Below are 144,179 nucleotides of genomic sequence, written 5' to 3'. Positions count from 1 at the left end.
TGGGAATGTACAATGGTACAGCAACGTTAATCTCCTGAAAGCACTCACCTTCCCAAAAAATCCTCACTTCTCAGCCTGAATGCAGGGCTTAATTAGGCAGACTAGAGGGAGGGGAGGTAACGTGTAAATCCCTTATTTGTGTATTAGTCAGGATTTGGAGATGAAACGAGAGCCTGTGATTGGATGGAGAATTCTGAGTTAGACCCAGGGGTGCCGTGTGCCCTGGCTACGCCTGCTATATGTACACACACACACACACACACACACACACACACACACACACACACACACACACACACACACACACACACACACACACACACACACACACACACACACACACACACACACACACACACACACACACACACACACACACAAACAAACAAACAAACAAACAAAACAAATAAATCTCCACAGTACTGACTTTGGCTGTGGTTGTTCACTAGTTGTCACGACTTCCGCCGAAGTCGGTTCCTCTCCTTGTTCGGGCGGCGTTCGGCGGTCGACGTCACTGGTCTTCTAGCCATCGCCGATCCACCTTTCATTTTCCATTTGTCTTGTCTTGTTTTCCTACACACCTGGTTTACATTTCCCTCATTACTTGTTGTGTATTTAACGCTCTGTTCCCCCCATGTCTGTGTGTGAAATTGTTCGTTGTAGTGCTTGTGTTTTTGTATTTCTGGATGCCGTTGGTTTTGATAATTAAACTGCTCCGGTTATTACCCAGTACTGCTCTCCTGCGTCTGACTTCCCTGCCACCAGTTACGCACCCCTTACAGAATTTCACACCCACAATATGGAGTCAGCAGGAGCAGGTGCCCGTGTTATAGGGGTCGAAGAGCGCGTCCGGGAGCACACGGCGATGCTCCACCATCTCGGCGTCGCCATGGACCGCGTTGTCCAAACCATGGACCGCTGGGAGAGACAGGGAGTTCCTCCAGCGCCTCCACCAGCACCACCAGGGTCTCCACTACTCGCCCCCCCTTCACCCGGTCCTAGTGGGATTCGTCTCGCCCTTCCCCGGGAGTATGACGGGACGGCTGCACGCTGCCAAGGTTTCCTGTTGCAGCTGGATCTCTATCTGGCAACCGTCCACCCTGCTCCTTCGGGCCATGAGAAGGTGTCCGCCCTCGTCTCGTGCCTCTCGGGGAAAGCCCTGGAGTGGGCCAACACCGTGTGGGGAGAAGGAGAAGCGGCACTGGACCATTTCGAGGATTTCACACGCCGCTTCCGGGCAGTCTTCAACCAGCCGCCCGAGGGTAGAGCGGCGGGTGAACACCTTTTCCATCTGAGGCAGGGGACGAGGAGCGTCCAGGAGTTCGCGATGGACTTTCGGACCCTGGCCGCCTGCGCGGGATGGAACGACAGGGCCCTGATCGACCACTATCACTGCAGTTTGCGCGAGGACGTCCATCGAGAGTTTGCCTGCAGGGACACCACCCTCACCTTTGACCAGCTGGTGGACCTGTCCATTCGGCTGGATAACCTGCTGGCTACCCGCGGACATCCAGAGCGGGGTCTGTTGGTTCCATCCCCCAGCACCACCGCTCCGATGCCCATGGAGCCGGTTCCTTAGGGCGAATGGAGGAGGTTCTGTCTCGTGCACCATCTGTGGCCGCAGAGGTCACACTGCTGGTCGGTGCCGGGTTCGACCCTCTGGGGGTTGAGGCAGCAGGCAGGGCACTCTGGCATCACCCCAGGTGAGAAGGCACCATTCTCACCCAGAGCCCTCTGTTGCACACATGTTTTTGTTTGTTACGTTTCCTGAGTTTTCCCCGCATTCCCAGCATAAGGCGCTCGTTGATTCAGGCGCGGCTGGGAATTTTATAAACAGATCATTTGCTCATAGTTTAGGGATCCCCATCGTTCCAGTGGCTATGCCCTTCCCAGTTCACGCCTTAGACAGTCGACCATTAGGGTCAGGGTTGATTAGAGAGGCCACCGCTCCTCTGGGCATGGTGACACAAGGGGGTCACAAGGAGAGAATCAGTCTCTTCCTCATTGACTCTCCTGCGTTTCCCGTGGTGCTAGGCCTACCCTGGTTAGCTTGTCATGACCCCACTGTTTCATGGCAGCGGAGGGCTCTCACGGGTGGTCGCGAGAGTGCTCAGGGAGGTGTTTAGGGGTTTCCGTGGGTGCTACTACGGTGGAAAGTCCAGACCAGGTCTCCACCGTGCACATTCCCCCCGAATATGCCGATTTGGCTCTCGCCTTCTCCAAAAGGAAGGTGATTCAATTACCACCCCATCAATGGGGGGAGTGTACGATAAATCTCCTGGTAGACGCCGCACTTCCCAGGAGTCACGTGTATCCCCTCTCACAGGCGGAGACGGCGGCTATGGAAACATATGTCTCCGAATCCCTGCGTCAGGGGTACATTCGGTCCTCCACTTCACCCGCCTCCTCGAGTTTCTTTTTTGTGAAGAAGAAGGAGGGAGGTCTGCGCCCATGTATTGACTATCGAGGCCTCAATCAGATCACTGTGAGGTACCTGCTACCTCTGATTGCCACAGCGATTGAGTCAATGCACGGAGCGATTGCGTAAATGCACTGGGGTATGGTCCAGAGGAGAGATGCTGGGTTCCTTTGGAGGACTTGTTGGACCCTTCAATGCTGCGGGAGTTCCACCGTCTCCGACCGGATCGCCCTGCACCTCGCCCTCCGGGTCGTCCCCGAGGCCGGTGTCGGCGCGCTGCTGGAGATGCACGTCAAGGGGGGGTATTGTCACGACTTCCTCTGAAGTCGGTTCCTCTCCTTGTTCGGGCGGCGTTCGGCGGTCGACGTCACCGGTCTTCTAGCCTTCACCGATCCACCTTTCATTTTGTCTTGTTTTCCTACACACCTGGTTTACATTTCCCTCATTACTTGTTGTGTATTTAACCCTCTGTTTCCCCCATGTCTGTGTGTGAAATTGTTTGTTGTAGTGCTTGTGCACATTTTTGACTGGTGCGCAACGGGTTTTGAACCCATATATTGTATTTCTGGATGTTGTTGCTTTGATAATTAAACTGCTCCGGTTATTACCCAGTTCTGCTCCCCTGCGTCTGACTTCCCTGCCACCAGTTACGCACCCCTTACACTATTATTGCATATACTGAATATATGTCAATGAACTGTCTGCTAAATTACCATATTATATTACTGCACTGATCCAAATTATAAACGCAACATGTGCTGAGGGTGCTGAGGAGTATTTCTGTCTGTAATAAAGCCCTTTAGTGGGGAAAAACTAATTCTGAGTGGGTGGGCCTGGCCGCCAAGTGGGTGGGCCGATGCCCTCCAAGGCCCAGTCATGTGAAATCCATAGATTAGGACCTAATCAATTTATTTCAATTGACTGATTTCCTTATATAAACTGTAACTCTGGGAAATTGTTGCATGTTGCATCATATTTTTGTTAAGGATATGTTATATTACTATATTATATTGCTATCAGGTAACTCTTTCTTTTTGACTCACTCTCTTTCCAGGAGACGTTTAAGTTTTATGCAGACAAGCTGAAAGAGAAGTGTAAGGTATCTCAGCCGAGCACCGCAGTAGAGGAATAAGACTATCTGTCCTTTTGTTTTAGTTGTTTTTTAGAAGCTGTAGAAACATCTTGTCGAATACCTGGTTGTTTTATTACTTCAGTTGATTTAATCCTTTACTAATTTTGTCCCAAGAATTATCGCGATTTTGCACCAGCACAAAACTTACATCATCTTTCCATCTTCAACACCAACCCGTTTTCTAAGTGTGACTTACTAAACCTTTCAGAAGCTTTTCACGATACCCTTTACTGGCACACACATTGTTATGCTTTAATAACCTTACATTTATACATTAAGAAAAAGATGAGGAGCTGTAGAAACAAAAATAAGGAGAGAAAGAGATTGAAAATGGAACAAGCAAAAGTTGTTGATGGATATCTGCTAGACAGGCGATTTAATCTTTTGCCAAGACAAAAATAAGTCTGTAATTTAAACTAATTCACACAATATAGTACTTTGCTGCCATCCAGCAGCAGAGGGTGGTACTCCAACAAGAGCATTGGTTCGTTTACAGTCTTAAGAATGCACAACAGACTGTTTCCGTAACCACGGTTTCACCAGTCCTAGCTGGACTTCCGCTTGATAAATTAGAGCAGCATGAAACACACCACAACAGGTAGCTTCCACCACCTGGACAGACACAAAGGTCAAAGATATCATTATGCTTCATGGTTGGTCCTCGGGTGGTAGAGCGTGTTGTTATAACACCAGGATGGTGTGTTCAAATCCTAGGACCACTCATTTGTAAAAAGTGAATGCACGCATGACTAAGTTGCTTTGGATAAAAGTGTCTGCTAGACGATATACAGTTGAAGTCGGAAGTTTACATACACTTAGATTGGAGTCATTAAAACTCGTTTTTCAACCACTCCACACATTTCTTGTTAACAAACTATAGTTTTGGCATGTCGGTTCGGACATCTACTTTACGCATGACACAGGTCATTTTTCCAACAATTGTTTACAGATAGATTATTTCACTTATAATTCACTGTATCACAATTCCAGTGGGTCAGAATTATATATACACTAAGTTGAATGTGCCTTTAAACAGCTTGGAAAATTCCAGAAAATTATGTCATGGCTTTAGAAGCTTCTGATAGGCTAATTGACATAATTTGAGTCAATTGGAGGTGTACCTGTGGATGTATTTCAATGCCTACCTTCAAACTCAGTGCCTCTTTGCGTGACATCATGGGAAAATCAAAAGAAATCAGCCAAGACCTCAAAAAATTAATTGTGGACCTCCACAAGTCTGGTTCATCCTTGGGAGCAATTTCCAAACGCTTGAAGGTACCACGTTCATCTGTACAAACAATAGTATGCACGTATAAACACCATCGCAAGTATAAACACAACGCAGCCGTCATTCCACTCAAGAAAGAGACACGTTCTGTTTCCTAGAGATGAATGTATTTTGATGCGAAAAGTGCAAATCAATCCCAGAACAACAACAAAGGACCTTGTGAAGATGCTGGAAGAAACAGGTACAAAAGTATCTATATCCACAGTAAAACGATTCCTATATCGACAGGCCACTCAGCAAGGAGGAAACTGTTCTAAAACCTCCATAAAAAAGCCAGACTACGGTTTGCAACTGCACATGGGGACAAAGATGGTACTTTTTGGAGAAATGTCCTCTGGTCTGATGAAACAAAAATGACAATAACCAAAATTGCTTAAGGACAACAAAGTCAAGGTATTGGAGTGGCCATCACAAAGCCCTGACCTCAATCCTGTAGAAAATGTGTGGGCAGAACTGAAAAACTGTGTGCGAGCAAGGAGGCCTAGAAAACCTGATTCATTTACACCAGCTCTGTCAGGAGGAATGGGCCAAAATTCACCCAACTTATTGTGGGAGCTTGTGGAAGGCTACCCAAAACGTTTGACTCAAGTTAAACAATTTAAAGGCAATGCTACCAAATACTAATTGAGTTTATGTAAACTTCTGACCAACTGGGAATGTGATGAGAGAAACAAAAGCTGAAATAAATAATTCTCTCCACAATTATTCTGACATTTCACATTCTTAAAATAAAGTGGTGATCCTAACTGACCAAAGACAGGGAATTTGTACTAGGATTAAATGTCAGGAATTGTGAAAAACTGAGTTTAAATGTATTTGGCTAAGGTTTATGTAAACCTCCGACTTCAACTGTAAATGTGATATTTCAGTTTGGGGTCTGAATACTTTCCGAATGCATTGAATGTCTTCCTTCTCTGGTCAGCTCTTTGTGTCCATCCATATGTCTCTATATCTTCCTTCTCTTGTCTTCTGTCTCTTTTCAGCTCTTCTATGATATGTGTATTTACTGTCATGGCGGAAGTGTAGTCGTCTCACACTGGAGAGCTATGGTTCTAATGACTCACATGTATGCCGTCGACGTTGAGGGTGAAGTTGCCGATGAAAACTGGGTACTTGAGGCCCCTGAACTGGACTTGCAGCATTCCCTCGATGCCCCATTGCATGACTGAGGCATGGGAGAACCAGGATGACCACTGAGGAAAGTGACACGGGTCAGAGGTCACAGATGTTGAAGAACCACATTACACGCGAGGAAGGGTCACATATTGTCATTCTCATGGAAACTGTCATGTTTCTGAGGGATTGGGATTGCTAGTATTGCATGTTGCACCACAGAATCTTATTGCAAAAAAAGGCCTAGAACGCGCCCAATGTATGAAGACTACAGCAGAGACTTGTCCTCCTCTCTCACCTCACCACATGTTCTCCAGGCAGATGACAAAGCCTCCAGTGAGGTAGAACACAGTGAACAGAGCATTGCCCATGAAGGCTGAAGTCTGCAGGGCAGGGCTGCAGCCACAAAGAGCCATGCTGCAGTACACCATGAGCCAATCCAGCAGGAAGTTGTGCAGGAAGCCGTCTGGGGCCTGGTTCAGGCCAGCCAGCCAACAGATGGGCAGGCCGTAGACCAATGTGAACAGACAGCGCTTCGGAAGCTCCCCCAGGACCTGGGTGAGGCATAAACTGTCACAATCGTCAAAATAACATTCAGACCAAGGCGCAGCGTGATATGGGTTCCACATCTTTTTATTCGTGAAATGCACAAAACAATAAATACAAAGCAAACAATACGTGAAGCTATGGAGTGCTCACAGGCAACTACACATAAACAAGATCCCACAAAACACAGTGGGGAAATGGCTGCCTAAATATGCTCCCAAATCATAGACACCGATAAACAGCTGCCTCTGATTGGGAACCATACCAGGCCAACATAGAAAAAAACAACCTAGATTACCCACCCTAGTCACACGTCGACCTAACCAACATAGAGAATAAAAAGGCTCTCTATGGTCAGGGCGTGACATAAACACACATTTAAATCAAATCAAATGTTATTTGTCACATGCTTTGTAAAACAACAGGTGTAGGCTAACAGGGAAATGCTTACTTTACGTTTCTGTATCACACTAACTGATATTCTCACTAACACCTGTTTTCACTGGACCACAGTTTACATAACATTGCTTTTGTCACTGTGAAGGGTTTTTAAACAACAGTATGAAATCCTCACTGAGGTAAGGCAAGCATTGAGCTATACTGACCCCTAATGGTTCATGTGGAAATTAACATTTTGACAACCACCGGCTTGGGGAGAAGTAGTGTGAGGGGGGAGTGGTGTTAGGGGGGAGTGGTGCGAGGTGGGAGTGGTGTGAGGGGGAGTGGTGTGAGGGTTGGAGTGGTGTGAGGGGGGAGGGAGTGGTGCGAGGGGGGAGTGGTGCGAGGTGGAAGTGGTGTGAGGGTGAGTGGTGCAAAGGGGGAGTGGTGTGAGGGGGAGTGGTGCAAAGGGGGAGTGGTGCGAGGGGGAGTGGTGTGAGGGGGAGTGGTGCGAGGGGGAGTGGTGTGAATTGGAGGTTTCTCAGGGAACTGAGACAGAGTGTCCTCAGTGCATCATCATCTTACCTGATGGTGAACTGGTGTAGTCGGCCTGTCAGGCGGTCCCTGTGTTTGGATATAGTGATCACTTTCTCCTGAGGCGTGGACTGATGTGTGGCGGACAGACAAACATAATTACTTGGTCGTTACAATGATGTAAAGGCAGAAGAAGAGGTTTAATACAATGCATTGAAATCAGCACATTGAAGAAAAAAATACCATCTCTGAGAAGGTTTTAGAAATATAACTTTTTTTAGGCACTCATCTCGTGACAGCCTCCAGGGTTGTGCTTGGCTCTTCACCTGTCCCTCTTACCTGCTCCACAAACTGGGCTGACAGCACGCTAGTCCTCTTCAGACACTCAGCCTCTCTCTCAGGGCTCAGATCTACTGAGGGGATAGACACACACATGATCAGAGACACACACTGTGACACATACACTAACACACCCACATGATCAGAGACACACACTGTGACAAACCAACATGATCAGAGACACACACTGTGACAAACCCACATGATCAGAGACACACACTGTGACAAACCCACATGATCAGAGACACACACTGTGACACATACACTAACACACCCACATGATCAGAGACACACACTGTGACAAACCCACATGATCAGAGACACACACTGTGACAAACCCACATGATCAGAGACACACACTGTGACACATACACTAATACACCCACATGATCAGAGACACACACTGTGACACATACACTAACACACCCACATGATCAGAGACACACACTGTGACAAACCCACATGATCAGAGACACACACTGTGACAAACCCACATGATCAGAGACACACACTGTGACACACACACATGAATACACTCTGACTTCACAGTTTCCCCTTTCTGCCACTAACATACAGTATATCCCTTCCCCCAACCTACCATAGAAGTCAGAGGGGTTGCAGTAGCAGGGGGCAGGGGTAACCCAGGGCTGTGAAGTTTGGTACCATGTCTTTAACAGCCCACAGTAGACAGCTGAGCCAGAGGAGAGGAGCACCACCAGGTCAAAGAGCTGGAAGATGTCTGAGCATGGCTGGTGGACAGACAGCTGTACCAGTCAGTTCCCTCGGGCCAGCCGGGACAGAGTGATCACCAGGTTATGGGCCGTGAAGCTGTCCAGCCACAACGTGGGCTCATATAGGATCAGGATACCTGCACACAGAGAATGAGATAAGATTTACTGTGTTCAATACAGGGCTCTGGGTACAATGATAAACTGAAGTAGTACAGTAACATTACATAAAGGAACCAATATGAATTACAGTGCTGAGGGGAAAAAATATCCCCCATGTGGATTATATCAACTCATATAAAATAAGTCCTATTGCTATATACATTTCTTGCAATCCCTCACTCCAGCTCCCACCAGGGGTCCAGAGCAGCTGCACAGCGATGCTGACCCTCCTCCTCTCTCCCGCAGACACCCCTCTCACATAGTCATTACCAATCTGGGTGTGGGCACATGGCCGCAGACAAAGCTCCGCAATGACATCATCCACCTATACAGGATGGCCTCAAAGAGCTGACCAGAGACGGAAGACAAGATAAGGAAGATATAGAGACATATGGATGGACACAAAGAGCTGACCAGAGAAGGAAAGTATTCAGACCCCAAACTGAAATATCATACATACAGTTGAAGTCGGAAGTTTGCATACACCTTAGCCAAATACATTTAAACTCAGTTTTTCACAATTCCTGACATTTAATCCAAGTAAAAATTCCCTGTCTTTGGTTAATTATGATCACCACTTGATTTTAAGAATGTGAAATGTCAGAATAATAGCAGAGAGAATGATTTGTTTCAGCTTTTATATCTTTCATCACATTCCCAGTTGGTCAGAAGTTTACATACACTCAATTAGTATTTGGTAGCATTGCCTTTAAATTGTTTAACTTGAGTCAAACGTTTTGGGTAGCCTTCCACAAGCCTCCCAAAATAAGTTGGGTGAATTTTGGCCTATTCCTCCTGACAGAGCTGGTGTAACTGAGTCAGCTTTGTAGGCCTCCTTGCTTGCACACACTTTTTCAGTTCTGCCCACAACTTTTCTATAGGATTGGGGTCAGGGCTTTGTGATGGCCACTCCAATACCTTGACTTTGTTGTCCTTAAGCCATTTTGCCACAACTTTGGAAGTATGCTTGTGGTCATTGTTCATTTGGAAGACCCATTTGCGACCAAGCTTTAACTTCCTGACTGATGTCTTGAGATGTTGCTTCAATGTATCCACATAATTTTCCTACTTCATGATGCCATCTATTTTGTGAAGTGCACCAGTCCCTCATGCAGAAAAGCACCCCCACAACATGATGCTGCCACCCCCGTGCTTCATGGTTGGGATGCCTCCCCCTTTTTCCTCCAAACATAACGATGGTCATTATGGCCAAACAGTTCTATTTTTGTTTCATCAGGCGAGAGGACATTTCTCCAAATGTACGATCTTTGTCCCCAAGTGCAGTTGCAAACTGTAGTCTGTCTTTTTTATGTCTGTTTTGGAGCAGTGGCTTCCTCCTTGCTGAGCGGCCTTTCAGGTTATGTCGAAATAGGACTTGTTTTCCTGTGGATATAGATACTTTGTACTTGTTTCCTCCAGCATCTTCACCAGGTCCTTTGCTGTTGTTCTGGGATTGATTTGCACTTTTTGCACCAAAGTACGTTCATCTCTAGGAGACAGAACGCGTCTCCTTCCTGAGTGGTATGACGGCTGCATGGTCCCATGGTGTTTATACTTGCGTACTATTGTTTGTACAGATGAACGTGGTACCTTCAGGCGTTTGGAAATTGCTCCCAAGGATGAACCAGACTTGTGGAGGTCTACAATTTATTTTCTGAGGTCTTGGCTGATTTATTTTGAGTTTCCCATGATGTCAAGCAAAGTTTGAAGGTAGGCCTTCTGTCACTGAGTTTGAAGGTAGGCCTTGAATTACATCAACAGGTACATCTCCAAATGACTCAAATTATGTAAATTAGCCTATCAGAAGCTTCTAAAGCCATGACGTAATTCTCTGGAATTTTCCAAACTGTTTAAAGGCACAGTCAACTTAGTGTATGTATACTTCTGACCCACTGGAATTGTGATACAGTGAATTATAAGTGAAATAATCTTTCTGTGAACAATTGTTGGAAAAATGACCTGTGTCATGCGCTAAGTAGATGTCCTAACCGACTTGCCAAAACTATAGTTTGTTATAATCTCTTAGGGATCGCGGACCGCTAGTGGTCTACCTGCGGCAAGATCCAGTGAAATTGCAGAGCGCCCATTTCAAAATAAGAAAATCTAAATATTAAACATTCATGAACATCAATTAAAAGCTTAACTTCTTGTTGATCCAACCGCGTTGTTTGATTTTAAAAATGCTTTACGGCGAAAGCATACCATGCGATTATCTGAAGACAGCGCCCCACATCAAAATACTTTTCCAACCAGCACCGGCTTCACAAAAATCACAAATAGCGATAAAATAAATCACTTACCTTTGAAGATCTTCCTCTGTTTGCAATCCCAAGGCTCCCAGCAACACAATGAATGTTTGTTTTGTTAGATAAAGTCCTTCTTTCTATCTAAAAAAGTCTGTTTAGTTGGCGCCATTGATTTCAGTTATTCACTCCAGTGGAGTGGGGCTGGCTTACCGGGGCTGGCTTACAACATAAACAGATGAGAGATGACCTCTAGACCAGGGCTGGCATACAACTGATACAGAATAGAGATGACCTCTAGACCAGGGCTGGCTTACAACAGATACAGAATAGAGATGATCTCTAGACCAGGGCTGGCATACAACTGATACAGAATAGAGATAACCTCTAGACCAGGGCTGGCCTACAACTGATACAGACTAGAGATGACCTCTAGACCAGGGCTGGCTTACAACAGATACAGAATAGAGATGACCTCTAGACCAGGGCTGGCCTACAACTGATACAGAATAGAGATGACTTCTAGACCAGGGCTGGCCTACAACTGATACAGAATAGAGATAACCTCTAGACCAGGGCTGGCTTACAACAGATACAGAATAGAGATGACCTCTAGACCAGGGCTGGCCTACAACTGATACAGAATAGAGATGACTTCTAGACCAGGGCTGGCTTACAACAGATACAGAATAGAGTTTACCTATAGACCAGGGCTGGCTTACAACAGATACAGAATAGAGATTACCTCTAGAACAGGGATGGCCTACAACATATACAGAATAGACCTCTAGAACAGGACTGGCCTACAACAGATACAGACTAGAGATGACCTGTAGAACAGGACTGACCTACAACAGATACAGACTAGAGATGACCTCTAGAACAGGACTGGCCTACAACAGATGCAGACCATAGACGACCTCTAGACCAGGGCTGGCCTACAACTGATACAGAATAGACCTCTAGACCAGGGCTGGCCTACAACTGATACAGAATAGACCTCTAGAACAGGACTGGCCTAAAACAGATCTGCAGACTAGAGATAACCTCTAGAACAGGACTTGCCTAAAAAGATCTGCAGACTGGAGATAACCTCTAGACCAGGGCTGGCCTACAACTGATACAGAATAGAGATGACCTCTAGACCAGGGCTGGCCTACAACTGATACAGAATAGAGGACTTCTAGACCAGGGTTGGCTTACAACTGATACAGAATAGAGATGACTTCTAGACCAGGGCTGGCTTACAACAGATACAGAATAGAGATGACTTCTAGACCAGGGCTGGCCTACAACAGATACAGAATAGAGATGACTTCTAGACCAGGGCTGGCCAACAACTGATACAGAATAGAGATGACTTCTAGACCAGGGCTGGCCTACAACTGATACAGAATAGAGATGACCTCTTGACCAGGGCTGGCCTACAACTGATACAGAATAGAGATGACTTCTAGACCAGGGCTGGCCTACAACTGATACAGAATAGACCTCTAGAACAGGACTGGCCTAAAACAGATCTGCAGACTAGAGATAACCTCTAGACCAGGGCTGGCCTACAACTGATACAGAATAGAGATGACCTCTAGACCAGGGCTGGCCTACAACTGATACAGAATAGAGATGACTTCTAGACCAGGGCTGGCCTACAACTGATACAGAATAGAGATGACTTCTAGACCAGGGCTGGCCTACAACTGATACAGAATAGAGATGACCTCTAGACCAGGGCTGGCCTACAACTGATACAGAATAGAGATAACCTCTAGACCAGGGCTGGCTTACAACAGATACAGAATAGAGATGACCTCTAGACCAGGGCTGGCCTACAACTGATACAGAATAGAGATGACTTCTAGACCAGGGCTGGCTTACAACAGATACAGAATAGAGTTTACCTATAGACCAGGGCTGGCTTACAACAGATACAGAATAGAGATTACCTCTAGAACAGGGATGGCCTACAACATATACAGAATAGACCTCTAGACCGGGACTGGCCTACAACAGATACAGAATAGTTCTCTAGAACAAGACTGGCCTACAACAGATACAGACTAGAGATGACCTCTAGAACAGGACTGACCTACAACAGATACAGACTAGAGATGACCTCTAGAACAGGACTGGCCTACAACAGATGCAGACCATAGACGACCTCTAGACCAGGGCTGGCCTACAACTGATACAGAATAGACCTCTAGAACAGGACTGGCCTAAAACAGATCTGCAGACTAGAGATAACCTCTAGAACAGGACTTGCCTAAAACAGATCTGCAGACTAGAGATAACCTCTAGACCAGGGCTGGCCTACAACTGATACAGAATAGAGATGACCTCTAGACCAGGGCTGGCCTACAACTGATACAGAATAGAGGACTTCTAGACCAGGGTTGGCTTACAACAGATACAGAATAGAGATGACTTCTAGACCAGGGCTGGCTTACAACAGATACAGAATAGAGATGACTTCTAGACCAGGGCTGGCCTACAACTGATACAGAATAGAGATAACCTCTAGACCAGGGCTGGCCTACAACTGATACAGAATAGAGATGACTTCTAGACCAGGGCTGGCCAACAACTGATACAGAATAGAGATGACTTCTAGACCAGGGCTGGCCTACAACTGATACAGAATAGACCTCTAGAACAGGACTGGCCTAAAACAGATCTGCAGACTAGAGATAACCTCTAGACCAGGGCTGGCATACAACTGATACAGACTAGAGATGACCTCTAGACCAGGGCTGGCATACAGCAGACACACATAAAAGAAGATACACTAGATTTTTTCAATTGATTATGGTGTCAACTGTGATAAGTTGTTGACACCTGACCTCTTGGCCTGCAGGTGATGGCGGAGCTGAGTCTAGGTCACGTGACCCACAGTGTGATCGGAGGATGCATCTTGCAGGGATCTCTATGGGAGAGAGGAGGAGGGTTTCCATTGCCATGCAGTTGCTTCAGTACCCTAGTGAGGACAAAGAAGCTCTTTGTTCATTGTCTGTGCAAAATTTCAGGAGGCATGCATGTAAAGGTTCCTTTAACAAACACATAGCTAGCTATACCATACATGACCAAAATATGTTGTTTTACAAAACAAAGAATACTAATTTTCAACATCATGGATTATACTGTTCATTGTTAGGATAAGAGTATTTCACCTTGAGCGGAGGAAAACGTTGATCATCAAAAGTCCCCACAAAGTTCAACCACTAACAATGAGACGTGTGTCCAAAAATAACTGGAAACAGAGAGGAATGGACAGAGGGAGGAAGAGAGAGGGAGAGATGCAGGACGGGGGGCTAATGAAAGGCAGGGTTATCATACACTCAGGATTAAGCTGAGTGAATCCTGTGGGGGGTCCCAGGGGGAGTTTATCAGGGCCTGTGAACCCCCAGGGGGATGAGGGGGTCTTAGGCCTCATTCGGATTAGATGAACCTCTCTCCACCCAAACACTGGGCCACATTAATGAAGGGTTCCCGTCCGCTGCCTCGCCAATCAACCAGGAAATTAATAAATCATCACACAATTAATATATCTGTTAATTTCACTCATCCTTTACAAAGAGGCAATCTTTTAAATGTGTTAATTGGAGAAATTAACGGAAAAGAACACACTTATCTTAAAGAGTTGTCCGTTAGAGAGGGACTTTGCCAAAGTTCAACTTTGTTTGTAACATTTATACAAATTCATTTGGATTTTTATGTGTTTCTTTCTATGTTAGATATTCCCTGATGTGTGACTTTGCGACATGTGATGTCGTTACAGAGGTCATCCTTCTGGACGAGCCAACCACAAGCCTCGACAGCATGACGGCCAATCAGATTGTTGTTTTACTGGCTGAGCTGGCCAGAAGGGACCGCATCTTCATAATGACCATTCACCAGTCACGCTCTGAAATGTTCAGGGTGAGGGAACGAGAAGGAAGCTGCTTAGTGTTATGTCCGTATGTTCAGTGGTTATGTCAATCTTCAGACTGTTTTCATCCATGAGAATAGTCTGTTAATGCATTATATTCTGTTGTTGTTTAGTTATGTTAATGGTGAGGACTAACTCCAGCCCTGTGTGTTCCTCATCTCTCAGTAGAATAGCCATAATTTTTTTATTTTATTTCACCTTTATTTAACCAGGTAGGCTAGTTGAGAACAAGTTCTCATTTGCAACTGTGACCTGGCCAAGATAAAGCATAGCAGTGTGAACAGACAACAACACAGAGTTACACATGGAGTAAACAATAAACAAGTCAATAACATGGTAGAAAAAAAGAGAATCTATATACAATGTGTGCAAAAGGCATGAGGAGGTAGGCAATAAATCGAATAATTACAATTTAGCAGATTAACACTGGAGTGATAAATCATCAGATGATCATGTGCAAGTAGAGATACTGGTGTGCAAAAGAGCAGAAAAGTAAATAAATAAAAGCAGTATGGGGGGTGAGGTAGGTAAATTGGGTGGGCTATATACCGATGGACTATGTACAGCTGCAGCGATCGGTTAGCTGCTCGGATAGCAGATGTTTAAAGTTGTTGAGGGAGATAAAAGTCTCCAACTTCAGAGATTTTTGCAATTCGTTCCAGTCGCAGGCAGCAGAGAACTGGAAGGAAAGGCGTCCAAATGAGGTTTTGGCTTTAGGGATGATCAGTGAGATACACCTGCTGGAGCGCGTGCTACGGGTGGGTGTAGCCATCGTGACCAGTGAACTGAGATAAGGCGGCACTTTACCTAGCATAGCCTTGTAGATGACCTGGAGCCAGTGGGTCTGACGACGAACATGTAGCGAGGGCCAGCCGACTAGGGCATACAGGTTGCAGTGGTGGGTCGTATAAGGTGCTTTAGTAACAAAACGGATGGCACTGTGATAAACTGCATCCAGTTTGCTGAGTAGAGTATTGGAAGCTATTTTGTAGATGACATCGCCGAAGTCGAGGATCGGTAGGATAGTCAGTTTTACTAGGGTAAGTTTGGCGGCGTGAGTGAAAGAGGCTTTGTTGCGAAATAGAAAGCCGACTCTAGATTTGATTTTGGATTGGAGATGTTTGATATGAGTCTGGAAGGAGAGTTTGCAGTCTAGCCAGACACCTAGGTACTTATAGATGTCCACATATTCTAGGTCGGAACCGTCCAGGGTGGTGATGCTAGTCGGGCGTGCGGGTGCAGGCAGCGAACGGTTGAAAAGCATGCATTTGGTTTTACTAGCGTTTAAGAGCAGTTGGAGGCCACGGAAGGAGTGTTGTATGGCATTGAAGCTCGTTTGGAGGTTAGATAGCACAGTGTCCAAGGAAGGGCCAGAAGTATACAGAATGGTGTCGTCTGCGTAGAGGTGGATCAGGGAATCGCCCGCAGCAAGAGCAACATCATTGATATATACAGAGAAAAGAGTCGGCCCGAGAATTGAACCCTGTGGTACCCCCATAGAGACTGCCAGAGGACCGGACAACATGCCCTCCGATTTGACACACTGAACTCTGTCTGCAAAGTAGTTGGTGAACCAGGCAAGGCAGTCATTAGAAAAACCGAGGCTACTGAGTCTGCCGATAAGAATATGGTGATTGACAGAGTCGAAAGCCTTGGCCAGGTCGATGAAGACGGCTGCACAGTACTGTCTTTTATCGATGGCGGTTATGATATCGTTTAGTACCTTGAGCGTGGCTGAGGTGCACCCGTGACCGGCTCGGAAACCGGATTGCACAGCGGAGAAGGTACGGTGGGATTCGAGATGGTCAGTGATCTGTTTGTTGACTTGGCTTTCAAAGACCTTAGATAGGCAGGGCAGGATGGATATAGGTCTGTAACAGTTTGGGTCCAGGGTGTCTCCCCCTTTGAAGAGGGGGATGACCGCGGCAGCTTTCCAATCCTTGGAGATCTCAGATGATACGAAGGAGAGGTTGAACAGGCTGGTAATAGGGGGTGCGACAATGGCGGCGGACAGTTTCAGAAATAGGGGTCCAGATTGTCAAGCCCAGCTGATTTGTATGGGTCCAGGTTTTCCAGCTCTTTCAGAACATCTGCTATCTGGATTTGGGTAAAGGAGAAGCTGGGGAGGCTTGGGCCAGTAGCAGCGGGGGGGGCGGGGCTGTTGGCCAAGGTTGGAGTCGCCAGGAGGGAGGCATGGCCAGCCGTTGAGAAATGCTTGTTGAAGTTTTCGATTATCACGGATTTATCGGTGGTGACCGTGTTACCTAGCCTCAGTGCAGTGGGCAGCTGGGAGGAGGTGCTCTTGTTCTCCATGGACTTTACAGTATCCCAGAACTTTTTGGAGTTAGAGCTACAGGATGCAAATTTCTGCTTGAAAAAGCTGGCCTTTGCTTTCCTGACTGACTGCGTGTATTGGTTCCTGACTTCCCTGAACAGTTGCATATCGCGGGGGCTCTTCGATGCTATTGCAGTTCGCCACAGGATGTTTTTGTGCTGGTCGAGGGCAGTCAGGTCTGGAGTGAACCAAGGGCTATATCTGTTCTTAGTTCTGCATTTTTTGAACGGAGCATGCTTGTCTAATATGGTGAGGAAGTAACTTTTAAAGAATGACCAGGCATCCTCAACTGACGGGATGAGGTCAATATCCTTCCAGGGTACCCGGGCCAGGTCGATTAGAAAGGCCTGCTCGCAGAAGTGTTTTAGGGAGCGTTTGACAGTGATGAGGGGTGGTCTTTTGACCGCGGACCCATAGCGGATACAGGCAATGAGGCAGTGATCGCTGAGATCTTGATTGAAGACAGCAGAGGTGTATTTGGAGGGCAAGTTGGTCAGGATAATGTCTATTAGGGTGCCCATGTTTACGGATTTAGGGTTGTACCTGGTGGGTTCCTTGATGATTTGTGTGAGATTGAGGGCATCTAGCTTAGATTGTAGGACTGCCGGGGTGTTAAGCATATCCCAGTTTAGGTCACCTAACAGAACAAACTCTGAAGCTAGATGGGGAGCGATCAATTCACAGATGGTGTCCAGGGCACAGCTGGGAGCTGAGGGGGGTCGGTAGCAGGCGGCAACAGTGAGAGACTTATTTCTGGAGAGATTAATTTTTAAAATTAGAAGTTCGAACTGTTTGGGCATAGACCTGGAAAGTATGACAGAACTATGCAGGCTATCTCTGCAGTAGATTGCAACTCCTCCCCCTTTGGCAGTTCTATCTTGACGGAAAGTGTTATAGTTGGGTATGGAAATCTCAGAATTTTTGGTGGCCTTCCTAAGCCAGGATTCAGACACGGCAAGGACATCAGGGTTGGCAGAGTGTGCTAAAGCGGTGAGTAAGACAAACTTAGGGAGGAGGCTTCTGATGTTGACATGCATGAGGCCAAGGCTTTTTCGATCACAGAAGTCAACAAATGAGGGTGCCTGGGGACATGCAGGGCCTGGGTTTGGAGAAGGTGTGTTCTGTGGCCGGCATGGGGAGATGGTGAACTTTTTCAACATCTTTGGCTACAAGTGTCCAGAATAGTAGAACCCTTTTGATATCTATGGTACAGTAATATATTAACTTCACACAATGTATTCATGTACCGCCCCTATCTCTCTATTGACCCTCCCTCCTGGTCTGTCCTATGGATTGACCGACAGTGGATCTGACTTCAGTGGACTGGCGCTGCAGTGAGAAGTGGATCTGACGTCAGCGGAAACGCACTGCAGTGAGAGAGGCCACCACCTACAGTGGATCTGACGTCAGTGGAAACGCACTGCAGTGAGAGAGGCCACCACCTACAGTGGATCTGACGTCAGTGGACACGCGCTGCAGTGAGAAAGGCCACCACCTACAGTGGATCTGACGTCAGTGGAAACGCACTACAGTGAGAGAGGCCACCACCTACAGTGGATCTGACGTCAGTGGAAACGCACTGCAGTGAGAGAGGCCACCACCTACAGTGGATCTGACGTCAGTGGAAACGCACTGCAGTGAGAGAGGCCACCACCTACAGTGGATCTGACATCAGTGGAAACGCACTGCAGTGAGAAAGGCCACCACCTACAGTGGATCTGACGTCAGTGGAAACGCACTGCAGTGAGAGAGGCCACCACCTACAGTGGATCTGACGTCAGTGGACACGCGCTGCAGTGAGAAAGGCCACCACCTACAGTGGATCTGACGTCAGCGGAAACGCACTGCAGTGAGAGAGGCCACCACCTACAGTGGATCTGACGTCAGTGGAAACGCACTGCAGTGAGAGAGGCCACCACCTACAGTGGATCTGACGTCAGCGGAAACGCACTGCAGTGAGAGAGGCCACCACCTACAGTGGATCTGACGTCAGTGGAAACGCACTGCAGTGAGAGAGGCCACCACCTACAGTGGATCTGACGTCAGTGGAAACGCACTGCAGTGAGAAAGGCCACCACCTACAGTGGATCTGACGTCAGTGGAAACGCACTGCAGTGAGAGAGGCCACCACCTACAGTGGATCTGACGTCAGTGGACACGCGCTGCAGTGAGAAAGGCCACCACCTACAGTCGATCTGACGTCAGTGGACACGCGCTGCAGTGAGAAAGGCCACCACCTACAGTGGATCTGACGTCAGTGGAAACGCACTGCAGTGAGAAAGGCCACCACCTACAGTGGATCTGACGTCAGTGGAAACGCACTGCAGTGAGAGAGGCCACCACCTACAGTGGATCTGACGTCAGTGGACACGCGCTGCAGTGAGAAAGGCCACCACCTACAGTGGATCTGACGTCAGTGGAAACGCTCTGCAGTGAGAGGCCACCACCTACAGTGGATCTGACGTCAGTGGAAACGCACTGCAGTGAGAGAGGCCACCACCTACAGCTACATGCACAAGATCACCTCGTCCTATCAGGACTCAAAGATCTAAAGGAGCATGCTGGGACAGAGGACCGACAAACTCAAGAGCAAATAGTCGCCCAGCAGCCTGGCCAAACTTGCTGTGCTTCTCAGGTCAGAGGTCAAACTACTCTGTCACACTTGGCTTGCTAACCCACCTCAATCTATGGTATCTGCTGTACTGCTATTGATTATGAAGGGAAATAAATATGGTTAATTTCTGAGGGTATAGTAGCCTATGATGTGCGTGATGGCACCTCCTGATTTACTGTTTGGCTCAGTCCTCCTGTCTAACCTCTCGCTTTCTCTTTCTGTAGGAGGACTGTGAGGAACCTGTCTCAAGACTGGATGTGTCCTGATGCGTCTGTCCCAGAACCTCATCTATGGCCTGCTTGTGGCCTTCTTTGTCACGAAGCTAGATTAATACTTTTCCAAGGGAGCGGTACAGGACCGGATTGGAATCATCTACCAAGCCATGGAGGCGTGCCCAAATGAATCAGGATTCTGTGATACGTGTACTGTAACAATATGGAACATTCACTGGCATGCTGAACGCTGTAGCTCTGTGTGACTTTCTGCTGGGTCTTCCCTGTACCAGTGCACTACATTTGGTCTGAACAGGCACCCTATTCCCTGTACCAGTGCACTACATTTGGTCTGAACAGGCACCCTATTCCCTGTACCAGTGCACTACATTTGGTCTGAACAGGCACCCTATTCCCTGTACCAGTGCACTACATTTGGTCTGAACAGGCACCCTATTCCCTGTATCAGTGCACTACATTTGGTCTGAACAGGCACCCTATTCCCTGTAACAGTGCACTACATTTGGTCTGAACAGGCACCCTATTCCCTGTAACAGTGCACTACATTTGGTCTGAACAGGCACCCTATTCCCTGTAACAGTGCACTACATTATGTCTGAACGGGCACCCTATTCCCTGTACCAGTGCACCAGGCTTTGCAGTTGTAGATCCTCACTCAGTAAGTGAGATCAGGCTGATTTATGCTAATGTACATCTGTGGAGAAACAATTCATAAAATATTGAGTTACAATAACAACAAAATGGTCCAATGTTGTCATAACCTGTGGTTATCTCTAGTAGAACTTTAAGGAGTGATGTCCTGGTCACGTGGACCTTACTGTATTTGGTTAGAGGACCCTGGTCAGGGACTTTCCTCTGGATCTCTTAGAACAGTGAACCCTTCTCTTTTACCCCCTATCTCTCTCCGTCCCCTATCTCACAGAGTAGGGATAAGGGATAGGGAAGGAGATAAGGGACACCATGAGTCAATAAGCACCCAAACCCCTGTAGATAGCAGCAATGGGTTTATAATGGTTATCGGTCTTGAACAAATCTATGCTCTGAAATTACATTATACAAGAGAAAGTGTAATCCAATCAGTGTAAAAGTATGATGGTAAAAACAATTAAAGGTAACCTTGTAATACTGACCTGGATGCAATAGCAGGAGGTGTGTTCATATCATAATCACTACTGGCCTAATGATGCTGTCCTCTAGTTCCTGCTCTGAGGGCCATGGCTGACCAGGAGAGTAAGGATGGTCTGTACCAGAAGTGGCAGATGTTCTTGGCCTACATCTTCCACATCCTCCCCTTCAGCATTGTCAGCGTGCTCATCTTCCTCTCCTTCCTGTACTGGTAGCTCTCTGTGTGTGAATGTGTCAGAGGCGGCTGGTGGGGGGAGCTGTAGGAGAACGGGCTCGCTGGAATGGAATAAATAGAACAACGGTGTGGTTTCCATTTAGTACTCCTATAACTCCTCCCACCGGCCTCTGAGGTGTCTGTATGTCCATGTTCACCATGCAGATTTGCATTCATAGTCCCCCACATGCGACTGTGTGTCCATGCATATGCGTCTCCCTCTCTCCCAGGACGCTGGAGGAGAGCTCAGATATGTGGAGGTTCCTGGTGCCCCATGTGGCGGCGGAGCTGCTGACCCTGGTGCTGTGGGAGTGGTGCAGGACCCCAACATGGTCAACACATGAGAGGCCCTTCTCAATCTGACTGGTGTTAAGGTGGGCTCTGGATTCCTCAGGTCAGACCACTACTAGGAAATATGGACTTGTGTTTTCAGTGTCTTAATTGTCATGCTATTGCACATACCCATTAACAATTAATGTATCTGATGCTGATAGGAAATGATTGGTACTGGTGACATTTTATTTGGGCTCCCATCACCAAATATGTAAACTACAGACCATAAATGAACTGATGGTCCTGTCCTGTTCCTCTCCCTCTATAGGAGTAACCAACAGATGCATGTGCTGCTCCAGTGGCTCAGCTACCAAACCTTTCAGAAGTACGGCTGTAAGCTGCTCATGGCCTCAACTTCACCTGCAGTAAGACTCATTCCAAACCTCTTTCTCTAATTAAAGAAGCCAGTGAAACCAGTGCCCAAATGAATCAGGATTCTGTGATGCGTGTACTGTAACAATATGGAACATTCCTATCAGGTTTCCCTAAAGAGCCAATGTCGAGATCTTGCATTGTACTGTATCGCCTAATCCAGTGTTTCCCAACCCTGGTCCTCGAGTACCCCCAACAGTACACAGTTTCATTGTAGCCCTTGACAAACACACCTCATTGAGGGCTTGTTGATTAGTAGACAAGTTGAATCAGGTGTGCTTGTCCAGGAGATTACATCATAGACCAGGATTACCCAGGAGCCCTGGACTGCTACACCCTGGACTTCCTCCTGCTCTACTCCTTCCTGCCTGCCCTGGTGCTGCTGGGAGTCATCATCTGCCAGATCAGAGGCCACCCTGTCCAACACTGAAACAGAGGACGCCTCGTCCAAAACTGAAACAGATGGCGCCTTGTCCAACACTGAAACAGGGTACCGCCTCGTCCAACACTGAAACAGAGACCGCCTCGTCCAACACTGAAACAGAGGACGCCTCGTCCAACACTGAAACAGAGACCGCCTCGTCCAACATTGAAACAGAGACCGCCTCGTCCAACACTGAAACAGAGGACGCCTCGTCCAACACTGAAACAGAGACCGCCTCGTCCAACATTGAAACAGAGACCGCCTCGTCCAACATTGAAACAGAGACCGCCTCGTCCAACACTGAAACAGAGACCGCCTCGTCCAACATTGAAACAGAGACCGCCTCGTCCAACACTGAAACAGAGACCGCCTCGTCCAACACTGAAACAGAGACCGCCTCGTCCAACATTGAAACAGAGGACGCCTCGTCCAACACTGAAACAGAGACCGCCTCGTCCAACACTGAAACAGAGACCGCCTCGTCCAACATTGAAACAGAGGACGCCTCGTCCAACACTGAAACAGAGACCGCCTCGTCCAACACTGAAACAGAGACCGCCTCGTCCAACATTGAAACAGAGACCGCCTCGTCCAACATTGAAACAGAGACCGCCTCGTCCAACATTGAAACAGAGACCGCCTCGTCCAACACTGAAACAGAGACCGCCTCGTCCAACACTGAAACAGAGACCGCCTCGTCCAACACTGAAACAGAGACCGCCTCGTCCAACACTGAAACAGAGACCGCCTCGTCCAACATTGAAACAGAGACCGCCTCGTCCAACATTGAAACAGAGGACGCCTCGTCCAACACTGAAACAGAGACCGCCTCGTCCAACACTGAAACAGAGGACGCCTCGTCCAACACTGAAACAGAGACCGCCTCGTCCAACATTGAAACAGAGGACGCCTCGTCCAACACTGAAACAGAGACCGCCTCGTCCAACACTGAAACAGAGACCGCCTCGTCCAACATTGAAACAGAGGACGCCTCGTCCAACACTGAAACAGAGACCGCCTCGTCCAACACTGAAACAGAGGACGCCTCGTCCAACATTGAAACAGAGACCGCCTCGTCCAACACTGAAACAGAGACCGCCTCGTCCAACATTGAAACAGAGGACGCCTCGTCCAACACTGAAACAGAGACCGCCTCGTCCAACACTGAAACAGAGGACGCCTCGTCCAACACTGAAACAGAGACCGCCTCGTCCAACATTGAAACAGAGACCGCCTCGTCCAACACTGAAACAGAGACCGCCTCGTCCAACATTGAAACAGAGACCGCCTCGTCCAACACTGAAACAGAGACCGCCTCGTCCAACACTGAAACAGAGACCGCCTCGTCCAACACTGAAACAGAGGACGCCTCGTCCAACATTGAAACAGAGACCGCCTCGTCCAACACTGAAACAGAGACCGCCTCGTCCAACATTGAAACAGAGGACGCCTCGTCCAACACTGAAACAGAGACCGCCTCGTCCAACACTGAAACAGAGGACGCCTCGTCCAACACTGAAACAGAGACCGCCTCGTCCAACATTGAAACAGAGACCGCCTTGTCCAACACTGAAACAGAGACCGCCTCGTCCAACATTGAAACAGAGACCGCCTCGTCCAACACTGAAACAGAGACCGCCTCGTCCAACACTGAAACAGAGACCGCCTCGTCCAACACTGAAACAGAGACCGCCTCGTCCAACACTGAAACAGAGACCGCCTCGTCCAACATTGAAACAGAGACCGCCTCGTCCAACATTGAAACAGAGGACGCCTCGTCCAACACTGAAACAGAGACCGCCTCGTCCAACATTGAAACAGAGACCGCCTCGTCCAACACTGAAACAGAGACCGCCTCGTCCAACACTGAAACAGAGACCGCCTCGTCCAACATTGAAACAGAGACCGCCTCAGAGACTTTTTCTACGCTTTTTATGTTACAGCCTTATTCTAAAATGTATATATATTTAAAAAAATCCTCATTAATCTACACACAATACCCCATAATGATGAAGCAAAAACAGGTTTTTAGACATTTTTGTTCATATATAAAAAACAAACAACTGAAATATCACATGTACAGAAGTATTCAGACACTTTACTCATTACTTTGTTGAAGCACCTTTGGCAGCGATTACAGCATTGAGTCTTGGGTATGATGCTACAAGCTTGGCACACCTGTATTTGGGGAGTTTCTCCCATTCTGCTCTGCAGATCCTCTTCTCTGCAGGTGCCAGCTACTCCTGCGTTGTCTTGACTGTGTACTTAGGGTCGTTATTCTGTTGGAAGGTGAACCTTCGCCCCAGTCTGAGGTCCTGAGCACACTGGAGCAGGTTTTCATCAAGGATCTCTCTGTAATTTGCTCAGTTCATCTTTGCCTTGATCCTGACTAGTCTCCCAGTCCCTGACGCTGAAAAACATCCCCACCGCATGATGCTGCCACCACCATGCTTCACCGTAGGGTTGGTGCTAAGTTTCCTCCAGATGTGACGCTTGGCATTCAGGCCAAAGAGTTCAATCTTGGTTTCATCAGACCAGAGAATCTTGTTTCTCATGGTCTGAGTCTTTAGGTGCCTTTTGGCAAACTCCAAGCGGGCTGTCATGTGCCTTTTACTGAGGAGTGGCTTCTGTCTGGTCACTCTACCATAAAGGCCTGATTGGTGGAGTGCTGCAGAGATTGTTGGTTCTTCCATCTCCACAGAGGAACTCTGGAGCTCTGTCAGAGGGACAATCAGGTTCTTGGTCACCTACCTGACCAAGGCACTTCTCCCCTGATCGCTCAGTTTGGCCGGGCAGCCAGCTGTAGGAAGAGTCTTGGTGGTTCCAAACTTCTTCCAATTAAAAATGATGGCAGCCATTGTGTTCTTGGGGACCTTCAATGCTGCAGACATGTTTTGGTATTCTTCCCCAGATCTGTGCCTTGACACAATACTGTCTCCGAGCTCTACGGACAATTCCTTTGACCTCATGGCTTGGTTTTTACTCTGACATGCACTCTCAACTGTGGGACCTTATATAGACAGGTGTGTGCCTTTCCAAATAATGTCCAATCAATTGAATTTACCAAAGGTGGACTCTAACCAAGTTGTAGAAACATCTCAAGGATAATCAAAGGAAACACCTGAGCTCAGTTTCAACTCCAATAGCAAAGGGGCTGAATACTTATGTCAATAAGGTATTTATGTTTAGAAATATTAATACATTTGGAAAAAAATCTAAAAAACAGTTGTTGCTTTATTATGGGGTATTGTGTATAGATTGATGAGACATAAACTATATTTAATCCATTTTAGAATAAGGCTGTAACGTACCACAATGTGGAAAAAGTCAAGAGGTCTGAATACTTTCGGAATGCACTGTAAATGTGACGTCTCTACTGGAAGTATGGCAACAAATCTAGTAAATGATTCTGACAGTATAAAGAAGTAATACTACTGTAATGCTGTTATTACTTAAAGGTATATTGTTGTATATCTAATGTATTTCCACACTCGCAGAAAGTGACATGCCAGTATGTTGCAATCTGTTGGGATCTCCTTATAAAAATAAATAATTTGTTTTTCTTTCTTGTTGTAAAAAAGTCAAGTAAACAATCTTTTTCAAAATAGCCTACTTGTAACAGTTGTATGTATGAATAGGAACATCTATGTACAGTTAAAGTCTGAAGTTTACATACACTTAGGTTGGAGTTTTCAATCACTCCACAACATTCTTGTCAACAAACTATAGTTTTGGCAAGTCAGTTAGGACATCTACTTTGTGCATGACACAAGTCATTTTCCCAACAATTGTTCACAGACAGATTATTTCACTTCTAATGTTACAATTCACTGTATCACAATTCCAGTGGGTCAAAAATGTACATACACTAAGTTGACTGTGCCTTTAAACAGTTTGAAAAATTCCAAAAAATTATGTCATGGCTTTAGAAGCTACTGATAGGCTAATTGACATCATTTGAGTCAATTGGAGGTGTACCTGTGGATGTATTTTGGATGTATTCCTACCTTCAAACTCAGTGCCTCTTTGCTTGACATCATGGGAAACTCAAAATAAATCAGCCAAGACCTCAGAAAATAAATTGTAGACCTCCACAAGTCTGGTTCATCCTTGGGAGTAAACGCCTGAAGGTACCACGTTCATCTGCACAAACAATAGTACGCAAGTATAAACAACATGGGACCACGCAGCCATCATACCGATCAGGAAGGAGACACGTTCTGTCTCCTAGAGATGAACATACTTTGGTGCGAAAAGTGCAAATCAATCCCAGAACAACAACAAAGGACCTTGTGAAGATGCTGGAGGAAACAGGTACAAAAGTATCTATATCCACAGTAAAACGAGTCTTATATCGACATAACCTGAAAGGCTGCTCAGCAAGGAAGAAGCCACTGCTCCAAAACAGCCATAAAAAAGCTAGACTACGGTTTGCAACTGCACATGGGGACAAAGATCGTACTTTTTGGAGAAATGTCCTCTGGTCTGATGAAACAAAAATAGAACTGTTTGGCCATAATGACATTCATTATGTTTGGAGAAAAAAGGGGGAGGCTTGCAAGCCAAAGAACACCATCCCAACCATGAAGCACGGGGGTGGCAGCATCATGTTGTGGGAGTGCTTTGTTGCAGGAGGGACTGGTGCACTTCACAAAATAGATGGCATCATGAGGTAGGACAACTATGTGGATATATTGAAGCAACATCTCAAGACATCAGTCAGGAAGTTAAAGCTTGGTCGCAAATGGGTCTTCCAAATGGACAATGACCCCAAGCATACTTCCAAAGTTGTGGCAAAATGGCTTAAGGACAACAAAGTCAAGGTATTGGAGTGGCCATCACAAAGCCCTGACCTCAATCCTATAGAAAATCTGTAGGCAGAACTGAAAAAGCGAGTGCAAGCAAGGAGGCCTACAAAGCTGACTCAGTTACACCAGCTCTGTCAGGAGGAATAGACCAAAATTCCCCTAACTTATTGTGGGAAGCTTGTGGAAGGCTACCCGAAACATTTGACCCAAGTTAAACAATTTAAAGGCAATGCTACCAAATCCTAATTGAGTGTATGTAAACTTCTGACTCACTGGGAATGTGATGAAAGAAATAAAAGTTGAAATAAATCATTCTCTCAACTATTATTCTGACATTTCACATTCTTAAAATAAAGTGGTGATCCTAACTGACCTAAGACAGGGATTTTTTACTAGAATTAAACGTCAGGAATTGTGAAAAACTGAGTTTAAATGTATTTGGCTAAGATGTATGTAAACTTCCGACTTCAACTGTATGAAGCCAAAACAATCAATATGAAATGTTCTACAGTATATGATAATGAAGTCTGTACAGTTTATTAAAAGACTGGATAGGTATCTGCCATGGCTGAAGTCTGTACAGTTTATTAAAAGACTGGATAGGTATCTGCCATGGCTGAAGTCTGTACAGTTTATTAAAAGACTGGATAGGTATCTGCCATGGCTGAAGTCTGTACAGTTTATTAAAAGACTGGATAGGTATCTGCCATGGCTGAAGTCTGTACAGTTTATTAAAAGACTGGATAGGTATCTGCCATGGCTGAAGTCTGTACAGTTTATTAAAAGACTGGATAGGTATCTGCCATGGCTGAAGTCTGTACAGTTTATTAAAAGACTGGATAGGTATCTGCCATGGCTGAAGTCTGTACAGTTTATTAAAAGACTGGATAGGTATCTGCCATGGCTGAAGTCTGTACAGTTTATTAAAAGACTGGATAGGTATCTGCCATGGCTGAAGTCTGTACAGTTTATTAAAAGACTGGATAGGTATCTGCCATGGCTGAAGTCTGTCGGTGCTTTAGAACATTCTGTTATCTTGATCTCATTGGATGAGAGAGCTGATGAGTCCATTAAATTAGGTCTCCAGTTCCAGGCCTTTCCAAGACTTGGACGCGTTTCTCTTGTACTGATCCAGTTCCTGTAGAAAAGACAGAAGGCACAATGTTATCATGAGTGTTCTGGGTTCATTCTACATGGTTTATCTATCCTATAGAATCCTATAGTGTTAAAACCATGTCAGGATACCATGCAAGACGACTGTCAAACAACGTAAGCAGTATAACAGAAAGCTGTTCTGGATGCTGAGCTCAGGGTTCAGCTGACTGATTCAGTTAGGTGATACATCTGACATGCTGTATATGACAGAGAGTCAATCAGTATTGCTGGTAAAAACATATGAACTCAGTGTGACCCGGAACTGAATTCTGACCTCATAAAAACCCATCTATAAAGGTTGCATCTGAAGCAAGTTCCACCTATTGGCTCTGTCTGGGTTTCTAGACTCATCTATCAAGGTACATGTTTGAGTCTTTAGTATCCACATTCTGTATACTGGCATGGATTCAGTACCCCAGCCTCTCAACTCCTATTGGCTGACTCCACCCATCACATGATCCCTGTCCAATGGAAGTGCTATCTGATTCAGTGACAATAAAACGTCATCTGGACTCTACAGCCAGATACACACCTGAGGTTACTTTAGTTCAGGGTTATTACGGGGCAATGCAGTGTAACTGGGCTTACTAGAAGACAAGCAGTGTAACTGGGCTTACTAGAAGACAAACGGTGTAACTGGGCTTACTAGAAGACAAGCAGTGTAACTGGGCTTACTAGAAGACAAGCAGTGTAACTGGGCTTACTAGAAGACAAGCAGTGTAACTGGGCTTACTAGAAGACAAGCAGTGTAACTGGGCTTACTAGAAGACAAGCAGTGTAACTGGGCTTACTAGAAGACAAGCAGTGTAACTGGGCTTACTAGAAGACAAGCAGTGTAACTGGGCTTACTAGAAGACAAGCAGTGTAACTGGGCTTACTAGAAGACAAGCAGTGTAACTGGGCTTACTAGAAGACAAGCAGTGTAACTGGGCTTACTAGAAGACAAGCAGTGTAACTGGGCTTACTAGAAGACAAGCAGTGTAACTGGGCTTACTAGAAGACAAGCAGTGTAACTGGGCTTACTAGAAGACAAGCAGTGTAACTGGGCTTACTAGAAGACAAGCGGTGTAACTGGGCTTACTAGAAGACAAGCGGTGTAACTGGGCTTACTAGAAGACAAGCGGTGTAACTGGGCTTACTAGAAGACAAGCAGTGTAACTGGGCTTACTAGAAGACAAGCAGTGTAACTGGGCTTACTAGAAGACAAGCAGTGTAACTGGGCTTACTAGAAGACAAGCAGTGTAACTGGGCTTACTAGAAGACAAGCGGTGTAACTGGGCTTACTAGAAGACAAGCGGTGTAACTGGGCTTACTAGAAGACAAGCTGTGTAACTGGGCTTACTAGAAGACAAGCAGTGTAACTGGGCTTACTAGAAGACAAGCTGTGTAACTGGGCTTACTAGAAGACAAGCGGTGTAACTGGGCTTACTAGAAGACAAGCAGTGTAACTGGGCTTACTAGAAGACAAGCAGTGTAACTGGGCTTACTAGAAGACAAGCAGTGTAACTGGGCTTACTGAAAGACAAGCAGTGTAACTGGGCTTACTGAAAGACAAGCAGTGTAACTGGGCTTACTGAAAGACAAGTGGTGTAACTGGGCTTACTAGAAGACAAGCAGTGTAACTGGGCTTACTGAAAGACAAGCGGTGTAACTGGGCTTACTAGAAGACAAGCAGTGTAACTGGGCTTACTTACATGATCATCTTGACAGTCTCCATGGACCCATACAGTGTGTGCTGTAGCCAACTCTTCTAACCCTAGGGTTGCGTTTACACAGTCAGCCCAATTCAGATTTTTTTCCCACTTTTGCTTTTTGACCAATCAGATCAGAAACATTGGAGTTAAGACAGGGTTCATACCGTGTCTTTCTGGGCCCTCATGGAGTCAATCTGGGGCTCACTATACTGGGGGTCCTTTGCTGGGTCCTTCAGCTCTCTGTGGTGGTCACTGGTGTTCTGGTGGACGACACGAGTAATGGATCAGTATCACACACACACACATATATATATATTAACCTGTGTGTGTGAATGAGAGGGTATTTGTCCGTATGCAGGAATTACCTCAGGAGGGAAAACGACCTCAAACACTTTCTTCCACAGATCTAGAGGGTTTTTAGCATGAAGAGTCCCAATGTCCACATCTGTGGTTGGGGGAGAACCTGGAGTAGTGACATCAACTGTGTCATGTTACAATAACACACACAGTATCAGTATGATAAACAGTAGGGCACTTTAACACTGCCATAATGATTGTTACCACAAGGGGGTGCTAAACACAACTCACCTATCTGGCTGAGAGAGTCCATCCCAGCAGGAATGATTAGAGGCTTACTGAGGTCAGAGGACATAGATTTCCTGTCAGTATAGGAGGAAACATGTACATCTGTGTTAATGTTGAATGACAGTGGACATTAATTATACTGAGCTGAAGTCTAGTCCTCTCAAATTATGACAAATTGTGGCACTGTCAAACTGTGGCATTGACAAACTGTGGCATAGACAGATGGAGGGTACAACAGCTCTTACCCCTTCTCTGTCCCGAATCCTAGTTGTGTGAATAAGCTCTTAGTTTTGGACATCAAGCTCTCAGACTTGCTGCTGGTAAACTACAGGTGAAAGGATGGACAGATGGTGTAGATAATAGACAGGTGAAAGGATGGAACAATGGTGAGGGAGAGAGAACAGACAGGTGAAAGGATGGACAGATGGTGAGGCAGAAATAATAGAACATCTTGTGTAATGAAACGATACCATCACTCATACATAGTACTTGAGATACTTGTTTGATATAGCCTAAAGTGAAATACTGATATGCATAGGCACATTGGCAACTGTGATTATGACTATTAGGACTACGGTTCTTACAATTAAAGAAGCTGCGTAGTAATGAGAAATAAACCGAAGGGTCTTGCAGATCACTTTCCTCTTCTCCGAGTCAAAGTCCTACAAAGAAAATGTATTTATCCGTCAAATACGCTAACTTTTCCACAAAACCAGAAATCAACAGAAATAGCCAACAATTGTAAACAAATCCAACAACTACATTCTTCAGGGTGAATATACACTACCGGTCAAAAGTTTGGACACACCTACTCATTCAACGGTTTTTCTTTAATTTTTTACTATTTTCTACATTGTAGAATAATACTGAAGACATCAAAACTATGAAATAACACATATGGAATCATGTAGTAACATAAAAAGTGTTAAACAAATCAAAATATATTTTATAGGAGATTCTTCAAATAGCCAACCTTTTCCTTGATGACAGCTTTGCACAGTCTTGGCATTCTCTCAACCAGCTTCACCTGGAATGCTTTTCCAACAGTCTTGAAGGAGTTTCCACATATGCTGAGCACTTGTTGGCTGCTTTTCTTTCACTCTGCGGTTCAACTCATCCCAAACCATCTCATTTGGGTTGAGGTCGGTGGATTGTGGAGGCCAGGTCATCTGATGCTGCACTCCATCACTCCCCTTCTTGGTAAAATAGCCCTTACACTGCCTGGAGGTGTGTTGGGTCATTGTCCTGTTGAAAAACAAATGATAGTCCTACTAAGCCAAAACCAGATGGGATGGCGTATCACTGGAGAATGCTGTGGTAGCCATGCTGGTTAAGTGTGCCTTGAATTCTAAATAAATCACATAGGTCACCAGCAAAGCACCCCCACACCATCACACCTCCTCCTCCATGCTTTACGGTGGGAAATACACATGCAGAGATCATCCGTTCCTCCACACCGCGTCTCACAAAGACTCCAGACCAAAGGACACATTTCCACCGTCTAATGTCCATTGCTCGTGTTTCTTGGCCCAAGCAAGTCTCTTCTTATTATTGGTGTCCTTTAGTAGTGGTTTCTTTGTAGAAATTCGACCATGAAGGCCTGATTCACACAGTCTCCTCTGAACAGTTGATGTTGAGATGCGTCTTACTTGAACTCTGTGAAGTATTTATTTGGGCTGCAATTTCTGAGGCTGGTAACTCTAATGAACTTATCCTCTGCAGCAGAGGTAACTGTGTCTTCCATTCCTGTGGTGGTCCTCATGAGAGACAGTTTCATCATAGCGCTTGATGGTTTTTGCAACTGCACATTTTCTGTATTGACTGACCTTCATGTCTTAAAGTAATGATGGACTGTCATTTCTCTTTGCTTATTTGAGCTGTTCTTGCCATAATATGTACTTGGTCTTTTACCAAATAAGGCTATCTTCTCTATACCCCCTACCTTGTCACAACACAACTGATTGGCTCAAATGCATTAATAAGGAAAGAAATTCCACAAATTAACTTTTAAGATGGCACACCTGTTAATTTAAATGCATTCCAGGTGACTACCTCATGAAGCTGGTTGAGAGAATGCAAAGAGTGTGCAATGCTGTCATCAAGGCAGGTAGCCTAGTGGTTAGAGCGTTGGACTAGTAACCGAAAGGTTGCAAGATCGAATCCCTGAGATGACAAGGTAAAAATCTGTCGTTCTGCCCCTGAACAAGGCAGTTAACCTGTTTGGGGTGCAGCCCGACACCGGTACACTTATGACAACATCCAGCTCAAGTGCAGGGCGCGAAATTCAAAATATATATTTTTTTAAATATTTAACTTTCACACATTAACAAGTCCAATACAGCATATGAAAGGTACACATCTTGTGAATCAAGCCAACATGTCCGATTTTTAAAATGTTTTACAGGGAAGACAAAATATGTAAATCTATTAGCTAACCACGTTAGCAAAAGACACCACTTTTCTTACTCCATCAGTTTTTTACTCCATCAGTAGCTATCACAAATTCGACCAAATAAAGATATAAATAGCCACTAACCAAGAAACAACTTCATCAGATGACAGTCTGATAACATATTTATTGTATAGCATATGTTTTGTTCGAAAAATTTGCATATTTCAGGTATAAATCATAGTTTACATTTCAGCTACAATCAGAAATTGCACCGAAAGCAGCCATAATATTTACAGACACCAACGTCAAATACCTAATTACTCATCATAAAACATTTCTGAAAAATACATAGTGTACAGCAATTGAAAGACAGGCATCTTGTGATTCCAGACAATATTTCCGATTTATTAAATGTTTTACAGCGAAAACAAAATGTAGCGTTATATTAGCATAGCCACAATAGCCAGAAACACTTGGGCGCCGACGACCAGTTCACATGCACGACAGATATTAGAAATAGCATCATAAAATGTTTCTTACTTTTGGTGATCTTCCGTCAGAATGTTGGACAAGGTGTCCTTTGTCCAGAACAGTCGTTGTTTGGATCTGGAACGGCAAATTTCCCTCTTCATTTAGCATGGGCACTTGCCAAGTGCTACGGATCTCTCCAACGTCAACAAAGTCAGAGAACGGAACACGGCAAAACTCCCGAAAAAATTTAAATAATCTGATTAAACTATATTGAAAAAACATACTTTACGATGATATGGTCACATGTATCAAATAAAATCTAAGACGGAGATGTTAGTCGTCCATAACGAGAGCAAAACAGAAGGCAAATCCATGTCCTCTTTCGCGCGCTCCAGAAACAGGAAGTGGACGGTCACGTCAAACAAAGAGCTTTAATTCCACCTCAGACCAAGATAAACACGAATTTTTTTCTCTCACCGCCTCTTGACAACCAGGGGAAGGTGTATGAAGTGTATGTAGACTCTTACGTATCATGCCCATGTATAGGCAGGAAGTTGAACAAAGCATCGATTTCTGACATTCCACTTCCTGGTCAGGAAGTGTGCTGCAGAATGACTTCTGTTTCACTCAGAGAAATAATTCAAACGGTTTTAGAAACTGGAGAGTGTTTTCTATCCAATAGTAATAATAATATGCGGAAATTGTACGAGCAAGAATTGAGTACGAGGCCGTTTGAAATGGGCACGATTTAACTGGCTACTCAATACTGCCCCTTGCAGCCATAACAGGTTAACCCACTGTTCCTAGGCCGTCATTGAAAATAAGAATTTGTTCTTAACTGACTTGCCTAGTTAAAAACATTTTACATTTTTTTTTTTTTAAAGGCAAAGGGTTGCTATTTGAAGAATCTCAAATACAAAAAATATGATTTGCTTAACACTTTTTTTGGTTACTACATGATTCCATATGTGTTATATCAAAAATGTTGATGTCTTCACTATTATTCTACAATGTAGAAAATAGTGAAAATAAAGAAAAACCCTAGAATGAGTAGGTGTTCTAAAACTTTTGACCGGTAGTGTACTTTTTTATATCAATACCTCTCAGATGAGTAGAAAACATATCTCACCTGAAATATATCAAACTTGCTGCCAATAATCACCAGTGGAACAGGGAAGGGGTTGATCAGCTCTCTGTCCTGTTGGGAGACTCAGAGTTAATATCCTATGTAGCAAAGACTCCTTTTACATTAATAATGCTGCGCTTTTTTAAAATCATAACTACTAGAAAAAGTTGTTGTCTTACCGGGTGGTCTTTAGGGAGGACCATTAGGGGTCTGTTCTGGGCCTGCTGCTTGGACCCAGCTTTGGACTCTAGTGTCCTTTGTGGCTTGGAGCAAGCTTTCTCCACCTGGGTCCGTGTTGTCTGAAGCAGCCTCTCCATGGTTCCCCATAGAGCATTGGGCTTGGACAGGTCCAGAACCAGCACCACAGACAGAGACCTGATAAATCACACACAAACCTCTTTACTTTCATCAGCACAATGTCTCTGCAGAGTGGCTTTAGAGAAGAGGGCATGTGATGAACTACTCATTTAAGAAGCAGTTTAGGTAGTGGGACTGGGACTGACCTAACATTCTGAGCAGTGATGGGGATCTGAACCAGGTCTGACAGGGAAGTACCTCCTCCCAGCTCCCACAGGTGAGCTATGTCTTTGGGCTGGAGGAGGAGAACAACAGGTCAGACTGATAATCACACACTATCAGCTCCCTGGAATTGTACAAATGAAAGCGGTGTCATACAGTGTTGTGTCCTCGCGCCCGTCTACCAAAGGTGTACTCCAACGCTAGAGTTGGTTTAGGAGGTTCATCCCTAGAAGAGAACAACATATAATTCACAGAAATAGAGACAGCTATACTAGTATCTCACTATAAAAATACATCAGTGGTACTGAGAATAAACTCACCTGTCGAGGCACCGGAGCAAAATTGTAGTTTTACCCTAAGAGGGGGGAATATGATTATCAAGGATATCAACCACCCGAGCCACTGCCTGTTCACACAGCTACCATCCAGAAGGCGAGGTCAGTACGGGTGCATCGACGCCAGGCCTATCTCAAGGCCATCAGACTCCTAAACAGCAATCACTAACTCAGAGAGGCTGCTGCCTACATTGAAACCCACTCACTGGCCACTTTAAGAAATGGATCACTAGTTACTTTATACAATGCACTGTAAATATTGCCACTTCAAAATGTTTACATATCGTACATTACTCATATCACATGCAAATACTGTAATTCATACCATCTATTGCACCTTGCCTATGCCGCTCAGCCATCGCTCATTCATATACTTACATGTACATATTCTCATTCACCCCTTTAGATTTGTGTGTATTAGGTTGATGTTGGGGAATTGTTAGGTATTCCTGCACTGTTGGAACTAGAAGCACAAGCATTTCGCTACACTCACATTAACATCTGCTAACCATGTGTATGTGACACATAAAATTGATTTGTAGGTTACTGCTGTGCTGGAACAAAAGCCTTCACACCCAGTAGCTCTCCAGGACCAGATTTAGAGAACCCGGATCTCACTATTAGGAGGACTGTTAGCTAGTTTCTCCAGACACACAGTCATAAAGATGGCTACAGCTTACCCCTGCTTTATTCCCAATGAAGAACACGGTTCTCTCGTTGAGTGACCCTGGATCAACTCCGCCATCCTCCTCCCCTCCTGTCCCGTCCTCCCGACTCTGAACCTCCGCAGAGGCCAACTCCCATAGCGTGTCACTACTAGACAAACGTCACGATGTAACCTTATTTGTTCATTCTGATAGTTTGTTGTCGCCCAAAACAATGTTGTTAATAGCTGGGTAGCTAGCTAACATTCGCAAGCGTAACATTATATAAAATATACTGGTAACTAGCTAAAACCCGTTTAACTGTGGTTAAATGGTTTGCTAAAAAGGACGGTACTCTGCTGCTAGTTAGTTAGCTAACGTTAGTTTAGAAAAACATGCAAAATTAGAAGACCAAAGTGGCAAACAAGATCTTACCTTATCTTTGGCATTGACTACCTTTAAATTAAATGTAAAGACTTGAGTTTGATTGCCCCGTTGTTTGAAAATATGAAGGTCTAGCTTGACGTTTACATATCAGTCGCCTCGGATCAGTAAACGTTGCGCTGGGCAACGTCGCAGTTCGATGATGGAATTTAGCACTTTGCCCAAAGGGTTTGTGGGAAAGGTAGTTTCAAGAGTCAGAGACTAACGTTAGATGAAAAACATAATAATTTACAGGGTGATCCACAGTAATTCTGTACTTTTTGGTGATGGAAGGATGTACGGTTTTAGAACCATAAGGACCTTATCTTTCATATTAGCGAGAAATAAAACATATATTAAAAGTTTAAAAAAGGAGACACACCTTGATAGGGCTTATGGTTAGTGTTCCCACACAGCCAGATCTCCAGAAAACAGACGGAAGACAAGAGACGACCAACTGTGCTAATTAGCTATCTAGCATGTTATGAACACCTGTGTCTAACCTTAACTGGGGAAGTGTAGTTTGGTCGCATGGAGGCTCCATAGCTGTATGGATCTGTAACTGCTACAGTGTAGTTTAGTAGGATGGAGGCTCCCATAGCTGTATGGATCTCTAACTGCTACAGTTAAATATTACTTTTTTTTAAAGGATTCTTCCTCGCTGATGAAAGATAAGGGCCAAATGTTTCAAAAGCCATATTGATGTTATTAAAAGTTAAAACACTGCGTCAGGATTATAGTTCACATGAGGCAGTCGTGGACGAAGCTAACGGCTGAGAATTATTTACGAACCCGAGTCTTCCAAGAGTGCAATGTTACCCCTGCTTAGCTAAATCCCAGGCAGTAGCTCACAAGTCTTGGAAGTCAGCAATGAAGTTTTCAAGTTACATATCTCGAAAACTTGATTGCTGATAAGCAAAACATTTTGGAACTATGTCAACAATGAACTAATGAAACAAATACCAAAATACAGTTTTTGGAGTATTCCTTTAAGTAGGCTAGTTTTAGGGGTATATTTTTAGGGGTATATTTATATTTGTGACAACTTTTGCTTTTACTCCTGTACATTCCTAAAGGAAATTTTACTCATACATTTTTCCTGATTTAAAAAAAATGCTACAGCAGAGCAATTATGGATGGCGTCTGCGCTATTTAAATGTCCTTTATATCAAATAGTTTCTGTTACAGGTGCATAGGTTACACAACATGATTACTAGGAGAGATGGAGACCCCTCACACCTTGTGGACAAATCCAAAACGGAGGCTGCAAAAATAGAGATGATTGATTTGGACATGATGATTATACCTAAAAAAGTGCATTGAGCAGAAAAGTGCATAAATGAAAGGTGAAAAACAAAATTCAAATGTTTAGGTATCAAACCATCATCAGTGTTAAGGTGAGCACACAAACCAGTCTAAAAAAATTTAGGTATCAAACCATCATCAGTGTTAAGGTGAGCACACAAACCAGTCTAAAAATGTTTAGGTATCAAACCATCATCAGTGTTAAGGTGAGCACACAAACCAGTCTAAAAATGTTTAGGTATCAAACCATCATCAGTGTTAAGGTGAGCACACAAACCAGTCTAAAAATGTTTAGGTATCAAACCATCATCAGTGTTAAGGTGAGCACACAAACCAGTCTAAAAATGTTTAGGTATCAAACCATCATCAGTGTTAAGGTGAGCACACAAACCAGTCTAAAAATGTTTAGGTATCAAACCATCATCAGTGTTAAGGTGAGCACACAAACCAGTCTAAAAATGTTTAGGTATCAAACCATCATCAGTGTTAAGGTGAGCACACAAACCAGTCTAAAAATGTTTAGGTATCAAACCATCATCAGTGTTAAGGTGAGCACACAAACCAGTCTAAAATGGCTCTGTATGAAAACGTATGAGTCACCATGAAATAGGTGTGCAAACTATAACTCATTGAATACCAACCTGTCTTGTTTCTACAGCAAAAATCCATGTAAATAAGGGAAGAATCTAAACTTTTTATTTCATTGAAAAAAAGTAACATAACAAAAAACATGAATTGCAACAATAAAATACATTGAATTAACAAAATAAATAAAATGGTGGTTTATACAAAACATGAAACAGAAAAGTAAAACACTGATAAGATGTGTAAACTTTCAAATGAACAAAAAAAGTGTACCGAGCACTTCAGTATTCCCATCACTTTCTTTTTAAAAATGTAATATACTGACAAACATGATGGTGTGCAGAGGATAGGTACAGAGGCATCTCATTCTAATATCAGCTGTTCCATTTAGGTTTTTGGTTTTGTCCTTTTGAATCCTAAAACCACTCACGGTGACACTAGAAGAGCCTTTGACACATTTGACAAATTATACAATTTCAGCCCACTCTTGATGATTCCTCATCTTTAAAAAACATTATGCCATTTTACTATTCAAACTGGGCACTTAGTGACATCAAAGTCTGTATACGAAGCAGAAAAGATGGAGCATGTCTTCTGGTACCTAACTTCACTATTGCTTAAGTATCTAAATACTGTTGCACTATCTTGAATACATTTTATTCTAGGACACATAACTTTACATGAAAGGCTTGTAAAATGGTCAGGCTAACCCTCCAAAAGGGAACTAAAGAGAAGCAGCAAACACAGTGAGGATGTCAAGTCTATACACACATACTGTATGAGTACATGAAAACACCCTCCCTTATGGAAATGTAGAATAGTGAGCGATTCAATGTCAGTAAAAGGCTTGCTATAGAAGTCTTATGATCCTCATTCATATATGTAGTAATGACAGTGGTTACAGCTAATCCAACGTTGACAGTAACTTCTTTCTTTAATGACAGTGGTTACAGCTAATGCAACGTTGACGGTAACTTCTTTCTTTAATGACAGTGGTTACAGCTAATGAAGCTTTGACGGTAACTTCTTTCTTTAATGACAGTGGTTACAGCTAATTCAACGTTGACGGTAACTTCTTTCTTTAATGACAGTGGTTACAGCTAATTCAACGTTGACGGTAACTTCTTTCTTTAATGACAGTGGTTACAGCTAATTCAACGTTGACGGTAACTTCTTTCTTTAATGACAGTGGTTACAGCTAATTCAACGTTGACGGTAACTTCTTTCTTTAATGACAGTGGTTACAGCTAATTCAACGTTGACGGTAACTTCTTTCTTTAATGACAGTGGTTACAGCTAATGAAGCTTTGACGGTAACTTCTTTCTTTAATGACAGTGGTTACAGCTAATGCAACGTTGACGGTAACTTCTTTCTTTAATGACAGTGGTTACAGCTAATGAAGCTTTGACGGTAACTTCTTTCTTTAATGACAGTGGTTACAGCTAATTCAACGTTGACGGTAACTTCTTTCTTTAATGACAGTGGTTACAGCTAATGAAGCTTTGACGGTAACTTCTTTCTTTAATGACAGTGGTTACAGCTAATGAAGCTTTGACGGTAACTTCTTTCTTTAATGACAGTGGTTACAGCTAATGAAGCTTTGACGGTAACTTTGTTGCAGTCATGTTGTTTCATACAATTTCAAAGACCAATTTAAAGTCCTTGTAAATCAACACTAAACAGACAGAGGTCCTTTTGGTAGAAGACCAACCAGCTCTCTCCAACAAAGGCCATTCAGGGTGTACATCTTATAAACTATTATGGACTCATGTTACTGTATAAAGTACTACAGTAAAGAGGAGGGATTCAGAACAGTCCAAGATGAAAAAGATCCGGTCGACGTCACATTTTCGTTTTCACTTCCAGTTTACAAAGATACCGCATAGTCATAACAGGAAAAATATCAAGTAATGCCAATCATATGAAATATGTAATTCAGGTCAAGGACCAGGCTTAAGGGCTCTACTCAATGTCTACGCAAACGGAGCCAACGGAGGTCCGTTTGCATCGCGTTCCAAAAATGAATCGTTTAGACTACATACAAGCATTACTGTACTGTAACATAGTTTAACATGCTACTGTAACAGTCTTAAATAGTTTTTAACAGTAAAAACATTGTTTAATGAAAATTGCATTTTACCATATAAGATTCTCTGGGTACAGAATTGCTCAGAGAAGTTGAAATTCAGTATTTTAGACAAATGTGTGCAGAAAATAGATAGAAAACAGATTACCAGCAAAACAGATACATTATCATTCAAAATACAATAAGTAACATTTTGAGTTTGCTCCACTGTACACTTATTTCACGTTTATTTTATTCACGATTATTTCACATAAAAAAACCTCTTTACTGTTAGCTTTGGTAGGTTACTGGTTATAGGGTGGTGGATGTTCATTCTGAAATATTCCCGAAAGAGGGGAAAATGTTCTATGAGGCAGGTGTTCTATATACGAAGCATCGCAGAGGGTGGGAACCTCCTCACTTCTGAGTGATGGCACTCTCTTCTCCACTGGGGTGGATGCGGTTGAAGTGCGGGCTTCCCAGGTCTCTGGCTGACACAGACCCTGACCCCTCAGTGGGTGCCGAGGAGGCGGTGTAGCCCTTGGCTGCAGGGCCTGGGAGGGTCTTCTGGGGCCCCTGAGAAGCAGGAGAGGGCTTGGGTGTAAGGGGGCTGGTCAGGTCAAGGCTGCTCAGGGCATCCAGGGTGCCTTCAGGATCCACCATGACATTTATCACTGTATGAGAAATACAGGAGAATGGTTGAAAAAGATGAGGTTGTGTTTGGTTGTGATCATATATGTTGAAGCAGGTGGAATGCATGTAGTGAAACTAATGTGTGTATAAGTCTGAATCTATTTGCAATGCACACTACTCTTAGCGGTGGTCTGCCGCGCTCTCACACCTTGTAGCTGCTTCTCCACTTTCTTCAGCTCCAAGACGATAGAGGAGATGTCCTATTCCAAGAGAGGTAAAGGGAAGTCGTGGCATTAGAGAGGAATAAAAGTATCTTCCTTATAAAAGTTGCTTTGTTATGATGCAATATATTTTTTTTTAAACAATAATGAAAAAATACATGTAGAACCTGTTTTTTCCTTACCTTGTTGGAGGTTTTGAGGAGTGGTATGTCACTGTCAGATCGGAGTTTGCTCTCAATCTCATCCCAATTCCTGTCCTTGTCTTTGAACAATATTCTGGAAAAATCATAGTTCATAGAGCTAAGACTTGCTTTGCTAACATCTCCTTGATCTCTTGTGAATGTCAGATATAGAGATAAACAACATAAAGAGCTTGATTGTTACCGTATTTTTCCTGCTGTTTTGTCAACAGACTGTCTGATTTGGGCTGACAGCTGAGAGACAGATGTGAGCAGCAGACTGTCCAACACCGCCTCATCTCTGTTCCATGTGCGTCTCTGGAGGACGCAGTCCAGGCTGTCTGGGGCGCGGGGGCGGCGCTCCACAGGGTGTCCGTTTATCTCAGGGGCCTTGTTCTGCACCATGGGAGGGATCTTCCTGAAGTTGAGGCTCTCGTCAAACACACAGTCAATCAGCTATGAGGGGAAGAGGAAGTGATGAGGGCCAGTTATATGTGGCATCTGTATGATGCTGTGGTTTCCACAACTTAACCACGACTGGAGCATGTTATACTGTATCTACTCGGTATTAATGTATACTATCACCATGCTACAGATTATCCAGATTATCATAATATGAGTTAGATTAATTAGGTATTAAAGAAGTTAGCAGAGAAAGGTCAATGAAAGCTCGTTAAGAACATTTTAATATACACACTTTAGTTATATCTGAACAGTATATAGCATACTCAAAATGGGATAGAGGAAAGCTCAAAGCATAATGCCAGTTCACAGTCCACACCTTCTGCAGCTGATCAAAGCATAATGCCAGTTCACAGTCCACACCTTCTGCAGCTGATCAAAGCATAATGCCAGTTCACAGTCCACACCTTCTGCAGCTGATCAAAGCATAATGCCAGTTCACAGTCCACACCTTGTGCATCAGATCAAAGCATAATGCCAGTTCACAGTCCACACCTTCCACAGCTGATCAAAGCATAATGCCAGTTCACAGTCCACACCTTCTGCAGCAGATCAAAGCATAATGCCAGTTCACAGTCCACACCTTCTGCAGCAGATCAAAGCATAATGCCAGTTCACAGTCCACACCTTCTGCAGCAGATCAAAGCATAATGCCAGTTCACAGTCCACACCTTGTGCATCAGATCAAAGCATAATGCCAGTTCACAGTCCACACCTTGTGCATCAGATCAAAGCATAATGCCAGTTCACAGTCCACACCTTCTGCAGCAGATCAAAGCATAATGCCAGTTCACAGTCCACACCTTCTGCAGCAGATCAAAGCATAATGCCAGTTCACAGTCCACACCTTGTGCAGCAGATCAAAGCATAATGCCAGTTCACAGTCCACACCTTGTGCAGCAGATCAAAGCATAATGCCAGTTCACAGTCCACACCTTGTGCATCAGATCAAAGCATAATGCCAGTTCACAGTCCACACCTTGTGCATCAGATCAACGCATAATGCCAGTTCACAGTCCACACCTTGTGCATCAGATCAAAGCATAATGCCAGTTCACAGTCCACACCTTGTGCATCAGATCAACGCATAATGCCAGTTCACAGTCCACACCTTGTGCAGCAGATCAAAGCATAATGCCAGTTCACAGTCCACACCTTGTGCAGCAGATCAAAGCATAATGCCAGTTCACAGTCCACACCTTGTGCAGCAGATCAAAGCATAATGCCAGTTCACAGTCCACACCTTGTGCAGCAGATCAAAGCATAATGCCAGTTCACAGTCCACACCTTCTGCAGCTGATCAAAGCATAATGCCAGTTCACAGTCCACACCTTGTGCAGCAGATCAAAGCATAATGCCAGTTCACAGTCCACACCTTCTGCAGCAGATCAAAGCATAATGCCAGTTCACAGTCCACACCTTGTGCAGCAGATCAAAGCCAAAGTGATGCTGAAGCAGTATGTTGAGCATTAGTAGTCGAAGAAGTCAAACACCTTTTGTAAGCCCTCCTGCGTGCCTTCCTGCGTGCGGCCTACCACTTCGTGGGTGTCAATGGTGGAGCCGGGTGTGGTGGCGGCGGTGCTGACCGTGGTGCTGGGAGCCGTGCCAGAGGAGCTGACCGAGTCGATCTCTCCGGCCACATCGTGGATCTCCCGGGCGAGGATGGCCAGGTCCTTGGTCAGGTCTTGACTGATCCTACGCACACAGGGAAATAACCAGACAGGTTGCTGCAACACTTCTCTAAATCAGTACACACAGATATCTCACAATGATACAGTATTACCTAAGACTACTCATTAGACATTGAGGAACTTCTGTATGTCAGCCTCAACAAAAAGCACTTAGCCTACTGTATAATCAATTGACACAGCACATAGAACCATTCTAAAGATTGACAATTGTCTAACCTCCATCTAGAGGCCGAAGTGAATTGACAATATTCACTTGTAAACGACAATATCCTACACGGGCATTGTATGCAGGGAACCTGAACTAAAAAATGTTTACACTAAGAGATGCTTGCGATAACATAACGTTATCTTCCATTACTTTCAATCTCCTTGTCTGATGTAGGTCCTTTCTTTTGTAAGAAATATCTTGTGCTTGCTCTGAGGCAGTATGAATCTGTCCTTTTCTCACCTCTGTCTGCCCAGTTCAGTCTCCCTGATCCAAATCCAATCAGTTTTCCACTTACATTCTTTTGTGGAAACAATGTTGATTCAAGCAGTTTTTGCCCAGTGGGATGGTTCTATCTCATAACCATCATACTATGTGAAAGTCCCTGCTGAGTCGGGAACAATTTATTACAGCTTGACAAAACAGAGCACCTCAGTTAGAGTGGACTAACTAAAGATCACAATTGTTTAATGAGAGTGAAAACACTAACCTATTCCTGGGGATGCTCTATCTCCAGATCATATTTACCACCTGTGCCATGTCCATGAGGCATATAAACTGAACTGAGCTTCCTTGTGTGTGTGTGTGTACACATGCCGTCGTGTGTATAAGCTTCAGTAGATGAGTACCTGGCAATCTCCTCGCTGTGAGCGGTCCAGTCCTTGACGTACTCCCCCTGTTGTTCTCTCATGCGGTGTTTGAGGACCACGCCTCCAGGGCCAACCTGACCAGAGTTAAGGCTGCTGGTGGAGCCCCCCAGTCTGGTACCCCTCAGGACCGGGTGTGGGCGCAGGGGGCGCCCGGGTTTGGGGGAGTTCCTGTTGGAGCCAAACTCCTCCTCGGAGGTGGATCCATACTCTGGGGGCAGTCGTCTCCACCTGTTAGAGGCTAAGGTCAGGGAGAAAGATACAACACAATTATCTCTTGATAACTGTATTTGAGGTTATTTCAGTCATTCAAAAAGCAGCGGATGCTCACATTGTCTAAAGCATTCTATCTTAAAGCAAGCCAAGCAGACTTCTGTAACTCTTATCTCTACACAAATCATGACAAGATAGATGTGGTTTTGTAACGATCGTCGTAATCCTCCTCCTCGGACGAGGAGGAGAGGCGAGAAGGATCAGACCAATATGCGGAGTGATTAGTGTCCATGATTATTTAATGAATCGAAACACGAATCAAAAGAACACCATGAAACAATCGACAAACAGTCCCGTGTGGCACGAATGCAGACACGCAATACAACCACCCACAAAACACACGTGAAACCCCGGCTGCCTTAGTATGATTCTCAATCAGGGACAAACGATCTACAGCTGCCTCTGACTGAGAATCATACCAGGCCGAACACAAAAACCCCAACATAGAAAAACACACATAGACCAACCCACCCAACTCACGCCCTGACCAACTAAATAAATACAAGAAAAAAGGAAAACAGGTCAGGAACGTGACATAACCCCCCCCTTAAGGTGCGAACTCCGGGCGCACCCGCATAAACTCTAGGGGAGGGTCTGGGTGGGCGTCTGTCCACGGTGGCGGCTCTGGCGCTGGTCGTGGTCCCCAACCCACCATAGTCAAACCCCGCTTCCGTGGTCTCCTCCCAATGGCCACCCTCCATGTCAAACCCACTCTACCAAAAGGCAGCACCGGACTGAGGGGCAGCACCGGACTGAGGGGCAGCACCGGACTGAGGGGCAGCACCGGACTGAGGGGCAGCACCAGACTGAGGGGCAGCACCAGACTGAGGGGCAGCACCAGACTGAGGGGCGGATCCTGGCTGGTTGGCTCTGGAGGATCCTGGCTGGCTGGCTCTGGCGGATCCTGGCTGGCTGGCTCTGGCGGATCCTGGCTGGCTGGCTCTGGCGGATCCTGGCTGGCTGGCTCTGGCGGATCCTGGCTGGCTGGCTCTGGCGGATCCTGGCTGGCTGGCTCTGGCGGATCCTGGCTGGCTGGCTCTGGCGGATCCTGGCTGGCAGGCTCTGGCAGGTCCTGGCTGGACGGCTCTGGCAGGTCCTGGCTGGACGGCTCTGGCAGGTCCTGGCTGGACGGCTCTGGCAGGTCCTGGCTGGACGGCTCTGGCAGGTCCTGGCTGGACGGCTCTGGCAGGTCCTGGCTGGACGGCTCTGGCAGGTCCTGGCTGGACGGCTCTGGCTGGTCCTGGCTGGACGGCTCTGAAGGCTCAGTACCGACGGACAGCGCTGGGCAGGCAGACAGTTCATACAGCGCTGGGAAGGCAGGCAGTTCAAACAGCGCTGGGCAGGCAGGCAGCTCAAACAGCGCTGGGCAGGCAGGCAGCTCAAACAGCGCTGGGCAGACGGCAGACTTTGGCCGGCTGAGACGCACTGTAGACCTGGTGTGTGGTATAGGCACTGGCTGCGCTGGAGAGGAGGAAAGCTCTGACAGCGCTGGACAGGTGGGAGCAGCTGGAGAGAGAACCCGGAGAGACAGCCTGGTGCGGGGGGCTGCCACCGGTGGACTGGTACTTGGAGGTGGCACCGGGTATACCGGACCGTGAAGGAGGACACGTGCTCTTGAGCACCGAGCCTGCCCAACCTTACCAGGTTGAATGGTGCCCGTAGCCCTGCCAGTGCGGCGAGGTGGAATAGCCCGCACTGGGCTATGCTGGCGAACCGGGGACACCATTCGTAAGGCTGGTGCCATGTATGCCGGCCCGAGGAGACGCACTGGAGGCCAGATGCGTTGGGCCGGCTTCATGACATCCGGCTCGATGCCCAACTTAGCCCTACCAGTGCGGCGAGGTGGAATAGCCCGCACTGGGCTAAGCACGCGTACTGGGGACACCGTGCGCTTTACCGCATAACACGGTGTCTGACCAGTACGACGCCCTCTCACTCCACGGTAAGCACGGGGAGTTGGCTCAGGTATCCTACCCGGCTTTGCCACACTCCTCGTGTGCCCCCCCCCCCCAAGAAATTTTTGGGTCTGACTCTCGGGCTCCCAACCGCGTCGCCGCGCTGCCTCCTCATACCAGCGCCTCTCTGCCTTCGCTGCCTCCAGCTCCGCCTTGGGACGGCGATATTCCCCTGGCTGAGCCCAGGGTCCTTTGCCGTCCAGGATCTCCTCCCAAGTCCAGGAGTCCTGGGTTTTTTCCCACTGCTGTCGCTGCCCGTTTGCACTCCGCTTGATCCTAGATTGGTGGGTGGTTCTGTAACGATCGTCGTAATCCTCCTCCTCGGACGAGGAGGAGAGGCGAGAAGGATCAGACCAATATGCGGAGTGATTAGTGTCCATGATTATTTAATGAATCGAAACACGAATCAAAAGAACACCATGAAACAATCGACAAACAGTCCCGTGTGGCACGAATGCAGACACGCGATACAACCACCCACAAAACACACGTGAAACCCCGGCTGCCTTAGTATGATTCTCAATCAGGGCCGAACACAAAAAGGCCGAACACAAAAACCCCAACATAGAAAAAACACACATAGACCAACCCACCCAACTCACGCCCTGACCAACTAAATAAATACAAGAAAAAAGGAAAACAGGTCAGGAACGTGACAGGTTTTAACAGTGGCACATAATGATCTCAACACAAATCATGACAAGATAGATGTGGTTTTAACAGTGGCATATATTGATCTCAACACAAACCATGACAAGATAGATGTGGTTTTAACAGTGGCATATAATGATCTCAACACAAACCATGACAAGATAGATGTGGTTTTAACAGTGGCATATAATGATCTCAACACAAACCATGACAAGATAGATGTGGTTTTAACAGTGGCATATAATGATCTCAACACAAACCATGACAAGATAGATGTGGTTTTAACAGTGGCACATAAAGATCTCTACACAAATCATGACAAATCATGTTTTTTTTTTGTTTTTTTTACACCTTTATTTAACTAGGCAAGTCAGTTAAGAACACATTCTTATTTTCAATGACGGCCTAGGAACGGTGGGTTAACTGCCTTGTTCAGGGGCAGAATGACAGATTTTTACCTTGTCAGCTCTGGGATTCAATCTTGCAACCTTACGGTTAACTAGTCCAACGCTCTATCCACCTGCCTCTCATTGCACTCCACGAGGAGCCTGCCTGTTACGCGAATGCAGTAAGAAGCCAAGGTAAGTTGCTAGCTAACATTAAACTTATCTTATAAAAAACAAATCAATCAATCATAATCACTAGTTAAACTAGTAATATCATCAACAATGTGTAGTTATCTAGCGTGTCCTGCGTTGCATATAATCGATGCGGTGCGCATTCCCGGAAAAAGGACTGTCGTTGCTCCAACGTGTACCCAACCATAAACATCAATGCCTTTCTTAAAATCAATACACAGAAGTATATATTTTTAAACCTGCATATTTAGCTAAAAGAAATCCAGGTTAGCAGGCAATATTAACCAGGTGAAATTGTGTCACTTCTCTTGCGTTCATTGCACGCAGAGTCAGGGTATATGAAACAGTTTGGGCAACATGGCTCGTTGCGAACTAATTTGCCAGAATTTTACGTAATTATGACATAACATTAAAGGTTGTACAATGTAACAGCAATATTTAGACTTATGGATGCCACCCGTTAGATAAAATACGGAACGGTTCCGCATTTCACTGAAATAATGAACGTTTTGTTTTCGAAATTATAGTTTCCGGATTTGACCATATTAATGACCTAAGGCTTGTATTTCTGTGTGTTATTATGTTATAATTAAGTCTATGATTTGATAGAGCAGTCTGAGCGGTGGTAGGCAGCAGCAGGCTCGTAAGCATTCATTCAAACAGCACTTTCGTGCGTTTTGTCAACAGCTCTTCACTCAGCTTCAAGCATTGCGCTGTTTATGACTTCAAGCCTATCAACTCCCGAGATTAGGCAGGTGTAACCGATGTGAAATGGCTAGCTAGTTAGCGGGGTGCGGGCTAATAGTGTTTCAAACGTCACTCGCTCTGAGACTTAGTCTGAGACTTAGGAGTAGTTGTTCCCCTTGCTCTGCATGGGCCGCGGCTTTTGTGGAGCGATGGGTAACGCTGCTTCGAGGGTGGCTGTTGTCGATGTGTTCCTCGTTCGAGCCCAGGTAGAAGCGAGGAAACGGACGGAAGCTATTGTATTGGCACAAAAGTGTTGGAGAAGAAAGTAAAAGTGCAATATGTGCCATGTAAAAAAGCTAACGTTTAAGTTCCTTGCTCAGAACATGAGAACATATGAAAGCTCGTGGTTCCTTTTAACATGAGACTTCAATATTCCAAGGTAAGAGGTTTTAGGTTGTAGTTAACTTCTTATGGCTGAAGGGGCAGTATTGAGTAGCTTGGATGAAAGGTGCCCATTGTAAACAGCTAGCTCCTCAGTCTCAGTTGATAATATATGCATATTATTAGTAGTATTGAATAGAAATTCTAAAACTGTTTGAATTAAGTCTGTGAGATTAACAGAACTCATATGGCAGACAAAAACCTGAGAAGTTCCACTTCCTGTTTGTATTTTTTCTGAGGGTGCCATATTTTCAACCAAGCTCTTATTCAAAATACAGAGACATATGAATGAGTTTTCACTTCCTACGGCTTCCACTAGATGTCAGCAGAACTAAGTCTGATGACTCTAATGTGAAGGGGGGTCGAAGGAGACAGAATTTAGTATGAGGTCCCATGAGGTGACCATGCATTCAACACGCGCGTTCACGTGAGAGGCAGCTCCGTTCCATCTCTCAATTGAAGTCGATGTAGTTCTCCGGTTGGAACGTTATTCAAGATGTATGTTAACTACATTCTAAAGATTGATTCAGTACATTGTTTGCCATGTTTCTACTGACTGTAACGGAACGTTTGGACATTTCGTCACGTTATAGTGGTCACGCTTTGAGACTTTGGTTAGGGTTTTGGTAAACAATTCGAAAGTAGCTAATTTGACATAAATAATGGACATGAACGAACAAATCAGGCATTTATTGTGGACCTGGGATTCCTAGGACTGCATTCTGATGAATTCCTCAAAGGGTAAGGAAACATTTATCATGTATTTTCTGGTTTCTGTTGAGTCCAACATGGTGGCTAATTTGGCTAATCACCTGAGCTCCGTCTCAGATTATTGCATGGTTTATATTTCCGTAGTTTTTTTGAAATCTGACACAGCGGTTGCATTAAGGAGAGGTATATCTATAATTCCCTGTTTATATATGTATTATCATCTATATTTATGATGAGTATTTCTGTTGAAACGATGTGGCTATGCAAAGTCACTTGATGTTTTTGCAACTAGTGAATCTAGTCGCCTCAATGTAAACTCAGATTTTTTTATATAAATATGAATTTCATCAAACAAAACATGCATGTATTGTGTAACATGAAGTCCTATGAGTGTCATCTGATGAAAATAATCGAAGGTTAGTGATTAATTTTATCTCTATTCTGGTTTTTGTGAAGCTATCTTTAGCTGGAAAAAATGGCTGTGATTATTGTGGTTTTGTGGTGACCTAACATAATCGTTTGTAGTGCTTTCGCTGAAAAGCCTATTTGAAATCGGACACTTTGGTGGGATTAACAACGAGATTACCTTTAAAATGATATAAGACACATGAATGTCTGAGGAATTTGAATTATGAGATTTCTGTTTTTTGAATTTGGCGCCCTGCACTTCGACTGGCTGTTGTCATATCGATCCCGTTAACGGGACTTCAGCCATAAGAATTAATATAGTATTTATAGGACTTTTCTCTCTATACCATATGTATTCCATATACATTTGACTATTGAATGTTCTTATAGGCACTCTAGTATTTCCAGTGTAACAGTATAGCTTCCGTCCCTCTCCTCGCTCCTACCTGGCCTCGAACGAGGAACACATCGACAACAGCCACCCTCGAAGCAGCGTTACCCATGCAGAGCAAGGGGAACAACTACTCCAAGTCTCAGAGCGAGTGACGTTTGAAACGCTATTAGCGCGCACCCCGCTAACTAGCTAGCCATTTCACATCGGTTACACCAGCCGAATCTCGGGAGTTGATAGGCTTGAAGTCCGGGAGTTGATAGGCTTGAAGTCTCCAGCTTCAGTGATTTTTGCAATCCAGAGAACTGGAAGAAAAGGCGGCCAAAGGAGGAATTAGCTTTGTGGGTGACCAGTGAAATATACCTGCTGGAGCACGTGCTACGGGTGGGTGCTGCTATGGTGACCAGTGAGCTGAGATAAGGCGGGGCTTTACCTAGCAAAGACTTATAGATGATCTGGAGCCTAGTGGGTTTGGCGACGAATATGAAGCAAGAGCCAGCCAACGAGAGCATACAGGTCGCAGTGTTGGGTAGTATATTGGGCTTTGGTGACAAAACTGTGATAGACTGCAACCAATTTGCTGAGTAGAGTGTTGGAGGTAGAAGAGTTTACAGTCTAACCAGACACCTAGATATTTGTAGATGTCCACATATTCTAAGTCAGAACTGTCCAGAGTAGTGATGCTGGACGGGCGGGCAGGTGCTGGTAGCGATCAATTGAAGAGCATGCATTTAGCTTTACTTGCATTTAAGAGCAGTTAGAGGCCACGGAAGGAGAGTTGTATGGCATTGAAGCTCATCTGGAGGTTAGTTCACACAGTGCCCAAAGAAGGGCCAGAAGTATACAGAATGTAATCGTCTGCGTAGAGGTGGATCAGAGAATCACCAGCAGCAAGAGCGACATCATTGATGTGTACAGAGAAAAGAGTCGGCCCGAGAACTGAACCCTGTGGCACCCCCATATAGACTATAAACTATCAAAATAAAGAAAGTCGCACACTCCATGTATAATCTCCCAGCAATTTAATGGGTATTTATCAACGTTTTGGCATCACTGTGCCTTCCTCAGGGTAATGTGATGAATACTTGCACCAGGCGCTTGCACTGTGTGTTTACATAACCTGGTTAAAGTATTCATGACATTACCCTGAGGAAGGCACAGTGATGCCGAAAAGTGATAAATACCCATTAAATTGCTGGGAGATTATACATGGAGTGTGCGACTTTATTTTGATAGTTTATAGTTTATTCGCGGTTAGTCAGCACCTCCACACAAACTATTATTCTGGGTGTGCGCCAGCTCATGTTTTTTAACCTCCATAGAGACTGCCAGAGGTCCGGACAACAGGCCCTCCGATTTGACACACTGAACTCTATCTGAGAAGTAGTTGGTGAACCAGGCGAGGCAGTCATTTGAGAAACCAAGGCCATTGAGTCTGCCGATAAGAATGTGGAGATTGACAGAGTCAAAAGCCTTGGCCAGGTCTATGAATACAGCTGCACAGTACTGTCTCTTATCGATGGCGGTTATGATATCATTTAGGACCTTGAACGTGGCAGAGGTGTACCCGTGACCAGCTCGGAAACCAGATTGCATAGCGGAGAAGGTACGGTGGGATGGAGGGTGTGGGGGATTTGGAAACAACGGGATGAAAAAACACAGTTGACTTGCTCTTTAACTGTTTACATTAAATAATAAAATACTGAGTGTTTCAATCTGTCCTTTATTTTCTGAGTGAACCTATCAGAGATGAGAACATGATCTCACCTGAGGGAGTGCTATGGATGGAGGGGCTGATTCTGGACTTGGCCTCGGTCAGCTTGGACACACTGTTGGCCCTCATGCGAGGAGCCAGTTTGTTGTCGGTGGGAGTGGAGGAGCGGAGGCCCAGGCGCAGTATGGTCTCTGCAGACAGGCGAGGGGAGGAGGTGCTGCTCCGGCCTACTGTACACTCTGAGTCACTACGGGCCGAGATAGAGCCCAGCCGCATCCTCCTGGGCTGGGCCAGCATGTCTAGCCGCGAGGGCCCTTTACGACCAGATGGAGGCTTGGACGTGGAACTGGTGGTGGACACCTCGGAGGCCACAGACATCCTGTCTGCATCGGCCTGGTCCGTGTCGGATGTGTCCCCCAGCCGGGCCCGGCGGAGCAGGGAGGTTCTGGTAGGCCGTGGCTGGGGCAGAGAGGCCTGTTTCCCCAGGGAGGAAGCTGTGGCGGCCTGGAGAGTCTTACTAGACTTACTGGAGCTTGTCTTGCAGCTGGATTTGGCTTCCAGTTTGGAATGTAGCAGGTCATCCGTAGAGGTGAAGTGGCTGCGTCTGTACGTGCAACTATGCAAACTCTCCTGGTCAGAGGAAAGAATGTCGGAGATGGGGAAGGACGAGGTCTGGTCGTCATCTGTGAGATCCTGGGAGGGTTGGCGTGCCCGCGACGAGGCAGGCTGAACGGAGCGGCGAGCATCTAGCCGGCTGGGATCATTTCTGGTCTTGGTCTTCCTCTCCAAGCGCTCGCGAGCATTGGTGCTGGCAGCGGTTTTGGAGGTTGAGCTCAGGTTGCTCTTCTCCTTGTACAGGCTGCTGAGGGAGCGGCGTTTCTGGTGAGCTGGTTTCTTCTCTCCCTCCCCTGCCGCCTGGTTGTAGGTGCTGGCCGTGTCCACGTCTGACTCAGGGGAGAAGAAGCCTGCCCGGTTGGCTCTGTCCAGCTTGTTCTCATCCCTCAGCTTGGCCTCCAGGAAGGCCATGACAGCCTCTGTGTCCTTCAGCAGGGTGGCTGTGTCCATGCTGCCCACAGAGTCACTGCGCTCGCTGTGCTCGCGGCCCAGGACACTGGCATCACCTTTGATCCGAGGGATCAGCTCAATGGGTACCACACCACTGGGCTTCTCAATGGTGAAGCTGCCCTGACGGACCAGAGGCTTGCCCCCTGACTTCTCCCCCCTGTCCCCTCCTCCTTTGTTGTGGTGCTGAATCCTGTCCTCCGCCCGCCTCCTCCTCTCCTCAGACCTCTTCTCACTGCTGCTCATAGGTCTGAGAGAGGGCTTGGAGGAGGCCTGTAGTGGGGCCTTGGTCTGGTTCACCATATCCCCCTCCTCTATGGAGGTAAAACACGCCCCGTCTCCTTCATGCTCCACCTGCCTCTCCTTTTCCTGGGGCTCCGTGTCCTGTTTCTCCCCTATCTCTGAGCGATGCAGGCCCAGGCCGCACAAGCTCTTCCCTGGCTTGGCCCGGGGGTCGTCGATGGGGAGCTGGGGGAGGGTCCTGCGCTTACGCTCGATGAGACTGGAGTTGGCAGAGCTGGTACTTCGGATGGAAATGCCCGACTCAAAGGCATCCGCTTCTGGAAGAAAAAAAACAAATAGTAAAGCTACATTTCTTAATCAAATTAAATAAATATTGCTCAACCATAGTAATTTAGTGCCATTATGTGATGAAAATACACCTTAGCTAAGACAGATGCAGATTAACATTCCCCTGATTTTGGTAAATATAGGAGCCCTACTGTACCTCTCTGCTGATGGACGAAGGCAGGTGACTCAGCACCAGACCCCTCTGGGTCGGTTCTGGTGTGGTTAGCAGCTGGACTGGCCCACTGAGACACCCAGCGACTACTGCCCACTGCCACCGGGTCCTCAGACATACTCTGACAGGAGAGAAGAGAGCGCAGACACAGTTAGCCTAGTCTCTTGTCAGACCCGTGGCATTCCACTCCATTTAGAGAAACAGCGGTTGTGGGAAAAGACTACAGTACACCTACTAAATCAACCGGATCCCTGCTACTGGCCACCTAGAGCTGGAGGAAGTACTCACATGTAGCGGAGGATACAGAAGACAACTCTGCTGCCATTCATTCACCTCTGAGTGGTCTTATGTTTAAGTGATGAGCCTGAAGAGTTATCATACTCATTACGTATTAGCTAATTCATATTTTAAACCAAGCATGGTGTAGAATAGCGGACCCAGCGTAGCCAAGGGAGGTGATAGGTGGGAATGAAGACCCATGATTGTACAAAAACAATACGTGAATTTATTACAGGTGCAGGATTTCAGAATAAATGGCTTGTCTCACACAGTTGTCCATAGCAGCAACATTCAGGATACGAAATCTCACAAAAATGACAGCGAGTCTAAAGCTCAGCCCTTTAATAGGGTTCCTACTTCATCTTAGACTGGGCTTAAATGCTAAACAGTATAACTAGGGATTACCCCTTTTCCAGCTCTAAACAGAGCAACTCTCTCATTACTGGGACTAAAGAGAGTCTACCAGAACAGCTTAAATCAACTGCCTGTACATACAGGCCGCAACAAACAAACTGCTATGGAGCACATTATAAAATGGTGTTCAACCCTGAGCTGAGAGAAAAGGACAGCATGTATCTCTTCACTCCTCAACCCCACCAACACTTATTAACCAATGAGAATGCGCATTTCATTTGAAGAACTTTACTTGTTAAATTAGACCAGGTAGCACTATGGGAAACGTTATTTAAGTTTATTGCATTAATTCGTTTAAATTACCATATTTAGTCATGTCCACTTTAGTTTAAAAGAGAGAGCTAAATCAAATTGAACATGATTAGAAATACTACTGAGGGAGAATGGATGCATGGGTGAACGACATGCTAATTATCTAACCTACCACACCTGGCTTAAACCTGACAAACTAACTCTTAAGCAAACAATTAAGGTCAGGAACACCTAAAATGGTAGATAGCTTTCATGGAAATGGACTAGTGCACTTTATCCAAAACACACATGAATATACCTATAAGCAATTTAGAAAATATTAACTTCATGAAATAAGACCTTTTAAAATGGTGATGAGGCCAGGCTGCCTCATTACACTCTGTAGGGTAGCACCACTGTGTTGCCGGAAGACAGCTAGCTTCCGTTCTCCTCCGGATACAATGACTTCAATGCAAAACCTAGCAGGCTCATGGTTCTCACCCCCTTCCATAGACATACACAGTAACAACTTCCGGAGGACATCCTCCAACCTATCAGAGCTCTTGCAGCATGAACTGACATGTTGTCCACCCAATCAAAGGATCAGAGAATTAATATAGTACTACAGGTAGCTAGCACTGCAGTGCATAAAATGTGGTGAGTAGTTGACTCAAAGATAGAGAAAGACAATAGTTGAACAAATTTGAACAAATTAAATTCTTCAAGCATGAAGGATCAAGAGAGAGAGAGAGCTATATTTCTTCATTTTTTTCACTCACTTTCACTTACTTAACTAGCAAATGCTATGTTCGCTAGCTGGCTATGACTATCCAACACTGGACCTCTTCCAAGTCAAAGTAAGCTTTTGGTTTTACTAATTTATTGCCACCGGGGCCCGCAAGTGTAACTGCTAAACTGCTTGCTGACTGTACACTGTACTGCATGTTTGTAGCGGGTTTACTAACACGTAAGTTCTATTAGCTATGCTGACTATGACGTTACTTTAGCTAATATGATGACAACGATGTAGTCTGTGTGTAGCATCAATGATATGAAGGTTTGGCATGGAAAGGTTTTTTCGCCTGGTCACAGACATGCGAGAAGGAATAAAATGAGCTGTTTGTATGTGGCTATGAAAGTTAACTATTTGCATGTGATCAGGGGTGTATTCATTCTGCCGATTCCGTTGAAAATCTTTTCTTAAATGGAAGCAAACGGAACAAAACGGGGATAAACATAACTGAATTTGTGCAATAGAAACTGTTGTTTTCAACTATTGATTACACCCTAGATCAGCTAGATGCAGGTAAGATTGTGCAAGGCGGTATTGAATGCGGTCACCTCAAATCTTTCTCTCGACCTGTGTGTACCTACAGTTGAAGTCAGAAGTTTACATACACCTTAGCCAAATACATTTTAACTCAGTTTTTCACAATTCCTGACATTTAATCCTAGTAAAAATTCCCTCTCTTAGGTCAGTTAGGATCACCACTTTATTTTAAGAATGTGAAATGTCAGAATAATAGTAGGGAGAATTATTTATTTCAGCTTTTATTTCTTTCATCACATTCCCAGGGGGTCAGAAGTTTACATACACTCAATTAGTATTTGGTAGCATTGCCTTTAAATTGTTTAACTTGGGTCAAACGTTTTGGGTAGCCTTCCACAAGCTCCCACAATAAGTTGGGTGAATTTTGGCCCATTCCTCCTGACAGAGCTGGTGTAACTGAGTCAGGTTTAAAGGCCTCCTTGCTCGCACACGCTTTTTCAGTTCTGCCCACACATTTTCTATAGGATTGAGGTCAGGGCTTTGTGATGGCCACTTCAATACCTTGACTTTGTTGTCCTTAAGCCATTTTGCCACAACTTTGGAAGTATGCTTGGGGTCATTGTCCATTTGGAAGACCCATTTACGACCAAGCTTTAACTTCCTGACTGATGTCTTGAGATGTTGCTTCAATATATCCACATATTTTCCTTCTTCATGATGCCAATGTCACGCCCTGACCATAGTAAGCTGTTTTTTCTCTGTGTTGGTTGGGGCGTGATAGTGACTTGGGTGGGTCATCTAGGTGTTTTTGTATTTCTATGGTGGCCTGATATGGTTCCCAATCAGAGGCAGCTGTTTATCGTTGTCTCTGATTGGGGATCATATTTAGGTAGCCATTTCCTCATATGTGTAGTTGCCTGTCAGCACTATTTTGTATAGCTTCACGTTTCGTTTGTTCATTTTGTTGGTTTGTTCGGTGTTCATTCATTAAAAGAGAATGTACGTATACCATGCTGCGCCTTGGTCTCATTCTAACGACGGACGTGAAAGCCAACTATTTTGTGAAGTGCACCAGTCCCTCCTGCAGCAAAGCACACCCACAAAATGATGCTGCCACCCCCGTGCTTCACGGTTGGGATGGTGTTCTTCGGCTTGCTAGCCTCCCCCTTTTTCCTCCAAACAAAACTATGGTCATTATGGCCAAACAGGTCTATTTTCGTTTCATCAGACCAGAGGACATTTCTCCAAAAAGAACAATCTTTGTACCCATGTGCAGTTGCAAACTGTAGTCTGGCTTTTTTATGGCGGTTTGGAGCAGTGGCTTCTTCCTTGCTGAGCGGCCTTTCAGGTTATGTCGATATAGGACACGGTTTACTGTGGATATAGATACTTTTGTACCTGTTTCCTTCAGCATCTTCACAAGGTCCTTTGCTGTTGTTATGGGATTGATTTGCACTTTTCGCACCAAAGTACGTTCATCTCCAGGAGACAGAAAACGTCTCCTTCCTGAGCGGTATGATGGCTAAGTGGTCCCATGGTGTTTATACTTGTGTACTATAGTTTGTACAGATGAACGTGGTACCTTCAGGCGTTTGGAAATTGCTCCCAAGGATGAACCAGACCTGTGGAGGTCTACAATTTTTTTCCCGAGGTCTTGGCTGATTTCTTCAGATTTTCCCATGATGTCAAGCAAAGAGGCACTGAGTTTGAAGGTAGGCCTTGAAATACACCCACAGGTAGACCTCCAATTGACTCAAATTATGTCAAATAGCCAATCAGAAGCTTCTAAAGCCATTATATAATTTTCTGGAATTTTCCAAGCTGTTTAAAGGCACAGTCAACTTAGTGTATGTAAACTTCTGACCCACTGGAATTGTGATACATTGAATTATAAGTGAAATAATCTGTCTGTAAACAATTGTTGGAAAAATGACTTGTGTCATGCACAAAGTAGATGTCCTAACCGACTTGCCAAAACTATAGTTTGTTAACAAGAAATGTGTGGAGTGGTTGAAAAATGAGTTTTAATGACTCCAACCTAAGTGTATGTAAACTTCCGACTTCAACTGTATGTTGTAAACCTTCATCCATAGGCTAGGTTGCAGCAACCTCATGATGGGTATAGGGAAAATTTGAGCATCATGTAGTAGCCTAAACCTATTGATGTTACACTGAACTGGGTGAATGGATGACAGTCATCCAATATGCATCCAATATGCAATACAAATGACAGTCATCCAATATGCATCCAATATGCAATACAAATGACAGTCATCCAATATGCAATACAAATGACAGTCATCCAATATGCAATACAAATGACAGTCATACAATATGCAATACAAATGACAGTCATCCAATATGCAATACAAATGACAGTCATCCAATATGCAATACAAATGACAGTCATCCAATATGCATCCAATATGCAATACAAATGACAGTCATCCAATATGCAATACAAATGTCAGTCATCCAATATGCTGTAATAGAAATATGTTCATAAAAAAAAAAACGGCACCGACCGCAAATGGATCCCAATATACATCAGATAGACGATTGTAGACTAGACTAGGCTATTGTGGACTATACTAAACTGATGTAGACTATCCTAGAATATTGTAGACTAGACTAGGCTATTGTGGACTATACTAAACTGATGTAGACTATCCTAGAATATTGTAGACTAGACTAGGCTATTATGGACTATACTAAACTGATGTAGACTATCCTAGAATATTGTAGACTATACTAGGCTATTGTGGACTATACTAAACTGATGTAGACTATCCTAGAATATTGTAGACTAGACTAGGCTATTGTGGACTATACTAAACTGATGTAGACTATCCTAGAATATTGTAGACTAGACTAGGCTATTGTGGACTATACTAAACTGATGTAGACTATCCTAGAATATTGTAGACTAGACTAGGCTATTGTGGACTATACTAAACTGATGTAGACTATCCTAGAATATTGTAGACTAGACTAGGCTATTGTGGACTATACTAAACTGATGTAGACTATCCTAGAATATTGTAGACTAGACTAGGCTATTGTGGACTATACTAAACTGATGTAGACTATCCTAGAATATTGTAGACTAGACTAGGCTATTGTGGACTATACTAAACTGATGTAGACTATCCTAGAATATTGTAGACTAGACTAGGCTATTGTGGACTATACTAAACTGATGTAGACTATCCTAGAATATTGTAGACTAGACTAGGCTATTGTGGACTATACTAAACTGATGTAGACTATCCTAGAATATTGTAGACTAGACTAGGCTATTGTGGACTATACTAAACTGATGTAGACTATCCTAGAATATTGTAGACTAGACTAGGCTATTGTGGACTATACTAAACTGATGTAGACTATCCTAGAATATTGTAGACTAGACTAGGCTATTGTGGACTATACTAAACTGATGTAGACTATCCTAGAATATTGTAGACTAGGCTATTGTGGACTATACTAAACTGATGTAGACTATCCTAGAATATTGTAGACTAGGCTATTGTGGACTATACTAAACTGATGTAGACTATCCTAGAATATTGTAGACTAGGCTATTGTGGACTATACTAAACTGATGTAGACTATCCTAGAATATTGTAGACTATACTAGGCTATTGTGGACTATACTAAACTGATGTAGACTATCCTAGAATATTGTAGACTATACTAGGCTATTGTGGACTATACTAAACTGATGTAGACTATCCTAGAATATTGTAGACTATACTAGGCTATTGTGGACTATACTAAACTGATGTAGACTATCCTAGAATATTGTAGACTATACTAGGCTATTGTGGACTATACTAAACTGATGTAGACTATACTAGGCTATTGTGGACTATACTAAACTGATGTAGACTATCCTAGAATATTGTAGACTATACTAGGCTATTGTGGACTATACTAAACTGATGTAGACTATACTAGGCTATTGTGGACTATACTAAACTGATGTAGACTATCCTAGAATATTGTAGACTATACTAGGCTATTGTGGACTATACTAAACTGATGTAGACTATCCTAGAATATTGTAGACTAGACTAGGCTATTGTGGACTATACTAAACTGATGTAGACTATCCTAGAATATTGTAGACTAGACTAGGCTATTGTGGACTATACTAAACTGATGTAGACTATCCTAGAATATTGTAGACTAGACTAGGCTATTGTGGACTATACTAAACTGATGTAGACTATCCTAGAATATTGTAGACTATACTAGGCTATTGTGGACTATACAAAACTGATGTAGACTATCCTAGAATATTGTAGACTAGACTAGGCTATTGTGGACTATACTAAACTGATGTAGACTATCCTAGAATATTGTAGACTATACTAGGCTATTGTGGACTATACTAAACTGATGTAGACTATACTAGGCTATTGTGGACTATACTAAACTGATGTAGACTATCCTAGAATATTGTAGACTATACTAGGCTATTGTGGACTATACTAAACTGATGTAGACTATCCTAGAATATTGTAGACTAGACTAGGCTATTGTGGACTATACTAAACTGATATAGACTATCCTAGAATATTGTAGACTAGACTAGGCTATTGTGGACTATACTAAACTGATGTAGACTATCCTAGAATATTGTAGACTAGACTAGGCTATTGTGGACTATACTAAACTGATGTAGACTATCCTAGAATATTGTAGATTAGACTAGGCTATTGTGGACTATACTAAACTAATGTAGACTATCCTAGAATATTGTAGACTAGACTAGGCTATTGTGGACTATACTAAACTGATGTAGACTATCCTAGAATATTGTAGACTAGGCTATTGTGGACTATACTAAACTGATGTAGACTATCCTAGAATATTGTAGACTAGGCTATTGTGGACTATACTAAACTGATGTAGACTTTCCTAGAATATTGTAGACTAGGCTATTGTGGACTATACTAAACTGATGTAGACTATCCTAGAATATTGTAGACTAGGCTATTGTGGACTATACTAAACTGATGTAGACTATCCTAGAATATTGTAGACTAGGCTATTGTGGACTATACTAAACTGATGTAGACTATCCTAGAATATTGTAGATTAGACTAGGCTATTGTGGACTATACTAAACTGATGTAGACTATCCTAGAATATTGTAGACTAGACTAGGCTATTGTGGACTATACTAAACTGATGTAGACTATCCTAGAATATTGTAGACTAGGCTATTGTGGACTATACTAAACTGATGTAGACTATCCTAGAATATTGTAGACTATACTAGGCTATTGTGGACTATACAAAACTGATGTAGACTATCCTAGAATATTGTAGACTAGACTAGGCTATTGTGGACTATACTAAACTGATGTAGACTATCCTAGAATATTGTAGACTATACTAGGCTATTGTGGACTATACTAAACTGATGTAGACTATACTAGGCTATTGTGGACTATACTAAACTGATGTAGACTATCCTAGAATATTGTAGACTATACTAGGCTATTGTGGACTATACTAAACTGATGTAGACTATCCTAGAATATTGTAGACTAGACTAGGCTATTGTGGACTATACTAAACTGATATAGACTATCCTAGAATATTGTAGACTAGACTAGGCTATTGTGGACTATACTAAACTGATGTAGACTATCCTAGAATATTGTAGACTAGACTAGGCTATTGTGGACTATACTAAACTGATGTAGACTATCCTAGAATATTGTAGATTAGACTAGGCTATTGTGGACTATACTAAACTAATGTAGACTATCCTAGAATATTGTAGACTAGACTAGGCTATTGTGGACTATACTAAACTGATGTAGACTATCCTAGAATATTGTAGACTAGGCTATTGTGGACTATACTAAACTGATGTAGACTATCCTAGAATATTGTAGACTAGGCTATTGTGGACTATACTAAACTGATGTAGACTTTCCTAGAATATTGTAGACTAGGCTATTGTGGACTATACTAAACTGATGTAGACTATCCTAGAATATTGTAGACTAGGCTATTGTGGACTATACTAAACTGATGTAGACTATCCTAGAATATTGTAGACTAGGCTATTGTGGACTATACTAAACTGATGTAGACTATCCTAGAATATTGTAGACTAGGCTATTGTGGACTATACTAAACTGATGTAGACTATCATAGAATATTGTAGACTATACTAGGCTATTGTGGACTATACTAAACTGATGTAGACTATCCTAGAATATTGTAGACTATACTAGGCTATTGTGGACTATACTAAACTGATGTAGACTATCCTAGAATATTGTAGACTATACTAGGCTATTGTGGACTATACTAAACTGATGTAGACTATCCTAGAATATTGTAGACTATACTAGGCTATTGTGGACTATACTAAACTGATGGAGACTATACTAGGCTATTGTGGACTATACTAAACTGATGTAGACTATCCTAGAATATTGTAGACTATACTAGGCTATTGTGGACTATACTAGACTATTGTGGACTATACTAGACTATTGTAGACCAGACTAGACTATTGTAGAACATACTAGACTATTGTAGACCATACTAGAATATTGTAGACTATACTAGGCTATTGTGGACTATACTAAACTGATGTAGACTATCCTAGAATATTGTAGACTATACTAGGCTATTGTGGACTATACTAGGCTATTGTGGACTATACTAAACTGATGTAGACTATCCTAGAATATTGTAGACTATACTAGGCTATTGTGGACTATACTAAACTGATGTAGACTATCCTAGAATATTGTGGACTAGACTAGGCTATTGTGGACTATACTAAACTGATGTAGACTATCCTAGAATATTGTAGACTAGAGTAGGCTATTGTGGACTATACTAAACTGATGTAGACTATCCTAGAATATTGTAGACTAGACTAGGCTATTGTGGACTATACTAAACTGATGTAGACTATCCTAGAATATTGTAGACTAGACTAGGCTATTGTGGACTATACTAAACTGATGTAGACTATCCTAGAATATTGTAGACTAGACTAGGCTATTGTGGACTATACTAAACTGATGTAGACTATCCTAGAATATTGTAGACTAGACTAGGCTATTGTGGACTATACTAAACTGATGTAGACTATACTAGGCTATTGTGGACTATACTAAACTGATGTAGACTATCCTAGAATATTGTAGACTATACTAGGCTATTGTGGACTATACTAAACTGATGTAGACTATACTAGAATATTGTAGACTATACTAGGCTATTGTGGACTATACTAAACTGATGTAGACTATCCTAGAATATTGTAGACTATACTAGGCTATTGTGGACTATACTAAACTGATGTAGACTATCCTAAAATATTGTAGACTAGACTAGGCTATTGTGGACTATACTAAACTGATGTAGACTATCCTAGAATATTGTAGACTAGACTAGGCTATTGTGGACTATACTAAACTGATGTAGACTATCCTAGAATATTGTAGACTAGACTAGGCTATTGTGGACTATACTAAACCGATGTAGACTATCCTAGAATATTGTAGATTAGACTAGGCTATTGTGGACTATACTAAACTGATGTAGACTATCCTAGAATATTGTAGACTAGACTAGGCTATTGTGGACTATACTAAACTGATGTAGACTATCCTAGAATATTGTAGACTAGACTAGGCTATTGTGGACTATACTAAACTGATGTAGACTATCCTAGAATATTGTAGACTAGGCTATTGTGGACTATACTAAACTGATGTAGACTATCCTAGAATATTGTAGACTAGGCTATTGTGGACTATACTAAACTGATGTAGACTATCCTAGAATATTGTAGACTAGGCTATTGTGGACTATACTAAACTGATGTAGACTATCCTAGAATATTGTAGACTAGGCTATTGTGGACTATACTAAACTGATGTAGACTATCCTAGAATATTGTAGACTAGGCTATTGTGGACTATACTAAACTGATGTAGACTATCCTAGAATATTGTAGACTATACTAGGCTATTGTGGACTATACTAAACTGATGTAGACTATCCTAGAATATTGTAGACTATACTAGGCTATTGTGGACTATACTAAACTGATGTAGACTATCCTAGAATATTGTAGACTATACTAGGCTATTGTGGACTATACTAAACTGATGTAGACTATCCTAGAATATTGTAGACTATACTAGGCTATTGTGGACTATACTAAACTGATGGAGACTATACTAGGCTATTGTGGACTATACTAAACTGATGTAGACTATCCTAGAATATTGTAGACTATACTAGGCTATTGTGGACTATACTAGACTATTGTGGACTATACTAGACTATTGTAGACCAGACTAGACTATTGTAGAACATACTAGACTATTGTAGACCATACTAGAATATTGTAGACTATACTAGGCTATTGTGGACTATACTAAACTGATGTAGACTATCCTAGAATATTGTAGACTATACTAGGCTATTGTGGACTATACTAAACTGATGTAGACTATCCTAGAATATTGTGGACTAGACTAGGCTATTGTGGACTATACTAAACTGATGTAGACTATCCTAGAATATTGTAGACTAGAGTAGGCTATTGTGGACTATACTAAACTGATGTAGACTCTCCTAGAATATTGTAGACTAGACTAGGCTATTGTGGACTATACTAAACTGATGTAGACTATCCTAGAATATTGTAGACTAGACTAGGCTATTGTGGACTATACTAAACTGATGTAGACTATCCTAGAATATTGTAGACTAGACTAGGCTATTGTGGACTATACTAAACTGATGTAGACTATCCTAGAATATTGTAGACTAGACTAGGCTATTGTGGACTATACTAAACTGATGTAGACTATCCTAGAATATTGTAGACTAGACTAGGCTATTGTGGACTATACTAAACTGATGTAGACTATCCTAGAATATTGTAGACTAGACTAGGCTATTGTGGACTATACTAAACTGATGTAGACTATCCTAGAATATTGTAGACTAGACTAGGCTATTGTGGACTATACTAAACTGATGTAGACTATCCTAGAATATTGTAGACTAGACTAGGCTATTGTGGACTATACTAAACTGATGTAGACTATCCTAGAATATTGTAGACTATACTAGATTGTTGTGGACTATACTAGACTATTGTGGACTATACTAGACTATTGTAGACCAGACTAGACTATTGTAGACCATACTAGACTATTGTAGACCATACTAGAATATTGTAGACTATACTAGGCTATTGTGGACTATACTAAACTGATGTAGACTATCCTAGAATATTGTAGACTATACTAGGCTATTGTGGACTATACTAAACTGATGTAGACTATCCTAGAATATTGTAGACTATATTAGGCTATTGTGGAATATACTAAACTGATGTAGACTATCCTAGAATATTGTAGACTATACTAGGCTATTGTGGACTATACTAAACTGATGTAGACTATCCTAGAATATTGTAGACTATACTAGATTGTTGTGGACTATACTAGACTATTGTGGACTATACTAGACTATTGTAGACCACACTAGACTATTGTAGACCACACTAGACTATTGTAGACCATACTAGACTGTTGTGGACTATACTAGACTGTTTTGGACCATCCTAGCTTATTGTGGACTATATACAGTCTCCTTCCTCCCTTTTTGACTTGTATGGAACTTGCCTGGAGGGGACAGAGCATTATTTCTCATCTCTCTATGAACTAGGTCACAGACTGAGTGGCCTACTCTGTGAATAACAAGGAAGCGGGGAGTGCCTGGCTGACACACAACTACTCCACTACTCCCCTTCCAATAGAGTAATCTTAATGCAATCTGGAGCTCTTGCTTTCCTATATTTATAGTACAGATGTAATTAATTTGATCCCACTGTTGTTGCAGGACATTTTGTGTAGGTTATTCACGTTTTAAAAAGGATTCTAAAGTTTGTAATTTCCACTTTAAAATTTCTGACTTCATTTGCACCAACTAAAAATGTATCAATGCCTACAAAAATGTCCATTCATTATAATCCATGAAATAATTCACATTTCCTGCTGCTGCAGGATTATTTTCCGTTCCGACTGTGAGAAATGGATCAACTGTAAATATACTGAACAAAAATGTAAACGCAACATGTAAAGTGTTGGTCCCATGTTTCATGAGCTGAAATAAAAAGGTCCCAGAAAAGTTCCATATGCACAAAAAGCTTATTTCTCTCAAATTGTGTGCACAAATTTGTTTACATCCCTGTTAGTTAGCATTTCTCCCCTGTCAAGATAATCCATCCACCTGACAGGTGTGGCATATCTAGAAGCTGATTAAACAGCATGATCATTAACATATGTAGTTCTGTCCTTGAGCTGTTCTTGTCTAATGATGTTCTGTATTATGTCATTCTGTATTATGTTTCATCTTTTGTGGGGACCCCAGGAAAAGTAGCTGCTGCTTTTGCAACAGCCTTTTGGGGATCCTAATAAAATTAAAATTAAAAATATATAAAAAAACAGGTGCAACTTGTGCTGGGGATAATAAAAGGCCACTCTAAAATGTGCAGTTCTGTCATACAATACAACGGCACAGATGTCTCAAGTTGAGAGAGCATTCAATTGGCATGCTGACTGCAGGAATGCTGAGGAGTATTTATGTCTGTAATAAAGCTAATAATCCAAGATGGCGTAGCAGTCAGATGTCTTTATCTTGTTGTGTCCCGTGTAGATATCTTTTTTTTTTCTTTGCCTCAATTTCAACATACAGAGCATCAATGTGGTATGGATCTGCTATTTTCTATACTTGAGAAACGGAACCCCCAACATTGCCTGCATCCGTAATGGGTCCGCGGTCAACCCGACCACCCCTCCTCACTGTCAAACGCTCCATAAAACACTTCAGCGAGCAGGCCTTTGTATTTGGCACTGCTGCTTTGTCCTCTGAGAAACAGAGGCTTGTCACAAGGAAAACAACCCATGCTCTCTCCTCCGTCTTCTGAGAGATAGCTTTCACTTACAGTATCTGAAGAGCTCGTCTTCCTCTATCAACACCGCTTCCTTTGCAGATTTCCTTATCGTTAAGTGTCATTAAGTAATAATCTTACTATCAAATGCCCATTTTCATTCCAATTTGCCACAAGCTTTCTAGTGAAGAAAATAGAAGAAAATAGACTGAACATTTTCATCTGGATCTTCGCAACTAGCTAACCGCAATCACGGGTGACTACTCCTGGCTAGCGTTTCCATCCCGGAAGAGGCACGAAGAGGTAAAAACAGACATACCTCCATCGCGACGTCCCCCAAAGGCCCTTCTGCTAACTTGCTAGACCCGATCTGCTAACTGCTAGCTTGCTAGCCCCGGTCTGCTAACTGCTAGCTTGTTAGCCCCGGCCTACTAACTGCTAGCTTATCAGCCCCGGCCTGCTAACTGTCTGAATCGACTTGTCCCCAGCCAGCCAAACCACTCACTGGATCCATATGATCAGTTGGCTACGCATGCTTCTCTCTAATATCAATATGCCTCATCTTTTACTGTCCTGGTTAGTGATTACTGTCTTCTTTCACTGTAGAGCTTCTAGCCCTGCTCAATATGCCTTAACCAACCATGTTGGTACCCTCATAGATATCATAGATATCATCCTAACTAACTCCCCCTCCAAATACACCTCTGCTGTTTTCAATCAAGATCTCAGCAATCACTGCCTCGTTGCCTGCGTCCGTAATTGGTCTGCGGTCAAACGACCACCCCTCATCACTGTCAAACGCTCCCTAAAACACTTCTATGAGAAGGCCTTTCTAATCGACCTGGCCCGGGTATCTTGGAAGGATATTGATCTCATTCCGTCAGTAGAGGATGCCTGGTTATTCTTTAGAAGTGCTTTCCTCACCATCTTAAATAAGCATGCCCCATTCAAAACATTTTGAACCAGGAACAGATGTAGCCCTTGGTTCACTCGGGACCTGACTGCCCTTGACCAGCACAAAAACATCCTGTGGCGTACTGCATTAGCATCGAATAGACCCTGCGATATGCAGATTTTCAGGGAAGTTAGGAAATAATATACACAAGCAGTTAGGAAAGCAAAGGCTAGCGTTTTCAAACAGAAATGTGCATCCTGTAGCACACACTCAAAAAGTTCTGGGACACCTCCTCCCAGCTGCCCACTGCACTGAGGCTAGGAAACACTGTCACCACAAATAAATCCACAATAATTGAGAATTTCAGTAAGCATTTTTCTACGGCTGGCCATGCTTTCCACCTGGCTACCCCTACCCCGGTCAACAGCTCTGCACCCCCCACAGCAACTTGCCCAAGCCTCCCCCATTTCTCATTCACCCAAATCCAGATAGCTGATGTTCTGAAAGAGCTGCAAAATCTGAACCCCTACAAATTAGCTGGGCTAGACAATCTGGACCCCCTCTTTCTATAAATATCCACCGCAATTGTTGCAACCCCTATTACTAGCCTGTTTAACCTCTCTTTTGATTTGATATTTTGTATCGTCTGAGATCCCTCAAGATTGGAAAGCTGCCGTGGTCATCCCCCTCTTCAAAGGGGGAGACACCTTAGACTCAAACTGTTACAGACCTATATCTATCCTACCCTGCCTTTCAAAGGTCTTCGAAAGCCAAGTTAACAAACAGTTCACCGACTATTTCGAATCCCACCGTACCTTCTCCACTTTGCAATCTGTTTTCAGAGATGGTCATGGGTGCACCTCAGCCGTGCTCAAGGTCCTAAACGATATCATAACCGCCATTGAAAAAACACAATACTGTGCAGCTGTATTCATCACCCTGGCCAAGGCTTTCGACTCTGTCAATCACCACATTCTCATCGGCAGACTCAACAGCCTTGGTTTCTGAAATGACTGCCTCGCCTGGTTCACCAACTACTTCTCAGATAGAGTTCAGTGTGTCAAATCGGAGGGCCTGTTGTCCGGACCTCTGACAGTTTCTATGGGGGTGCCACAGGGTTCAATTCTCGGGCCGACTCTTTTCTCTGTAGACATTAATGATGTCGCTCTTGCTGCTGATGATTCTCTGATCCACCTCTACGCAGACGATAACATTCTGTATACTTCTGGCCCTTCTTTGGACACTTAACAAACCTCCAGACGAGCTTCAATGCCATACAATGCTCCTTCCGTAGCCTCCAACTGCTCTTAAATGCTAGTAAAACTAAATGCATGCTCTTCAACCGATCGCTGCCCGCACCTGCCCGACCGTCTAGCATCACTACTCTGGACAGTTCTGACTTAGAATATGTGGACAACTACAAATACCTAGGTGTCTGGTTAGACTGTAAACTCTCCTTCCAGACTCACATTAACCATCTCCAATCCAAAATTAAATCTAGAATCGGCTTCCTATTTTGCAATAAAGTATCCTTCACTCATGCTGCCAAAAACGGACTATCCTACCGATCCTTGACTTTGGCAATGTCATTTACAAAATAGCCTCCAACACTCTACTCAGCAAACTGGATGCAGTCTATCACAGCGCCATCAGTTTTGTCAACAAAGCCCTATATACTACCCACCACTGCGACCTGTATGCTGTCGTTGGCTGGCCCTCACTTCATATTCGTCGCCAAACCCACTGGCTCCAGGTCATCTATAAGTCTTTGCTAGGTAAAGCGCCGCCTTCTCAGCTCACTCTGCTGCCAATGACTGGAACGAATTGCAAAAATTACTGAAGCTGGAGACTCATATCTACCTCACTAACTTTAAGCATCAGCTGTCAGAGCAGCTCACAGATCACTGCAACTGTACATAGCCCATCTGTAAATAGCCCACCCAACTACCTCATCCCCATATTGTTATTTTTTGGTTTTCTTGATCCTTTGCACCCCAGTATCTCTACTTGCACATTCATATTCTGCACATCTGTCACCCCAGTGTTTAATTGCTATATTGTAATTCCTTTGCCACAACGGCCTATTTATTGCCTTACCTCCCTAATCTTACTTCATTTGCACACACTGTATATAGACTTTTCTATTGTGTTATTGACTGTATGTTTGTTTATTCCATGTGTAACTGTGTTGTTGTTTGTGTCGCACTGCTTTGCTTTATCTTGGCCAGGTCGCAGTTGTAAATGAGAACTTGTTCTCAACTGGCCTACCTGGTTAAATAAAGATGAAATAAAATGTTTAAAAAATTTCTGCGCCTCTGTCCAGTCATGTGAAATCCATAGATTAGGGCCTAATGAATGTATTTACATTGACTGATTTCCTTCTATGAACTGGAACTCAGTAAAATCTTGGAATGCATGTTGCGTTTATATTTTTGCTCTGTCATGAGGAAATCAGCACTAGCATTGTTAACATTTTGTGATCTCTGCCTCATTCCTGCCCACTGGGCACAGACATCAATTCAACGTCTATTCAAATCAAACTAAACTGTATTTGTCACATGTGCCGAATACAACAGGTGAAGACCTTACCGTGAAATGCTTACCTACAAGCCCTTAACCAACAATGCAGTTTCATTGAAACAATGTTGATTCAACCAGTGTGTGTGCAGTGGGTGGTTTATGCATCACTCTCCTCAGAAAACTAAAACAATAGGAGTTCCACTGGAAAATAAATTGTATTTTGGCATATTAACACAACAGTTTTCAGAGGCTGCACCGTCCCTGAGAAGGAGTGTGAGGGTCAGGGAAAGAGACAGCGAGTGACTCGACCCAAGTATGTCAGGGCCATAATAATGAATGTTAGTGATGGGATACATTTCTCAAGCATCACATCACTGAATGAGATAGATGCTATCAGGTGTTGGTAGCCTGGCAGGCTATGATGACTAAAAGTGAGCGTGAGCGATTGGGTGCAATCTCTATGCAGTCTCTATGGAAGTGGTGTTTTACCTCGGATGGAAGGCAGCTTGGTTTCACCGTTTCTTCCATCTCTGTGGTCTTCCTGTCCTTCTTCTCCTTCCCCCCTCCTCCTTGTTGTAGTTCTACTGGTCCTGAGACAGACAGATTCTGGTTCTCCACCCCGAACACCTGAGTATTAAGGTAATAAAGAGCTACATGACTTTTCACTGTAGTCTATTCTACTCAATAGACAAAGGTGGCTGATATTGGACCAACATGAGGGCCAGAGACAATTAAAGCACTGCCCCATACATCCACACAAGGCCAGTGCCATGGTAACAGCACGAGAAAGAACACACATTACAGCCATGTAAAGAAAACTGAGAGCAGTGTGCCAATTAGTGTGTCAGCTAATTATAGGAATTACCATAATCACACTTCTAGTTCAGAGAAGACTACCCAGTCTATGCTCTGAATAAAACTGACAACCAATTGTTTTATTTAACTAGGCAAGTCAGTTAAGAACAAACTCTTATTTAAAATGACGGCCTAGGAACAGTTGTCAACTGCCTTGTTCAGGGGCAGAACAACAGACTTTTACCTTGTCAGCTCGGGGATTCAATCTAGCAACCTTTCGGTTAGTGGCCCAATGCTCTAACCACTAGGCTATCTGCCACCAATGCCCCCCACCAACCCACTCCCCTCTTCATCCATGCCCCAAATACCATACTTTATGTCCCATATACATGTTTAATGAGTGAAAAAAGTACATATCAGGGCAACATGTTTAAAACAATTTTATTTGGGGTAATCTTAAGCCCAAACTCAGCAGTAAACTCTCCTCTACTTCCGAGACTCTCCCTTCTAGAAATCTTTTCATTCAGCATGAGAAAGCACGCAGGCAGCTGTTACATGAGCAAATAATGGAGAGAGCTCTATGGTGAGCCTCAAAATGTTAAATTTGCTCTATAGAGGTATGTAACATGGCATGCTGTGATCAGACTGAGCACTACACTCTTAGAAAAATCTTTTGATTCCAGGTAGAACCCTTTTGGGTTTTATGTAGTACCCTCTGTGGAAAGGGTTCTACATGTAACCCAAAAGGGTTCTTCAAAGGGGTACAGTCCCAAAATGTTTTCAAGATATTGGACTTTCAAAAAGATAATTGTAACTTGCCACATAACCATGATGACACAAAATGCATCATATGATGAAACACGCGTGATGATGTGGCAAGTTATAATTTACTTTTTGAAAGTCATATATCTTGACAACTTGATTGCTGACATTTTGGGACTATCAGCAGTGGACTAATGAAAAAAATACAAAAATATATTATTCCTTTAAAGGATTTATGAGTCGTATGTGGTTTTAATAGTGTTTTTTTATGATGGCAGCTGTTACGCTGGATTGTGCCAGGCAAGTTATACACACTACACTCTTAGAAAAATGGGTTCCAAAAGAGTTCTTTGATTGTACAATAGCCCTTTTTGGTTCTATGTAGAACCCTCTGTGGAAAGGGTTCTACATGGAACCAAAAATGGTTCTTCAAAGGGTTCTCCTATGGGGACAGCTGAAGAACCCTTTAAGGTTCTAGATAGCACCTTTTTTCCCTAAGAGTGTATGATAGCCCACTCTCTTAATGTGTATGGCTGTTCATATGAGCTAATCCTAATAAGAACAGAGAGACTTGAGAGAAATAGACCTCCATCTCAGGGCGAGATGTACCATTTCCTAATACTAACAGTGACATTTCTTTATTTCTATACTATTGAAAATTAGAGTATTAGTGAAAGTGCCCGATCAAGAACTTCAGTGCACCAAAGTTTGAAAGGAATTTTAGATTCTATATTGTACAAGGTAAATATTTTAAATAGTCTCGTAATGACCACATTGTTGGAAATGAAATACATTACAAAATGAAATCCAATGTCCCTTTACCCATGGGTCACAGAGGACTAGAGGACATAGTCAAATGCTTTTCATTCGGAAAATAGCAATGTAATAAATCAATGTGACGACAGATCATTACAGCTCAAAAGCTCAGCATGCTTAGTGGACGCTATTTATGGCGGATATTTCAGAAAACTATAGAAAAATAGCATGCCCTTTGAATGCCCCGTTCAATAAAGTTAATTCAATTACGTTAATTCAAGACACGGAGAACTTGGTCATTCATACTTTCAAACCAAGTCAGCTTTCCTACATGCAATTCAGATAATATAAAAATAAAATGAAATTTGTATTGCTTCCGATTTTCACAGCAACCCAACCCACAATGATATATCCCTGAGCTGAGTGTGAATATACATCAGAAAGCTGACCTTGTCTATCATGCGCCTGGCCTCCTCCTCCTCAGGGTTGCCGTTCTCCAACTCGATGGTGTAGGTTCCCTTATCGCTCTGGTCATCCTCCTGCTCCCTGTCCCCCTGGGACCGAGGGTTCCTCAGACCCTCCTCACTGGGGCTGGGCTCAGTGGTCTGGTGGCCTGTACTGACTGAGCTCCTCCCCATGCTGTGGTCCTCAGACCTCTGCTTCATCAGAACTCGGGCGGCAGTGGGGGCTCCCGCTATCAGGGCCGCTGATAACGGGGCCTTACTGAAGTCTGTGGTCATGGTGGAAGGGGCCTTAGAGTGGGAGGGGGGGGTGGGGCAAAGAGCATCCCTGGCCGCACCCCCAAGCAGCGGTGCAGTCTGGGAGAAGGAGTAGGAGCGTCGCTTGCGGGGGTTATCATCGTTGTAGAATTCGATCATGAAGGTAGTCCTGTTGCCGGTAGTCCGACCCCACTGACCTCCTTGTCCTCCCTGTGCCGACCTCAGCCTCTCCTCCAGAGCCAGCCTCCGGCTGCCGAAGCGCAGGCCAATCCCGTTCTCAGAGTCACTCTGGGTACCGTCCTCATGCTTGCTGCCTGGGAGAACCAAGACAGGAGGAGAGCACAGACCTGAGTTACTGCACTTACAGGAAACACACAACCTATAACATCTAACCTCTGACCTTTCAACTGCTAATCATGACCTAGAGAAAGAAAGGACAGATAGTCCTCTATGATGGAATCTAATGTCTCCAGACTTCACACAGCCACAGTACTACTAGCCCTGCCTCCCTGTGGGCAGAGGGGGAGAGAGGAGGGGGTTGGAGGGTGGAGCAGGAGCAGGAAGGGAGGAGGGAGGGAAAGCAGGGGCTCAGGAAGTAGCATGCAGTCAGACGTGACAGTGGTGGGTTCAGAGACAGAATATCACCAGACCACTCTGGAAACAGAGGCCTTTCATGCAGCAGCAGACAAACAATCTGTTAGGAGCCTCACAGCGCTGCATGTCTCTGAGTGTCTAGAGCTGGCTGGCCCCGGCCACAACCCCGCCCGTCCCACATGAGTCAGAGTGCATCTCCTCCACTCCACCTCATCACACACAGCACACAGACACATCAAGCAAAAACAAAACAGTTAAATCTACTACACAGTACAGCGACAAACACAGTTAACTCTACTACACAGTACAGAGACAATCAACACAGTTAACCATACTACACAGTACAGAGACAATCAACACAGTTAACTCTACTACACAGTACAGAGACAATAAACACAGTTAACTCTACTACACAGTACAGAGACAATCAACACAGTTAACTCTACTACACAGTACAGAGACAATCAACACAGTTAAATCTACTACACAGTACAGAGACAATCAACACAGTTAACTCTACTACACATTACAGAGACAATCAACACAGTTAACTCTACTACACAGTACAGAGACAATCAACACAGTTAACTCTACTACACAGTACAGAGACAATCAACACAGTTAACTCTACTACACAGTACAGAGACAATCAACACAGTTAAATCTACTTCCTGGCTGTGTGCTTAGGGTTGCTGTCCTGTTGGAAGGTGAACCTTCGCCCCAGTCTGAGGTCCTGAGCAGGATTCCTCTGTACTTTGCTCCATTCATCTTTCCCTCCGTTCATCCCCACAGCATGATGCTGCCACCACCATGCTTCACCGTAGGGATGGTGCCTGGTTTCCTCCAGACGTAACGCTTGGCATTCAGGCCAAGGAGTTCAATCTTGGTTTCATCAGACCAGAGAACCTTGCTGTCATATGCCTTTTACTGAGGAGTGGCTTCCATCTGGCCACTCTACCATAAAGACCTGATTGGTGGAGTGTTGCATAGATGGTTCTTCTGGAAGGTTCTACCATCTCCACAAAGGAACTCTGGAGCTCTGTCAGAGTGACTATCGGGTTCTTGGTCACCTCCCTGACCAAGGCCCTTCTCCTCCGATTACTCAGTTTGGCTGGCCGGCCAGCTCTTGGAAGAGTCTTGGTGGTTCCAAACTTCTTCTATTGAAGAATGATGGAGGTCAATGTGTTCTTGGGGACCTTCAATGTTTTGGTACCCTTCCCCAGATCTGTGCCTTGACACAATCCTGTCTCGGAGCTCTATGGACAATTCCTTCGACTTCATGGCTTGGTCAATGATCAATGGAAACAGGATGCACCTGAGCTAAATTTTGAGTCTCAGAGCAAGGGGTCTGAATACTTAAGTAAATATGGTATTTCTGTTTTTATTTTTAATAGATATTTCTAAAAACCTGTTTTCGCTTCATCATTATGGGGTATTGTGTGTAGATTGATATATTTTTTATTCATTTTAGAATAAGGCTGTAACGTAACAAAATGTGTAAAAAGTCAAAGGATTTGAATACTTTCCGAATGCACTATATAGTATATAACAAAATACATATTTCTTTATTATTTTCCCCTAACCCTACCACCCCTCCCCTAATTGTAGTAAACTAATGGACAACAATACTTAAGCTTCTACTTCCAGCTTATACATACTATATACAATTTGCCGACAAAAAAACGAAGTTAACTGTAATATAAAATATAGAAGACAGCCAACAAAACAACAATTAACCATAGTACACACAGCACAGCAGCGCAAACACTAACACACAGACAAATGTCAAATCTCCATCACACAGTTTTAAAACACACAACATTCACGACATAAACAGGGATGGTATTGTTAACCTTCTACAGGTTAACAGAGACTAAAACCACCAAAACGTAACAGATATTAGCCTGTTCATTTACATCACAAACAACAAAGTTAACCCTTACTCTGCAGTGTAAAAGCTACACAGTATCGTCAGGCTTTCCCCATGCACCTACCAGCCCCCTCTCCATCCATTGTATTTCTGAGACCCACCTGTGAACATGAATATTAACACTCAGCAGCTTCAGGCTCGTCTTGCTTTCCAGTCCTCACGATTGACCGCACACACACAGCTCTCTGTCCCTGGGGCTGATGACTGCACTGAGCACCACTGAGCATGCCTCACACGCACAGCTCTTTCTCCCTGCGGGTGGTGACTGCACTGAGCACCACAGCTCAACTGAGCATGCCTCACACAAACATGCACACCTCCAAAGCTCACAGTCCTGACCGCCTGCAGCACGAGAACTCCAACCGCAACACTGACCCCTGTTTCTTCCTCCCCTCGATCCCACAGCTAGACTCCCACAATAGCCTCTGGAAGGTACAGCTTCAGAATACACCCCAAAAATTGAGTTACAGGAGAAACGCCTCAAAGTACAGCAGCCAAACATTGTATGCACTGTAGCACTCAGCAGCTCAGCCTCTGACTTCACCTTTGTACGTGCTTTGTGCTTCATAAATCTCCATTTATACCACTCTGTCTGCACCCCACCCCCAGACACAGCTATCGTACACCAGAAATTAGCAGCCATTTAATTAGCCAGCTCCAAAGAGTAGCTAATGCCCAGCCCACACTCTATTGAGTCCTGTCAAACAGCGTCCCACAAAAGGCCCAGAGATGGTCATGAAGATGCAGACAGAGATAGTGTCCAGGCTCCAATTAAAATATGAAACAAAGGGAAAGCACAACTAAAGCACTATGTGGATGAATAATTAAGGAGATCGGATGGATACGGCTTGGCTCCTTGGTGTACAGCAGAAAATTAGTGCCTTAGGCGGGGAGAATGGGGGAAGCAGGCAGAAAGGCAGGTTGCCTACTGTGCCATCCATGCTAAGCTCAGTCAATGGGTGTCAGAGCTGGGAGATGGCTGGGGGATTTAGAAGTGCTGGGGACTAATCCTGAGGAAGTAGACAATTCGGACTGCCATTAACAGAGCCATGACTGGTCTCTCTCGTATTACTGTAAATGGAAGGCTGAGAGATTTAAGACTGAAGAATCATTAGAATCAGAGTGGGAGGTTGTACATAGAGAGTCATAGAGGTGTGTCTCTGTCACCGATATACAGTACAAAGGAGGGTTGGACTTTATTTGCTACAGGGTGGGGACCTTTATACAATTACAAAAACAGACACTATTTAATATAAGTGAACTTTAGAGTTACATCATATCATCATGGAGGTGATATGAATTCACAGTGAATTTCGTCTGCGCAGAGTCTCCTTGAGAAGAGGAATCATACAGCTAGATAAGCCATTCAGATGAGTAGCGTGTAAAGCCTTCTAGCAGGATGAAAGTCAGATCAGGCTACAGGAGGAGTAAACACGCCATGGCATTTCCTGCCTTCTCTCCTGTCTGACTGCCTACAGGAGGAGTAAACACACCATGGCATTTCCTGCCCTCTCTCCTGTCTGACTGTCTACAGGAGGAGTAAACACACCATGGCATTTCCTGCCCTCTCTCCTGTCTGACTGCCTACAGGAGGAGTAAACACACCATGGCATTTCCTGCCCTCTCTCCTGTCTGACTGCCTACAGGAGGAGTAAACACACCATGGCATTTCCTGCCCTCTCTCCTGTCTGACTGTCTACAGGAGGAGTAAACACACCATGGCATTTCCTGCCCTCTCTCCTGTCTGACTGCCTACAGGAGGAGTAAACACGCCATGGCATTTCCTGCCCTCTCTCCTGTCTGACTGCCTACAGGAGGAGTAAACACGCCATGGCATTTCCTGCCCTCTCTCCTGTCTGACTGTCTACAGGAGGAGTAAACACGCCATGGCATTTCCTGCCCTCTCTCCTGTCTGACTGTCTACAGGAGGAGTAAACACACCATGGCATTTCCTGCCCTCTCTCCTGTCTGACTGCCTACAGGAGGAGTAAACACGCCATGGCATTTCCTGCCTTCTCTCCTGTCTGACTGCCTACAGGAGGAGTAAACACGCCATGGCATTTCCTGCCCTCTCTCCTGTCTGACTGTCTACAGGAGGAGTAAACACGCCATGGCATTTCCTGCCCTCTCTCCTGTCTGACTGTCTACAGGAGGAGTAAACACACCATGGCATTTCCTGCCCTCTCTCCTGTCTGACTGTCTACAGGAGGAGTAAACACACCATGGCATTTCCTGCCTTCTCTCCTGTCTGACTGTCTACAGGAGGAGTAAACACACCATGGCATTTCCTGCCTTCTCTCCTGTCTGACTGTCTACAGGAGGAGTAAACACGCCATGGCATTTCCTGCCTTCTCTCCTGTCTGACTGTCTACAGGAGGAGTAAACACGCCATGGCATTTCCTGCCCTCTCTCCTGTCTGACTGTCTACAGGAGGAGTAAACACGCCATGGCATTTCCTGCCTTCTCTCCTGTCTGACTGTCTACAGGAGGAGTAAACACACCATGGCATTTCCTGCCCTCTCTCCTGTCTGACTGTCTACAGGAGGAGTAAACACGCCATGGCATTTCCTGCCTTCTCTCCTGTCTGACTGCCTACAGGAGGAGTAAACACGCCATGGCATTTCCTGCCCTCTCTCCTGTCTGACTGCCTACAGGAGGAGTAAACACACCATGGCATTTCCTGCCCTCTCTCCTGTCTGACTGTCTACAGGAGGAGTAAACACGCCATGGCATTTCCTGCCTTCTCTCCTGTCTGACTGTCTACAGGAGGAGTAAACACACCATGGCATTTCCTGCCCTCTCTCCTGTCTGACTGTCTACAGGAGGAGTAAACACACCATGGCATTTCCTGCCCTCTCTCCTGTCTGACTGCCTACAGGAGGAGTAAACACACCATGGCATTTCCTGCCTTCTCTCCTGTCTGACTGCCTACAGGAGGAGTAAACACACCATGGCATTTCCTGCCCTCTCTCCTGTCTGACTGCCTACAGGAGGAGTAAACACGCCATGGCATTTCCTGCCCTCTCTCCTGTCTGACTGTCTACAGGAGGAGTAAACACGCCATGGCATTTCCTGCCCTCTCTCCTGTCTGACTGTCTACAGGAGGAGTAAACACACCATGGCATTTCCTGCCTTCTCTCCTGTCTGACTGTCTACAGGAGGAGTAAACACGCCATGGCATTTCCTGCCCTCTCTCCTGTCTGACTGTCTACAGGAGGAGTAAACACGCCATGGCATTTCCTGCCCTCTCTCCTGTCTGACTGCCTACAGGAGGAGTAAACACACCATGGCATTTCCTGCCCTCTCTCCTGTCTGACTGTCTACAGGAGGAGTAAACACACCATGGCATTTCCTGCCCTCTCTCCTGTCTGACTGCCTGCTGTACAGCAGCTTGGAGTGAGACTGTAGCTACAGGCATTAGAAAAGTGGAAGTAATTCTTTAATGTGGGAAAGATCTGAACCAATGCTAAGCAAGGATCTCCTGCTCCAATACACACAGCATACAGTAGATTACATAAAAAGCCTGAGAACAATGACAGGTATGGGCCATATTTAAATATATATATATATTACCTTTATTTAACTAGGCAAGTCAGTTAAGAACAAATTATATTTACAATGACCAGCCTGAGGACATTGACAGGCAGGATATGGCCCTCACCTTTGAGCCTGTGGAAGTGGACGGGAACATCACTCTTGATGCTCTTGCTGTCGTCCTCTGTGGAATCAGTGCGCACCGTGGGGGGGTCATTGTGGGCCAGCCAATCGGCCACCTTGCTCTCAGAGGCCATCATGGCGGCCTGTAGGGTGCTGAGATCCTTGCTCCCCGGCTGGGGGGTCTTCTTAGGCCGGGGCCGGTGGTCCGGAGTCAGTTTGGACACATGGTCCTTAATCCTGACCTTGCCAGGGGAGGTGTCATCAAACTCGATGGTGAAGGCGTGAGGTGAGGCGTGGCCCTGAGCGCTGCTGGCGGTGGTAGCAGCAGCCCACTCAGTGTCTTTGGTAGGGATCTCATGAATGCTGTCCTCAGCCATCTGAGTCTCCTTGGTGGGGATCTCAAAGTAGCTGGGCTCAGGACCCAGACCATCCTCCATAGGCCTCTCACTCCTCTTAGGCTCTCTGCCGTCTGTAGGTTCACAGAGAGGAGAACACTGGGGATCAGTATCTAGAGGTCAGAGGTCACGGGCCCCAAATGGGCCGCTGAGCTGTGTCTGTTCTGAGTCTCACCATTAGTCTGAATCAGTGTCTGAGGCCCTGGCAGAACACAGCCCTCTATTTATTCATGTAACCTTTATTTAACTGGGCAAGTCAGTTAAACAACAAATTCTTATTTACAATGACGACCTACCAAAAGGCAAAAGGCCTCCTGCAGGGACAGGGGCAGGGATTAAAATAAAAAATACAGGACAAAACACACATCGCGACAAGAGAGACACCACATAAAGAGAGACCTAAGACAACAACACAGCATGGTAGCAACACAACATGACAACAACATGGTAGCAACACAACATGTCAGCAGCACAACATGGTAGCAGCACAAAACATGGTACAAACATTATTGGGCACAGACAATAGCACAAACGCAAGAAGGTAGAGACAACAATATATCAAGCAAAGCAGCCACAACTGTCAGTAAGAAGAGATGGAGATAAAACGGTCCAGTTTGAGAGTTTGTTGCAGCTCGTTCCAGTCTCTAGCTGAAGCGAACTGAAAAGACGAGCGACCCAGGAATGTGTGTACTTTGGGGACCTTTAACAGAATGTGACTGGAAGGAATGGGTGTTTTATGTGGAGGATGAGGGCTGCAGTAGGTATCTCAGATAGTGGGGAGGGGGGAGTGAGGCCTAAGAGTGTTTTATAAATAAGCATCAACCAGTGTGACTTGGCACGAGTATACAGAGATGACCAGTTTACAGAGGAGTATAGAGTGCAGTGATGTGTCCTATAAGGAGCATTGGTGGGAAAACAGGTCAGGCTGTGCTGGGGCCCAGGCAGACAGGCACAAAGCCATGTAGTGTCACTTACTTAATAATGTCACTTACTTAATAATGATTGTGTAACTTCATTTGATTATGTGGCAAGGCATTATGGCATATGTAGACCATCTAGTTTATACGTATGACAAAGTGAGCAGCTGAGTTGTTCTTGGAAAATACAGGTTCGTTTTGTACATTTCCTCCCTTATGGAGTAAGGGAACAATATCAAAGTCAAATATTCAAAGTACAATACCTAATGGGATTTAGGATCCCCCTATAAGGCCAAATCTTTCTCGAAAGTTATATCTTTCAATTCAACTTGAAAGTAAGTAATGTTTGTATCTCTTTGAAAACAGATATGCTCCTGAAAGCATGACTGCAAATAACTGTGGCTTTCAACAAAGTAAAAAATGGAGTGAAATGGGACATAACGTTGTCCATTTAGAGAACTATATTCAAACTGATACCCCTTGCATCAGGTCCTACATTATAGTCACCAACAGGTCTGGTGGTAAATAAGGCTTTCAGGTTTCATCCTATCCAAGCATCAAACAAATACCCACTGCTTCCACAAACAAGACCACCACAACCTAAGCTTAGAACCTCCCTTTTTTTAAATAAATACTACCACTCTTCCTCTAAAGATTTCATGATGAATCATGTGACTCAATTCTAAACCACTGAGGGTCACGGTGGTCATTCATTTAACAGGAACACTGTACATTAGAGCAGTGGTTCCCAACCTTTTTCGGTTACTATACAACCAACTGAATTCTGCTCTGTCCGGTGTACCCCTGAAGTACCCCCTCATGTGCATTTTACCAGTAGGTCTATGGTCTCATGAGTCTTCTCAAGTATCCCCATGGGTCCTAGTACCCCTGGTTGGGAACCACTGCATTAGAGTGCATGAGACACACACACAGAATAACTAACATCACCCATGTTAATACATATTCATGACAGAACATTACTAACAACACCCATATTAATACATATTCATGACAGAACATTACTAACAACACCCATATTAATACATATTTATGACAGAGCATTACTAACACCCATATTAATACATATTCATGACAGAGCATTACTAACAACAACCATGTTAATACATATTTATAACAGAGCATTACTAACACCCATATTAATACATATTTATGACAGTAACCACATAACAGTATAAACCTAAGTAGTCTGGTAGGACTTTTAACTGTTTTACCCTTATTAATCAACCTCTTCACTGACATGTTCAACCTCTCCCTGACCGAGTCTGTAATACCTACATGTTCCAAGCAGACCACCATAGTCCCTGTGCCCAAGAAAACGAAGGTAACCCGCCTAAATGACTACAACGCTGTACTACTCATGTCAGTAGCCATGAAGTGCTTTGAAAGGCTGGTCATGGCTCACATCAACACCATCATCCCAGAAACCCTAGACCCACTCCAATTTGCATACCTCCCCAACAGATGACGCAATCTCAATCGCACTCCACACTGTCCTTTCCCACCTGGACAAAAGGAACACCAATGTGAGAATGCTGTTCACTGACTACAGCTCAGCGTTCAACACCATAGTGCCCACGAAGCTCATCACTAAGCTAAGGACTCTGGGACTAAACACCTCCATCTGCAACTGGATCCTGGACTTCCTGACGGGCCACCCCCAGGTGGTATGGGTAGGCAACAACACATCTGCCATGCTTATCCTCAATACTGGGGCCCCTCACGGGTGCATGCTTAGTCCCCTCCTGTACTCCCTGTTCACCCACGACTGCGTGGCCAAACACGACTCTATCACCATCATTAAGTTTGCTGATGACACAACAGTGGTAGGCCTGATCACCGACAACAGTGAGACAGACTATAGGGAGGAGGTTAGAGACCTGGCAGTGTGGTGCCATGACAACAACCTCTACCTCAATGTGAGCAAGACAAAGGAGCTGATCATGGACTACAGGAAAAGGAGGGCCGAACAGACCCCCATTAACATTGACGGGGCTGTAGTGAAGAGGGTGGAGAGTTTCATGTTCCTTGGTCTCCACATCACTAACGAACTATCATGATGCACACACACCAAGACAGTTGTGAAGACGTCTGGACGGCCTTCCCCCACTCCACCCCAGCACCTATTGGGTGTCCTACAGCCACCAAGCCTGGCCTAATCTTTAATCCTGTTACTCCTGCCCAGCACAACTTAATGGGATCCTCTGGACCAACACAAACACACACCATGCATATCCACACGGTGTACTGAGTCACATGGCCATTACCCTCCATACACAAAGACCGGATGAGCCGGGGAATTAACATGAAGCCACCATCTCACTACTTACAGAAAGTATTCTTTATGTTCCAAGTTGGCATATAGTTCTGTTAGAACACCAGCATTACTTCAGAACACACATTACATAGAGGCCAATAATCAACCAGGAACACCAGCCAGTTCAGAAAAAGAGATCCCACGGAAAAAGATAGTTCATGTTGATTTGACCTCGAGCCATCAAGAATGTCATTTAATTGTCATTTGTGTTCATGAAAGAGTGCCAATTAATATTTGATCATGTCCTAGAGTAGCTCATCTAATGTACTGTACATTTAATCATATCCTAGAGTAGCTCATCTAATGCACTGTACATTTAATCATGTCCTAGAGTAGCTCATCTAATGCACTGTACATTTAATCATGTCCTAGAGTAGCTCATCTAATGTACTGTACATTTAATCATGTCCTAGAGTAGCTCATCTAATGTACTGTACATTTAATCATGTCCTAGAGTAGCTCATCTAATGTACTGTAAATTTAATTAATCATGTCCTAGAGTAGCTCATGTAATGTACTGTACATTTAATTAATCATGTTCTAGAGTAGCTCATCTAATGCACTGTACATTTAATCATGTCCTAGAGTAGCTCATCTAATGTACTGTACATTTAATCGTGTCCTAGAGTAGCTCATCTAATGTACTGTACATTTAATTAATCATGTTCTAGAGTAGCTCATCTAATGCACTGTACATTTAATGAATCATGTCCTAGAGTAGCTCATGTAATGTACTGTACATTTAATGAATCATGTCCTAGAGTAGCTCATCTAATGCACTGTACATTTAATGAATCATGTTCTAGAGTAGCTCATCTAATGCACTGTACATTTAATTAATCATGTTCTAGAGTAGCTCATCTAATGCACTGTACATGTAATAATGTCCTAGAGTAGCTCTGTAACGGCTGTCCTCCTCCTCTTCGGAAGAAGAGGAGGAGTAGGGATTGGACCAAAGCGCAGCGTGATAATTTGACATAACGAAGTTTATTAAAGTAAAGACGAAAAACCGAAAACACTTCAACAAACTACAAAATAACAAAACGACGTAGACAGACCTGAACATGGAACTTACATAAATACACGAAGAACTCACGAACAGGAACAGACTACAAACAAACGATACAGTCCCGTGTGGTAACATATACGGACACAGGAGACAACCACCCACAAACAAACAGTGTGAACAGCCTACCTTTATATGGTTCTCAATCAGAGGAAACGTCAAACACCTGTCCCTGATTGAGAACCATATAAGGCTAATTACACATGACCTAAACATAGAAACACAAAACATAGAATGCCCACCCCAACTCACGCCCTGACCAACTAAACACATACAAAATTAACAGAAAACAGGTCAGGAACGTGACAAGCTCATGTAATGTACTGTACATTTAATCATGTCCTAGAGTAGCTCATCTAATGCACTGTACATTTAATCATGTCCTAGAGTAGCTCATCTAATGTACTGAAACATGTGTGCATGCATCTGATCATCTTGCCAACATTTGAAACATATCATTTCATACTTGAGATATGATGAGGTCAAGTTGGTTCTTACCTGCCCCAGAGCTGTCATGCTTCTTCCCATACGTCTTGGTCTCCTGCTTGAAGGAGTTCTCATCGTCTGCATCCCCATCCCCCCACCAAGATGGCTGTCCATACAGAGGTGTTCCCCGGTGCGAGGCTGCTATGTCCCCTATAACACAAACACAAGAGGTATCACACAGTTTAGATTTAATGTATGACATTCGTCAAGGGGTGTTTGACAAAATAAATGAAGTCAATTGGTACAGTAACTGGCCAGTAGTTACTGTGACTGTTCCTGAGCAGCTGCACTGTGTCTTTTTGTAAGGGGTGTGAACTGGCGGCAGAGAAGTCAGACGCAGGAGAGAAATAACTGTTTCCAACGGCGCAGTTTATTAACAAAACAATAAAATGGTACATAACCCAACGCACACCAGGACAGACGTGCACAAACACTTACAATAAACAATCACCGACAAGGACATGAGGGGGAACAGAGGGTTAAATACACAACATGTAATTGATGGGATTGAAACAAGGTGTTAAGGAAGACCAGACAAAACCAATGGAAAATGAAAAGAGGATCAGCGATGGCTAGAAGGTCGGTGACTTCGACCGCCGAACGCCGCCCGAACAAGGAGAGGGACCGACTTCGGTGGAAGTCGTGACACTTTTAATTCATCTGTCCTGGATGATGGGACTTAGAGCAGTGGTTTGGCTTTAGACGTTCCCCTGACCTAGATTACCCAATCAGCAGAAAAATGAGGCACAAACCCATCAACACCAACCTCTGCTCCACTATCTAACTACCTTCTCTCCCCACTGCCAAAGGCCTGAACTTCTAACTACCTTCTCCTCTCCCCACTTTGACTTCACCCAGCTAAATCCAGCTGGGATGTTAATATGGGTGTGACTTCACAGACCATGCAAATAGTATTTGTTAGTTGAAGCCAGGTCTGGGACACAATGTGTAGGCCCATTTACTGCCAACAATGTCGCAATAGCAAAATGGAACCCAATATTCACTCCGGGCTGCAGTGTAAGCAAGCACTGACTTTGCATATGAACAAAACCCAAAGAATGCACTAATCCAAAGAATGCACTAATCCAAAGAATGCACTAATCCAAAGAATGCACTAATTGCAGTGTGCATTCACAGAGGACTGTGTTCAAAATGCATATAAATGCCTATTATTGCTACAAGATTAGTGACGAGCCTATAAATGCTGCAAGATTGTTTTGCCTGCCTGCATAACATCTCCAGTTAACCTATGGTGGTGTGCTGAAGAGAGGAAAGGGAACATACGGTGACTGTCTGACTGCAAAGAGGAAAGGGACCATACGGTGACTGTCTGACTACAAAGAGGAAAGGGAACATACGGTCTGACTGCCTGACTACAAAGAGGAAAGGGAACATACGGTCTGACTGCAGAGAGGAAAGGGAACATACGGTCTGACTGCAGAGAGGAAAGGGAACATACGGTCTGACTGCAGAGAGGAAAGGGAACATACGGTCTGACTGCAGAGAGGAAAGGGAACATACGGTCTGACTGCAGAGAGGAAAGGGAACATACGGTCTGACTGCAGAGAGGAAAGGGAACATACGGTCTGACTGCAGAGAGGAAAGGGAACATTCGGTCTGACTGCAGAGAGGAAAGGGAACATACGGTGACTGTCTGACTACAAAGAGGAAAGGGAACATACGGTGACTGTCTGACTGCAGAGAGGAAAGGGAATATACGGTGACTGTCTGACTGCAAAGAGGAAAGAGAACATACGGTGACTGTCTGACTGCAGAGAGGAAAGGGAACATACGGTCTGACTGCAGAGAGGAAAGGGAACATACGGTGACTGTCTGACTACAAAGAGGAAAGGGAACATACGGTGACTGTCTGACTACAAAGAGGAAAGGGAACATACGGTGACTGTCTGACTGCAGAGAGGAAAGGGAACATACGGTAACTGCCTGTCTGTGAATCAGCGGGGGGAATAATACATTAGTATTAAAAGGACAATTAGCAGGCTTCAATATCCAGGTGGCAGAGAACCCGACAAGGAGGAACACATGTAAACGCTTCCCGCCTCCTATTTTTTAATGGTTGTCGAGTAATAAAGGAGACATATGTGTGGATGTGGCTCCCCCTATCATTACAGGCCCTCTGCTGAAGGCCCCCACTGCAGATGCTGTATTTAGACACATAATGGGTGGCAAGCCGGGTTAAATGTAATGTTCACTGGACTTGTGTGTGTTAAGCCTGATGCCCCATATGACAGTGTTAGAACATCTGTTGTTTTGATCCTGATACTATAGACCAGGGTTCCTTAACTGGCGGACCGCGGGTGGTTTAAGTTTCTGAGCAAAATAAATAATGTATATGTGCAGTACCACTCAAAGGTTTGGACACACCTACTCATTCAAGGGTTTTTCTTCATTTCTACTATTTTCCACTTAGTAGAATAATAGTGAATACATCAAAACTATGAAAAAATACAGATGGAATCATGTAGTTACCAAAACAGTGTTAAACAAATCAAAATATATTTCATATTTGAGATTCTTCAAAGTAGCCACCCTTTGCCTTGATGACAGCTTTGCACACTCTTGGCATTTTCTCAACCAGCATGAGGGATGCTTTTCCAACAATCTTGAAGGAGTTCCCACATATTCTGAACACTTATTGGTTGCTTTTCCTTCACTCTGCAGTCCAATTCATCCCAAACCATCTCAATTTGGTTGAGGTCGGGTGATTGTGGAGGCCAGGTCATCTGATGCAGCACTCCATCACTCTCCTTCTTGGTCAAATAGCCCTTACACAGCCTGGAGGTGTGTTGTGTCATTGTCCTGTCTAAAAACAAATGATAGTCCCACTAAGCACAAACCAGATGGGATCGCTGCAGAATGCTGTGGTAGCCATGCTGGTTAAGCGTGCCTTGAATTTTTTATAAATCACTGACAGTGTCACCAGCAAAGCACCCCCACACCATCACACCTCCTCCTCCATGCTTCATGGTGGGAACCATACATGCAGAGATCATCCGTTCACTTACTCTGCGTCTCACAAAGACACGGCGGTTGGGACCAAAAATCTCCAAATCGAATTTCATTAGTCAATGTGCAGAATACAACAGGTGTAGACCTGACAGTGAAATGCTTACTTACGAGCCCATAACTAACAATGCAGTTTAAAAAATACAGGTAAGAATAAGAAATAAAAGTAACAAGTAATTAAAGAGCAGCAGTAAATTAACACAAACAAGACTATATACAGCGGGGTACCGGTACAGAGTCAATGTGTGGGGGCACCGCTGAGTTGAGGTAATATGTACATGTAGGTATAATTATTAAAGTGACTATGCATTGATGATACCAACTGAGAGTAGAAGCGGTGTAACTGGGGGGGGGGGGGGGGCAATGCAAATAGTCTGGGGGGCCATTTGATTAGATGTTCAGGAGTCTTATGGCTTGGGGGTAGAAGCTGTTTAGAAGCCTCTATGACCTAGACTTGGCACTCCGGTACCGCTTGTCAATGACTAGGGTGGCTGGAGGGCCTTCCTCTGACACCGCCTGGTATAGAGGTCCTGGATGGCAGGAAGCTTGGGCCATTCGCACTACCCTCTGTAGTGCCTTGCGGTCAGAGGCGAAGCAGTTGCCAAACCAGGCAGTGATGCAACCAGTCATGATGCTCACAGTGGTGCAGCTGCAGAACCTATTGAGGATCTGAGGACCCATGTCAAATCTTTTCAGTCTCCTAAGGAGGAATAGGTTTTGTTGTGCCCTCTTTACGACTGTCTTGGTGTGCTTGGACCATGTTAGTTTGTTGGTGATGTGGACACCAAGGAACTTGAAGCTCTCAACCTGCTCCACTGCAGCCCCGTCGATGAGAATGAGGGCGTGCTCGGTCCTCTTTTTCCTGTTGTCCACAATCATCTCCTTTGTCTTGATCACGTTGAGGGAGAGGTTGTTGTCCTGGCACCACACAGCCAGGTCTCTGACCTCCTCCCTATAGGCTGTCTCGTCATTGTCGTTGATCAGGCCTACCACTGTTGTGTCATCTGCAAACTTAATGATGGGGTTGGAGTTGTGCCTGATCGTGCAGTCATGAGTGAACAGGGAGTACAGGAGGGGACTGAGCACGCACCCCTGAGGAGCCCCTGTGTTGAGGATCAGCGTGGCAGATCTGTTGTTACCTACCCTTACCACCTGGGGATGGCTCATCAGGAAGTCCAGGATCCAGTTGCAAAGGGAGGTGTTTAGTCCCAGAGTCCGTGGCTTATTGATGAGCTTTGAGGGCACTATGGTGTTGAACGCTGAGCTGTAGTCAATCAATAGAATTCTCACATAGGTGTTCGTTTTGTCCAGGTAGGAAAGGGCAGTGTGGAGTGCAAAAGAGATTGCATCATCTGTGAATCTGTTTGGGCGGTATGCAAATTGGAGTGGGTCTAGGGTTTCTGGGATAATGGTGTTGATGTGAGCCATGACCAGCCTTTCAAAGCACTTCATGGCTACAGACGTGAGTGCTACGGGTCGGTAGTCATATAGTGGTCTGCTTAAAACATGTTGGTATTACAGAATCAGACAGTTAGAGGTTGAAAATGTCAGTGAAGACACCTGCCAGGTGGTCAGAGCATGCTCGGAGTACACGTCCTGGTAATTCGTCTGGCCCCGTGGCCTTGTGAATGTTGACCTGTTGAAAGATCTTACTCACATCGGCTGCGGAGTGCGTGATCACACAGTTTTCCGGAACAGCTAGTGCTCTCAAGCATGTTTATGTGTTATTTGCCTCGAAGCGAGCATAGAAGTAGTTTAGCTCGTCTAGTAGGCTCATGTCACTGGGCAGCTCTCGGCTGTGCATCCCTTTGTAGTCTGTAATGGTTTGCAAGCCCTGCCACATCTGACGAGTGTCAGAACCGGTTTAGTACAATTCGATCTTAGTCCTGTATTTACGCTTTGCCTGTTTGATGGTTCGTCGGAGGGCATAGCAGGATTTCTTATAAGCTTCCGGGTTAGAGTCCTGCTCCTTGAAAGTGGCAGCTCTAGCCTTTATCTCAGTACGGATGTTGCCTGTAATCCATGGCTTCTGGTTGGGGTATGTACGTACGGTCTCTGTGGGGACGATGCTATTGATGAAGTCAGTGACTGATGTGGTGTACTCCAATGCTATCGGAGGACTGGAACATATTCCAGTCTGTGCTAGCAAAACAGTCCTGTAGCTTAGCATCTGCTTTATCTGACAACTTTTTTATTGATCTAGTCACTGGTGCTTCCTGCTTTAATTTTTGCTTGTAAGCAGGAATCAGGAGGATACAATTATTGTCAGATTTGCCAAATGAAGGGCATGGGAGAGCTTTGTATGCGTCTCTGTGTGTGGAGTAAAGGTGGTCCATAGTTGATTTCCCTCTGGTTGTACATTTAACATGCTGATAGAAATTTGGTAAAACGGATTTAAGTTTAAAGTCTCCGGTTACTAGGAGCGCCGCCTCTGGGTGAGCGTTTTCTTGTTTACTTATGGTGGAATACAGCTCATTCATTGCTGTCTTAGTGCCAGCCTCAGTCTGTGGTGGTATGTAAAAAGCTTTGAAAAATACAGATGAAAACTCTCTAGGTAGATAGTGTGGTCTACAGCTTATCATGAGATACTCTACCTCAGGCGAGCAATAGCTTGAGACTTCCTTAGATATTGTGCACCAGCTGTTGTTTACAAAAATAGATTGTTCGCCGCCCCTTGTCTTGCCAGACGCCGCTGTTCTATCCTGCCGGTACAGCGTATAACCAGCCAGCTGTATGTTGATAGTGTCGTCGTTCAGTCACGATTTCATGAAACATAAGATATCACAGTTTTGAATGTCCCGTTGGTAGTTTAATCTTCCGAATAGGTCATCTATTTTATTCTCCAAAGAATGCACGTTTGCAAACAGAATGGAAGTAAGTGGAGGTTTATTTGATCACCTACGAATTCTCAGAAGGCAGCCCGCACTTTGGCTCCATTTTCTCTGCCTTCTCTTCACGCAAATACCGGGGATCTGGGCCTGATTCCGAGAAAGCAGTATATAGTTCGCATCGGGTTCGTTAGACTCGTTAAAGGAAAAAAAGGATTCTGCCAGTCCGTGGTGAGTTATTGTCGGTCAAAAGAGACGGTAGTGGCAACATTATGTACAAAATAAGTAAAACAATAAGTCACAAACAACGCAAATAAACAAACAAAAAAAACACAATCGGTAAAACATCAGCCTTCCTCTCCAGCGCCAGATTTCCACCAGTCTAATGTCCATTGCTCGTGTTTCTTGGCCCAAGCAAGTCTCTTATCATTATTGCTGTCCTTTAGTAGTGGTTTCTTTGTAGAAATTCGACCATGAAGGCCTGATTCACACAGTCTCCTCTGAACAGTTGATGTTGAGATGCGTCTTACTTGTACTCTGTGAAGCATTTATTTGGGCTGCAATTTCTGAGGCTGGTAACTCTAATGAACTTATCCTCTGCAGCAGAGGTAACTGTGTCTTCCATTCCTGTGGTGGTCCTCATGAGAGACAGTTTCATCATAGCGCTTGATGGTTTTTGCAACTGCACATTTTCTGTATTGACTGACCTTCATGTCTTAAAGTAATGATGGACTGTCATTTCTCTTTGCTTATTTGAGCTGTTCTTGCCATAATATGTACTTGGTCTTTTACCAAATAGGGCTATCTTCTCTATACCCCCCTACCTTGTCACAACACAACTGATTGGCTCAAATGCATTAAGGAAATAAATTCCACAAATTAACTTTTAAGATGGCACACATGTTAATTTAAATGCATTCCAGGTGACTACCTCATGAAGCTGGTTGAGAGAATGCCAAAAGTGTGCAATGCTGTCATCAAGGCAAAGGGTGGCTACACTGAAGAATCTCAAATATAAAATATATTTTGATTTGTTTAACACTTTTTTGGTTACTACATGATTCCATATGTGTTATTTCATAATTTTTATGTCTTCAACATTATTCTACAATTTAGAAAATAGAAAAAATGAAGAAAAACACTGGAATGAGTAGGCGTTCTAAAACTTTTGACTGGTACTATATCATTTTTAGAAATAATATTAATTGTTGGACAAAACCTACTGAAAAAACACCAGGAAATCAGCTCCCAAGTTATTTTAATTTTGGAAATCTGTTCCAAACTATTCCCATGCATAATAAAGAAACACATTATCATATATAAATGTAAGCTACAGTTGAAGTCGGAAGTTTACATACACTTAGGTTGGAATCATTAAAACTCGTTTTTCAACCACTCCACAAATTTCTTGTTAACAAACTATAATTTTGGCAAGTCGGTTAGGGCATCTACTTTGTGTATGACACAAGTCCTTTTTCCAACAATTGTTTACAGACAGATTATTTCACTTATAATTCACTGTATCACAATTCCAGTGGGTCAGAAGTTTTCATACACTAAGTTGACTGTGCCTTTAAACATCTTGAAAAGTTCCAGAAAATTATGTCATCGCTTTAGAAGCTTCAGGTAGGCTAATTGACTGAAATTGAGTCAATTGGAGGTGTACCTGTGGATGTATTTCAAGGCCTACTGTAACGGCTGTCGAGGAGGAGTAGGGATTGGACCAAAGCGCAGCGTTGTGATATGACATGATATTTATTAAACAAGACGAAAACTAAACACACTTGAGAATTTACAAAATAATAAACGAAGTCAACAGACCTGAACAAACGAACTTACATATACACGAAGAACGCATGAACAGGTACAGACGACACAAACGAACGAACAAACGAAACAGTCCCGTGTGGTGCACAGACACAGAAGACAATCACCCACAAACAAACAGTGTGAACAGCCTACCTTTATATGGTTCTCAATCAGAGGAAACGTCAAACACCTGTCCCTGATTGAGAACCATATAAGGCTAATTACCAATGACCTAAACATAGAAACACAAAACATAGAATGCCCACCCCAACTCACGCCCTGACCAACTAAACACATACAAAAACAACAGAAAACAGGTCAGGAACGTGACACCTACCTTCAAACTCAGTGCCTCTTTGCTTGACATCATGGGAAAATCAAAGGAAATCAGCAAAGACCTCACAAAATAAATTGTAGACCTCCACAAGTCTGGTTCATCCTTAGGAGCAATTTCCAAATACCTGAAGGTACCATGTTCATCTGTACAAACAATAGTACGCAAGTATAAACACCATGGGACCATGCAGCCGTCATACCGATCAGGAAGGAGACGCGTTCTGTCTCCTAGAGATGAACGTACTTTGGTGTGAAAAGTGCAAATCAATCCCAGAACAACAGCAAAGGACCTTGTGAAGATGCTGGAGGAAACGGGTACAAAATGATCTATATCCACAGTAAAACGAGTCCTATATCGACATAACCTGAAAGGCCGCTCAGCACGGAAGAAGCCACTGCTCCAAACCGCCATAAAAAAGCCAGACTACGGTTTGCAACTGCACATGGGGATAAAGATCGTACTTTTTGGAGAAATGTCCTCTGTTCTGATGAAACAAAAATAGAACTGTTTGCCATAATGACCATTGCTATGTTTGGAGGAAAAAGGGGGAGGCTTGCAAGCCGAAGAACACCATCCCAACCGTGAAGCACGGGGGTGGCAGCTTCATGTTGTGGGGATGCTTTGCTGCAGGAGGGACTGGTGAACTTCACAAAATAGACGGCATCATGAGGTAGGACAACTATGTGGATATATTGAAGCAACATCTCAAGACATCAGTCAGGAAGTTAAAGCTTGATCGCAAATGGGACTTCCAAATGGACAATGACCCCAAGCATACTTCCAAAGTTGTGGCAAAATGGCTTAAGGACAACAAAGTCAAGGTATTGGAGTGGCTATCACAAAGCCCTGACCTCAATCCTGTAGAAAATGTGTGGGCAGAACTGAAAAACTGTGTGCGAGCAAGGAGGCCTAGAAAACCTGATTCATTTACACCAGCTCTGTCAGGAGGAATGGGCCAAAATTTACCCAACTTATTGTGGGAAGCTTGTGGAAGGCTACCCAAAACGTTTGACTCAAGTTAAACAATTTAAAGGCAATGCTACCAAATACTAATTGAGTGTATGTAAACTTCTGACCCACTGGGAATGTGATGAAAAAAATAAAAGCTGAAATAAATCATTCTCTACTATTATTCTGACATTTCACATTCTTAAAATAAAGTGGTGATCCTAACTGACCTAAGACAGGGAATTTTTACTAGGATTAAATGTCAGGAATTGTGAAAAACTGAGTTTAAATGTATTTGGCTGAGGTGTATGTAAACTTCTGACTTCAACTGTATATGTTTGTAAAATATTATATCTGTTTTGGCTTCTTGCAGTCAAATTGCAGTCTTCAAATGTTCTGTAATTATGTTCCAGCCCCCTGATCATCCGCTCAATAAAATCAGCCCATGGCTTAATCTAGTTGGTGATCCCTGGTCTAGGGACGATGGCCATGGCTAAAGTAAAAAATTAAGGACATCCTCTCATTTATCAGATAAACGACTCAATCCATAGGGACCAAACCGTTTGGATGTTCCCTTAAATGTTAGTCATTTAGCAGATGCTTTTATCCAGAGCGATGGCAGTTACAAGTGTTCAGAAACGCAAAAATCTCTAAGGCACTGCCCCCCCACGCTGTACTCAGCAGTACCAGATTGTTAAAAAAATCATGGAGAAGACCCTGAGCAATATTTCAGTTACTGGCCCAACACTCTTAACTGCTAGGCTACCTGCCACCCCAACGCATAGCAAAAGAACACTCTGTGATTCCGAATGTAATGACAATAACCATGTACTGTATGTCACAATCCAAAAGCCATGTTTCCCCTGTTAAAGTCTTGTGCCATCTGTAATACAGTAGCTATTCAACTCCAACAGCTGTACCATCTACTGTAAGAGATACTAAACTGCTATCCACACCAACACCAGCATAAACTCTCCCTCCAGCTGAGTGACTTGACGATAGTGCGTAAACGATGCAAGTGTAGGAGACGTTCTCACTGTCAGCTGCACATGGAGAGATAGGAGCAGCTGCAGCCACTCTGCTGCATCCTGTAGATAAATATAGCTCTTTCCCACTGGGCACACACTGGTTGAATCAATGTTGTTTATGCGTCATTTCAATGAAATTACGTTGAACCAACGTGACATAGATGTTTAATTGACGTCTTTGCCCAGTGTCTACTGATAGTGGGACCAGAGGCATGCTGGGCTGGCTAATCAGATAAGACACCCCAGTGGTACAGGACAGTAGCTCAGATTAGTGTGATGTTTTTAATGACAATGTGTAATTTAAACACCCTAAACCCTCCCTCTTTTATTACAGTCAAGAGATAAACAAGTCTCCATAAGAGACAGGCAGTGAAAGGTTTATTAGTCTTTTAGATGACTGGTAGTCTATACATGTGTATCACTGTCCAATCTATGGTAGGATCAGGACATTCATTGCTTACTCATTCAGAATACAGATTCTAAAATGCTATCGTTATAAAATGGATATTGCTTATTTCCAAATACTGTGTCATGATTGAAAATCAAAACTGAAATATCCCATTCATTATTTCCCTGAAATGACTGGGTCATACCGTACAACATACATGTAATCTCTTATATGTGCTTCCTGCTCTCACCTGCCATCTTGTCATCTCCCTGGTGTGAATCAGCAGGTTTGGCAGATGGCTCCATGGTGGTCCCCTCGGCTGCCTTGGTCTCGGCTGGTCTGGGGGTCTTAGCGGGGGACTTGGCAGGTGACTTGGTGGGCTCACCGTTGAAGTGCTTCTTAGTCAGCTGGAGCTGGCTGGTGAACTTATCATGCTGATGGAGGGAGGAAGGGATGGAGCGATGGAGAAAGAGAGTGGAACACCGTCAGAGCCAAAAATATCATCTTTCATCTAATGCTGACACACACAGCTTAAAGTTATATTTGCATGGGGCAAAATAAAATCTCAAGAACCTACAGTGCCTTCAGAAAGTATTCATACCCCTTGACTTATTCCACCTTTTGTTGTGTTACAGCCTGTATTCAAAATGTAAAATGTTTCTCACCCATCTACACACAATACCCAATAATGACAAAGTGAAAACATATTTTTAGATTTTTTTGGGCAAATGTATTGAAAATGAAATCTCATTTATATAAGTATTCATACCCCTGAGTCAATACTTTGTAGAAGCACCTTTGGCAGTGATTACAGCTGTGAGCTTAATGGGTAAGTCTCTAAGAGCTTTCCACACCTGGATTGTGCAACATTTGCCCATTATTCTTTTCAAAATTATTGAAGCTGTGAAATTAGTTGTTGATCATTGCTAGACAACCATGTTCAGGTATTGCCATAGATTTTCAAATAGATTTAAGCCAAAACTGTAACTCGGCCATTCAAAAACATTCACTGTCTTCTTGGTAAGCAACTCCAGTTTAGTTTTGGCCTTGTGTTTTAGGTTATTGTTCTGCTGAAGGGTGAATTCATCTCCCAGTGTCTGGTGGAAAGCAGACTGAACCAGGTTTTCCTCTAGGATTTTGCCTGTGCTTAGCTCCATTACGTACGTTTTTTATCCAGAAAAATTCCCCAGTCCTTAAGGATTACAAGCATACCGTTAACATGATGCAGCCACTCTATGCTTGAAATTTGAAGAGTGGTACTCAGTAATATGCTGTATTGGATTTGCCCCAAACATAATATTATGTATTCAGGACCAAAAGCGAATTGCTTTGCCACATTCTGTGCAGTATTACTTTAGTGCCTTGTTGCAAACAGATGCATGTTATGGAATATTTTCAGTTTTCTCCTATCACAGCCATTAAACTCGGTAGCTGTTTTAAAGTCACCATTGTTCTCATGGTTAAATCCCTGAGCAGTTTCCTTCCTCTCCGGCAACTGAGTTAGGAAGAACGCCTGTATCTTTGTAGTGACTGGGTATATTGATACACCATCCAAAGTGTAATTAATGACTTCACCATGTAATTAATAATGTTTTACCCATCAATAGGTCCCCTTCTTTGTGAGGCATTGGAAAATCTCCCTCGGGTACAGAGATGAGGTAGTCATTCAAAAATCATGTTAAACACTATTATTGCACACAGAATGCAACTTATTATGTGACTTGTTAAACACATTTTTACTCCTGAACTTATTTAGGCTTGCCATAACAAAGGGGTTGAAGACTTATTGACTCAAGACCTTTCAGCTTTTCATTTTTTATTAATTTGTAAAAATGTCAAAAGACATAATTTCACCTCCACTTTGGCATTATATGGTATTGTCTATAGGCCAGCAACCAAAAATCAAAATGTAATCGATTTTAAACTCAGGCTGTAACACAACAACATTTAGAAAAAAATCGAGGGGTGTGAATCCTTTCTGAAGACCCTGTACTTACAGACACTTTGTTATACTATGGTATAACCGTTGCTACTTCATATTTAGCAGAAATTAGCACCCCAGATAGCCCTGATATTGAGTACCACATAGATATTCTGATATACAGCGCCTTCAAACAGTATTCACACTCCTTGACTTTTTCCACATTCTGATGTGTTACAAAGTGGGAAAAGGTTACATACACTACCGTTCAAAAGTTTGGAGTCACTTAAATCAAATCAAATGTATTTATATAGCCCTTCTTACATCAACTGATATCTCAAAGTGCTGTACAGAAACCCAGCCTAAAACTCCAAACAGCAAGCAATGCAGGTGTAGAAGCACGGTGGCTAGGAAAAACTCCCTAGAAAGGCCAAAACCTAGGAAGAAACCTAGAGAGGAACCAGGCTATGAGGGGTGGCCAGTCCTCTTCTGGCTGTGGAGATTTAGGACACTTAGAAATGTCCTTGTTTTCCACGAAAACATACATGAAAGGAGATGCAAAATGAATAGGAAATATAATAAAGACTTTGACAAGTTTATAAATAATGATTTTAAATTGAAATAATAATTGTGTCCTTCAAACTTTGCTTTCGCCAAAGAATCCTCCATTTGCACTGATGTTTTGTGGGTACTATTTAATCAAGCTGCCAAGTTGAGGACTTGTGATGTGTCTGTTTCTCGAACTAGACACTAATGTACTTGTCCTCTTGCTCAGTTGTGCACCGGGGCCTCCCACTCCTCTTTCTATTCTGGTTAGAGCCAGTTTGCTCTGTTCTGTGAAGGGAGTAGTACACAGCTTTGGACGAGATCTTCAGTTTCGTGGTAATTTCTCGCATGGAATAGCCTTCATTTCTCGGAACAAGAATAGACTGACGAGTTTCAGAAGAAAGGTATTTGCTTCTGGCCATTTTGAGCCTGTAATCGAACCAACAAATTCTGATGCTCCAGATACTCAACTAGTCTAAAGAAGGCCAGTTGTATTGCTTCTTTAATCTGCACAACAGGTTTCAGATGTGCTAACATAATTGCAAAATAGTTTTCTAATGATCAATTAGCCTTTTAAATGATAAACTTGGATTAGCTAACACAACGTGCTATTGGAACACAGGAGTGATGGTTGCTGATAATGGGCCTCTGTACACCTATGTAGATATTCCATTAAAAATATGTTGTTTCCAGCTACAATAGTCAGTTACAACATTAACAATGTCTACACTGTATTTCTGATCAATTTGATGTTATTTTAATGGACAAAAACATTGCCTTTCTTTCAAAAACAAGGACATTTCTAAGTGACCCCAAACTTTTGAATGGTAGTGTACATTCCATTCCAGTACAACATGTAAAGGGTTGTATGTACTGTGTAGTGTCATACCTGAAGAGCCTCGTCTGGGACAGTCATCTCCCCTTGCAACACCGTGAACAGGTTGATATGTGGAACAGGTTAAGGGAATACACTTTCACACTGTTTGCATCTATCCTCACAGCCAATTCATTACACACACAACAGTCAGGCCGAAGCCACAGTGGATGACAGTTTGACATTTGCAGATTATACAGCTTGACAAATGATCAGTGGACGAGAGCAATGAAGTGAACAGATGCCTCATGTCAGGTTATTTAGATTGCAGTAATGTTGTGTCATTAAAATGTTAAGGACTGAATGATTGAAAGGATATCATATCCAAACCTCAGCTTGTCATCAATCTTTAACGTGACATACATCTGCTCCTGAATTCGGACATCATTCACAAATGTCTGTGTGGAGAGAAAAGAGGGAAAACCTGTTTGTAAGGACTTGGAGCACATTATAAATAGCACATTATAAATTGACTGCCCTCCGCCTCTCTCCAGTGCCAGGCGTGCCAGCCCAGTTCTCATTGCTTAAAACCCTTGTGGCTCAGACTTGAGTTACATAATGAATTTAGGGAAACTGTTCCCTGCAAACTTCATTTCAGGCTACATTTAAACCAGAATACATTACCTTTCATTCTCAGTTACAAATCACCACAAACCTGCAGGCAAAAGTTGATGGCGAGAAATTGGATTAGGGCCGTATTACATCGGTACTGTAAAAATCTTAAGTAAATGTGATTTCTGTCTTTCTTGCAGATCTCTCCAACCCCCATAAGAACCAGCCATAGTGCCATTATAAAAGGAAAGAGAGCGCCTTAAATAATCAGGTGATGTGAAAAATGTCCCACACTGCAGCCAGAGACATTGAATCAGCTGACGGGGTCTGTTTATGGAAGGTATGTCAGATGATGGGTGCAGAGCGGGGCCAGGAAAACATTGGCAGCGCTGGCCTCACTGACCAAGCATTTTCAATCATCACTGACACCGATTAAGTTTCCTGACTCTGTGCCTGTCTCTGTCTGACCTCTAAATAGTGTGACAGAACTTGATGAAAGGGACAAGAGGTACTTGTTTCTACCTGGGTCCTTCATGGAGAGCATAGAAATAATAATCACAAACTTTTTTTATAGTCACAAGTCCAGTTTAAAGTCACTCTAAAAGAGAAGAACGGTTACAATGGGTAATAGAAGTGTTAGCTGAGAGGTGGTTGCAGTGTCTAATTAGAAGAGACAGTTATGACTGTAGGCTAGCTGTTGTTGCTATCAGGATTTATCAAAACAGAGTACTGGACATATAGATTGAACATAAACTGTTGATTCAAAATCTATCCTCAAGATGAGTAAGATGTGCAGGGCATTCAGCAGTCAGGCTCTGATTGGCCCAGCATGGGATGTAGATCCATCATAAAGATGAGTAAGATGTGCAGGGCATTCAGCAGTCAGGCTCTGATTGGCCCAGCATGGGATGTAGTGCTACTTCCTGTTGCCATGGGCCCTCGAACGACAGGGGAGGAATCCTGAAGCATGACTCAGGAGGAAGAGCTTATGACTCCAGCTTCCTGCCTGGGAGAATGCTTCACAGTTGTTCCAGGCTAGTGGGTTAGCCTACACACTGAGTTGTAGGCTCACTGAGCACACTGAGCCATCAGCAGAACTAGGACAACTAACACATGACTCACACACACCATGTGGCAGGAAGAGCACTTCAACATGTTTTTTCTCTGCCGTGAAAAGATCATGGTGTGGAAAAAAGGGGCATGTCATTTGAGAATGCATTCTGTTAATGCCATGTGACACACATTTACAGGTCAGGTAATTATCTCAGCCCTGTCAATTCCTCTCAAGTCAAAGCTGGAGCAAATTTGATTGGCCTAAAGATGAAGCACAACCTCTGACATGTTTGCAGCTCTGACCTGTAAACATGTCTTCTCCTCCCCTTTTACTCACCCCGTTCAGGCTGCCCAGGTCCTTGACTTTGTGCTCATCGCTGGTCACCTCATAGTTGATGACCGCATGCTGCTTGTCAACACTCCGCGACTGTAAACACAAACCCAACAGTCACAGTCAGTAATGGTACCATTCAACAATGAATGGTAACTTGACATCAATGATGAACGTGAAATGTTTTTGACATGATGATAACAGTGTTATCAGTGTTATGGTTTAAACATCAACCTTGTGACAATGTCAGTGTTTGGAGGAGGAATCACATGTATTGTTGACACAATTCTGCTTTGAAGTCAGATTCCGCTTTGAACACAGCGTTTACACTGACATAAATCTACTGTAGATAGCATAGCCTATTGTAGAAAATATAACATAATCTTTACACTGACATAAATCTACTGTAGATAGCATCATTTCAAACACAAACATGGCCCTTTGATTTGACTGTGGCCTAGTGGGAGTGGTCCAGATTTGACTGTTACTAACTAGAAGTGACCTAGTTGGGAGTGGTCCAGATTTGACTGTTACTAACTAGAAGTGACCTAGTTGGGAGTGGTACAGATTTGACTGTTACTAACTAGAAGTGGCCTAGTTGGGAGTGGTCCAGATTTGACTGTTACTAACTAGAAGTGGCCTAGCGGGAGTGGTCCAGATTTGACTGTTACTAACTAGAAGTGACCTAGTTGGGAGTGGTCCAGATTTGACTGTTACTAACTAGAAGAGGCCTAGTTGGGAGTGGAACAGATTTGACTGTTACTAACTAGAAGTGACCTAGTTGGGAGTGGTACAGATTTGACTGTTACTAACTAGAAGAGGCCTAGTTGGGAGTGGAACAGATTTGACTGTTACTAACTAGAAGTGACCTAGTTGGGAGTGGAACAGATTTGACTGTTACTAACTAGAAGTGACCTAGTTGGGAGTGGTACAGATTTGACTGTTATTAACTAGAAGTGACCTAGTTGGGAGTGGTACAGATTTGACTGTTACTAACTAGAAGTGGCCTAGTTGGGAGTGGTACAGATTTGACTGTTACTAACTAGAAGTGACCTAGTTGGGAGTGGTACAGATTTGACTGTTATTAACTAGAAGTGGCCTAGTTGGGAGTGGTACAGATTTGACTGTTACTAACTAGAAGTGGCCTAGTTGGGAGTGGTACAGATTTGACTGTTACTAACTAGAAGTGACCTAGTTGGGAGTGGTACAGATTTGACTGTTACTAACTAGAAGTGACCTAGTTGGGAGTGGTACAGATTTGACTGTTATTAACTTCTCTGGGATAGTTGGGACGCTAGCGTCCCAACTGACAAGCACCCCCAACCCCCCCCTCACTGATTAGCATCGCGTCACAATTAAATAGTAGCATCTAAATATGTAAATATCATTAAATCACAAGTCCAAGACACCAAATGAAAGATACAGATCTTGTGAATAAAGCCACCATTTCAGATTTTTAAAATGTTTTACAGCGAAGACAAAATATGTAAATCTATTAGCTAACCACGTTAGCAAAAGACACCATTTTTCTTTGTCCACCATTTTTTCTCTCCACCAGTAGCTATCACCAATTCGGCCAAATAAAGATATTGATAGCCACTAACCAAGAAAAAACCTCATCAGATGACAGTCTGATAACATATTTATTGTATAGGATAGGTTTTGTTAGAAAAATGTGCATATTTCAGGTAGAAATCATAGTTTACAATTGCACCCACCATCACAACTCGACTAGAATAAATACAGAGAGCAACGTGTATTACCTAATTACTAATCATAAAACATTTCTTAAAAATACACAGCTCACAGCAATGGAAAGACACAGATCTTGTGAATTCAGACAATATTTCAGATGTTCTAAGTGTTTTACAGCGAAAACACAATAAATCGTTATATTAGCATACCACATGTGCAAACGTTACCCGAGCATTGATTCAAGCCAAAGAGAGCGATAACGTAATCATCGCCAAAATATATTAATTTTTTCACTAACCTTCTCAGAATTCTTCCGATGACACTCCTGTAACATCATATTACAACATACATATAGAGTTTGTTCGAAAATGTGCATATTTAGCCACAAAAAAACGTGGTTATACAATGACAATACTAGCAAAACTAGCCTGAAAATGTCGGGCGCCATCTTTAACAGTGATCTTGTCTCATGAATAACTATTCATAAACTTGACTAAAAAAATATAAGTTGGACAGCTATCGAAAGACAAATTAGTTCTTAATGCAATCGCTGAATTACATTTCTAAAATTATCCTTACTGTGCAATACAGGGTTCGCCAAGCGAAGCTATACCAAAACAAATGGCGGAATATGCGTTTAAAATTTTTCGACAGAACAACGATTTATCATCTTAAATATTTCTTACTATGAGGTGATCTTCCATCAGAATCTTGGGCAATGTATCCTTTCTTGGGTCTAATCTTCTTTTGGTCGAAAGATGTCCTCTTGTCCGTCGAAATGCCCACTAACGTTCGACCGGGACCCCGAAACGTGCCCGGCTCTTCAAAGTACGTCACAAAGAAATGCCTCAAAATCGCACTAAACGGATATAAATTGCTATAAAACGGTTTAAATTAACTACCTTATGATGTCTTTAACACCTATAACGAATAAAAATATGACCGGCGATATATAAGTGGCTAAACCAAAGCTTGGAAGGAGGCCAGTCCGACGACCACTCTGCGTCGAGCGCACTGTTGAAAAGGACGTTCTTTCTGCTCCAGGGTCTATTTATAGAGCCCGGATTGCGCAATCCACTCCATTCAAAATCTCCCCGCTTACTGACATCTAGAGGAAGGCGTAGGCAGTGTTTGTAGCATCATAGCATTCACAGGGACTTATGAACTGACCTGGGAGCAGGGGCCAAGATTTCTGAAATCTCACTCCCTGGCAGGAAAAGTGCTGTAGAATGAGTTCTGTTTCACTCAGAGACATAATTCCAATGGTTATAGAAACTAGAGAGTGTTTTCTATCCAATAATAACAATAATATGCATATTGTACGAGCAAGAATTGAGTACTAGGCAGTTTAATTTGGAGACCAATTTTCCCTAAGTCGAAACAGCACCCCCTATATCCCAGAGAAGTGAACTAGAAGAGGCCTAGTTGGGAGTGGTACAGATTTGACTGTTACTAACTAGAAGTGGCCTAGTTGGGAGTGGTACAGATTTGACTGTTACTAACTAGAAGTGACCTAGTTGGGAGTGGTACAGATTTGACTGTTATTAACTAGAAGAGGCCTAGTTGGGAGTGGTCCAGATTTGACTGTTACTAACTAGAAGTGGCCTAGTGGGAGTGGTCCAGATTTGACTGTTACTAACTAGAAGTGACCTAGTTGGGAGTGGTACAGATTTGACTGTTATTAACTAGAAGTGACCTAGTTGGGAGTGGAACAGATTTGACTGTTACTAACTAGAAGTGGCCTAGCGGGAGTGGTACAGATTTGACTGTTACTAACTAGAAGTGGCCTAGTTGGGAGTGGTACAGATTTGACTGTTACTAACTAGAAGTGACCTAGTTGGGAGTGGTACAGATTTGACTGTTATTAACTAGAAGTGACCTAGTTGGGAGTGGTACAGATTTGACTGTTATTAACTAGAAGTGACCTAGTTGGGAGTGGTACAGATTTGACTGTTACTAACTAGAAGTGGCCTAGTTGGGAGTGGTACAGATTTGACTGTTACTAACTAGAAGTGGCCTAGCGGGAGTGGTACAGATTTGACTGTTACTAACTAGAAGTGGCCTAGCGGGAGTGGTACAGATTTGACTGTTACTAACTAGAAGTGGCCTAGTTGGGAGTGGTACAGATTTGACTGTTATTAACTAGAAGTGGCCTAGTTGGGAGTGGTCCAGATTTGACTGTTATTAACTAGAAGTGGCCTAGTTGGGAGTGGTACAGATTTGAGTCTGATACCCTTGCGTTGGGAACGGCTCTTAAACACGTACATTACTGAGACACCCATGTGACACCAAAAAGACTGAGGCCAGTAAAAACAGTCACATGGCCCGGACCTCTTGGCGTATTTTCCGTTGGCAGACTCACACTAAACAAAGTACCCAGTCTTCTCCTCTCTTCCCCATGGTCATCAGAGAGACAAACACTAGAAAAACAGCCTCCTTGTTCCTTTCATTCCAACCCTGCTGATTTCAGCAGTTAAACTGCAGAGTGCCAGCAAGAAGTATCTTGCTGCACTCTGAACTGCTTGTTCTTTAGAAGCCATTTAGCATGGTACCTTCTAACTCCTATTGGAGATGTGCTGATGTATTAATGACCTGCTGCTTAATTATAGGCTCATTAGTAGACAGGGACAAACTGAGGATTGAGGAGGTTGAAGGAGGACTCCTTGATTAGTGTCTCCTAAGTGTCTGTGAAGCCAGGGTTTCTAGTGTCTCAGAGTTAAGGACTGAGGCACTGCCGGTATTACCACACACAGGCAACTCAGTTCCTTGAAAAGAAATGTACTCTTCGTTATACAGAGCCAGGGCCTGGCAGAAACCTGACCAGTGAGTAATCAACTACTTAAGTTGGCTTGGAAAGTGTAATTTATTTAGATTCAGAGTTGACATCAAGGAGCACGGAAAGTACATTAATATATTCTATTTAAGTTGTACTGTGACACTATTTTAAGGGTTGACATACACGCAATAGGTTTAACAATTAGTTTTACTACCATTGCGATTGCTTTGAAACCTATGCCTAAGGCCTAGATTCAAACCGTAGCACTAAAGATCCACGCTGTAGTGCGATTAAAATTGAAAGGTAATTTCCCAAATGAGATGACATATGCAGCATTTACCGTGAATACAGTTTCCGTGAAGGTGGGAGAATTCCCTTTAAATTTCACTCGTGCAATACCATCAAGATATTCCATGATATATGCTGCTACACCACACCCATTCTCTACTCCACACTTGGCGATGCAGCAGCCACTCTACTTCCTATGGAGCCCTCCTGTCTGGATGGACCTAACTCAACATGTATCTGCCCCAATTTCTAGAAATATCTCTGGCTGAGACTTTCTCTATCACACACATGCATGCGCGGACACGCACACGCGCACACACACACACACACACACACACACACACACACACACACACACACACACACACACACACACACACACACACACACACACACACACACACACACACACACACACACACACACACACACACACACACAGTTGAAGTCGGAAGTTTACATACACTTAGGTTTGAGTCATTAAAACTCGTTTTTCAACCAATCCACACATTTCTTGTTAACAAACTATAGTTTTGGCAAGTCGGTTATGACATCTACTTTGAGCATGACAAGTAATTTTTCCAACAATTGTTTACAGACAGATTATTTCACTTATAATTCACTGTATCACAATTCCAGTGGGTAAGAGGTTTACATACACTAAGTTGACTGTGCCTCTAAACAGCTTGGAAAATTCCAGAAAATGATGTCATGGCTTTAGAAGCTTCTGATAGGCTAATTGACATAATTTGAGTCAATTGGAGGTGTACCTGCGGATGTATTTCAAGGCCTACCTTTAAACTCAGTGCCTCATTGCTTGACATCATGGGAAAATCAAAAGAAATCAGCCAAGACCTCAGAAAAAAATTGGAGACCTTTACAAGTCTGGTTCATCCTTGGGAGCAATTTCCAAACGCCTGAAGGTACCACGTTCATCTGTACAAACATTAGTACGCAAGTATAGACACCATGGGGCCACTTAGCCATCATACCGCTCAGGAAGGAGACGTGTTCTGTCTCCTAGAGATTAATGTACTTTGGTGAAAAAAGTGCAAATCAATCCCATAACAACAGCAAAGGACCTTGTGAAGATGTTGGAGGACACAGCTACAAAAGTATCTATATCCACAGTAAAACGTGTCCTATATCGACATAACCTGAAAGGCCGCTCAGCAAGGAAGAAGCCACTGCTCCAAAACCGCCATAAAAGAAACAGACTACGGTTTGCAACTGCACATGGGGACAAAGATCATACTTTTGGGAGAAATAACCTCTGGTCTGATGAAACAAAAATAGAACTGCTTGGCCATAATGACCATCGTTATGTTTGGAGGAAAAAGGGGGAAGCTTGCAAGCTGAAGAACACCATCCCAACTGTGAAGCATGGAGGTGGCAGCATCATTTTGTGGGGGTGCTTTGCTGCTGGAGGGACTGGTGCACTTCACAAAATAGATGGCATCATGAGGTAGGAAAATTATGTGGATACATTGAAGCAACATCTCAAGACATCAGTCAGGAAGTTAAAGCTTGGTCGCAAATGGGTCTCCCAAATGGACAATGACCCCAAGCATACTTCCAAAGTTGTGGCAAAATGGCTTAAGGACAACAAAGTCAAGGTATTGGAGTGGCCATCACAAAGCCCTGACCTCAATCCTATAGAAAATGTGTGGGCAGAACTGAAAGAGCGTGTGCGAGCAAGGAGGCCTACAAACCTGACTCAGTTACACCAGCTCTGTCAGGAGGAATGGGCCAAATTCACCCAACTTATTGTGGGAAGCTTGTGGAAGACTACCCGAAACGTTTGACCCAAGATAAACAATTTAAAGGCAATGCTACCAAATACCTATTGAGTATATGTAGACTTCTGACCCACTGGGAATGTGATGAAAGAAATAAAAGCTGAAATGAATTATTCTCACCAAAAAACAAACATTTCACATTTTTTAAATAAAGTGGTGATCCTAACTGACCTAAGATATGGAATTTTTACTAGGATTAAATGTCAGGAATTGTGAAAAACTGAGTTTAAATGTATTTGGCTGAGGTGTATGTACATTTGAAGTCGTAAGTTTACATACACCTTAGCCAAAAACATGAAACTCAATTCCTGACATTTAATCCTAGTAAAAATGTTGTGTATCATGTTGTGTTGTGTTGTAATATGTTGTGTTGTGTCATGTTGTGTTGTGCTGTGTTTTATCATTTTGTGTTGTATCATGTTGTGTTGTGTCATGTTGTGGTGTGTCGTGTTGTGGTGTGTCGTGTCATATTGTGTTTTATCATGTTGTGTTGTATCATGTTGTGTTGTGTTGTGTCATGTTGTGTTGTGTTGTATGATGTTGTGCTGTGTTGTGTTATGTTGTTTTGTGACATGTTGTGTTTGGTCATGTTGTGTTGTATCATGTTGTGTGTTGTATCATGTTGTGCTGTGTTGTGTCATGTTGTATCATGGTGTGTTGTATCATGCTGTGTTGTGTCATGTTGTGTTGTATAATGTTGTGTGTTGTATCATGTTGTGCTGTGTTGTGTCATGTTGTATTGTGTCATGTTGTATCATGTTGTGTTGTATGATGTTGTGCTGTGTTGTATCATGTTGTGTTGTGTCATGTTGTATCATGGTGTGTTGTATGATGTTGTGCTGTGTTGTATCATGTTGTGTTGTGTCATGTTGTATCATGGTGTGTTGTATGATGTTGTGCTGTGTTGTGTTGTGTCATGTTGTGTTGTGTCATGTTGTATCATGTTGTGCTGTGTTGTATCATGTTGTGTTGTATCATGTTGTGTTGTATCATGTTGTACCATGTAGTGTTGTATCATGTTGTGTTGTGTCATGTTGTATCATGGTGTGTTGTATCATGTTGTGCTGTGTTGTATCATGTTGTGTTGTGTCATGTTGTATCATGTTGTGTTGTATCATGTTGTACCATGTAGTGTTGTATCATGTTGTGTTGTGTCATGTTGTATCATGTTGTGCTGTATGATGGTGTGCTGTGTTGTATCATGTTGTGTTGTGTCATGTTGTATCATGTTGTGTTGTATCATGTTGTACCATGTAGTGTTGTATCATGTTGTGTTGTGTCATGTTGTATCATGTTGTGCTGTATGATGTTGTGCTGTGTTGTATCATGTTGTGTTGTGTCATGTTGTGTTGTGTCATGTTGTGTTGTGTCATGTTGTGTTGTATGATGTTGTGCTGTGTTGTATCATGTTGTGTTGTGTCATGTTGTATCATGTTGTGCTGTATGATGTTGTGCTGTGTTGTGTCATGTTGTGTTGTGTCATGTTGTGTTGTATCATGTTGTGTTGTATCATGTTGTGTTGTATCATGTTGTACCATGTAGTGTTGTATCATGTGGTGTTGTGTCATGTTGTATCATGTTGTGCTGTATGATGTTGTGCTGTGTTGTGTCATGTTGTGTTGTGTCATGTTGTGTTGTGTCATGTTGTATCATGTTGTGTTGTATGATGTTGTGCTGTGTTGTATCATGTTGTGTTGTGTCATGTTGTATCATGCTGTGTTGTGTCATGTTGTGTTGTGTCATGTTGTGTTGTGTCATGTTGTATCATGTTGTGCTGTGTTGTATCATGTTGTGTTGTATCATGTTGTGTTGTGTCATGTTGTATCATGTGGTGTTGTATCATGTTGTATCATGTTGTGCTGTGTTGTGTCATGTTGTATCATGTTGTGTTGTATGATGTTGTGCTGTGTTGTATCATGTTGTGTTGTGTCATGTTGTATCATGGTGTGTTGTATCATGCTGTGTTGTATCATGTTGTGTTGTATCATGTTGTGCTGTGTTGTATCATGTTGTGTTGTATCATGTTGTGTTGTGTCATGTTGTATCATGTTGTGTTGTGTCATGTTGTATCATGGTGTGTTGTATCATGCTGTGTTGTATCATGTTGTGTTGTATCATGTTGTGCTGTGTTGTATCATGTTGTGTTGTATCATGTTGTGTTGTGTCATGTTGTATCATGTTGTGTTGTATCATGTTGTGTTGTATCATGTTGTGTTGTATCATGTTGTATTGTAGCATGTTGTGTTGTATCTTGTTGTGTTGTGTTGTATCATGTTGTATTGTGTTGTATCATGTTGCATTGTGTTGTATCATGTTGAGTTGTGTTGTGTCATGTTGTATTGTGTTGTATCATGTTGCATTGTGTTGTATCATGTTGAGTTGTGTTGTATCATGTTGAGTTGTGTTGTATCATGTTGCATTGTGTTGTATCATGTTGTGCTGTATCGTGTTGTATTGTATCATGTTGTGTTGTGTTATGTTGTATCATGTTGTGCTGTATCATGTTGTGTTGTATCATGTTGTATCATGTTGTGTTGTATCATGTTGTGCTGTATCAGGTTGTACTGTAACATGGTGTGTTGTATCATGTTGTGCTGTATCGTGTTGTATTGTATCATGTTGTGTTGTATCATGGTGTGTTGTATCATGTTGCGCTGTATCATGTTGTACTGTAACATGGTGTGTTGTATCATGTTGTGCTGTATCGTGTTGTATTGTATCATGTTGTGTTGTGTTATGTTGTAGCATGTTGTGTTGTATCATGTTGTGTTGTATCATGTTGTGTTGTATCATGTTGTGTTGTATCATGGTGTGTTGTATCATGGTGTGTTTTATCATGTTGTATTGTATCATGTTGTGTTATGTTGTATCACGTTGTGTTGTATCATGTTGTGTTGTGGTGTGCTGTATCATATTGTTTTGTGTCATGTTGTGTTGTATCATGTTGTGCTGTAACATGGTGTGTTGTATCATGTTGTTTTGTATCTTGTTGTACTGTATCATGTTGTGTTGTATCATGTTGTGCTGTAACATGGTGTGTTGTATCATGTTGTCTTGTATCATGTTGTCTTGTATCATGTTGTACTGTATCATGTTGTACTGTATCATGTTGTGTTGTATCATGTTGTGCTGTAACATGGTGTGTTGTATCATGTTGTCTTGTATCATGTTGTACTGTATCATGTTGTGTTGTATCATGTTGTGCTGTAACATGGTGTGTTGTATCATGTTGTCTTGTATCATGTTGTACTGTATCATGTTGTACTGTATCATGTTGTGTTGTATCATGTTGTGCTGTAACATGGTGTCTTGTATCATGTTGTCTTGTATCATGTTGTCTTGTATCGTGTTGTACTGTATCATGTTGTGTTGTATCGTGTTGTGTTGTATTGTATGATGTTTTGCTGTGTTGTATCGTGTTGTGTTGTATCATGTTGTGTTGTGTTGTAAAAGGTTGTGTTGTATCATGTTGTGTTGTATTGTATGATGTTTTGCTGTGTTGTATCATGTTGTGTGGTGTTGTAAAATGTTGTGTTGTATCATGTGATGCTGTAACATGTTGTGTTGTATTGGAGTCATGCTCACCTGCAGCATGAGCTCGCAGTCATCTCGGCCGACGAAGATCATCTCCAGTGGCAGACGGTGACGAGTGCCCCCGCTGCTCACCAGGAACCATGATGTGAGACTCATCTCTGCTACGCTACTCACTCCAACCTCCAACCATATGTCATCCTGAGAGAGAGAGAGAGAGAGATTGATTGAAAAAGCTTCTTCTACTTTCCCCAACGCACAAGTGGTTATCTCAACCTTGCTACCACGAAAATACTTCCACCCTGCTACCATTCAGCGGGTAAACGCAAGTATTTCCCGTGACTGTGCCTCAAAACCAAATGTTTACCTGGCCCACCACTCCACCCTGGACTTGAACAGCCTTTACGACCAGGTCCACCTGTACAAGGCAGCAGTGCCCGCCTTCGCACCGGACCCTAAAGGACATCACTCTCAAACGCAACCCCAATACTTCACACAGGAGCAACAGATCAATAGACACACCCACCCCAACCAATCACTAGCCCACAAGTCAACCATGCCCACACCTCATTTAGGCCCCCTCAGATCAGACCTATGCCCCTCCTGCCCACCCCATACCTCCCAGTCCCACAGAGGGCCTCAACATGTAACTCACACATACGCCCAGGCCGTGAGCAGGCAAACAGGCCCAACCCCCACTCTTACACTATCCCAAGCCATTGGCAATGTACCAGATGCTCAGCAGGCTCTGCTAACACTTACTGGTCTGAGGCCAAACCACACAACCAACAACATTGGACACTTTATGGAACACAAAGCCTTCACTATATCATCCTGAAATACCCAAGGCCTGAGGTCATCTGCCTTTGGCCTAAAGAGCAGGAACCTTGACTTCACCAAAGAAATCAGAAATACAGACATTGTCATCCTACAAGAAACATGGTATAGAGGAGACGGATCCACTGGTTTCCCTATAGGTTACAGAGAGCTGGAAGTCCCATCCACCAACCTACCAGGTGTGAAACAGGGAAGGGACTCAGGGGGTATGCTAATTTGGTATAGAGCAGACCTAACTCACTCTATTAAATGTATCAAAAAGAGGAACATTTTACATTTAACGAGAAATTCAAAAGGAAATTATCTTACCTACAGTTGAAGTCGGAAGTTTACATACACCTCAGCCAAATACATTTAAACTCAGTTTTTCACAATTCCTGACATTTAATCCTAGTAAAAATTCCCTGTCTTAGGTCAGTTAGGATCACTAACTAAGAGTCCCTCCTGACCTAATAGTCCCTCCTGCAGAAAAGCACCTCCACAACATGATGCTGCCACCCCCGTGCTTCACGGTTGGGTCGGTGTTCTTTGGCTTGCAAGCCACCCCCTTTTTCCTCCAAACATAACGATGGTCATTATGGCCAAACAGTTCTATTTTTGTTTCATCAGACCAGATCATTTCTCCAAAAAGTACGATCTTTATCCCCATGTGCAGTTGCAAACCGTAGTCTGTTTTTTTATGACGGTTTTGGAGCAGTGGCTTCTTCCTTGCTGAGCGGCATTTCAGGTTATGTCGATATAGGACTCGTTTTACTGTGGATATAGATACTTTTGTACCTGTGTCCTCCAGCATCTTCACAAGGTCCTTTGTTGTTGTTCTGGGATTGATTTGCACTTTTCGCACCAAAGTACATTCATCTCTAGGAGACAGAACACGTCTCCTTCCTGAGCGATATGACGGCTGTGTGGTCCCATGGTGTATATTATTGCGTACTATTGTTTGTACAGATGAACATGGTACCTTCAGGCATTTGGAAATTGCTCCCAAGGATGAACCAGACTTGTGGAGGTCTACAATTATTTTTCTGAGGTCTTGGCTGATTTATTTTGATTTTCCCATGATGTCAAGCAAAGAGGCACTGAGTTTGAAGGTAGGCCTTGAAATACATCCACAGGTACACCTCCAATTGACTCAAATGATGTCAATTAGCCTATCAGAAGCTTCTAAAGCCATGACATCATTTTCTGAATTGTCCAAGTTGTTTAGAGGCACAGTCAACTTAGTGTATGTAAACTTTTGACCCACTGGAATTGTGATACAGTGAATCATAAGTGAAATAATCTGTCTGTAAAAAATTGTTGGAAAAATGACTTGTGTCATGCACAAAGTAGATGTCCTAACCGACTTCCCAAAACTATAGTTTGTTAACAAGAAATTTGTGTAGTGGTTGAAAAACAAGTTTTAATGACTCCAACCTAAGCATAAGTAAACTTCCGACTTCATCTGTATGTATATACTGTATACTGCATCCTCCACTATCTATTCTATACTATCTATTGCATCTTAGCCGCTCTGTTACTGCTCATCCATATATTTTATATTTATATATACTTATCGCATTCCTTTACTAGATTTTTTGTATTAGGTTTTTGTTGTGGCTTAAAGTGGTTAGCTCTGGGGGGAGAATGTTTCAAAGGCTGAGACATGAGGCATGCTTGCAAGCCAGGTGGGTCTCTGGCAGAGTTGTCCTCTACACTGCAAGACCTCTGACACTGATACTGTACAATATGTTGGTTTTGTTTGTAATGTCCTGTGAGGACTGTCGATTGCTAGACAATTTCATGACATTTCAAAACAGCTGCGTTATTGCAAAATCCTCATCTCTGCCCACTTATCATCCTATAACATCCTTGTTGTGATTTAACTTCTTTGATATAGGGGGCAGCATTTTCACTTTTGGATGAATTGCGTGCCCATAGTGAACTGCCTCCTACTCTGGCCCAGATGCTAATATATGCATATTATTATTACTATTGGATAGAAAACACTCTGAAGTTTCTAAAACTGTTTGAATGATGTCTGTGAGTATAACAGAACTCATATGGCAGGCAAAAACCTGAGAAAAAATCCAAACAGGAAGTGAGAATTCTGAGACTGGTCATTGTTAAACTCATCGCCTATTCAATTCCCTGTAATATATGGATCTGTTTGCACTTCCTACGCCTTCCACTAGATGTCAACAGTCTGTAGAACGCTGAATGAAGCCTATACTGTGATGTGGGACCAGATGGGAGGTGTTTGAGTCAGTGGTCTGGCAGATTGCCAGTTCTTGGTCACGCGCATTCCTCATGATATCGCCATGCGTTCCATTACTTATAGAGACTGAAAAGAATTCTCCGGTTGGAACCTTATTGGATATAAATGATAACAACATCCTGAAGATTGATTCTCTACTAAGTTTGACCAGTTTATTCGACTTGTAATATAACTTTTTGAAGTTTTCATCCGAGGTTTGCCTGCATCGGCGCGAGCGTTTGGACACGTGTACTACACATGCTAGCAAAAGTAGCTAATTGGACATAAGTAATGGACATTATCGAACAAAACAACGGTTTATTGTGGAACTAGGATTCCTGGCAGTGCATTCTGATGAACATAATCAAAGGTAAGGGAATATTTATGATGTAATTTCGTATTTCTGTTGACTCCAACATGGCGGAGAAATGTTGTTAAATCTGACCGCCGTCTCAGATTATTGCATGGTGTGCTTTTTACGTAAAGTTTTATTTTTATTTTTTTATCTGACACAGCGGTTGCATTAAGAACAAGTGTATCTTTAATTCTGTGTAAAACATGTATCTTATGATGAGTATTTCTGTTATTTGACGTGGCTCTCTGCAATTACTCCGGATATTTTGGAGGATTTTCTGAACATGGCGCCAATGTAAACCGAGATTTGTGGATATAAATATGCACATTATCGAACAAAACATAAATGTATTGTGTAACATGATGTCCTATGAGTGTCATCTGATGAAGATCATCAAAGGTTAGTGATTCATTTTATCTCTATTTCTGCTTTTTGTGACTACTATCTTTTTCTGGGAAAATGGCTGTGTTTTTCTGTGGCTATGTACTGAGCTAACATAATTGTTTGGTGTGGTTTCCCCGTAAATCCTTTTTGAAATCAGACATGTTGGCTGGATTCACAACATGTGTAGCTTTAATTTGGTGTCTTTCATGTGTGATTTCATGAAAGATTGATTTTTATAGTAATATATTTGAATTTGGCGCGCTACATTTTTTCTGGATTTTGGCCAAGTGGAACGCTACCGTCCCACCTATCCCAGAGAAGTTAAAGACTCTCAAAAATCTCAAAAAAGACTCTCAAAACACTCCAAAATTTGATTTTCCGGTGTTTTATCTATATTTCTACACTATGAGTTTGGAATAATACTGTGAACTTGTGAACATTATAATAATGCCCTTTTAGTGTAAGAGCTGTTTGAAAACACCGCCTGAAATTTCAGCCTGTTTTTGTGGGAGGGATTTTTGGCCTTCCATGGCGATATGGTTTACCATATGGTAAATTAGTTAATAGACCAATAAGAGAGTTCCAAACCTCTCTGCTAATAACAGCTAATTTTCAGCTTCCCCCTCCCCACTCAGACCACTCCCAGACAGACAGGCCTAGCTAAACTCTTGCTTTTCGCTAAGAAGCCATTTGTTTTTAATTGAAAACAATCACAGTAACCAGGTTTCCATACAACTTTTTATGCGAGTAAAGTACAGTACATATTCGGAAAAAAAATGTCACAACAGGCCTGATGGAAACAGCAAATTTGTCAGTTAACTTTTCAAATTTCAACAAAACTAAATATGCTAGACAAGGTGGGATCTTTTTGTGTCTTAAAATGAATTATGCGAGAAAATGCGGTGGAATGCAAATATTGATATAATAACCATCATATTGAAGTAGACTTCGATGATATATTGAAGTCCTGCGATGATGTGTTGTGTGGTCCTCCCACGACTCGGGAAGCCATGCAGTTTATTAGGCTACAGATGAAATAAGTTATGATGAACTTCACATGGTGGTGAAAGTGTACGGTGAAGAGCTTGATGCTCCTGTCCAATAAATATTGATGTTCTTATTCTGGTGACATGATGATTGATGTTTTGGCTGCCAACTTAAAAATAAAAAAATCGGTCTCTTGTCCATAATAATCTCATCATGTAGGCTATAGCAGCACTGTATCTGGCTATCTGTTCACTAGAGCACACGTGCCAAGACCAGTGGGCACATCAAATACAATTTCATTGGTCGTATACACATATTTATCAGACGTTATTGCGGGTGTAGCAAAATGCTTGTGTTCCTAGATCCAACAGTGCAGTAATATCTAACGATTCACAACAATAAATGCAAATCTAAAAGTAAAATAATGGAATTAAGAAATATAGAAATATTAGGACGATCAATGTCGGAGTCTGGAGTACAAATACATATATACAATACCAGTCAAAAGTTTGGACACACCTACTCATTCAAGGGTTTGTCTTTATTTGTACTATTTTCTACATTATATAATAATAGTGAAAACATCAAAACCATTAAATAACACATATGGAATCATGTTGTTACCAAATAAGTGCTAAACACAAAATATATTTTATATTTGACATACTTCAAAGCAGCCACCCTTTGCCTTGATGACAGCTTTGCACACTCCAAAAACCCTTGAATGAGTAGGTGTGTCCAAACTTTTGACTAGTACTTTATATATGTGATGGGATGTATAGACATTATGGACAGTATGTGGATAGAATATGTAGTATATCTGAACAATACAAATCAAATCAAAATCAAATTTTATTTGTCACATACACATGGTTAGCAGATGTTAATGCGAGTGTAGCGAAATGCTTGTGCTTCTAGTTCCGACAATGCAGTAATAACCAACAAGTAATCTAACCTAACAATTCCACAACTACTACCTTATACACACAAGTGTAAAGGGATAAAGAGTATGTACATAAAGATATATGAATGAGTGATGGTACAGAACGGCATAGGCAAGATGCAGTAGATGGTATAGTGTACAGTCTATACATATGAGATGAGTAATGTAGGGTATGTAAACATAAAGTGGCATAGTTTAAAGTGGCTAGTGATACATGTATTACATAAAGATGGCAAGATGCAGTGGATGATATACAGTACAGTATATACATATACATATGAGATGAGTAATGTAGGGTATGTAAACATTATATTAAGTGGCATTGTTTAAAGTGGCTAGTGATACATTTTTACATAATTTCCATCAATTCCCATTATTAAAGTGGCTGGAGTTGAGTCAGTATGTTGGCAGTGGCCACTAAATGTTAGTGGTGGCTGTTTAACAGTCTGATGGCCTTGAGATAGAAGCTGTTTTTCAGTCTCTCGGTCCCTGCTTTGATGCACCTGTACTGACCTCGCCTTCTGGATGATAGCGGGGTGAACAGGCAGTGGCTCGGGTGGTTGTTGTCCTTGATGATCTTTATGGCCTTCCTGTGACATCGGGTGGTGTAGGTGTCCTGGAGGGCAGGTAGTTTGCCCCCGGTGATGCGTTGTGCAGACCTCACTACCCTCTGGAGAGCCTTACGGTTGTGGGCGGAGCAGTTGCCGTGCCAGGCGGTGATACAGCCCGACAGGATGCTCTCGATTGTGCATCTGTAGAAGTTTGTGAGTGCTTTTGGTGACAAGCCGAATTTCTTCAGCCTCCTGAGGTTGAAGAGGCGCTGCTGCGCCTTCTTCACAACGCTGTCTGTGTGGGTGGACCAATTCAGTTTGTCCGTGATGTGTACACCGAGGAACTTAAAACTTTCCACCTTCTCCACTACTGTCCCGTCGATGTGGATAGGGGGGTGCTCCCTCTGCTGTTTCCTGAAGTCCACAATCATCTCCTTTGTTTTGTTGACGTTGAGTGTGAGGTCATTTTCCTGACACCACACTCCGAGGGCCCTCACCTCCTCCCTGTAGGCCGTCTCGTCGTTGTTGGTAATCAAGCCTACCACTGTAGTGTCGTCCGCAAACTTGATGATTGAGTTGGAGGCGTGCATGGCCACGCAGTCGTGGGTGAACAGGGAGTACAGGAGAGGGCTCAGAACGCACCCTTGTGGGGCCCCAGTGTTGAGGATCAGCGGGGTGGAGATGTTGTTACCTAACCTCACCACCTGGGGGCGGCCCGTCAGGAAGTCCAGGACCCAGTTGCACAGGGCGGGGTCGAGACCCAGGGTCTCGAGCTTGATGACGAGTTTGGAGGGTACTATGGTGTTAAATGCTGAGCTGTAGTCGATGAACAGCATTCTCACATAGGTATTCTTCTTGTCCAGATGGGTTAGGGCAGTGTGCAGTGTGGTTGCGATTGCGTCGTCTGTGGACCTATTGGGTCGGTAAGCAAATTGGAGTGGGTCTAGGGTGTCAGGTAGGGTGGAGGTGATATGGTCCTTGACTAGTCTCTCAAAGCACTTCATGATGACGGAAGTGAGTGCTACGGGGCGGTAGTCGTTTAGCTCAGTTACCTTAGCTTTCTTGGGAACAGGAACAATGGTGGCCCTCTTGAAGCATGTGGGAACAGCAGACTGGGATAAGGATTGATTGAATATGTCCTTAAACACACCAGCCAGCTGGTCTGCGCATGCTCTGAGGACGCGGCTGGGAATGCCGTCTGGGCCTGCAGCCTTGCGAGGGTTAACACGTTTAAATGTTTTACTCACCTCGGCTGCAGTGAAGGAGAGCCCGCAGGTTTTGGTAGCGGGCCGTGTCAGTGGCACTGTATTGTCCTCAAAGCGAGCAAAAAAGTTATTTAGTCTGTCTGGGAGCAAGACATCCTGGTCCGCGACGGGGCTGGTTTTCTTTTTGTAATCGGTGATTGACTGTAGACCCTGCCACATACCTCTTGTGTCTGAGCTGTTGAATTGCGACTCTACTTTGTCTCTATACTGGGACTTAGCTTGTTTGATTGCCTTGCGGAGGGAATAGCTACACTGTTTGTATTCGGTCATGTTTCCGGTCACCTTGCCCTGGTTAAAAGCAGTGGTTCGCGCTTTCAGTTTCACGCGAATGCTGCCATCAATCCACGGTTTCTGGTTTGGGAATGTTTTAATCGTTGCTGTGGGTACGACATCGTCAATGCACTTTCTAATGAACTCGCTCACCGAATCAGCATATTCGTCAATGTTGTTGTTGGACGCAATGCGGAAGATATCCCAATCCACGTGATCGAAGCAGTCTTGAAGCGTGGAATCAGATTGGTCGGACCAGCGTTGAACAGACCTGAGCGCGGGAGCTTGCTGTTTTAGTTTCTGTAGGCTGGAAGCGACAAAATGGAGTCGTGGTCAGCTTTTCCTATAGGAGGGCGGGGGAGGGCCTTATATGCGTCGCGGAAGTTAGTATAACAATGATCCAAGGTTTTACCAGCCCTGGTAGCACAATCGATATGCTGATAGAATTTAGGGAGTTTTGTTTTCAGATTAGCCTTGTTAAAATCCCCAGCTACGATGAATGCAGCCTCAGGGTGTGTGGTTTCCAGTTTACAAAGAGTCAGATAAAGTTCGTTCAGGGCCATCGATGTGTCTGCTTGGGGGGGAATATATACGGCTGTGATTATAATCGAAGAGAATTCCCTTGGTAGATAATGCGGTCGACATTTGATTGTGAGGAATTCTAAATCTGGTGAACAGAATGACTTGAGTTCCTGTATGTTGTTATGATCACACCACGTCTCGTTGATCATAAGGCATACACCCCCGCCCCTCTTCTTACGTTGATAGAATAGTATATATACAGCAATAATTGAATAGGATGGGCTTGACTAGAATACAGTATATACATATGAAATGGGTAAAACAGTATGTAAACATTATTAACGTGACCAGTGTTATCTTATTAAAGTGCCCAGTGTTACATGACTAAGTACATAGGGCAGCTGCCTCTGGGGTGCAGGAATGAGCAACCAGGTGGTAGCCGACTAGTGACAGTGACTAAGTTCAGGGCAGGGTACTGGGTGGAGACCGGAGAGTGATGGCTATTTAAAAACCTTTTCTCAATAGGGGGTGCTGTTTTCACTTTGTAAAAATTTAGTTCCCAAATTAAACTGCCTCGTACTCAATTCTTGCTCGTACAATATGCATATTATTATTACTATTGGATAGAAAACACTCTCTAGTTTCTAAAACCGTTTGAATTATATCTGTGAATAAAACAGAACTCAAGTTGGAGCAATTTTCCTGTGAGGAAGTGAGAAATCTGAAATCAGCCAGGCTGTTCTGAGGTCAGTTTATTAATTTGCATGTCTTCTATTGGTCGAGATGCACTGCATACGCCTTCCACTAGATGTCAGCAAATAGTGAGAATTGGAATGGAGTTGCTAGGCAGATCTGAGGCCATATAAATGGTCTGGGAACGTGGGGTCCAGTCTTTCCTTCATTCGCCATGACGCAAGACAGACCTCAGGATGGCGTTCTAGAAAGCTCCCGTTATAGGCGTTAGATATATCCGGCTCTGATTTTATTCGATATAGGTGTTAAAGACATCATAATGTTGTTATTTTAAACCGAGTTATATCAGTTTATATCAGTATATTGCGATTTTCGGTATTTTAGTTGGACACGTCTTCGCCACATGGCTAATGTTTACTGCTAATTCCAAAGTTGAAGGCGACAATCTACAACCGAGCAACAATTCTTTTGGACAAAGGACAACTTGCCCAAGATTCTGATGAAAGCTCATCAAAAAGTAAGAACTATTTATGATGTTAATTCGTTGTTCTGTTGAAAAATGTAAAACTCATATTCCGCCATTAATTTCGGTGCGGTCTCGCTTTAACGCACGCTGTATGTCGTAGTAACGTTAATTTTAAAAATCTAACACAGCGGTTGCATTAAGAACTAATGTATCTTTCATTTGCTGTCCAACCTGTATTTTTTAGTCAAGTTTATGATTAGTTACTGATTAGATTAGGTGCCTCTCCCAAGATTTCTCCCAACATATTGTTGGCAGCTTGGCTACTATTCTCATTGTATAACCACGATTTGTGCCGCTAAATATGCACATTTTCGAACAAACTCTATATGTATTGTGTAATATGATGTTATAGGACTGTCATCTGAAGAAGTTTGAGAAGGTTAGTGAAAAAATTAATATCTTTTGCTGGTTTATTCGTTATCGCTATTGTTGGCTTGAATCAATGCTGTTGTGTGGTTGGCTATTGTAGTAAGCTAATATAATGCTATATTGTGTTTTCGCTGTAAAACACTTAAAAAATCTGAAATATTGGCTGGATTCACAAGATCTTTGTCTTTCATTTGCTGTACGCTGTGTATTTTTCATAAATGTTTTATGATGAGTATTTAGGTAATTCACGTTGGTCTCTGTAGTTATTCTAGTTGCTTTGGTGAGAGTTGTGATGGTGGCTGCAATGTAAAACTATGATTTATACCTGAAATATGCACATTTTTCTAACAAAACATATGCTATACAATAAATATGTTATCAGACTGTCATCTGATGAAGTTGTTTCTTGGTTAGTGACTATTTATATCTTTATTTGGTCGAAATTGTGATAGCTACCTATGCAGGAAAAAAATGGTGGAGAAAAAAAAGTTGTGTCTTTTGCTATCGTGGTTAGCTAATAGAAATACATATTGTGTCTTCCCTGTAAAACATTTTAAAAATCAGAAATGATGGCTGGATTCACAAGATGTGTATCTTTCATCTGGTGTCTTGGACTTGTGATTTAATGATATTTAGATGCTAGTATTTACTTGTGACGCTATGCTAGGCTATGCTAGTCAGCTTTTTTACTGATGGGGGTGCTCCCGGATCCGGGATTGTGACCAAGTAGAAGTTAACAGTCTGATGGCCTTGAGATAGAAGCTGTTTTTCAGTCTCTCAGTTCTAGCTTGATGCACCTGTACTGACCTGAACGGGGTGTGGCTCGGATAGCTGAGTTCCTTGATGATCTTCTTGGCCTTCCTTTGACACCGGGTGCTGTAGATGTCCTGAAGGCCAGGCAGTGTGCTCCCGGATTTACAATGGGCTGACCGCACCACCCTCTGGAGAGCCCTGCGGTTGCGGACAGTGCAGTTGCCGTACCAGGCAGTGATACAGCCTGACAGGATGCTCTCAATGGTGCATCTGTAAAGGTTTGTGAGGGTCTTAGGGGCCAAGCCACATTTCTTCAGCCATTTCAGAATGTCAGGGATTTGTACGCTGAAGAACTTGAAGCTTTTCACCTTCACCACTGCGGGCCCGTCGTTGTGGATGGGTATGTGCTCCCTCTGCTGTCTCCTGAAATCCACAATCACCTCCTTTGTTTTGTTGATGTTGAGGGAGAGGTTATTTTCCTGGCACCACTCCGCCAGGGCCCTCACCTCCTCCCTATAGGCTGTCTCGTCGTTGTTGGTAATCTGGCCCACCACTATTTAGTCTGCAGACTTGATGATTGAGTTCGAGGCGTGCATGGCCAAGCAGTCATAGGTAAACAGGGAGTACAGGAGAGGGCTGAGCACGCACCCTTGTGTGGCCAATGTGTTGAGGATCAGCGTAGCGGAGGTGTTGTTGCCTACCATCACCACCTGGGGGCGGCCCGTCAGGAAGTCCAAGACCCAGTTGCACAGGGCGGGGTTCAGACCCAGGGCCCAAAAATAAATGATGATCTTGGAGAGTACTATGGTGTTGAAGGCTGAGCTGTAGTCAATGAACAGCATTCTTACATAGGTTTTCCTCTTGTCCAAATGGGACAAGTGTCATTGTGCAGACAATTGTCATTGTGCAGACAATTGCCATTGTGCAGAGCAATGGTGATTGCTTTATCTGTGGATCTATTGTGGAGGTGTGCAGATTGCAGTGGGTCTAGTGTCAGGTAAGGTAGAGGTGATATGATCCTTAACTAGCCTCTCAAAGCACTTCATAATGACAGAAGTGAGTGATACGGGATGATAGTAATTTAGTTCAGTTACCTTCACTTTCTAGGTTACAGTAACAATAGTGGACATCTTGAAGCAAGTGGGGACAGCAGACTGGAATAGGGAGAGATTGAATATGTCCGTAAACACTTCCGGCAGCTGGTCTGTGCATTCTCTGAGGACATGGCTTGGGATTGTGTCTGGGCCGACAGCCTTGCAAGGGTTAACACGCTTGAACGTCTTACTCAAGTCGGCCACAGAAAACGAGAGCTCACAGTCCTCGGGAGCGGCCCGTGTTGACGGCACTGTGTTATCCTCAAAGCGGGGGAAGAAGGTGTTTAGCTTGTCCGGGAGCAAGACATCGGTGTCCGCGTCGTGGATGGTTTCCCCTTATAATCTGTGATTGTCTGGAGTCCCTGCCACATACGTCTCATGTCTCAGCCATTGACTTGCGACTCCACTTTGTCTATATACTGACGTTTTGCCTGTTTGATTGCCTTACGGAGGGCATAACTGGCCTGTTTGTATTCAATAATATTCCCAGACACTTTGCCGTGGTTAAATGCGATGGTTTGCGCTTTCAATTTTGCGCGAATGCTGCCATATATCCACAGTTTTTTGTTTGGATAGGTTTCATTCATCACAGTGGGAACAACATCCCCTATACACTTCCTGATGAACTCAGTCACCGTGTCAGTGTATACGTCAATGTTATTCTTAGAGGAAACCCGGAACATGTCTCAGTCTGCGTGATCAATACAGTCTTGAAGTATGGATTCTGATTGGTTAGACCAGCGTTGAATAGACCTTAACATGAGTACTTTTTGTTTGAGTTTCTGCCTATAGGAAGGGAGGAGCAAAATGGAGTCATGATCTGATTTGCCGAAGTGAGGTTGTGGGAGTGTGAGTACTGCAGGCAATGTATTAATAGTACTTTAGTAGCGTTTTCCTCAGATTTGCTTTATTAAAGTCCCCAGCTATAATAAATGCGGCCTCAGGACATGTGAGGGGGAATATACACTGTGATGATAACCAAAGAAAATTCTCTAGAGAGGTAATGCGGTCAACATTTGATTGTGAAGTATTCTAGGTTGGGTGAACAAAATTACTTGAATTCCTATATGTTACCACAATCACACCATGAGTAGTTAATCATGAAACATTGATAAAGGAATTTATATGTTTAAAGATAATGATTAAATAATTCCACCCTAAAACTTAACCATTAGGGATTATAGTTTATGTAGCATGTATAAGGAATAATTGAAGTATTAAACATAAGTCCAACTAGGTTCAGAAGAAACCTGGGAAGGAGAGAAATGTGTGTGTATGTGTGTGCCTAAGAAAATACAGAGAACAATTAAACTGTGTTTGACCTGACCTGGCTAGAAACTTATTATAGGACAGGGAGTACTTCTCAAGGTTTCCCTAATCTCGGGTGAATGGAACTGTCGGCTGGATAGTGATACCCAGTGGTGAGAACTCTGGAGAAGGATACAACTCACCTACTGTTCGTGTGTATGTATGTGCGTAGGATATCTACTGTTTTTTGTGGAAGTATGTGCGTAAGGAAGGAGCAAGGAATAAAATGGATGTCTTTGTATAATGGACTTCGGAGTGCTCTCGTGAATAAACATTTTGACTATTGTAAGCTGGGGACTCTGTCTGTTTCATTTAAACCAGAACCTTACAAATTCTGGGTTGCAGACTGAGTAGATTAATTTAAGTTTATGAACATTGATAACGAAATTCTCATAACAAACATACACCTCCGCCTTTCTTCCTACCGGAGAATAATTTATTCCTATCTACACAATGTATTGAAAAACCAGCTGGCTGTATGGACGAGGACAGTATATCCAGAGAGAGCCATGATTCCGTGAAACAGAGTATGTTACAGTCCCTGATATCTCTCTGGAAGGAGATCCTTGCCCTGAGTTCGTCAACTTTATTGTCCAGGGACTGAACATTAGCGAGTAATATACTCAGAAGTGGTGGATGGTGTGCACGCCTCCTGAGTCGGACTAAAAGTCCTCTCCAAATACTTCTTCTCCGCCGGCGGAATCTTGGAGCTGCCTCTGTGATAAGTTAAATCGCCTTGGATGGTACGAACAAAGGATCCAATTCAGGAAAGTCGTATTCTTGATCGAAATGCTGGTGAGTTACTGCCTCTCTGATATGCAAAACTTCTTTCCAGCTGTATGTAATAATGCAAAGGACGTTCTGGGCTAATAATGTGAGAAATAACATTACAAATAATACTGTAAAGTTGCTTAGAAGCCTGAAACAAGGTGGCCATGTCTATCGGCGCCATCTGCAATGACTCATTTATAAAACGCAACATTTTTTGTGACAAAATCATCACTAGAGTTGAAAATGTGATGGAAACCCATTTCACAAGTTATTTTTATGTGCACTGCGTCCTCACGCACAGCCTTTTATCTGCAACAAGTCCATTTGATGGAAACACATTTTGTTTTTATGAAGATTTTTGAATATTCGCATTGAAAATATGTCACCAATTGTATGACAACCTAGCTAGTAAGGTACACAATTGTTACAAATAATTTGATAATAAGATTTTTTTAAACAGCTGCATTGAACCTTTAACTTCACTAGGGTAGGGGGCACAATTTTCACCTCCGGATGAAAAGCGTGCCCAAAGTAAACTGCCTGCTACTCAGGCCCAGAAGCTAGGATATGCATATAATAGAAAACACTCTAAAGTTTCCAAAACTGTTAAAATAATGTATGTGAGTATAACAGAACTTCCATCCAGGAAGTGGGATTTTTTTTAAATGTTTGTAGTTTTCTATTGAATGCCATAACAGTATCCATTGACTTAGGACTAAAATTGCATTTCTTATGGCTTCCACTAGATGTCAACAGTCTTTAGAAATTGTTTCAGGCTTGTATTCTGAAAAATGAGAGAGTAAGACCACTCTGAATGAGTGGACCCTACAGTGTCCCAGAGGTTTTTCATGCGCACGACCGAGAGGGCGCATTTCTTGTTTACCTTTTATATTGAAAACGTTATTGTCCGGTTGAAATATTATTGATTAATTAGGCTAAAAACAACCTGAGGATTGATTATAAACATTGTTTGACATGTTTCTACGAACTTTACGGATACTATTTGGATTTTTCGTCTGCCTGTTGTGACTGCGTTTGAGCCTGTGGATTACTGAACAAAACGCGCAAAACAAAACGGAGGTTTTTGGCTATAAAGAGGGACTTTATCGAACAAAACGAACATTTATTGAGTAAATGAGAGTCTTGTAAGTGCAACCATATGAAGATCATCAAAGGTAAGTGATTAATTTTATCGCTATTTCAGACTTGTGTAACTCCTCTACTTGGCTGGTAACTGTTTGTAATGATTTGTCTGCTGGGCGCTGTTCTCAGATAGTCGCATGGTATGTTTTCGCCGTAAAGCCTTTTTGAAATCTGACACCGTGGTTGCATTAACAAGAAGTTAATATTTAAATCGATGTGTAACACTTGTATGTTTTATGAATATTTATAACGAGTACCCTAGTGAGGTTAACTTCTTGTGGGCCGGTGGCAGTATTCTGTATTTTGGATGACTGACGTGCTCAAAGTAAACTGCCTGTTACTCAGGCCCAGAAGCTAGGATATGCAAATAATTGGTATTATTGTATAGATTACACTCTGAAGTTAATGTCTGTGAGTATAACAGAACTGATATAGCAGGTGAAAACCCGAGGAGAAACCGTCTGGGATTTTTCTTTTGAGCTTACCACTCATTATAATGGCTGTCTATGGGAATACCAAAGGAATACCTCCAAGATTGCAGTTCCTAGGGCTTCCAGTTGATGTCAACAGTCGTTAGAAAGAGGTTCAGGCTTGTTTTTTGAAAAAATGTGCTAAAATTTGTAGTTTTTCTAAGTGGCTCCCATTTTGGCTGTAGTGTTGTGGCGCGCGTCAGTGAGGGCGCGCACTTCGTTATTTATCTCCGGTAATGAACATACTATTCTCTGTCTTAAATTTTTGCGTTTTTTACATATTAGGGTACCTGAGGATTGATTAGAAATGTTGTTTGACTTGTTTGGACGAAGTTTATTGGTAACCTTTGGGATTCATTTGTATGCATTTTGAATGAGGGAAACCGGTGGATTACTGAATCAAGCGTGCCAACTATACTGACTCTTTTGGGATATAAAGAAGGACTTTATCGAACAAAATGACCATTTGTTATGTAGCTGGGACCCTTGGGATTGCAAAAAGAGGAAGATCTTCAAAGGTAAGTGAATTATTTTATCGCTATTTCTGACTTTCTTGATGCCTCTGCTTGGTTGGAAAATGTTTGGAATGCTTTTGTATGCGGGGCGCTGTCCTCAGATAATCGCATGGTATGCTTTCGCCGTAAAGCCCTTTTGAAATCTGACAAAGCGGCTGGATTAACAAGAAGTTAAGCTTTTAAACGATGTAAAACAATTGTATTTTCATGAATGTTTAATATTACGATTTTGTATTTTGAATTCGGCGCACTGCGATTTCACCGGATGTTGTCGAATTTGATCCCGATAACGGGGTTTCCGCTCTAATACCCTGACTACACCGCTCGCGTTGCAAAAATAAATTTAGGAATATATGTTATTAAATTATTGCACCCACACTGCTCGCGCGCGCCAATAAGCGTCTGCGTTGCCAAGGGCTAAAATAGAAGTCATTCCTATTCCTGACGCAGATCGCACTGCAAGTCCTTCCTCTCCCATCTCCTCATTGGTTTATAGAAGCAGGTACCCACGTGCCATCTCCTCATTGGTTATACCCACGTGGGTGATTGAAAGACGAACTGTTTTGCCGGTTGTCGTGGTAATACTATGAAAGTGTAGATGCCAATCACCATATAAGTTAAAAGATGAAAAAGCCTGGAAGGAAGAGGAGGAGACATGACTAGAAACGATTCGGTTGACCATTTTGTGTGTGGATTAATTGTCAGAGTAGAGGACCTTGTGCATTTCAGGTAAAATAACAACTCAATGTTTATATCCCAGGACAAATTAGCTATCAAGTGCAAGCTAACTAACTAAATTGCCATACATGTTTAATACTTTTCGACCTGTCCCCAAATTAATTTCATTGGTTCAGAGTTTGTTTTGATATTTTAACCTGCGTGTCGTGATCGCGTTTGGTGTAGGGGGACAAAATAAATGTATGCACGATAGTGCACACGCGCGCAGCCGGTTTGGGTTCCGTGTAAGAGGTTAACAGCTAATCATACACATTGTGAAATCTTATGAGAGTACCTGGCTCAGTGGAAAATTAGCTTGTTTTGCCTTCAAGGGGCTACTGTTACTGCATGAGAATCTGTTTAAACAAAACACAGAGTAGTTTTTCACATCACACATGCAGTGTAACAATCTAACTTCCTGTCCAAGAGGATTCAAAGATGAGCGAAGGCCATCCTCAGGAAGCATTGAGCTTACTTCCTGCTTCTCATGCCTTCTCCTCCTCACAAAGCATGCACAGTCACATGTTTGATAGTGGCTTGATACTGTATTGTTTGTCCTTCATGTTCTAATACTTTAATGTTACCACTTCCTTGTGTTTTTTGTAATAAATAATAATAATAATTTTTAAAAAAGCATGCACAGTCAGCTCAGAACAATCCAGCTCTCTGACATGGCTGGGGGGGGGTTGGGTGTCTTTCTACCAGCCAAGACAATGAAGTCATCCCTTAAAGGAGAAAAATAATTGGAGAAAGCACAAGCGAATCTAGCATAATCAGCTCTTTGGCTAATCCCCTTCTAAGCCATAGCATTACTTTATCTAATTACAACATGACAAATTGTATAAGTAGTATAGTGATCTCATTCCAGCCATTCAAAATCCTTCCCTCCTCTCTAAGCCAATCAGATTTCAGGCTCCCCCTGAGAGAAAGTGACAGACATGAATGGAGCGTTCTCTTCCGGGTGTCTCTAATGTGTTTCTCTCCTGTGACCATGGATCCTCCAAGTAGCACCATGGTCACATGATGCAACAGTCCCTCAGCCTCCTTATCCCATCATAGGCCAGGGCTACTGACTCAGACCACCTATCACTGCCAGCTGCACATACACACACACACACACACACACAAAATAATGCATAGGCAATCTGTGCAAGCACTCCCACATATATCCAAGATGCTGAGGCAGGTGTTTCAGTAAAGGCTGCCATGTAAAATGTGGCCTAGTGTCAACTAAAATGAACTAGATTGTAAAACCTCATAAATGAAATGGCTTGCCTGATCTTCCTATTTGCTTCAGCAGGCCCAAAGCTAATGAGAGCCCTTTACTTTGATACATGGCTGCATCGACAGTCAGAAAGAATAGGGAGGCAGGACAACAGGCCAGGGCAATAAACAACAAAAAGGACTGGATCAACCAGAATAAGACAGAGTAGTATTCTGGTCCCAGATGACTGCACTATTATTTACAGTCAGGCCAGACCAGACCATACCATATGAGGCCAGGCCAGACCAGCAAACACAGAGGTATATATCTAACTTTTCACAAAAGGAAAGATCAAACACAAGGATCCTTTCTTTATTAAATGATGTACAGCTAGGCTGCACAGCAATCCCATCTAAATATGTTTATGTTTTTGGTATGGGAGTGATTACTCATCACTAGCAGGCTACATTTTATATAACCACACAATCAATTGATCTTGTGTATCCATTCCTTGAGGGCACCATGGCCTCAGACAACATCCCTTGCTAATATTAGACCTGATTACAATACCAACAGATAGCGCAGACACTGGCCGTGTCCGAATACCAATACTAGCTTACTACATACTTAAACCGCATACTATGTACTCATTGTTGCATACTATTTAGCATATACCGTTTAGTAAAATGTATGCAGTATGCCACGGCCGCAACGCAGTAGAGGCTCCTGACTGGCTGAGTAGATGGGGCGGGGTCAAGTGAGGGTGGATCTTTCCAAATTCAACAGACATGCATCGCATTAGCCAGCCTGATAATAGTTGTTTTTAATTCAATACATTTCTCTAAACTGGTTATAGGCAGACTATCACATTGAACCCAATGTGATAGTCTGCCTATAACCAGTTTAGAGAAGGCAGACTATCACATTAGACCCAATGGAGTTATAGGCCTACTCAGGCTGGTTATAGGCAGACTATCACATTGGACCCAATGGAGTTATAAGCCTACTCAGGCTGGTTATAGGCAGACTATCACATTGGACCTATACTGTAGTAGACCATATAGCACATCTATCCTATTTAAAAAGGACTGACGACAGAAACAGATCATTTGGGTCCATTTCAACATATTTATCAGTGAAACCAAAGTTCTGTAACATATATAAATTAAATCAAATAGCCTAGTACACACACAAAAACGTTTCAAATGTTCAAATCAAAAGGCTATAGCACAGAAAAATGTAGACAGTCAGGTGTGTCCCAAATTCAGAACCGCTGGACAGCAACATAATAAACTAAAGCACTGTTCATTGGGAACAAGATCAGAATGACTGCTAAGGCTTGATCCATAAATGTAATAATTAAATAGGTAGCCACGCTGTCACGATCGTCGTAGTGAGGAGACCAAGGCGCAGCGTGATTTGAATACATCTTCTTTTATTAGAGACGAAGACGAAACGAACACTATACAAACTAATACAAAAACAATAAACCACGAACGTGAAGCTACAAACGAAAGTGCACACATAAGCTACTAACGTTAGACATAGACAATTACCCACAAATCCCCAACACAAAACAAGCCACCTATATATGATTCTCAATCAGGGACAACGATAGACAGCTGCCTCTGATTGAGAACCATATTAGGCTGAACATAGAAACAGACAAACTAGACACACAACATAGAATTCCCACCCAGCTCACGTCCTGACCAACACTAAACAAGCAAAACACACAAGAACTATGGTCAGGACGTGACACACGCCTACAAAACTAAACCAATCCATATGTTCAAAAAAACAGTTCTGGGCTGGTTTTCCCAAAAGCATCGTAGCACTAAAATAATCTTAATTCCATTGAAACTAAAAGAACGAAAGATGGTCTTAGTGCTACGATGCTTTTGGGAAACCCAATAACTCAGTCACATCCCGAGTCCCCGGTGCCGAAACATTCAGAAATCAAAAGGTGGTTTAGTATTTTGTTTAAAAGCTCGGGCGAAGGCCAAGAGAACAAGAAACACTTTTCAATGAGAAAACAGAAATCCACTTCGGGTAAAAATACATTTTAAAAAGGCTTCTGTTTTCTAAAATGTAGCCTATGATACAAAACTTGATACTATACAAAAACGGCATAGCCTACATTTGAACACCATCGCTATTTGGCATCTTCCCAATTATGTAGCCTAGTTCTATTGTTTGGCTACTTGAAGAGAACTAGGGCCTATCACTCGCAGCCCACCTCTTCCAATGCATTGTGGAAAAGTGTGCATCTAATCCTACTAGATGAAGAGCTGAAATTATAAGAACGTCCTGGCATTTAAACCATACTAGATTTTTTTAAATTCACATACTTAAAAGTTTCTATTTTGGTATCATGAGAATGCGTCATGCTCTATTGTGTTGTTTCGCGTTAATTGGTCAATTTTGGGAGCTCATCCCCATATCTAATTGATCAGCTGTTGTCAAAGCCTTAATGAGTATGAAATCCGGGCATTTCAAGAATACTCAATTTTCAAAATGTCACATACTATAAAACAAAAAATTTTGGGCGTACTCAAATGGCCTACTATTTAGGTCGCAAGTATGGCTATTCAGACACGGTAAGTGTCTGGTAATTTGGGGGGAAATGTGACTATGCAATAGGAAGACTTCCAACTAAACTACTGTGCACACATTGAGGGTACAATGGCTTATTCCCAGGGGCGTGTTGCTGCCTCATGCTGACTGTCTGTATGACTCATGCTGACTGTCTGTACGACTCATGCTGACTGTCTGTACGACTCATGCTGACTGTCTGTATGGGGACAATTCACGTTGAAGTTTGTACCAGACTACTTTTCCTGTGCTCATACATGAAAAACATATTGATGTGTCACTCACTTACCTAACCACAATGTGCCACTATGCCAACTGCTCACATAGAATAGTATTTGTATTGCCATCCTTTAATCAGCATATCCTTATATGATCTCAGTTAGACTATGGATCCATAATAACATGGCTTTATTCATAAATGCAATAATAATTATTTGGTGACAGAACAAAATAACTATCACAAAGGACTCAGCACTTACATGGCTGTCTAGGTGAGATACGTCTAGGTGAGATACGTCTAGGTGAGATACGTCTAGGTGAGATACGTCTAGGTGAGCTATGTCTAGGTGAGCTACGTCTAGGTGAGATACGTCTAGGTGAGATACGTCTAGGTGAGATACGTCTAGGTGAGATACGTCTAGGTGAGATACGTTTAGGAGAGATATGTCTAGGTGAGCTATGTCTAGGTGAGCTATGTCTAGGTGAGCTATGTCTAGGTGAGCTACGTCTAGGTGAGCTACGTCTAGGTGAGCTACGTCTAGGTGAGATACGTCTAGGTGAGATACGTCTAGGAGAGATAGGTCTAGGTGACATAGGTCTAGGTGAGATACGTCTAGGAGAGGTACGTCTAGGTGAGATACGTCTAGGTGAGCTACGTCTAGGAGAGATATGTCTAGGTGAGATACGTCGAACAATAGCTAACAGTCTCCCTTTGTTAGTGAACCATGTTGCTGGGTGCTACAGTATGGGGACAGGAAACCTTATAGGGAGAATTGCTATGGAAAACAAGCTCTACAGACCAACTCTGTTTGACCAAATTAGCTCAGAGAGCCCCTATCTTTTCCTTGTAGACAGCACCCAGACAGCACATAGACAGCATCCAGACAGCATCCAGACAGCATCCAGACAGCATCCAGACAGCATCCAGACAGCATCCAGACAGCATCCAGACAGCATCCAGACAGCATCCAGACAGCATCCAGACAGCGCTTAGACAGCACCCAGACAGCACATAGACATCACCAAGACAGCACCTAGACAGCATCCAGACAGCTCATCTATCATCTGAGAAGCTTGTGAGAAAAACCAAACTGTGCAATACTCCTGCATCTTAAACTGAGCCTGATTGTGATCAGTATGTAAACCCTTATTTAATACACATGCTCATTGACCTTAATTATCCATATGACCTACATATGGAAATACATGCTGGGCGTACTGTATGTTTACTCAGATAGGCTTCACCGTATAGACTGTAATTGATGCCTGTAATACTATTGATATTAAAATGTCTTACAGTACATGTTTTAAGTGCAGCATGGCATAATTGTTCACATTAAAAATAGCAATGAAAACTTATATTCAAGTGAATCCCGATTGGGCATCCGTTCACATCCATTCACATCAAACAATAGATTACAATCCTTTTACAACGTCATTGATAGATGTTCATAGAAATCCCTAATTCAACTGTTTAACATAACATACTGCCTCAAGTAGCGGTAGCCTACTGAAAAGCAGCATGGAAAAATGACCAGCTATGAACAATAAGGTATATATTATTATTATTATTATTATTATTAATCATAGTATTATAATAAGCTATATTGATATAGGTCACTGGTGATTTAGCACACATGCAACAATGTCCTGATGGATATAATCATAACATTCTCTAGGGATATGGGGAACCTGCACTAATGGTGACCCTACTGGCTGGTGCCAGACATAAGGATGTGGACATCAATAGATGACATGGGACACTGAATTCATTGGTCACAGTCATGCACCATCTAGGATCTGGTCCATTATCAGTGAAAGGAGGCTACATTACTCCAGACACAAAAATACATGTATGTTTATTTTAGAAAAACATGATGCATAAGCAGAAAAGTGTATGTTAAGCTCATACAGGTTATTATAGAGCAAGTAAAGCAAATGTTTGATTCAGTAAATACACTGACCACAGCCTGTGAAGCTAAAACATTAGCTCCACCTTGCTCGGCTCTGGCCTTACTAGTGACATTAGCACTTAACTAGGCATTCCAAGTTAACTATGACACCACCTCTAATGTTGTACAGAGATGGCCTTCCTATTTTCACAGGACAATAAAAATAGCCAGGTCACTCACACAGAAACAGAGACTGGCACGTGGAAAGATATCATCCATACTGGCAAAGATAATAGGCCAATGTCACACCCCAAAACGGATGTGAAGTTGATTGCATGTAGTTTGAGACACTTATTCTACATGTGGAAAAAGTGGACGTTATTGTTCTATAACATGGCTGATGAAATAGATGCAACTAGCCTACCCATGGTATAACTACAATTATAAACTGGTGGTTTGAGCCCTGAATGCTGATTGGCTGACAGCCGTGGTATATCAGACTGTATACCACCGGTATGACAAATAATTTATTTTTACTGCTCTAATTCCGGTCTATAATAGCAATAAGGCACCGCGGGGTTTGTGGTATATTGCCAATATACCATGACTAAGGGCTGTATCCAGGCACTCCGAGTTGCGTCGTGCTTAGAACAGCCCTTAGGCGTGATATTGGCCATATACCACACCCCCTTAGGCCTTATTGCTTAATTATCCTTATCCTTGAAAACAAGAGCCCATTATTCTTTCAGGCAATTAACCCATAAACCTCTAGTAAAACAGACCTGGTGGAAGCTTCAGTTATATTCTTAGTGTGTATAACAACACTATTATAACAACACTATTATAACAACACTGAAAAGGGAACTGGCCTCATGGCAGTGTCTAAGGCAGAGTGAAGTAGGAGGGTCTCATGAACAACATACAAAATGCTGTAGTAAAGTGAACTCATTTCCCAAGCTTCCTCTTGGCTGTTAAGAAACAATGGCAGGGCCGGACAACAAAGTCCTCAAACATAAAAAATGAAGATATTCTTGAAGAAAACAACCTTGGTGTTAACAGGAGGTCATTGAGACTAGACTCCAAAAAGAGCTTCATGAGTGGCATGATGACCTTGATAATATATTACAGTATACTGTATACCTTGTTGTTACCAGGAGGTCATTGAGACTAGACTCCAAAAAGAGCTTCATGAGTGGCATGAGGACCTTGATAATAATTTACAGTATACTCTAAAATTGATGCAGAACTATATTTAAAGTACTCTAACTAAAGCATGGTAAAAATGGGTCAGTACTTAGGCGTAGGCTACTTCAGTGTGCTGCCTGTCCAGTCATCCAATGAGTCGGACACAGCTGCCTACAGCCAGTGGTTACAGTTGGAGGAGTGCTGGCTATGATTATCAGTGGCACAGGTCCAACACTTGAATTCCTGCAGGAGGAGACAACGATTCAAAAGCAGATGGTCACTGTCCCGCTCTCAAAGAATACCAGACTGTTTCACACTGTCCCGCTCTCAAAGAATACCAGTCTGTTTCACACTGTCCCGCTCTCAAAGAATACCAGTCTGTTTCACAATGTCCCGCTCTCAAAGAATACCAGTCTGTTTCACAATGTCCCGCTCTCAAAGAATACCAGTCTGTTTCACACTGTCCCGCTCTCAAAGAATACCAGTCTGTTTCACACTGTCCCGCTCTCAAAGAATACCAGTCTGTTTCACAATGTCCCGCTCTCAAAGAATACCAGTCTGTTTCACAATGTCCCGCTCTCAAAGAATACCAGTCTGTTTCACAATGTCCCGCTCTCAAAGAATACCAGTCTGTTTCACAATGTCCCGCTCTCAAAGAATACCAGTCTGTTTCACACAGACAAATGGCTGTTTAATGCAGGAGCTGTACCAGAAGTTCTGTGTAGCTTTAATAAATCGGTTTAAGGTTCTAGCTATTGTAAGACAATCAATTTGTCTGACTATTGTGTTTATAAAATGTTTATATAGTATTATTTCACAGACCACCGCCTGCCTGATTCACATTAGTTGATCACTTTTCATGAGCATAATGGACAAAGCAGAATCTCGAGCTTTTCTGATAAAAAAAGAGAGAGCTCTAATCGAAACACCCCTCTAATTCATGGGAGTTTGACATTAGGTGACGTCTTGAAAGAGGTTCGAGATTGTCTCATGGAGAGGACTATGCATTCCCAACTAAACCAAAAATATCAAATTATTCAGATGCATTGGCAGCACTTTTTAAGTTGAAGTCTTGTGTGGTGAGAAAACCTATATATTACACAAAGAGAGCCGATGTGAAGTAAACCAGGTCAATGAGGCAAGCTGTCTGGCTTCAAAATAAAGCCCCACACTACAGAACACACAGGGGCTTCATCTCTGGAAAGAAACGACTGACCGAAAAGAAAGGCAAATACGCAGAAAAATCCTCAGATATTACAAATAGACGAACCAATCAGCTGAAAGCCCCGGCCCGTAACCTCCACTGATTAACTGGGAAAAACAGGACATTCCGATTCCCGACCCGTCCAGTACTGCCTAGCCTGAGCATAGCCTGGTTGGCTAAAGCTAAAGGCAAGCATTAGACTATCACATTGTATCAACTAAAGGAAATGTAGCAAATAATCAAACACTACAGTAGCTACAGGTCAGCGTTATCTTCTCAGATACACAGTAGCCGATTACATGGCAAGGGAGATTTGCAACAATGCAGCAAGCCCACAAAAGCTGGAGAAGTGGCCATGCATGCAGCATGACAATACACTGCAACCAGCCTAACCAGTCTCACTACTCTCTCTACATAACGTTAGCCAATAAAACATCAGCCTTTATAGGCTAATCCTTCTGCACAGCCCCATTGTGAATTTTGAGTTGTATAATTTAAGACTTTCATCTGTTATTTCATAATTCACATATATGCCCTGGAATGAAAACGTAGCCAATTGTATCATGGTTCCAGTTACATTGTCAGAAAGTAGGCCTAAAAACAGAAAAGATGGAGTGGGAATTCCAAGAACTGCATTTATTTATTCATTTGTACAGTTGGTTTACTTGGAAGCAATATAACATTCTCTCCAAGACAATCATACAGCTGTGGAAAACGTTTTATTGTCTTGCATATCTCACTTACCTTTTAGTTACTGCTCTATTTCGCTGGCTTTTATGGTGGAGGCTTGCAATATCCAATGGAACTGTACACTGATCTCGGTGCCCAGACCTAGTAGCCTATGTACGTTGGTCTTCTCTCAGTTGCTCAGCAATAACGTTTTTCCTTACAAATAGCAGTTTCCTACATCCTCCACGAGTCGCCAGCGTCTGCAGTTCCAGCTCGACCCGGTGGGCGTGTTTTCCAGATTGATTGGCTAATACAATAAATGCAACTATCAAAAACAAAGATGTTCAACAATTTTGTTACATTCTGCTAATAAATTCAATACATATGTATTAGTGTACATTGTTTTGACCGAATAAAAGCTATTGTTTGTGATTGTGAAGACTGATCTCGCGATCATTACAATCAGATAGACCTACTAACGCGATATTGTGGTTGTAGTTTTATTTTAAACAGTTCAACAAAAGTTGAGTATCATCTAAAACTACAAGTTCCAAGGCCCATTGCTTGGTTCAAGGAAGTATTTGGAAACCTGCTTGATTCAACGGTTGACAGCTGAGTTGAAGCTAGACATACATCATCTCTGCTGATATCTACATGGTAGCAACATTTTTGGTCTGACTTATTTTGTATGTGTAACTTAGCTAGCTAAATACATCAAGGACATACATATAGATACGTTCACACGTTATCCACGAAGCCACCGTTCGATTCTGTTGAGCCTAGGAGGAAGAAGAGTTGGGAGCGTATCAAAATAAACTGAAGAGGTAACGTTAGGCTAGCTAGCTAAAGATGAGGGTTAACATTTTGGGCTATAACTAACGTTAGCTAGCTAGTCTTTTTGTTGTATTTGTGGTTGACATTAGCCATAGGCCTAGCTACTTCAGGTGTTGCAAGAGCTTGCTAAATATGAAAACATCCCCAAATGTACTCTAGCCTGTCTCTTCAAAATATAGATACAATGTAATTTGTTTGTTATTCAGCCGTGCAAATACACAGTCATATCTGTTGCACAGTAAACCTTTCAACATGATGATTTGACCTCGAAAGAGAGCCAATCCAGCATCCAGCAGCTCAGATGCAGAAGGCATGCAACCAGGCAGCACGACTGGAGAGGACTCATGAACAGAAGGCAACAGAGTGAAGCTGGTACTTTAGCCACAACCCCACTCACTGCCTGTGATCAATGTCATCACTTCAGTACCATAGACCAGTAGTCTCCAACCCCAGTCCTGGAAAACTACTGGGTGTGCAGGCTTTCATTCCAGCCCTGCAGTAACATACCTAGCTAATTTAATTTATCATAGTCCAGATTGAGGACTCTCATACTCCAGACTCAGGACTATGCTTAGCTGAATACTTTAATCAGATGTGTAAGGGATGGGCTGGAGCAAAAACCTGCACCTCTCTTGCAGCTCTCCAGGACTGGAATTGGAGAACCCTGCAAAAGACACAAAGCATTATGGATCAGGGTGATTCCATGCCAGGATAGACCCAAACTATTTTTGGTATCTCCAATTGTTCTGGCAATTTTCACAGAGAAGCTTCACTGGGTGGAACGATTTTTGATATGCTTTTTACATTTATAACACCTTTTTTTTTTTTTAATCATAAATAAAGTGGCCATCGTAGTCCCCGTTTAGACCTATACATGCTTCCTGTACAACCCATTGATTTGTGAACCATATGTAACTGATGTGAAATGGCTAGCTAGTTAGCGGGTACGCGCTAATAGCGTTTCAATCAGTTACGTCGCTTGCTCTGAAACCTAGAAGTAGTGTTGCCCCTTGCTCTGCAAGGGCCGTGGCCTTTGTGGAGTGATGGGTAACGATGCTTCGTGGGCGACCGTTGTTGATGTGTGCAGAGGGTCCCTGGTTCGCGCCCGTGTCGGGGCGAGGGGATGTACTAAAGTTATACTGTTACAACCAGTGATCTGGGTCAACAGCATCAATGTAACAGTATAACTTTAAACCGTCCCCTCGCCCCGACACGGGCGCGAACCAGGGACCTTCTGCACACATCAACAACAGTCACCCTCGAAGCATCGCTCCACAAAAGCCGCGGCCCTTGCAGAGCAAGGGGAAACCCTACTTCAGGTCTCAGAGCAAGTGACGTAACCGATTGAAATGCTATTAGCGCGTACCCGCTAACTAGCTAGCCATTTCACATCCGTCACACTCACCCCCCTTTCAACCTCCTCCTTTTTCCGCAGCAACCAGTGATCCGGGTCAACAGTATCAATGTAACAGTATAACTTTATATAGACTCTTTTTTTCTCTACTGTGTTATTGACTTGTTTATTGTTTACTCCATGTGTAACTCTGTGTTGTTGTCTGTTCACACTGCTATGCTTTATCTTGGCCAGGTCGCAGTTGTAAATGAGAACTTGTTCTCAACTAGCCTACCTTGTTAAATAAAGGTGAAATAAAATAAAAATAAAATATCCTTTCAAGCTCTGTCAGGTTGAATGGGGAGCGTCGCTGCACAGATATTTTCAGGTGTCTCCAGAGATGGTCGATTGGGTTCAAGTCCGGGATCTGGCTGAGCCACTCAAGGACATTCAGAGACTTGTCCTGAAGCCACTCCTGCGTTTTCTTGGCTGTGTACTTAGGGTTGTTGTCCTGTTGGAAGGTGAACCTTCGCCAGAGGAAATCTTCAACAGCGAAACGCTGGAGCTCTGTCAGAGTGACCATCGGGTTCTTGGTTACCTCCCTGATCAAGGCCCTTCTCCCCCGATTGCTCAGTTTGGCCTGGCTGCCAGCTCTAGGAAGAGTCTTTGTGGAAAAAGTCAAGGGGTCTGAATACTTTCTGAATGCACTATATCTGTTGTTTGTGACTGTGTATCTGTTGTTTGTGACTGTGTCTTTGCAAGTTTTTGGAGCTGGTCAAAATAGGATACTATCTGGTCCCAGGTGGAATACAATGTTGGTTGACCCTCAAATGGTATACTTAATTTTTTCGAACTTTAGGAATTATCATCAAATCTTTGAGCCAAAGAGAGGTTAAGGGAGGATTGACAGATTTCCAATTCAATAAAATCCTTCTGCGGGCTAACAAGGAGGCAAAGGCAATAGCATCTAGTTGTCTATTGGACTGGAAATGATTTTCTTCTGGTACTCCAAAAATAGCTGTTTCTGCTCTGGGCTGCAACTCTATAATAGCTGTTTCTGCTCTGGCCTGCAACTCTATAATAGCTGTTTCTTCTCTGGCCTACAACTCTATAATAGCTGTTTCTGCTCTGGCCTGCAACTCTATAATAGCTGTTTCTGCTCTGGGCTGCAACTCTATAATAGCTGTTTCTGCTCTGGGCTGCAACTCTATAATAGCTGTTTCTGCTCTGGCCTGCAACTCTATAATAGCTGTTTCTTCTCTGGCCTACAACTCTATAATAGCTGTTTCTTCTCTGGCCTGCAACTCTATAATAGCTGTTTCTGCTCTGGGCTGCAACTCTATAATAGCTGTTTCTGCTCTGGCCTGCAACTCTATAATAGCTGTTTCTGCTCTGTTTCTCAGTACTTTCTGAAGCAATTGATATAGTGTCGTCAAAAAGTATTCTGACCGCTTCCCTTTTTCCAGATTTTGTTACGTTACAGCCTTATTCATCAATCTACACACAATACCCCATAATGACAAAGCGAAAACGTGTTTTTAGACATTTTTGCAAATGTATTAAAAATAAAACAGAAATACTTTTTTTACATGAATATGAATGTAGTGGACCAGTAATCTGCCAGACGGGGACAGGAGCAGAACATACAGTGTGGGTCAAGTCCACCAATGAGCTTTTACACCTGTCACATGTACCATCAATATTTGGGTAGAATTGGGATAATCTGGCCTTACTGTGATAGATACGATGAAGTACCTTCAACTGTACAAGGCTGAGACGGGCACAAGAGGAGCTTCCATTTACCCTCAGTAAGGCATTATTCCAGACTTCGTCAGTTTCTTTTCCCTATCAGATCAGATTTTACTGAGCGATGGGTTATCAAGAGACATGATTATCTAAAAAATATGAGTCACTTTAGTTGAAAGAGTGTTCTCAAAAGGGCTTCCAAACCCAATCCGGGTGGTAGAATTGGAAAGGTGGGGTTTTGAGTGCAAATAAACTGGCGAATTTGGGAATACCTAAATAAACGTAAATAGTTAGATACCATTTTTTGGCAAGTCGTTAAAATTGGCAAAGATGACGTCAATATAGAGGTAAAAAACGTGGTAAGGCCATTCCTCTGTTACAGCCTAAAAGCTGAATCCAGTTTAGCTGGAAGGAAGAGGGGATTATGACATATAGGACCTTGAATAGGAATTGAGTCCACATTTCAACAGTACTGAAACCAATTGAATTAGATCTGTAGTGCGAAGCTGAAAGGAAGAATGGAGGTGACTAAGAGGAACAGGATTTTTTTTTTAATGTCTTTTCAATACAGCTACACCCCAATTATTTGTTGTTCAAATTGTCATGGCAATGAATGCTTGTATTCCCTCCCAGGTAAACAGCCTAGAGCAGACAATGCTCAAACACCAACACCCTTACCAGCAGTGTCTTTCAGCAAGCAGAGGAACAGAAGTGGAAGAAAGAACTGGTGGGCCTGTATCACTGTTGTCACCTCTCTCCTTCCATACTGTCACCTCCCTCCTTTTATACTGCCACCTCTCCTTCCATACTGTCACCTCCCTCCTTCTATACTGTTACCTCTCCTTCCATACTGCCACCTCTGTCCTTCCATACTGTCACCTCCCTCCTTCCATACTGTCACCTCCCTCCTTCTATACTGTTACCTCTCCTTCCATACTGCCACCTCTCTCCTTCCATACTGTCATCTCCCTCCTTCTATACTGTTACCTCTCCTTCCATACTGCCATCTCTCCTTCCATACTGTCATCTCCCTCCTTCCATACTGTCACCTCCCTCCTTCTATACTGTTACCTCTCCTTAAATACTGCCACCTCTCTCCTTCCATACTGTCACATCCCTCCTTCTATACTGTTACCTCTCCTTCCATACTGCCACCTCTCTCCTTCCATACTGTCACCTCCCTCCTTCCATACTGTCACCTCCCTCCTTCTATACTGTTACCTCTCCTTCCATACTGCCACCTCTCTCCTTCCATACTGTCACCTCCCTCCTTCCATACTGTTACCTCTCCTTAAATACTGCCACCTCTCTCCTTCCATACTGTCACCTCCCTCCTTCTATACTGTTACCTCTCCTTCCATACTGCCACCTCTCCTTCCATACTGTCACCTCCCTCCTTCTATACTGTTACCTCTCCTTCCATACTGCCACTCTCTCCTTCCATACTGTCACCTCCCTCCTTCTATACTGCCACCTCTCCTTCCATACTGTCACCTCCCTCCTTCTATACTGTTACCTCTCCTTCCATACTGCCACCTCTCTCCTTCCACACTGTCACCTCCCTCCTTCTATACTGTTACCTCTCCTTCCATACTGCCACCTCTCTCCTTCCATACTGCCACCTCTCTCCTTCCATACTGCCATCTCTCTCCTTCCATACTGCCATCTCTCTCCTTCCATATTGTCCTCTCTCCTTCCATATTGTCACCTCTCTCATTCCATACTGTCAGCTCTCATTCAATAGTGTCGTCTCTCTCCTTCCATATTGTCACCTCTCTCCTTCCATACTGTCACCGTTCTCATTCCATACTGTCACCTAACATCAAACATCACATTTTCAACTTGGCCTCAGGAGCAGCTCAAATCCCTCTATCTAGCCCAGACAGGGACACTGGAGGCTCAAATAAGGTCACTGAAGCAAGTGAACTGTATGACTTTAGAGATCAGCATTAATGCACAGAGATCTTGCATATCTGATTAATCAGGATTTCATTTTTCATCATCCTCTATTCGTACATCCTGTTTATGTTGTTTTGATCATTCCATTCAGGAAGGACCTGGCCAGCAGTCAGAAGGAGTGTGAGAAGGTGAAAGGTCATCTGTGACTTTAGGAGGTGATGGCAGTGCATAGGCTGCCTCTGTCTGAAGTGTGCCCAGAACGAGGTGGTGCAGGCAGAAACACACTCCAAAGTCCAGGCCATCCGGAGAGTCACCAAGTCAGTGTGATCATGCATTTGTTTCCTGATCAGAGTAGTTGGGTTCCTTCAAGGTTTCTTCCATCTCATATCAGCAAGCTACCAAGGGACATTTTTCCTGCCCATTGACACCTAAGGTTTTGCCATTGATCACACTTTATTGATTCCCATGTTGACTGGTAAGAGTCTCTGAGCTATGTCAAGGGAAAGTTGTTCAAATTGAGATGTCATCTCAATCAATCCAGTTTGCATCTGACATAATGCAATCAATTTTCATCCCCCTTTAGCAAGGTTGTCAAGAATTTAGTCTCCATGTCAATCACAAATGATACATCTGGCTTTGACAGGGCATGGCATGTCTACAAGTGACATTGTTAGAAAACATTTGCTCACATTGAAAAGTGTGTGTGTCACATAGAACATGATGAGCTGATGAGTGTGCTTTGCTCAGAGGGAGACCCAGCAGAGGGAGTGGGCTGCCTACCAGCAGGTCAAACTGGCTCAGGAGGCCAACCTTGAAAAGACCAGGGTGTCAAACAACCACTCACTAATGGAGCATTACTGAGCAACAGCAACATCTACTGGTCTGGCTTCTCAACTACACACTTTAATGGCTTGGACCCCTCTGTACCTGATAGAATACAGTGCCTTGCAAAAGTATTTGAATAATAGGGGTTGACATGATTTTTTCATGACTAACCCTTCCTCTGTCCCCCATAGGTAAAACATATGTAAGGTCCCTCAGTCAAGTATTGCATTTCAAACACAGATTCAACTACAAAGACCAGGGAGCTTTTGGAAAGCCTCAAAGAAGGGCAGTGATTGATAGATGGTTAACAATAACTAAGCAAACATTGAATATCTCTTTAAGCATGGTCAAGTTAATAATGATACTGTGGATGATGTATTAAACCATCCAGACACATCAAAGGGCTAAATGAACAGGGGCACATAAGCATACAACGAAAGCTCTTACAATGGGGGCAGGTATTTGAAGATGAGACTTTTCTAAAACAGGCTATAGGCTACATGTGCACCACCAAGTCAGAACAGTAGGCTACGTTCTAAGGGGGGAAAGGGACCACATTCTTAGGGTGAGACACATGGGCTACTAACTGCTTACTACACAACATACACTTAGTATTACTTTCTTAGCTACAGTATACATATCTCCCTGGCATATTACATCACTTATGTAGCGTTCTAGAAATATTTATGGACTCACAGTTGTTGTGCTGTGTTGACTTGAACAAGAAGTTGGCACGGCTGTCCTTGTGGGCAAACATCTCAATTACTTTGTCATTAAAGTCTGGCATTCTCTGGATGAAGTCATGCTCGATTGACAGCATGGCCAATGCATTTAAAATCTTCTGTCCCTTGGAGTTGCGTATGAAGGATTTGATCCTTTTAAGGGTGGAAAGGTTTCTCTCTGACTCAGCGGTTGTCATCGGAGTGGTGATGATGAT

The 144,179-nt window shown here is 43.1% G+C and overlaps 2 protein-coding genes and 1 pseudogene across 3 annotated transcripts; 1 reads left to right on the top strand and 2 right to left on the bottom strand.

The window, feature by feature from the left end:
- The first annotated feature begins 14,698 nt into the window (after positions 1–14,698).
- Positions 14,699–22,463, top strand: LOC120045994 (annotated as a pseudogene).
- A 5,297-nt stretch (positions 22,464–27,760) lies between these two features.
- Positions 27,761–36,727, bottom strand: dync2li1 (dynein, cytoplasmic 2, light intermediate chain 1). Of its 2 annotated transcripts, none has more exons than XM_038990661.1 (13): positions 36,622–36,727; positions 36,223–36,358; positions 35,528–35,562; positions 35,364–35,433; positions 35,192–35,280; positions 34,868–35,063; positions 34,692–34,760; positions 31,284–31,361; positions 30,945–31,024; positions 30,703–30,773; positions 30,480–30,577; positions 30,279–30,374; positions 27,761–28,403 (listed from the first exon to the last, which is right to left on the bottom strand). In XM_038990661.1, the coding sequence occupies exons 1-13, from the start codon at positions 36,633–36,635 to the stop codon at positions 28,341–28,343; spliced, it is 1,095 nt and encodes a 364-aa protein (XP_038846589.1). In that variant the 5' UTR covers positions 36,636–36,727; the 3' UTR covers positions 27,761–28,340. The 2 variants fall into 2 exon arrangements, with proteins under 2 accessions (XP_038846589.1, XP_038846590.1); XM_038990662.1 differs by having other exon boundaries at positions 36,223–36,355.
- Positions 36,728–38,593: 1,866 nt separating this feature from the next.
- LOC120046808 (centrosomal protein of 170 kDa-like) lies at positions 38,594–111,108 on the bottom strand. The gene is made up of 17 exons (XM_038992323.1): positions 110,983–111,108; positions 100,846–100,935; positions 99,223–99,301; positions 98,919–98,977; positions 95,813–95,996; positions 85,210–85,347; positions 80,003–80,467; positions 73,548–74,131; positions 71,275–71,412; positions 54,202–54,337; positions 52,466–54,034; positions 44,586–44,844; positions 43,554–43,755; positions 41,804–42,054; positions 41,602–41,695; positions 41,407–41,458; positions 38,594–41,239 (listed from the first exon to the last, which is right to left on the bottom strand). Exons 1-17 carry the CDS (start codon positions 111,085–111,087, stop codon positions 40,983–40,985), a joined length of 4,662 nt encoding a protein of 1,553 aa, XP_038848251.1. The 5' UTR covers positions 111,088–111,108; the 3' UTR covers positions 38,594–40,982.
- Between the last annotated feature and the right edge of the window lie 33,071 nt (positions 111,109–144,179).

Source organism: Salvelinus namaycush, chromosome 4 (genome assembly GCF_016432855.1).
Source record: "Salvelinus namaycush isolate Seneca chromosome 4, SaNama_1.0, whole genome shotgun sequence".
In the NCBI taxonomy this organism is placed as follows: domain Eukaryota; kingdom Metazoa; phylum Chordata; class Actinopteri; order Salmoniformes; family Salmonidae; genus Salvelinus; species Salvelinus namaycush.
This window is presented reverse-complemented; position numbering and strand designations above follow the sequence as displayed.

Bases quoted from the DNA above. Each gene is read 5' to 3' on its own strand.
- dync2li1 (XM_038990661.1), bottom strand. The intron at 35,064-35,191 runs GTCAGTCCCAGT...GTGATTTATCAG, and splicing joins ATCACTGCTCAGAATGTTAG to GTCTCTGTCTGTGGTGCTGG. The intron at 31,025-31,283 runs GTAAGAACCGTA...TTTCACCTGTAG, and splicing joins ACTACGCAGCTTCTTTAATT to TTTACCAGCAGCAAGTCTGA.
- LOC120046808 (XM_038992323.1), bottom strand. From the start codon at position 111,087: ATGAGTCTCACATCATGGTTCCTGGTGAGCAGCGGGGGCACTCGTCAC. The intron at 99,302-100,845 runs GTGAGTAAAAGG...CTCTCCACACAG, and splicing joins ACCTGGGCAGCCTGAACGGG to ACATTTGTGAATGATGTCCG. The intron at 42,055-43,553 runs GTGTTTGACTTC...TTCCCCTCATAG, and splicing joins CGCAGGAGGGCTTACAAAAG to CTGATTGACTGTGTGTTTGA.